The sequence below is a fragment of the Pantherophis guttatus genome, chromosome 8 (assembly GCF_059756535.1).
Source record: "Pantherophis guttatus breed Tessera chromosome 8, ASM5975653v1, whole genome shotgun sequence".
NCBI classification, from domain to species: Eukaryota; Metazoa; Chordata; class Lepidosauria; order Squamata; family Colubridae; genus Pantherophis; species Pantherophis guttatus.
The window spans coordinates 72,847,279-72,991,457 of record NC_142070.1 but is presented as its reverse complement, the minus strand read 5'-3'; the positions used below and the strand labels follow the sequence as shown (position 1 = coordinate 72,991,457).

General features: G+C 42.1%; 1 protein-coding gene across 1 annotated transcript; it reads left to right on the top strand.

Annotated features, from left to right (window-relative positions):
• The first annotated feature begins 56,546 nt into the window (after positions 1–56,546).
• KDR (kinase insert domain receptor) lies at positions 56,547–133,712 on the top strand. The gene is made up of 30 exons (XM_034411313.3): positions 56,547–56,875; positions 74,972–75,062; positions 79,185–79,381; positions 85,224–85,345; positions 86,034–86,202; positions 87,603–87,742; positions 89,396–89,567; positions 90,947–91,058; positions 91,530–91,693; positions 96,067–96,223; positions 98,775–98,898; positions 100,255–100,363; positions 102,556–102,900; positions 104,963–105,109; positions 107,314–107,445; positions 112,423–112,529; positions 114,736–114,871; positions 117,222–117,326; positions 117,703–117,816; positions 118,159–118,247; positions 120,022–120,166; positions 121,656–121,756; positions 123,215–123,337; positions 123,577–123,688; positions 125,927–126,026; positions 126,308–126,413; positions 127,373–127,524; positions 129,357–129,453; positions 129,600–129,688; positions 132,190–133,712. Exons 1-30 carry the CDS (start codon positions 56,803–56,805, stop codon positions 132,398–132,400), a joined length of 4,041 nt encoding a protein of 1,346 aa, XP_034267204.2. The 5' UTR covers positions 56,547–56,802; the 3' UTR covers positions 132,401–133,712.
• Positions 133,713–144,179: the final 10,467 nt, after the last annotated feature.

Here is a 144,179-nt window from a genome sequence, read left to right as displayed (position 1 = left end):
TGTAGCAATCCAATCTTGTGTTCTGTCCCCGTCTCACACACGCACACAAACAGACATCCGGGGGTTAAATAAACTGGCAGACAACCAATTCTTCCAATAAGAAGCTTGGCAGCAACCCAGTGGCTGCTTGCCAAGAACTTAGTCATAAACAAAATACACACAGTTCAAGAATTGTCCAGTTCATAAAATAAATCCAAGGCAGATAATGTTGTTTCCAAAGATGCAATGTGACTTGATAGTAGTTAGTTTTGTCAGTCACAGAGTCTGAATGGCCACCTCACCCCCTTTTATACCCTGTGGGGTGTGGTCCAGTGACTCAGCTTAATCTCTGGCATGCCTTTTCTTCTGTTGCGCACGCTTATCTCTGCGACGCTGCCGAGGATCCAGCCAAGACTCATCTCCCTCATTACTGTCCACCTGTGGCTGCGTGGACGTGCTTGGCCCCGGGCCTATCTCTTGCCCTTCGGCGGACACCGAAGGCATTGCCAGAGAGGAGGGTCCTGGAGAGGGAGGCTTTGCCAACTCCTCTCCTTCACTCTTGGAGTCCCCTCCTGCCGATGACACAGGCACAGGTAACGGAGCCACAACACCTTGATCAATGCATACTAAACCCTACAACCAGCTCAGTCAAGATCTAGGCTAAGTAGAAATAATTTAAATTACAGTATTCGATAATATTTTCAAAGGATACCTGAATGGAGCTTAATGTCTATGGAGATTCTCAATCATCCAGGTCATAGTTGTCCCAAAGATGCTTTTTTCAAGAGGCAATCGGACTTTCTGGTTTTGTTTTTTTTTTCTTTGAAGCCATTTTGCTTCTCTTCCCAAGAGCCTGTAGTACAGTGGACTAAAGCACTGTAATTAACATCTGCTGCTTGCAATTACTGCAAGTTCAAATCTCACCAGGCTCAAGATTGACTCGGCCTTCCATCCTTTCAAAGGTAGGTAAAATGAGGACCCAGATTGTGGGGTCAATAAGCTGACTTTGTATAAATATACACAAAAGTATGAAGGCTATTGGATTATAAACCGCCCTGAGACTCCGGAGAAGGGTGGCATATAAATTAAAGCAAAAAAAAAAAAAAAAAAAAAAAGCTTCTTCAGAGCTGAAGAAGCTTCTTGGACGAGAAGTGAAACGTCTTCAAAGAAAAAACAACAACAAAACAAAACAGAAAGTCCAGTTGCCTCTTGAAAAAAGAAGCATCTTTGGGACTGAATGGAGCTTATTGAACAATTGTAATTTGCGGACTATAGCCTGAGAAACTCAGCTGTTATATAAACTAGGATGTACATACCTTGTATGTTGTGTAGGCCAAAAGAGGATGCAATGGAAAGATATCCATAATATTTGTCAGTCAGTGGGTTGGTAGATGAATGAGACATCGAAAACAAAAGAAAGATTTGCCATTGGCCAAAAATATAGGGAAGTAAGAACACTATAGCCAAAGAATAGTGTGTGCAGGGTGTTATTAAAATTATTTCAATTGAAAAGATTAGAGATATGTGCCTGTATATCTTTGGAATTCAAACCTCTAATCTTAGACCAGATGGGTGCCCCGAATGTGATAGCATTCTAAGTTCAGATTCTGCATGGCGATTGTAGAAAGGAACACTGAATTACAAGGGGATATTGACTATCCAATGGCCCAAACCAATTCTAGCAAAGAAATCAAGATGGCGGGCATGACAGTATAGCCAAAACCCAACCAGTTTTTACGCACAGTCGAGCTTCAATTGCATCATTATACGCACCATTGTCACTTCTGCATCTTGTGACCATCCTTGACTAAAAAGCCTCTAACAGTCTACAAAACAAACGATGGGGTGTGATATTTTAAATAAACAACAGCCACGAATAAATTGAGCCTCTGATTTTACAAGCCAGCTGCTAAGGGGACTTTTACTAATGACTTTAAAAAAGCTTTAAACTATTTAGGACTGGAGGGAAATTGAGCGTGGTTTGATGCTTGTGGTTGTGCAAGGTATTTCTACCTGTCCAGTGAGATTCTTCTCCAGCACAAGTGGGTAGGATTGAATTTTTATAATTCCATCATAACTAGATCAAGTAATTAAGTAACCCAATAGTTCAAGGATGAGGTTTCTGCCCATTCTGCATTTTGACATTTTTTTTTGCCAAGGAACAAACCCAGAAAGCAGGATAAAATCAAATAAATTGAGATAGTGGTTGTGATGGGGCAATTGAAGTTCCACCTGTTTTTTTTTTTATTTTAAGCCTAACCTCACCTTCTGGACCTTCCTGTAAAATTGGATGCATAATTTGCAATAATACACTTTGAATGATTATCAACACCCATATTCTGATTGTCATGCCTTATTGGCCTGGCTCCTTAAGAAGGGTAAATTTTTAACTGCTAAGTTTGTAGGAATTGATAAGTTGTTTGGTGGTCTGTCCTAGTCAAAAGGCCTCGAAACAATGTCATGGGGAAAAAAATTGATGGGATGGGATGAAACAGAGAATGGAATGGAATGGAATGGAATAGAGTAGGGTAGGGTAGGGTAGAGTAGGGAAAAGGATAGGTTAGGTTAGGTTAGGTTAGGTTAGGTTAGGTTAGGTTAGGTTAGGTTAGGTTAGGTTAGGGAATAGAATAGAATAGAATAGAATAGAAGAATGGAATGGAATGGAATGGAATGGAATGGAATAGAATAGAATAGAATAGAATAGAATAGAATAGAATAGAATAGAATAGAATAGAATAGAATAGAATAGAATAGAATAGAATAGAATTCTTTATTCACCAAGTGTGATTGGACACACAAGGAATTTGTCTCCGGTGCATAAACACTCCGTGTACATACAAGCCACAAGTGATAAATCATGATCATCATAATAAAACATAATCGTCACTTACTCTCTGGAAAAAAAATACTGTGGGGTAACACACCCCTAACACCCCTCGGGGGGGGGGTGTCTATGTGTGTGTGTCTGGAATGCCTGGGCTGCTGAAATGAAAAGGAATGAATTATATCTATAGTGTCAAATCACAGTACTTTTGACAGCGAGAGTGTGCATTTTGTATTCAACTTCTGTTAAGATACAGCCTGTTGTGCCTTAAAATGGCTTCTAATGTACATCACAATGGAGTTGCCATGGTAACGGCTTCACAGTACTCCGCAAGGGGGCTCCCTCTGGTAAGGGGGATTGGTTCTTAAACAGACAGACAGACAGACAGACAGACAGACAGACAGACAGACAGACAAACAAACAATAAACCCCCTAGCCCTCAGCTTCAAGCAAAGAGGGTAAGTTGTCAGAGGAGGTACCTGCTAATGCAGATAATTACCTCAAAGGCTGTTCCCTGTAGAATTTTTCCCAGGCTGTTGGCCAGGGCAATTAATCTAATTCTCACCACAGTGAGCGATGACTTTTCCTGTCTAATATAGGATTGGGATAAATAAATACCCAGGCAACGCCAGGTTATCAGCTATTTTATATAAAAAAGTATACAATGGATGGAGGTTTTTTCCCCCTCTCTATGTTGCAATATGATTAAAGAAAAAAAAAATGCATCTAAAACAGTTAGTTATTTGCAGTATGCTTTTTAAAATGTCTTCTGCTTGAAAAAAGCTACAGAGGAATCTATTGATTTATGTTATCATGGCCTGAATAGAAATTCCCCAGAGGAATTGTAACTGGTCCAAACTGTTTTTCTTTTCTTGGGCTTGCAGAAAATAACTATAAGTAGACTAAGATTATGGGGTGAGGAAGAAGCAATAAAAATTGTCAAATATTGTGGTGGAATGAGTGGGTTGAATTAATAAGAATGTCTCCTTTCCTTTATAAAAGGAAATACTTATTTCCTTTCATAAATATATGCTTATGTCACACTATTATGTCAATATTAAGCATGATATATTTGCTTAATGTTTGTTTATGTTTATGTTTTATTAAATTTGTATACCGCCCTACTCACGAAGGACTCAGGGCGGTGAACAGGCACAGAATAAAATACAGAAATACAAAAGTTAGAAACAATTTAAAACCAAATTAAATAATTTAGCCCAAGACAATTAAAAATCCCAATAATTTAAAACAAATTAAAATTTCAGTTTAAAAATTTAAAAGAAAGGGGAGAAAATTGTCATAAATACTTAACTCCTCTCCCAATATTTTCCCTTCCTTTCATTTTATACTGCTATAAAATTCACAGCACTGATATTTTGTACGAATGAACATCTTTGGCTTCTCAGTGCAGAGTTAATATCTGCAACGCAATTTTATTTGGGTATCTTAATTCATTTTTAAAATTTATTTGCAGTATAACAAACACAGGACCATTATGAAAAAAGAATGTAGACATAGACTTGATGTCTTCAACCTTCAACACGTTTGATATAAAAAAAGAGCCACCTGGGATCAGCCTATTCTGTTCCCATGATAACCAATTAGATCTTTATAGAAATCAATAACAGACTGATTGAAATCTGTGACACTAACAGCCAACTAAAAACTGTATTGTGTGCAATTTGCATTGGGCATACAGCAAAGTAAACAAACACTGAGATATTTCTTTCAAGAAAGTTTCAAACCACACACTGCACCATGACAAAAACTGTGTCATCAATAACCCTTGCAGGCTTAGATATCCTCCCGCTTAATTTACCATATCATTGGGAAGTTTCGTGAAATAAATTCAGTGTTTGTGAAGCATTACCACTGCATTATCACTTGACGTGCGATCCATCAAGTGATGTGACTTTAATTTATTATTTCCCCCAGTGATGCAGCTGGAATTTACGAAAATATCTAAATGTTACTTCATTCCAAGGGAGAAGGGAAAGGATAATTCTGGCATTTATATAATAGGACATATATCGTACAGAGATGAATTAATATAGTGCACAAGCAATATAATCAACAATACTGTATATTTATGGCCTTTTCCACATTTTACATCAAGCTAAAACTGTTCTGTTTTACATATAACTTTTATTGTTTTATCAATGTATAAAATGCAAAGAAAAATAAAAATAGGAAATTAAGGGAAGATTAAAGAAAGGGGGAAAGAAAATATGAGGTACAAGAAAAGGAAGAAAAAGAGCATTGACTTCGATCCCTTTTTAGCACAGTACAAGATAACAACATTACAACCTCAACTTTTTACTTTTACACATTAGTATATAACTAGCCATTTCTATAACTTCAAATCTATCTAATCGGCAAAACCAAAGTCAAAGTTTCTTTCTTTTTTTATTGCAAGTACAAAATTCGGAAGTGATATTCAAATAAAAAACATAAATACATTCTCCTCTTTGAATAGAACAATCAATTTAGCTATTACTGCTTTATCTTCCTTGCTGTTGAAATAATACGTTGAAATAATACGTATTTCTAAAACTATTCTGGATTATGGCTTACTGAAAATGAGCCCAATTATTTCTATTTTTTCTTCCCTCCTTTTAAACAAATTTCTTCCGTGTTTTTTTAAAAAGACTATTAAAAGAGTATGTAAAAGTGTTAAAAATTTAAATAATGAAGTTATAATGGCCTAATAATTATTAAGAAGTTATAACAACATCAGGTGATAGGGTGAGAATTAATGCTTTAAATTACAAGAGCAAGGAATTAGACTAAACATTAGAAAGAATGTCCTGATAGTATAAATTGTTTGACAGTAAGAAAAGATTGCCTTGAAAGTTAATGAACTTCCCTTTGTTAAAAGTTTATAAGAAAAGTTTGCATTGGCACTTTTGTGCTTTGGAAGTTTCTAATCACAAGGTGTGATACACACAAAATTGTATTCTGTTCACCTATCCATGCTTAAAAGTTGATTATCCCTGTGCACACCTGGGAAATATATTATGTGCTAATTGTTTCTTGAATTAATTTTTAAATAGTACTGATCTTTTAGTAAGCTGAGAGACTTTTCAATAAGACTCTCTAATAGTAATTGCAAGCTACTCAGAATCACTCAGGTGAGTTAGCAATCACACTTAGATTTACATACCGTGTTTTCCCAAAAATAAGACACTGTCTTATATTTTTTTGAACCCTGAAATAAGCGCTTGGCCTTATTGCCATGTGCTCAAAAGCTCGATTGGGCTTATTATCAGGGGATGTCTTACTTTGGGGAAAACAGGGTATATACTGCTTCACAGTGCTTTTACAGCTCTCTCTAAGCAGTTTACAGAGGCAGCATCTTGCCCCCAATGATCTGAGTCCTCATTTTACCAACCCCAGAAGGATGGAAGGCTGAGTCAACCTTGAGCGGGTCAGGATCGAACTGCAGTCAGCTGGCAGTCAGCAGAAGTAGCCTGCAGTACCGCCTTCTAACCACTGGGCCACCACGGCTCATTAGGTGACTATTCAAATCAAATAATCTGCTAAATGAAAGTAATTCATGGTGTGGTTATACACCTCCTTTCACTGGATGGAATTCTTCTGTGTTTAGGTATTCAAATCATGCACTTTGCGTGTACTAAATGCATGAAGAAAAGGGCTGGCATTTCCTCAGAAAGCTAGTCCTTTCTCTCGCCACACCCAATCAAGATCCCTGAGATAATGGTCATCGAGAAGAAGAGAGAGTAGTGGGTTTTGTTACTAAACATGGCATCTTCCAAATGTGTTGATCTCCTATTGTCCATATAGATTTGCTTGAGAAAGCTACTCTCTACACTGAGTGACTGTTAATTTCGGATTATTTATTATTGAAGTTTGTTTTACGTATTTCCTATTTCCTGAACAATTTGTTGTCATCATTCTTTTAATGATGACACTAAGCAGAGTTAGACCTGGTTGTTGTGGTCCGCCAGCAGCCTGCGGACTGGCAGCGGAGTTGGACAGTGATGAGGCTGAGGAAGAACAGGGGCCAGTCCTGGAGGGCCCGGATGAGGGCTCTGCATCGGAGGCAGAGATGGGGCCACGGCTATCGGGGAGTGATGTGCGGACTCCGGAGCCTCCAGAGGCTGACAGTAGAGAGGCAGAGGAACAGGAGGAGCCTGTTCCTAGTGTACGTATGAGAAGAGCTGCCAGCAGGCAGGAGCAGATAAAACAAAGAGGACGACTTGGAAGTAGGGCCAAGAGATGATTGGCCCCTCCCATAAGGCTTAAAAGACCAGCAACGGCTCTTGGGCTCTTTGTCGGAAAACAACATTGATAGACTTGTTCTTATCTTGCTGCACTTATTTCTTGTCGGCATCTTCTGCTTCTGAACTTTTGCCAAGAGAAGCCTTTGGCAGTTTGCCTAATTATACCAAGGTTGGTGATTAGACTGAAGAATTTGTGTTATGAAGAATTTGTTTTCATTTAGTTTGGACTACGCTGAGAACGAATTAATTCTCAGCTGTTCTAATAAACTCTTTTTGTTTTGGAACTGTTTGCGTCTAATACTACCTACTTGGGCCTGGGTCACAACACTGGTTACGATTTCAAAGAAAGATAACTAGAACTATTAGAAAACTGAAAAACATCCGGGAGAAAAAAGGCAATAGGAAATTACTTCCACTATTACCAAAAACTATGTGTCTTCTTAGTTACTACCAAGAATTGAGCCCAACTTGAGGGAATGCTACCTCTTTGTATGTTCAGATAATCTTTTAGCATGTTGGAAATCATACACCATCTTATTATGCCAATCTATTTTGTCTGAATTTTGGTGGCAGAAACAGATAGCCCTTGTATCACATCAAAGAATAAAGAGAAAAGAAAAGAAAACATTAGGACAGGGACAGTAGGCACGCTGGTGCGCTTCTGCATTCCCCTTATCAAGCATGTATTTTATGACAAATACAAGTGTAAACATAATTATAAACACATGAAAAGGATACGAATAAAAGAAAACAAAAAGAAGAATCTGTCAGTCTAATATTAGACTGTGCAGAGAGGGAGAGATTGACTTTAAAAATAAAAGGCAAAGAGGACACAGAATATTACTTGACATGGAATAGATTTTATGAGTGGTTAGAGATAAGAGGTAGAAATTAGATGAAGAAAGATTATTGCTATGTATGAATTAAATATAAAGATGGTTTATAATTATAAATATGCCACTATAATCAACAGAATTATAAATAAGCTAATATAAAGAGAAATTTAGCCAAAACTATTCTGTTACATTATTATGTGTTAATATTTCTTTTTGTTTTCTCTTTTGTTTCTCTTTTGAAAATGATATACCCTGACAATACACTGTATTCAAAATGTTTATGAAATAATAATAATAAAAAAAGAATCGGTCAAATTTGTATACGATACCCACTTATTTGAATCCATTTTTAAGTCTTAGAAATTTAGAACAACGTCTTACTCTTGTTGCTGTCCAGTGCAAAACTGTCCCGGCTTCCCTGAATTATGACTTTGTTCTTTTATTTGTGCAACTCACATTTGTCTTTTTCTAATCTCAGGCTGGAACGATCCTTCTGCTTCGTTTTCTGAGATGGAAACATAAATATCTCATTAAAGCATTAGGGCTGGAGGGTTTTCTTTGGGGAAGAGGGGAGGAGGAGGTGCTTGGTCTGTTCCAAAAAGAGAGGAGAGGTCAAGGGTCAGTTGTAAGCAACAGTGTTGGGAAAGCATGCTTTCTTTTAGAAAGTGGAGTTTTGACTGCATCCTCCCTTGCTAATTTCACTCATTGGCCTCTGAAGTGGCTTTGGTTTCAGGGTCAAAGAAGGCCCCACTTAAAGACAGCTATTAAAATAAGATAGGAAAGCCAAGGACAGAAAATAGAGGGGCAAATAAAGTCTTATGCCCTATCAGAGCTAAAGACAACTGTAATCCATCCTCAGCACATGAAGAAGCTGTCTGAGGAGAAACAACAGGAAGAAAAAAAACAACAACAAGCCATTTCCATTGGAAAAGTGGAGGGACTTCACTCTTAACCCTATCATCTTCCCCTGTTTATCTAGTTAACCACTTCCATATGAGCAAACAACTGCAGTGGTTGTTCCTCTTTAGGGTATCTCCATTAGGCGTTCTGTTTTCCCTTAAAGTACGCGAAGAAGAGGCCGAGGGATGCTTGAACCAAAGCAAAACCTTGTCTGAACCTTTTCTATGGGAAAAGAAAGAGAAGGAGAAAATGATGATCATTAATTAACCTGGCCTACTTTTGCCTCTCTCCATTTGACCAATCCGAAATCCAACCCCTGTAATGGTTACCAATGTAGATATTATTTACCGACTTTGAAATCCGTGCTTGCCAGGTTTGGATGCGTATCCTGGATGTCAACAAGGAACCAAACCTTTGTAGATCTATCATAGGATAAGTCTTATCCTAACTATTATTATTATTAGTAGTAGGGGACACGGTTGCTCAGTAGCTAAGACACTGAGCTTGTCTATTGAAAGGTTGGCAGTTCAGCGGTTCGAATCCCTAGTGCCACATAACGGGGTGAGCTCCCGTTACTTGTCCCAGCTTCTGCCAACCTAGCAGTTTGAAAGCACGTAAAAAATGCAAATAGAAGAATAAGGACCATCTTTGGTGGGAAGTTAACAGTGTTCCGTGCACCTTCGGTATTTAGTCATGCCGGCCACATGACCACGGAGACATCTTTGGACAGCGCTGGCTCTTCGGCTTTGAAACAGAGATGAGCACCGTCCCCTAGAGTCAGGAACGACTAGCACGTATGTGCGAGGGGAACCTTTACCTTTTTTATCCTAACTATGTAGGATAAGGTGCAAAATATTCAGTATTCTAAGCGTTTTGGATGGAGATGCTCTGTCTCAAAAGTCACTTGGAGAAGGACATGCCTTTATTCCGTCGAAGGCTCAACTGATTTGCATTGGGTGTCATCACTTTGCCTCTGCCATTTTTCTTATCCTATTCTTGCCTGTGTTAAACCTTTGAATATCTAAGCTGATAGAATGTACAGTTTCCTGTTGGAACCATCAATTTAATAGTTAAACTGGGAATTAATACTTTAAACCCAAAGTATTTTGTTTTTTGTTTTTATGTTGTGAGGCAAAAAAAGAGAAACCTACAACAACAAATAGCAAACAATAGTGTTTCTGAGAAAGAAAAACCCAATTGGGAATAGACTATATATATGTGTATGTGTGTATCACTTAGACTTATATGTATGTCTATATATGCCCCCAAAAACCTGGCTCATTTTACCGACTTTGAGCCAGTGAGAATCGATCTGCCAAATTGCAGGCAGTCGGCAGTCAGCAGAAGTAGCCTGCAGTACTGTATTCTAACCACTGTGCCACCACGGCTCTATGTGTTTATGTATGAGACAAAGAGAGAGAGAGGAAGTTGATTGATTAGAACAATGGCCTCCAAAAATGGCAACTTTTAAGACTTGTGGATGTCACCTTCCAGAATTCCTCAGCAAGCCATGCGTAGACAGCTTCCTTAGACACAGAAGACAAGTGAGTGTTTTTGGTCTTTGACTAAGCAGCTTCTCTCAACCCAAGACTGGCAAATTAAAAAAAAAACATATTTCTAACAGCTTGCAGCGACCAATATAAAGTAATAATATCCCAAGTATAATATAAAAAGCACCTCGGTAGCAAGAAGTGGTTGTGTAAGAGAGGAAAAGAGAAAGAGAAAGGACAAGTCCCTTAGCAAGTTTTTCAGAAATGGTTTGCCATCCCAATCTTTCTAGAGAGAGAGAGAGAGAAGCTCAAGTCACCCAACTGATTTTGTGTGACTAGAACTTATGGTCTCCCAATTTCTAGCCTTCTGGAGGCATCTAACTAGTTATTACGCTATGTAACACATTTCAATTTAGTTTTTGTTCCTGGGTACGAAGTGTGTTTTCCTAATTCCTTATGCCTAAAATAAATAGAAAATAGCTATTGTTTCACAAAAACTTTGCTTCTGTGGTCAGGACAATATTTTGAAATGTATCTGTTTTCGAGAACATTCTTGACTCACATTCAATGCTGAGTAGACTTCCAGAATATTCTGGAAATTGTCCTGAGAACCGTCCTGAGTCTTCGGAGAAGGGTGGCATATAAATTAAATTAAATTAAAGAAGTTTCTAAAATTGGTAGAATTGATTAAAAAAAAATCACCTGTTTTGTCTCTTATCAATATGAAACTTTTGTAGGCTGTGGTCACAAAATCAAAGTTTGTGATGAATATAGACATTTTTGCATAGGCTTTAGGCATAAGCAGGTGAAATATAACACTTAGAAGCCAGGAACACAAAATTGTGTTACATAGTGTTATCAATTCTATGCTACAAACACTAAAACTACAATATAGGAAACTTTAGACTTAGATTTAAGCTTATCAGTGTGCAGGTTGTAGTTATCATAAATAGGGAAATTATCGCTCCTGTCCTCAGAACAAAATCCATACAGGATGAAAATAGACATTGTAGACTGTTGGATGGGATATGCTGGTCAGATCTGATTTTTCAAAAACATCCGGTGAGGCTCGATATTCCTCGAATACCGACACATTTCCTGTGTTTCTTTTGAAATATTCAAAGCTGTGTAGGGTTGGGCAGAGAGGATTAAAATTATTATGTACATAAACTTCCGAAAGATCATGATTTCCTAATAAATTTAATCTAAAAAATACTTTCTAATGACCCAATTCTCTCTTTCTGTACCAACTGGAAAAGATTCTCGAAGTTGTGACAAGGTGTGGTTCTTACCGTAGCTGGCTGAATTATCTGAGGGATTGGAAGTCACTTAGATAAATATTCTAAAGAGAGGATAAGGATAATTAAAAGCTTAGCTTTTGGAAGTAGCGCTAAATAATATGATAACCTAGAGAGTACAAGCAAACACATCTTTACATTCATTTGTTCAGGCTGACATTCTGTGCTATGTGTGATTAAAAAATATTCTGCTCTGAATATATTGAAATTGACTAAATTAGTTGAAATTATCATTTCAATTAGTTATTGAATTGGAACTATTGAATTGAATTGGAACTATTGGAGTGTTCCAATATTTGAGGGATATTGAGAAGACGGGGGGCAACCTACTTTCCAAAGCACCAGAAGGCAGGACAAGAAGCAATGGATGGAAACTGAACAAAGAGAGAAGCAACCTGGAACAAAGGAGTAATTTTCTGACAGAACAATCAACCAGTGGAATAACTTGCCTTCAGAAGTTGTGAGTGCGCCATCACTGGAGGCTTCCAACAAGAGACTGGACGATCATTTATCTGAAATGGTATAGGGTTTCCTGCTTGACAGGGGGTTGGACTAGAAGACATCCAAGATCCCTTCCAACTCTGTTATTCTGTATTCTGTAATTGCAATCTTTCGACCCTGCAATTCTCGGATGTCAATCTCTCCTGAGTTCAGTGAGATTCCCTTTCTAGTTAGTACATTCAAACATGCCCACATAAACTATATCAGGGGCTGGATCCTGTTGTGGAAGAACATGGGCCAGTCCTGGAGGCTGGGGAAGGCCCGGATGAGGGCTCTTTGTCGGAGGCCATCGGGGAATGAGGTGCAGACTTCGGAGCCTCCAGAGGCTGACAGTAGAGAGGCAGAGGAACAGGAGGAGCCTGTTCCTAGTGCACGTATGAGAAGAGCTGCCAGAAGACAGGAGCAGATAAAACAAAGAGGACGACTCAGGAGTAGGGCCAAGAGATGATTGGCCCCTCCCATAAGGCTTAAAAGACCAGCAACAGCTCTTGGCCTCTTTGCCGGAAAACAACGTTGAGAGAATTGCTTCTTGTTTCACTGTATTCATTTCTTGTCGGTGTCTTCTGCTTCTGAATTTTTGCCAAGAAAAGCCTTTGGCAGTTTGCCTAATTATCCCAAGGTTGGTGATAAACTGTGGAATGGTGTTTTGTAGAATTTGCTTTAATTTAGTTTGGGCTACGCTGAGAATGAGTTAATTCTCAGCTGTTCTAATAAAGTCCGTTTGTTTTCAAACTGTTTGTATTTAATGCTAACTACTTGGGCCTGGGTCACAACAGATCCAGCCTGCGGGGTACTTAGATCTGGCCTGCGGGACCACCCTGGAAACAGTGAAGGACTGGCCCAGGGTGCTTCTGCCAGCAAAAACAGGTTCCTGAGCTCCGTTTTCAGCTGCCACGACCTCCTGCAACTCTCTGCCAGTGAAAACAGAGCTCGGGAGCCCTTTTTCGCTGGCAAAGAGCTTGGGCCACCAAAGGCGCCCCCGACATGAGTGACATCGAGCTGGCCACACCCACCTTGGCCATGCCCCCCTCCGAGGTCAAGCACAACCCTGATGCGGCCCTCAATGAAATCAAGTTTGACACCCTTGATTTAATGTAGCCTTGAAATGCAGTAGTCTTAATTGCTAAAACTGTCCATTTTGTGACATGAAGCATCTTGGCATAATGAATCACCTCTTTCTGATTAGTTCACGAAGAGACGATTATTTATCTCTTTACCTATTTTATGAAAAGAAGAAATTGCATCTTGCTATACAATAGATATGAAATTTCTTGGGCCGTTGCCCAGCGACTCCATTGAATTGTATTGGATAATGAGAAATCCCCATGGCATTGGAAATGTGTAGTGTTTTAATGAAATGTATCAACGTTGTATGGGAACTACAAAGCTGTGGTTGGCTGGGATGAAATGTTCACCTGAAGAACAAATGTTCAGGAGTACTTCTCTGCTATCAGTGCTTCTTTTCATCCACTGCTGTCAATCAGTTTTAGTTCAGTCACCTTGGTAAAGTACAGAGGCACTGTTTGTTTGACTTCACATATTCCCTGATTGTATTTATTTTTGCAGAAAACTGTCAGTTCCTGTCTTGGATTCTGCTCTCCAAATACTAGATAGTTTATCAGTGTGTTATCATTGACAAATGTCCTTCATCTTTGACTTTCATGGACTATTGTCTGAAGCACATAGTAATTTATTGGCTCTTCTTGCAGTAGTCTTCATAATATCTTTCCTTCCTTCCTTCCTTCCTTCCTTCCTTCCTTCCTTCCTTCCTTCCTTCCTTCCTTCCTTCCTTCCTTCCTTCCTTCCCTCCCTCCCTCCCTCCCTCCCTCCCTCCCTTCCTTCTTTGTAAAAGAAGCCATATTGAACCAATTATTCTTTTTTTAAAAAAAACAACAACACATTCTCTCTTAACAGATCACAATAACTTTTGAAAGACACGGCTTCACAGGTCATAGAGCTGGATAAAATTCTGTCTTATTGAGTAAGATTCTTGCTGATTATCTTAAAGCAGCATCTACCTGTGATCTAATAGATAAGAAAACATGGAAAAAGTTAGCAATGTCAGATCAGAGAATGATTTTATGTTTGAAGCAAGCATCTGAACAAAACAATTATACCAATAATAGTTGCACCTAAACAATTATTCAGTTTAACAGAATTCACAACCACATTTCTTAAGTATTAGATCCGTGCAAAAATATATGTCTATGTAGCCATGTGCGTGTGTTCCTATTTTTCTTTTCTTTAAAAAGAAAGTGACATTGATTTTCAACAACAACAAAAAATATGGATCCATTTTGGGAAACTCAGGGAAGCGATGTCATCAACAGGAAGATATTTCGGAAGGAAGAGTTGGAACAGTTGGCCTGACTAGCATCCAGCTTTCCTCTGGCACCAGCATCTCTCACCAGGGCCAAATAACTTCACTGAAGCAGATGTTCAGTGGTAAGTTGCTAGCTGTTGCTTTGGAGTGTTGCATCTATTTTCTGAATACCTACTTTGAAACATGTTCATAAGTCACATATCCATGATCCAAGAGCCTTGGTGGAGCAGCACTAAAGTGCTGTTAAGTAGCACTTAGCTGCCAGCTGCCTGCAATTACTGCGAGTTCAAATCTCACCAGGTTCAAGGTTGACTCAGCCTTCCATCCTTCCAAGGTAGGTAAAATGAGGACCCGGATTGTGGGGGCAATAAGCTGACTTTGTATAAAATAGAACACCGCTTAGGAGGGGCCGAAAGTCCTACTAAGCAGGTATATACAAAAGTATGAAGGCTATTGCTTAACTTGTAAGCTGCCCTGAGTCTCCGGAGAAGGGCGGCATATAAATCGAACCAATAAATAAACAATAAATAAATTATGAACTATCTGATTTGAACTTAGCTGCAGGAAGAAGTTAGAGATCGACTAAGAACCAGAAGCTCTGGAGCAAATGGAAAAATGCTCACGTAAGAACATCTTAACCTCTTTATTTCTTTTGAGAAGTTCCCTAAATAAGGCATTGAGGGGAGAGGAGCCTGGATAGCTCTGCAGACAAGGCACTGCAATTTAACACCAGCTATCTGCAATTAAAGTAAGTTCGAATCTCGCCAGGCTCAAGGGTTGACTCAGCCTTCCATCCTTTCTAAGGTAGGTAAATTGAGGACCCAGTTTGTGGAGGCAATAAGCTGACTTTGTATAAAATATACAAAAGTATGAAGGCTATTGCTTAATGCACTGTAAGATGCCCTGAGTCTCTGGAGAAGGGCGGCATATAAATCAAATTTTTTTAAAAAAGTCAATCAACTGGGATGGATGACTTTTCTGGAGAGCCACATCACTCCCAGTTCACACTAAGTGAACTATTCAAAAGCGAACTGTTCAACTTGAGATGTTACAGGTACCACATCATGATTTGGAGAACCATGTTATGATAAGATGACAACTGAGAATAATTATTTGGAAAAGAAAGAAGAGAAATCCAATCTTCTTCCAGTTCCATTTTAAGACAATAAAAAGTATGAGTACAGTACTTATTATTATTTGCCCTTCTCCCTGTCTCTCTCACACACAGATACATCTCAATACAAACTAATATTAAACAGGAGAATTAGACTTTCTACCCTGTCCTTGACTCTATTTTCTTCCCTTTAATGTCTTCATTCTTGATGCTAGTTTACTACAGGAAATTATAGCCTAATCAGACAATAAAACCAGCCAGGAGACGGTAATTCTAGCCATAGACTGGAGCAGATAAAGGCCTGGATTTTAAGCCTAAGAGATAAAAAGTGTGTGCATTTTCTTTCTCATTACTCTGTGAAGAGTTTTCCACACTATTTCCTGCTTGAGGTTACACACAGTATAAGCATCCTATACAGAATTAAGTGAGAAGAGAGATGCTGTCAGGACCAACCTAGGAACTTTTTCACAAGTTAATCTCTCAAAGAGCACACAGTCTTTATATAATAGATCTGTCTTTGCAAATTAGAAGTCCGTTTCCTTGTCATTAAGGCCAGGTTTCAGATGCTTAAACCAGATATACCAAGTCCATCCATCACCCTTCATCTGCGTTTAGCCAGGAGCTGATGGAATAAAACAAACACCAATAAATGTTTAAAGCTAGCCTTTTAAAAATTAGTTTAAAAACGGATGCAGTTACAGTAGGAACAACCAAGGCAAGCTATAAATATCAGCTTCCTAATTATCTCCCAAATAGCATTCTTTATTGGCCAAGAGTGATTGGACACACAAGGAATTTGCCTTCGGTGCATTAGCTCTCAGTGTACATAAAAGATATGAGTGATAAATCATGATCATAGTCATCATAGAAATACATTCATCATGAATCATAAGATACAACACTTAGTGATAGTCATAGGATAGTCAATAAGCGATCAACAAAAATCATATTAGGAAACTAAATAAAACAGTATAAATCATAAAGATACTAATAACAAACTTATAATCATAAGTAGAAAAGGAGATAGGAATAGGAAGGATGAGAAGAATATTAGTAATACAGTCTTAGTAAATAGTTTGACAGTGTTGTGGGAATCAGTTCAGGGAGCAGACTTAACAAACCTTGGCAAACCCAACTTAAGTAGGGTTAGATTTATTTTATATTTTGATGAAACACCATTAGGAGTTCTATAGATTAAGGTTAGGGTTAACTGGGGAAAAATATTTTGAAGAATTAAATAAAACAATATTAAAATATATTTGGCAAGGGACAAAAGCAAGTCACACCAACTTCTTAGCTTTGCAACAGAAATTCTGCTACTGGTTATGATCGTTCAGTCAAGGACTGTCACCTATATATATATATGTATATATATATATACATATATATATAAAATTTGATTTATATGCCGCCCTTCTCCGGAGACTCAGGGCGGCTTACAATGCGTTAAGCAATAGCCTTCATCCTTTTGTATATTTATACAAAGTCAGCTTATTGCCCCCACAAACTGGGTCCTCAATTTACCCACCTTAGAAGGGATGGAAGGCTGAGTCAACCTTGAGCCTGGTGAGATTCGAACTTACAGTAATTACAGACAGCTGGATGTTAATTACAATGCATTAGTCTGCTGAGCTATCCAGCAGCGTTAAAGGCTGAAGCACTAAAAAAAACATAGACTGAAAATAGAATGTGTGAACTCTCTGGTAATGCTCCAGGAGCAAGACCAGATGACTGAATAATAAAAATCGCATCTAGAATCTCAAAAGTGCTTTTTTTTTTTTTTCCAGGAGGCAATTGGACTTTTTGGTTTTTCTTTGAAGACGTTTCGCTTCTCATCTAAGAAGCTTCTTCAGCTCTGAAGAAGCTTCTTGGATGAGAAGCAAAACGTCTTCAAAGAAAAACCAGAAAATCCAGTTGCCTCTTTTTTAAAGGGGGACAACCCTTTGGGACAACCATGACTTGGATGACTGAGAATCTCCATAGACATTGCATCTAGAACCATAAGCAGAAGTTGTAAACCCATTTTAGGTGGACAGTTCTAACGTGAATCTTTCTCCGCTGTTGTGAAGAGGTGTTTTTTTTAATGCTTGATGTTCAAAAAGTGTGTGTCATTTTCCTGCTTGATCATTTAACACTTTGTATGGTTTTGAAAGCAGGACAAGAAGCAACGGGTGGAAACTAATCAAGGAGAGAAGCAGCTTAGAACTAAGGAGAAATTTCCTGACAGTGAGAACAATTAGTCAGTGGAACAACTTGCCACCAGAAGTTGTGAATGCTCCAACACTGGAAGTTTTTAAGAAGAGATTGGACAACCATTTCTCTGAAGTGGCGTAGGGTTTCCTGCCTAAGCAGGGGGTTGGACTAGAAGACCTCCAAGGTCCCTTCCAACTCTGTTGTTCTGTTCTGTTCTGTTCTGTATTTTTAACTCAGTGAGATGGTTTTAAATTCAGAATGATTTCATGTATGCTTTTCCAGTCAGGACCCAACCTTGAGTCTACATTACTGAAAGAATGACTGGCCCAGGTCAGTTGGCTTACTTCTTTCCTAAATCAGAATTTACCATATCCCAGTTTCTGGATTAATATATGAACCTCTACACCAGGGGTCAGCAACCTGCGGCTCTGGAGCCGCATGTGGCTCTTTCATCCCTCTGCTGTGGCTCCTTGTCGCCGGTCGGCTCCACAATTGATAGGGCTTTTGGTTAGGGCAGGTAGAGGAAAAAGGACGCCACGCTAGGAGGAGACTCTATGGTGGGGGAACTGGACTTTCTGGTTGGCAGAGGAAAAACGATGCCGCACTAGAGGACACTCTATGGTGAGGGAACTGGACTTCCGGTCGGCTCCAGAATTGAAGGGGGGGCGGGCTTCTGGTTAGGACCTTCGTGGCTCTTTGAGTGTTTAAGGTTGCCGACCTCTGCACTACACCAAACTGACTTTCTGTTCCTAGCAAAATCTCCCAGATAGTGGAAGTCCGGAAAAGCATCTGTTATCTATTATCTATTATCTATTATCTATTATCTATTATCTATTATTATTATTATTATTATTATTATTATTATTATTATTATTATTATTATTATTATTATTATTATTATTATTATTATTATTTATAAAAAGTAGTTTTTGAAGCTCCAGTTTTCTGACCGAGAAGCTCTAAGGGAATTCTCTAGAGAGGAAGGAGTACCTAAGACACGATGAGAGGACTTTCAAAGTTTCCCACCATAAAAGTGAAGCTACTGTCATATTCAATAGTCTAGTGGAAAGTAAACTCCTTATTGACTTGACATATGCCTATCAGGCAGTGGTGGAATTCAAATTTTTTTTTACTACCGGTTCTGTGGGCGTGACTTGGTGAGCGTGGTGTGGCTTGGTGGGCGTGCCTTGGGGGGGTGAGGCAGGGGAAGGATACTGCAAAATCTCCATTCCCACCCCACTCCTGGGGGAAGGATACTGCAAAATCCCCGCTCCCTCCCCACTCCTGGGGGAAGAATATTGCAAAATCTCCATTCCTATCCCACTCCAGGGGAAGAATACTGCAAAATCCCCATTCCCACCCCACTCCTGGGGGAAGGGTACTGCAAAATCTCCATTCCCACCCCACTCCTGGGGGAAGAGTACTGCAAAATCCCCATTTCCTCCACACTCCTGGGGGAAGGGTACTGCAAAATCTCCATTCCCACCCCACTCCTGGGGGAAAGTATGTTGCAAAATCTCCATTCCTACCCCACTCTGGGGCCAGGCAGAGGTGGTATTTGCCAGTTCTTCGAACTACTTAAAATTTCCGCTACCGGTTCTCCAGAACCTGTCAGAACCTGCTGAATTTCACCCCTGCTATCAGGAACATCACAACTATTCCGTGGATTAGAAAACAATGGTAGCCACAATCACACCGATGTTTTACTGTGAGGTTATTTTACTTATCTGGCACGCCAATAAATATCGGGGCTGCAGTGAGCTTTGTCTACAGCATATCAGCTTGTTAAGACACTTCTTGAACTCTTTAACGTTTCTCCTGTTAGCACGGGAGTAGTTACAGATAGTGTGGGAAGCAGAGGAAATGCTTTTTTTCATTTCGTTGAATGAAAGAAAAAAAAAATCCTTAAGGATGTGAGTGCTCTTTCTAATTTTGGAACTGCACGTGGGAGAGGAAGGTAAACAACGTTTTATTTTGGGCTCCCCGTATTGTTTTATTGTTTTACTATTTTGAACTGGTATGTGTCCAAGCAGACTGCAGCAGTAACGGTAACAGAGTTGGAAGGGACTTTGGTGGTCATCTAGTCCAACCCCCAGCTCACGCAGGAGACGTGTACTAGGGATTCAAACGGCTGGACTGCCGACTTTTCTGATCGACAATTTCAGTGTCTTAGCCACGGAGCCACCTAGTCAGACAATGTGTAAATTAATTAATTAAAGACGTAAAGCAGCACTTTGGAAAGCCAAATTCATAGCGTGCCCATATTTGAAAAACAAAACAAAACACCACACCCCGTCATATTTATTCTTCTAATCCACACAGAAAGAACCTTTTGAGGGGACAAAACGCAAAGAAAAAGGAAATCATAGTCAAGGGCAGTGGTGGATTCTTCCCGGTTCAGCCCAGTTCTCCCAAGCTGGTAGCGGTGACGATATGATGTCACCGAACTGATTCTGCCCCCCCTGTCTCCCCGCGCCCCCTACCCCCGCATTATTCTTACCTTTTATTTGGCCCCACCCCCAATCTATTGCTGCCTCCTGAGTCCCAGCTGATGGCTAGAGGGAAAAAAACTGTTTAAACTCTTGCCGCGGGGCTTCAAAGGGCCGCCCTACAGCTGATCAGTGTTAAAGGAAAACAAATGAGTAGACCAGTGCCTGCAAAAATAAATGGGTAGACCAGTGCCTGCAAAAATACATGAGTAGATCAGTGCCTGCAAAAATAAATGGGTAGATTGGTACAGCTCTGCAAGCAGTTAAAAGCCTGGTAGACCAGTACCTCTGCTAAATCCTAAAGAATTGTCACATGACCATCAAGCCACGCCCACAAAATAAGTCATGCCCACAGAACTGGTAGTAAAAAATTTTAGAACCCACCTGTCAAGTTTCGAGGTCGTCTCAAATAAATTGCATTTCAAACAAAGTCTTTGATAAAAACTCCCATTTATTGAGCACGACATTCTAAATCCAACTCCATCGCAGCCAACACTGACTTCCACACCCAAAACCCTCCCTTTCTGTTCCCCACTCCCCTGCACTCACTGGCCATCTTCCAAGTCACTCTCCCGTTATCTACTGCTCCAGCTCAAAGGAATTTCCCCCCACCCATCCCATCTCCTAGGGGATATTATCTCCAGGGAAAATAAGTAGGTGAAAAGTCAAACATCCCTTTCCAGACTCCTCCGCTTCTCCTTCTTATGTCAGCACTAGAGTAAATGCAACTTGAAGTGCTGACACCACCCCTGGTGGGTGAAGTGAAGTGAAGAACGTGGTTATATTGGAAGCTGTGATTATTTTCTATGTGTGTCCACAGGTAACACGCAAAAAATAAAGTGGAGCTTTAGTCATCCTGCTCTCTTGACAGTTTTGAATTCATCGAGTCCTTGGAGCTTAGACAAAAAAGGTGAATGAAGGATGAGGAGTCACCACAACTCTGTTTAAATGATGCTTGATGCAGCTAAATAAGACTGCTTCTTTCTCGTAATCCTAGAATCCAGCATCCAGCATCATGGAATCATAGGGCTGGAAGGGACTGTGGAGATCTTCTAGTCCAACCTGCCAAGGCAGGAATCTTTAAACCTGTTGTGGTCCACAGCAGCCTGCGGAGCTGACAGCTGAGTCAGACAGTGAGGAAGCTGGGGAGGAACATGGGCCAGTCCTGGAGTCTGGGGAAGGGTTGGACGAGGGCTCTGCATCGGAGGCAGAGATGGGGCCAGGGCCATCTGGGAATGATGTGTGGACTCCGGAGCCTCCAGAGTCGGACATCAGAGAGGCAGAGGAATAGGAGGAGCCTGTTCCTAGTGCACGCATATGCAGAGCTGCCAGAAGGCAAGAGCAGCTGAAGCAAAAAGGACAACTCAGGAGTAAGGCCAGAAGATGATTGGCCACTCCCATAAAGCTTAAAAGAGCAGCAACAAGCCTTTGGGCTCCTTGTAGGAAAGCAACATTGATTCCCGTGCTTCTTGTCAGCGTCTCTTGAACTTTGTGGGGGTTTTGCCAAGAAAAGCCTTTGGCAGGTTGCCAAAGACATCAAAGGTTGGTGATAAGGCCGAGGGACTTATCTTATTAAGAATTTTGTTTTGGATTAAGCTGAGAATGAATTAATTCTCAACTGTTTTAATAAAATAAGTTTGTTGAGGACTGAATTGTGCTTGGTAATCACTACTTGGGCCTTGGTTACAACAGGTGTTGTATCATGTAGACTAGAAGTGGTATTCAGCAGGTTCTGACTAGTTCTGGAGAACCAGTAGTGGAATTTTTTTTTAAATAGATTTTTATTAATAATAAAAAAAAAATACAAACAAACATAAATACATTAAGACAACATAAAAAACAAACAAACATCAATTCAGTCCAGAGACTGACTCTTAGAAGTTACTACAACGGTGAATTATTTTGGTATTTCTCTTATTTTTCTCTATTTGTATCTATATCTACATTCACATATTTACATGATTATATATATATATATAGTTGACTCTTTATATGTGAGGGCGATCTGGCTGCGACATCTGTCACCCCATTGATCGCCAAGATTGATTCGGCTGATCTGGTTGGCTAGGCGGGTGTCCCCTTCCTCCCTCACCGCTCCATGTGCGTCCCTCCCGAAGCTGCGCGCTCGGTGGAAGAGGACGACCATCCCAGATAGAAGGAGTGTACCGATCTTCGGTCAAGGGTATACGATAGCTGCACCCCCCTGCTAGAACCTCCAAACAAGCTCAAAGTAGTGGAAATTTTGAGTAGTTCAGAGAACCGGTAAATACCACCTCTGACTGGCCCTGCCCCCATCTATTCTCTGCCTCCCGAGTCCCAGCTGATTGGGAGGAAATGGGGATTTTGCAGTAACCTTCCCCTGGAGTGGGGAGGGAATGGAGATTTTACAGTATCCTTCCCCTGCCATGCCCACCAAGCCACGCCCACTAAGCCATGCCATGCCATACCAAGCCCACCAAGCCACACCCACAGAACTGGTAGTAAAAAAATTTGAATCCCACCACTGATGTAGACAATGCACATAACTTTTTTTTCTGGTGATAGGAACAGGGTCCTCCTTTGTGACTAAGGCAGAATGTTAGCGTAGGGATTGTAGATCAGACTTTATGGTGCACATGTGATGTCCTCCAGTGATGTCCTTCAGTGGAAGTTCAAGAGAAAGTTTTGAGGGTAAGTTATCTCAAGCGAAAAGCTTTTACTCTAACTAATAGTAGGCCTGCCTGGTTGATTACTCCTTCTCTCCTCATACCTTCTAGAAAAAACAATGGAGAATATATTAATGCAAAAGGGATGAATTAAATTTCTTTTTGGTTGGCTAAATTCTTTGAGATGGAACTCATAACTGTTCCCCCACCCCTCGTCTTCAAGCACAAAATCATTTCATGGAAGATATAGTCTTCAGAAGTACATATATAGGAATACAGGCATTTATAGCATTTATATAGTCACCCAGGGATGCGGTGGCTCAGTGGCTAAGACATTGAGCTTGTCGATTGAAAGGTCGGCAGTTCAGTGGTTCGAATCCCTAGTGCTGCATAACGGGGTGAGCTCCTGTTACTTGTCCCAGCTTCTGCCAACCTAGCAGTTCGAAAGCACATAAAAAATGCAAGTAGAAAAATAGGGACCACCTTTGGTGGGAAGGTAACAGCATTCTGTGCGCCTTTGGCATTTAGTCATGCCGGCCACATGACCACGGAGACGTCTTCGGACAGCGCTGGCTCTTCAGCTTTGAAACAGAGATGAGCACCGTCCCCTAGAGTCGGGAACGACTAGCACATATGTGCAAAGGGAACCTTTCCCTTTCCCTTTATAGTCACCCAACTCAACTGATATGACTTTGAGCAGTGTACAACAACATAAACAATAAAAAACACCCAAAAAAAAAGAATGAGGAAAAAAAAATCCAACATGGCACAGTCTTATATACATTTACTCAGAAAGAGGTCTTGCTATTTTCAATAGAATTTAGTCCTAGGAGAATAGGCAAAAATTTAACTTCGAAGCTAACGTCCTAAGCAGACTTACTAGGGAACAAATGCCATTGAACTCAATATGTCTGATTTCCAAAGTACATTTTTGGAGCAGCTGTTGATAAATGTCTAAAGCAGACATTGATATCTCAGTTCAAGCGTATCTATAATGCATGTTTTCTTGCAATATTGGCGGAAGGTCCATTGCTTAGTGGCAGGACCTAAAATTTATACGGACAAGGTCTCAGTTTCAATCTCTGGCAATTCAAGATAAAGGACTTCATGGAACAATGCTGGGAAATGGGTGGGAAGCTCCTCTTCCTGGAAAAGTAGAGGATTGCTGCCCACCCACAAACTCAGTGGAGTAGAGCATGCTATGAACTGTTGACAGTTGGAGACCAGAATCTAGATGGAGGAGTGCTGACTTGCGGACTTCATCTCCCAGAATTCCAGAGCCAGCTGGCTGTGGAATTCTGGGAGTTGAAGTCCACAAGTCATCAAAAGGGGCGTGGCCCCCCACCTCTGATCTTAGATGGATTGGTGGTCAGACTTAGCAGTTCCTGCCATGGCTCCATGTAGCAGATTCTGAATGCATGATGGAAAGAGGAGGTGGTAGATTCAAGAAAGCTGATCCTGTTTCCAAATATATGGCACACTCCTGGTTTTTCAAATGCCTTCTACTACTTTCATGCTTTCAAAAGGCTCTGATGATCCCAGCTGAGTTGCCTGATTGGTAGAGGTTTTTTAAAAAGCCTCTGCCGATAAGGCAACTCAGCTTGGATCGTCAGAAGCATTTAAAAGAAAAAAAGGGTTTTTTTTCTTTTAAAAGCCTTTGACGATCCCAGCTGAGCTGCGCGATCATCAGAGGCTTTTTTTTTTTTACTTTTAAAAGCATTTTTTGGCTGAAGAGGTTGTAAAAAAAATGCTTTTAAAAGTAAAAAAAAAAGCCTCTGATGATTGTGTGGCTCAGCTGGGCATGGGGTGGGGGGGCAGGGATTTTTGCTACCGGTTCTCCGAACCACTCGCCTCCATTGCTACTGGATTGGGTGATCTGGTCCAAACCGGGAGCATTTCACCCCTGCTCCAGAGTCAGACATCAGAGAGGCAGAGGAACAGGAGGAGCCTGTTCCTAGTCCACGCATGCGCAGAGCTGCCAGAAGGCAAGAGCAGCTAAAGCAAAAAGGAGGACTTGGGAGTAAGGCCAGGAGATAAGGCTTAAAAGAAGAGTAAAGGCTCTTGGGTTCTTTGTAGGAAAGCAACATTGCCAAATCTGTTTTCCAGTCGGTGTCTCTTGTTTCTGAACTTCGTGGGGCTTTGCCAAGAAAGGCCTTTGGGAGGATGCCAAAGAAGATAAAGGTTTGTGATAAGCCCAAAGGACTTTTCTGAAGGATTTGTTTTGGAATTAATTTGGATTAAGCTGGGAATGAAGTAATTCTCAGCTGTTATAATAAAATAGTTTTGTTTGAGATTAATTGTGTCCTGTAATGACTAAGTGAGCCTAGGTCACAACAGAAGGATACTGCAAAATCCCCATTCCCTCCCCACTCCTGGGAGAAGGATATTGCAAAATCTCCATCCCCCCCCACTTTGGGGCCAGCCAGAGGTGGTATTTGCCGGTTCTCCAAACTACTTGAAATTTCCGCTACTGGTTCTCTGAACTACTCAAAATTTCTGCTACTGGTTCTCCAAACTACTCAAAATTTCCGCTACCAGTTCTCCAGAACCTGCTGGATTTCACCCCTGGCTAAGAGTCACTTTTGAATGGGCAAATATAGGATCCAAATTGAAAGTGGGCTTACGCATTTACACACCTCAAAAACAAGCACACAAAACTGTAGGACCATTTGGCATTTCAATGAATATCCACAATTCGCAAAAAAAAAAAGAAAAGAAAAGAAAAGAAAAGAAAAGAAAAGAAAAGAAAAAAAAGATAAGGATCACTTTGAACAACGAATGCTAAACTTCTAACTTTCCTTGGTGACCTTTCCATTGGACCTGAATACAGAGAGCTTCTTCAATTCTTCTTCAATACTCTTCCTAGAGTAGACACACACACACACACACACACACACACACACACACACACACACAAAGGAAGAAAGAAAAGAAAGAAAGAAAAAAAGAATTGCCTGCATTTGAAAAACAAGTAATGAAAGGAGCATAGGCTGCGATTTTCTGGGAATAAATTCTATGGCAGTGATGGCTAACCTTTTTGCCATCACGTGCCAGGAAGGGGGAGATGGGGGAGGTTTGCATGCAGGTGTGCCCACACTCATAATTCTATGCACCTCGCCCCATGCATGCAACCCCCCCTCCCCCCCGCTCCTAGCACATGATGGTCCAGTAGGCCCCTTTTTCTTTCTCACCTGGCTGCAGATCCTCTCTGTGCATCTGGGGAGGACGAAAACAGCCTTCCCCACCCCCTCAGCCCGTTTCCCAACTTCTGGTTGGACAGGAAGTGACTTTTTTGCTGTCCCCAGCCTCCAGAGACTCCGACACATGCACACCAGAGCTGAGCTGGCGTGCCAGGCGACATGGTTCTATGTGCCGCCTGTGGCACGCGTGCCACAGGTTCGCCATCACAGTTCTATGGTATTCTAATGAAGAATGCTAACAATGAATAACTGTAAACCTCTAGAAGGGGCAGAATTTACTAAATTCAATTTTAAAGCTTTTTCCTAAGTTTCTGGAAACTTGAAAACCCATCTAGTTGGGGGAAGTGTGTAGAGCATTCCAAGCAAAATTTCCCACAGGGCATCTCATTGAATGTAGAGGCTATTGTAATGCTTGAAAACCCTATAGAAGCTTCAACTGTATCAATATCAATCAGAACTGGAAGGGACTCTGGAGGTCTTCTACTCCAACCAGGGGTGGGCTTCAAAAATTTTAGCAAGGGGTTCTCTGCCTGGTTGCTACGTGGGCGTGGCCATGGTGGGTGTGGCCTAGTCAGCCTCTTGCACCATGGCGCAGGGGGGGCATTTTTGCTCCCTGGGCTCCGGAGGCTTCCCTCGCGCCTCCGGAGCCTATTGAATTTGCATGCTGTCTATCTCAGCAAATGACTCTGGACTCCTGTAGTTTCTACCACACTGGAATGACCTAGCACAGTGTGGGGGCCTGGATCCCCTCCATTAAACTGGGGTCATATTTCAGGATCCAGAAAGGAACACCTGCCCTCTGGAATGAGATGTCCCTCCTTCCCCTAAATTCTGTGTGGCTTCCAACTTGATGGTATTTTGGAAGATCTTGGAAACCTGGCTGTTCTCCCAGGATCGGGTGGATGGCATCACCTCTTTGTCATATTTTATATTTTAATATTTTGTCTGGATTGTCATCTTGTCATTATTTTGCAATTCCCCCCCTCCCCCCTCGGTTTAATTTATTGTATTTAAAAAAAACAAAAAACCCAGAGTTGGTTGGAGTCGGGCGGCATCAACATAGACTAAATAAATAAATATTTAGAAGTTTAAAAGTTTCATGTAACAGTTTCCCAGAGCACTGTTTTCACCCGATTGCCTCTTAGATGCCTCTACTCAGGATGCCGCAAGCTGAAAACGACAATGGTCAAAGTGCACCACACAGTACAGGATAACAACCCGAAAAGCAGCTCCGCAGCTGTAGTATCCTTTTGAAAAAAAGACTTCCATCAGCTCTTATAAACTTGCTGAAGTCACCCGATTTTCACTTCACAGGATAGGGAAACTGCCACATAATCCCATCCTCTTCCTTTGTTGAAAAACTCATTCAAGGCTCCCTATTAAAGCAGAATAAATGTAGAATAAATGTGTTGATTTCTATGGATATTATTACCTGGGTCATACTTTAAAAAGTATACAGAAAAAACAATTACTACCAACCTGCCTCCCATTGAGGACCTGTATATTTCCTGAGTCAAAAAGAGGGCTGTGAAAATATCTACAGACCCCTCACATGCTGGACAAAAATTATTTCAACTCCTACCTTCAAAACGACACTATAGGGCACTGCACACCAGAAAACTAGACGCAAGAACAGTTCTTTCCCAAATGCCATCACTCTGCTAAACAAATAATTCCCTCAACACTCTCAAACTATTCACTAAATCTGCACTACTATTAGTCTTCTTATCGTTCCTATCACCCACTTCCTCCCACTTATGACTGTATGACTGTAACCTTGTTGTTGATATCCTTAAGATTTATATTTTCTAATAGGATTTGATTGCTTATTTGTACCCTATGACTATCATTAAGTGTTGTACCTTATGATTCTTGACGAATGTATCTTTTCTTTTATATACACCGAGAGTATATGCACCAAGACAAATTTCTTGTGTGTCCAATCACACTTGGCCAATAAAGAATTCTCTTCTCTTCTCTTCTCTTCTCTTCTCTTCTCTTCTCTTCTCTTCTCTTCTCTCCTCTCCTCTCCTCTCCTCTCCTCTCCTCTCCTCTCCTCTCCTCTCCTATCCTATCCTATCCTATCCTATCCTATCCTATCCAAATCCATCCTGTCCTGTCCTGTCCTGTCCTGTCCTGTCCTGTCCTGTCCTGTCCTGTCCTCTCCTCTCCTCTCCTCTCCTCTCCTCTCCTATCCTATTCCGTCCTATCCTATCCTATCCTATCCTATCCTATCCTATCCTATCCTATCCTATCCTATCCTATCCTATCCTATCCTATCCTATCCTATTCTTCTTTGCCACCTAACATACAGTACTCGTAGAGAGCTAGTTTAGTGTAACAGTTACAGGCCCCGGGTTAGAAAGTGGGGAACTCTTGAGTTCTAGTCCAGCCTTAGGTACGTAAATGGCTTTGGACCATTCCTTCTCTCTCAGCCCTAGGAAGAAGGTTCTGGAAAGTCACTTCTGAAAGATGTCACTAAGGAAAATGCAGGGACTTCCATGTAGTGGCCAGGAGTCAAGGCTGATTTAAAGGCCCAGTTCCCGCCAAAACATACTCAAATTTTGAGCATATTCAGAGGAATATATTAGCTCTCCATACTTACTATACGTGAGATATTACACCAAGCTACAGTATGACCTCACAAACCCTCAACACGGACGCACCTTGCTGACCTTGTGCCAATCACTCTCTCACAGGATTGCTATCTATAGGATAAAATAGACCCCAATCTCATGTAAGCTGCCTTGAACAATCGTAGGGTAGAAAGGATATACAGTAAAATCTTTTTATCTAACTAAATTAATCAGTTAGGGTTTGCGCTGGTCTTAAGGTTCATTTAAGAGTTTGATTTGATTCGGGCCAGTTCAGAAACCGTCACCTAATCCCGTCAGAGATTGTTTGATTGGACTAAAATGAACCTAAAGCAAGTGTCAGGAATCCAAATCCACATCATGAATGTAACAATTTATCTTCTGCTTTCTCTACTCAAGCCATCCTAAATTAATAATGTCATTCATATCTGTGTCTACAGTGATTCAGAGTGGCTCCAGGAGGATCATGCATAAGAGATGAAAGGCAGGAAATAAAATATAGTAAAAACAGTAACATTTATTGTACTTCTCCATTCCTAATATCCTTGCAAACTATCCTTGTTTCCACTGTCTATACAATGGGGTGATATATATCACACCTTTTGTTGTTTAGACTCCACACCTCTTTCTTTTCAAAGGCTTCACGACTTTTTCACTTCCTTTTTTCTTGACTCAGTCTTCCTTCCTTCATACATATGCTTTGTGACGTAAGACTCTTTCATTCTTTCGATATGACTTAATCATCTTAATATACATCTTTTATATTAATCGTTCACTTCTGACTTCCTTGCATATTTTAAATCTCTGACTGAATAGGTTAATAGCTCAGTTCAGCCCAGCAGATCTACCTGATTCAGGTGCCTCTGTTGCAACCTATGTGTGTAGTATGTTAGCATGTTGCATGTCCCTTCTAATCGGTAGGAGGAGAGTAACAGTATGTTGACTAGCAAGGGAGTTACTAGATTCCCTGAACCCAACAACAAGGAGGGACATGCAGTGAATTGACATAACTTCAAGATTCAATCGACATATTTAACCCTAGTAGATAATGTTTAACTAAATTGAGCTATTAACTTACTCAGTAAGAGTAAGAGACTTAAATACAGGTAGTACTCAACTTATGAGTACACAACTGAGTCCAAAATGTATGTTGCTGAATGAGACATCAGTTCAGTGGGTTTCCCCCCCCCATTTTATAACTTTTCTTGTCACATTTGTTAACCAAACCACTGTAGTTACTCAGTTAGTAACATGGGTGTTAAGCAGGGGTGGGTTCTACTTACCTTTACTACCAGTTCGCAGGGGGGCCGCGCACGCTCTTCTGCACATGTGCAGAAGCATTTTGATGACGTCGGGGTTGGTGGGCGGAGCCTCCCACCAGCTTTACTACCGGTTCTATAGAACCGGTGTGAACCGGGGGCAACCCACAACTGGTTTTAAGTGAATCTGGCTTCCCCATTGATTTTGTTCGTCAGAAGGTCGCAAAAGGGATCATGTGATCCCGGGACACTGCAACCGTCATAAATATGAGCCACTTGTCAAGCATCACAGGACCGTGGGGGGTGCTGCAGTGGTCATAAGTGTGAAAAATGGTCATAAGTCAGTTTTTTCAGTGCCATTGTAACTTTGAACGGTCATTAAAGATTGTAAGATGAGGAGTACCTATAGGAGCATTTACATCTACTTTTGGGAAAAGATTCAAAATCAAATGAATTACAGCAAAGTCTAGATCTGATGTGTCAACCATCAGATTCATTTGTTCTTCATTAACTTGCGAATGACATTTCCAAATTTTCTAACCCAAGTCATAATATTGCATCCCGATTATCTATACAGTAGTGGCCAAAATTGTGGGAACCTTTTGGAAAAAGTGTAAACTACCTAATAACAGCCCTTTTTTTTTGGAGTGAGTAGTACCATAAAATTATATATCAATGGAAATTTAATCATGAATGCAATGCAATAACTTTGATGAAGGATTTGCTATTAGAATAGCAGTTACAGTATAAAGAAGAAAAGTGAAACACGTAGAAAAAAATGAGATATACAAAAATGATCACCATAGAAAAAACAAGATATACAAAAATGATCACCATGTCAGTTAATACTTAGTTGGGTAACTTTTAGCATGAATTACAGCTTTACAACACCTTCCCATGGAGTGAACCAAGTCTTTGAATTCTGCAGCTGTTATAATATGAAACCAAGATTGAATGATTGCTTCTATTAACTGGGTTTTATTGCTGCGTCACTTCTGACTAACAAGTTTCTTTAGTCGGCTCCCTACATTTTCAATTGGGTTAAGGTCTGCGCTATTCCCAGGCCATTCCAGCAGTGGAATAGGATTATCTGGAAACTCCCCCCCAAAAAGTGGTGTTATTAGCCATCAAACCTCAAAAATACACTTTTCCCAAAAGGTTTCCATAATTTTCGCCAATACTGTATGTGGTCACGAGTCTAAATTTTTTCTTTTTTAAGCTTTTCAGTCAGTAAGTGAGTTCCTTCTCATCAGGGGCAAAAAAAGATGGGCTCTCAGGAAGCAAAAATAGAACAGGAGTTTGTCGAATGAGCAGAAAGGTGTACGATCACTTTGTTACAGGTTTATTTTATGCCTGTGATTTATTTTTTCGGCTGTCTTATTATGTCAAGGAGCACCTGAACTGGTGTGGCAAGAAGGAAATCCCAAGGGGTGAATGAAGTCTTGTTGATATTAACAATGGTGCCTGATTTGTAGGTATGACAATGAACAGATTATGCCGACCGCAGATAATGCATCTTACCACACAGAGCAAACATGCCAAAATGCAATACAATAAAAATACATATTTGTCAATTGACAGCTAATTATGCCTCGAATTTCCCTGACATCTCTAGTGGAAGAACCAGAATGATAAACATTTTCCAACTGCTGTTTAGTTTTCTCACTGAGCTCTTCCTGTGCACGGCGTATGTGCAAACCATCATATTCCATCAGGATGCATGTCATCCTGCATTTTATACTGGTCTTTAAATTGGTCCAAAGAGGATCCCAAGATTTCAGTCCTCCTTGCATTTTGGTTCCTGTTTCTGTCTCTGAGAAGGTTCATCCGAATTCATCACGCAGAAGACTCGTCTTCATAGTTTCCCAAATGAACGATCTCCCTCATTTAATGATGCTTCAACTGTAGTGAGGAGCCCCCTTAGAACGTCAGGTGGGATCCCAATTATTAACAAACAAATATGTTGTTGCGGTTATGGTTGAACTCACAATCAGCCAGAGGTTTAAAGTGGATTTGGCATTATTATTATTATCTCTTTAATTCATTCAACATGAAACTCAGTCAACTGAACATTTAAAATGTGTCACAAATACCATTGACTGGTGCTAATTTGTCGATACGGGTTGCTGCCAGCGTCCTAGGTATCAACCAAGTACCTTCTTAAGATGTACGATATTCCGAGTAGCGCAGTTTTTTGCAGTTCCGCTGGTGTTATTGCAGGAAACTGCAATTTCTTGATATGTTTTGTAAAATTCTTGGACATGGTGCCAAGTGCCCCGATGACAATGGTTATCACTGTTACATGTTTCATCCATAACCGTGTAGTTTCGATGGCCAGGTCACGATATTTTGTGATTTTTTCCAGTTCTTTTTCTTCGACTCTGGCGTCTCCTCTACGGCGATATCAATAAATTGTACGCTTCGGCCCTCGACAACAGTGATATCTGGCGTGTTGTGTTCCAAATGATGATCCGTCTGTATTCAAAAGTCCCACAGGATCTTCACTATCTCAGTTTCAACAACTTTCTCCACTTTTATGTTCCCATGACTTTTCGGATACAGGTAAGGGGTATTTTTTACATAATGATTATTATGTAATGATTATTATATTATTGTAATAATAATAATTATCATGTAATAATAATTATAATTATGCAATAATAGTAATTATTATATATTATGTAATAATAATAATAATAATAATAATAATAACAACAACAACAACAACAACAACAACAACAACAACAACAACAACCTGATCAGTGGGTGCAGCAAAATTTCACAAACTGACTACCTACAACGCCATGACCACGTTGCTTATTTCATTCACTGGAAATTGTGCCAGAAGTTTGGATTTGAGTACAGCAAAACCCACTGGGAACCCCAGGTTGAGAAAGTTTTAGAGAATGAGAAACTCAAGATCTTGTGGGACTTCAGGATTCAGACTGACAGGCACTTGGTCCACAACACACCTGACATAACAATAGTTGAAAAGAAAAAAGTATGGTTCATTGACATTGCAATACCTGGTGATGCACGGATTGAAGATAAGCAGCAAGAAAAAATCACAAAGTACTGGGACTTGCAAATTGAAGTTGAGCGACTGTGGAAAAAGAAATCGTGTGTTGTCCCGATTGTAATTGGAGCCCTCGGAGCAATACCCAAAGGGCTACCCCGCTATTTAGAAATTCTAAATTTGCCAGACTTGAACATTTTGACTCTACAAAAAAACACCTTACTTGGAACAGCTGACATCCTCCGACGATACCTTAATAGTTCCTAGGTCCTTGGTTAGGACTCGAGCTGCTAAGCTATTAACCAGCCTCAAAGGCTGTGAATCTCACTAAAGATTAAATAATAATAATAATAATAATAATAATAATAATAATAATAATAATAATAATAATAGTGATTTGTTGCATAGGTATCCAGATGTTTAGACTGCATTTGGCATTTTTATGAATGGAATAGTTAGGTGTTATGGTTTGATGGTATTAAAGGTATCCTTGCTAAAGCTGCTTTTTGATGATTTTTGCCCATGCCGATGATGTTCAAGTGTTGCTCCAGATATTTTAGGATGAAACTCAAAACACCTATTACCAGGGGTGAAATCCAGCAGGTTCTGACAGGTTCTGCAGAACCGGTAGCGGAAATTTTGAGTAGTTCAGAGAACCGGCAAATACCACCTCTGGCTGGCCCCAGAGTGGGGTGGGAATGGGAATTTTGCAGTATCCTTCCCCTGGAGTGGGGTGGAAATGGAGATTTAGCAGTATCCTTCCCCTGCCACGCCCACCAAGCCACACCCCATCCACCAAGCCACACCCACAGAACCGTTAGTAAAAAAATTTGGATTTCACCATTGCCTATTACTATTGGTACTACAGTATCTTTTGCGTTCTTTGTTCTACTTCTATATACAGGTCTATGCATTTTGTGATTTTCTCCAATCCTTTCCCTTCTATTTTGCAGTCTCCAGGCACTGCCATGTCCATGAACCAGACTTTTTTGGGGGTGTCTATTATTATTATTTAGAACAACTGAACTGGGGCAAAAAAAAATAATCCAGACCCTTTTAAAGTCTTTGATTACCACTGGCTTCCAATGAGATTATTACTAAGGATGCTGCTTGAGTACATAGAATACAAACCCAAAGGTGCTTTTTCCAAAAGAAAACTGGACTTTCTTGTTTTTCTTTGAAGATGTTTCGCTTCTCCTCCAAGACGCTTCTTCAGCTCTGACTGGATGGTGGGGAACGGAAGGATTTATACTCCTTGCAGACAGCTGGTCATTTGCATCCTTTTAGAGAGTGATTGAGGCCACCTGGAGGTGTGTCTGTGTCCTCAGGGTCACCTGAGTGGTGCAAATGGGTGTGGAGCCTTCTTGGAACTGCTGAAAGGACTGTGTTGTAGACGGGAGATAGATGATGTTGTATCCCTTCCCCTCTGTTGAGAGAGAGCTGTTCAACGAAAGGACACAAATAAACATCCAAGTGGCCTCAACGAATCTCTAAAAAGAATGCAAATGACCAGCTGTCTGCAAGGAGTATAAATCCTTCCGTTCCCCACCATCCAGTCAGAGCTAAAGAAGCTTCTTGGATGAGAAGCGAAACGTCTTCAAAGAAAAAACAGAAAGTCCAGTTGCCTCTTGAAAAAAACACCTTTGGGACAACCATGACTAAGAATCTCCATAAACATCGAGTACAAACCTATATATACCCTGTTTTCCCCAAAATAAGACATCCCCTGATAATAAGCCCAATCGGGCTTTTGAGCACATGGCAATAAGGCCAAGCTCTTATTTCAGGGTTCAAAAAAAATATATATATAAGACAGGGTCTTATTTTTGGGGAAACACAGTAGCATGCTTGCTGAAAAGTAAGCTCCACCAAATTCAAGGGGTTTTATCTTAGCAGAGTAAATATAGAATTGCAGTTTTGAAAACTTGGACCAAAAATGTATCTACACCTATTTGTAACGGCAAGAAAAGCTTGTATCCATTTACAGCTTTGCTTATTGCCCTACAATAAACGGAGAATTCGGTATCCTCCGTTGATTATTTTATTTATTTATTTATTTATTATTTGGATTTATATGCCGCCCTATCTCCAGAAGGACTCAGGACGGCTCACAACAATAAAACACACAAAGTCCAATCCTTCCTTTAAAAATACCCAATAAAACTATAAAACCATTAAAATCTCCTCTAAAACCCCTTCAGTCCAAGCTGGCCAGGCGAAATAGCCATGTTTTAAGGCCACAGCGGAAAGAGCGAAGGTCAGGGGCCACCCGGAGACCCAGGGGGAGCTGATTCCACGGGGTAGGTGCGCCCACGGAGAAGGCCCACTCCCTAGGTGTCGCCAGCCGACATTGTCTGGCCGACGGCACCCCAAGGAGGCCCTCCCTGTGGGAACGCACCGGGCGATGGGGAACTGTCACTGGCCGCAGATGGTCTGCCAAATACCCCGGGCCTAAGCCATGTAGATGTCGTTGTCTGAATGCTTTGGTTTGTTGGTTGATTTGATGGCGGGGGTGCCGAAAGATGCATGAATGAGTGCATGAATGAGTTTCACACTGGTAACCAAGGAAATAACAGAGGAAGAAGATTAGAATAGGCAAAGCATCCAATTTAGTAAAATAGAAATGTGGCAACAAGTTGCCATTCAGTCACACTGCTTCCATCCAGACTACAGTTTGCTAAAGTTTGACTGCTTTCGATTTCTGGATATATATATATTTAAAAGAATAGCTTTGTTATAGCTTTGCGTTTTCACTTCCTTCGTATTAGCAAACCGTGGGTTGTTTTTAAAAAAGAGAGCGAGCGAGCAATGAAAGACTCGCCAGATATTGTGCTCCTAAAATCCAAGTCTACAGTTTGTGATCTACAGCCTTTGCTAGGCCGTCTGATTAAAACTAATCCGCTATCTGGCCTGCTTATCTTAAACCTCAACTCTCTGCTCTTGCTTCTTCTCTTTGTAAACATAATTAAGGTTCTTGAGATTAAAAAAAATAAAGTGAGGGGAGGGAGGGAGGCACTGGGAACTGGAGAGTTTTTAAAGTGTGAGGGCATCCCTTGAAATGCAGGATGTCTGGCTGAGCTAATCATAATGAGCTCCTACCTATCACACAACACACATTGTGCTCTGAAAGTAATCAATCACTGTCATGGTTCAAACAGGGCCTTTTATTATGATTTTTTTTTTAAAAAAAAGAAAGCTTTATCTGTGCTCAACCAAGGAGCCAGGAGCATTTTTTGGTCTCCTGGAAAGCAAGAGAATAGTTTCCCACCAGATATGCCTACCCCAAGTTGCTGGTACTTGGCTACTGAACACTGCTGTAACTTCGAGGTTTACATGCACTCAGTGATGTGATAGTGGCACTAATAAGTCAACATATCCCATAAACATGTTCTACCAAATATTGAATGAAAGACTACGTCTTTTCCTGTTTGTAGAGTTCAGACAGAAAGGGTGCTTCACCAAGCAAAATATTACAGAAAACGGAATAGGGGTAAAATAAGGAAGTCTAAAAACTAAGTCAGCCAATTAAGGCAGGAGTTGTGCCATCCCATGAATTCTGGAAATGTTGGCATGACCTTAATCCATTTCTCTGAATAGAATTCTTTATTGACCAAGTGTGATGGACATACAAGGAATTTGTCTTGGTGCATACGCTCTCAGAGTACATAAAAGAAAAGATACCTTCAACAAGAGTCATAAGGTACAACACTTAATGATAGTCATAGGGTACAAATAAGCAATCAGGAAACAATCAATATCAATATAGATCATAAGGCTACAAGCAACGAAGTTACAGTCATACAGTCATAAGTGGGAGGAGATGGGTGATGGGAACGATGAGAAGATTAATAGTAGTGCAGACTTAGTGAATAGTTTGACGATGTTGAGGGAAGTATTTGTTTAGCAGAGTGATGGTGTTCGGGAAAAAACTGTTCTTGTGTCTAGTTGTTGTGGTGTGCAGTGCTCTATAGCGTTGTTTTGAGGGTAGGAGTTGAAACAGTTTATGTCCAGGATGTGAGGGGTCCGTAAATATTTTCACAGCCCTCTTTTTGACTCGTGCAGGTCCTCCATGGAAGGCAGGTTGGTAGCCATTGTTTTTTCTGCAGTTCTAATTATCCTCTGAAGTCTGTGTCTGTCTTGTTGGGTTGCAGAACCAAACCAGACAGTTATAGAGGTGCAGATGATAACTCCTACCCTCAAAAAGACTCTATAGAGCACTGCACACCAATAATTCCTCTGTAGAACTGGATCAGCAGCTCCTTGGGCAGTTTGAGCTTCCTGAGTTGGCGCAGAAAGAACATTCTTTGTTGAGCTTTTTTTATGAAGTTTTTGATATTGGGTGTCCATTTTAGGTCGTGGGCAAAAGGAATGGTTATTTTCTTATAATATATCTTTTCATCCCTGTTTTGTGTAAAATAACATCTGCACAAAGTATGGGCTGGATGACCTTCCCAAGACCAGAGGGGACAATTCCACAGAAGGTCATGGAAAATAAGAAGGCTAAGATCCTGTGGGATTTCTAGATCCAGATGGACAGGCAGATACTGACTAAACAAGCAGACAATCTTGGAAGGAGACAAGGACCAGAAGACTGTGTTGGTGATAGATCTAGGGCAGGAGTGGGTTCTAAAAATTTTTATTACCGGTTTGTGGGCGTGGCTTATTTTGTGGGCATGGTTTGATGGTCATGTGACAAATAATTCTTTAGGATTTAGCAGAGGTACTGGTCTACCAGGCTTTTAACTGCTTGCAGAGCTGTACATGTCTACCCATTTGTTTTTGGAGCGTTCCGGTCTACCTATTCATTTTTGGAGCGCACTGGTCTACCACCACACTGCCTTTTACCACTGATCAGCTGTAGGGCGACCCTTTGAAGTGCCATGGCAAGAGTTTAAACAGTTTTTTGCCACTCTGCCATCACCGAGAGCATCAGAAACCACTTTCAGGCAGCTTGGCCTCAATTGCCAATCTACCACCACTGAGGGGTTTACAAGGAGCGGATCAGTTCTAGCCGATCAGTTGGGAGGCTTCTTGGCTTCTCAATTTAAAGCTACGGTGTCTTGTTTTTTTTCCCTCTTCTTTGTCAAGTGAGCCCTGATTAATAATAATAATATTCAATCGGCAGTCAGAGAGCTGCATTTTATTACTTGCCAGGCCCTTTCAAACCTGATACAGTCTATATACTTTTCTTGGCAAACATCCAGAGATGCTTTTCCTGGATGTCCCTCCCCAATTTTCTAATCTAGTCTGATGGCTCTCTATTTAAGTACAAGGCAGGTCTGACCCTGCTTAGCTTTGCAAGACGAATAAGACATTATCAGCCTAGCTCAGGGGTCAGGAACCCGCGGCTCTGGAGCCACATGTGGCTCTTTCATCCCTCTGCTGCAGCTCCCTGCCGCCGGTCAGCTCCACAATTGATAGGGCTTTCGGTTAGGACAGGTGGAGGAAAAAGGATGCCGTGCTAGGAGGAGACTCTATGGTGGGGGAACCGGATTTCCGGTCGGCTCCAGAATTGAATGAGGGGCTTTCGGTTAGGACCTTTGTGGCTCTTTGAGAGTTTAAGGTTGCCGACTCTGGCCTAGCTCTATAAAGAGATACCCACAGCTACATATAAAAGGGAAATATCAAGAATCCTATGGACGCTGTCAAAATGTGCAGAACTAAAGTGGAGACCCCGCGAGATAAAATTTCCAAACACACGAAGGAAGATAATGGGGAATATGTCTAATGGGGAATGAAATGTTGGCTGAATGTTGGTGTCGAGCCTCGCAACACGCTCGACAACGCTGCCGTGCGATGACAGCATCAAGGGACATATACATACATGGTGACGGTGGCACTGGGTGCAGGGGGTCGTGTGCGGGGTGAGGGGTGGCGGTGTCGGGTGCGTCGGGTGTAGGGCCTTTCCCTAAACGCTGCTATGGAAGTACGTTTCAGAACACGCTGATGAGCCGCTGCGTTATGAAGAGGGGGTGGTAATAAACAGGGGCGTGGTATTAAAGGAGGTAATGAACAGGCAGGCTATATAAACGCTTGTTCCCAGAGAAATGTAGCGCCGATTTCGTTCGTCTTTATGAATCACAGCATGTATCTAGAAGCTGACGTGAATAAACCAGCATACTTCAAAGAGCTGAACCGAGTTTGCTGCGTTTTGATTACATCTTGCCCAGAACGGCTGAGAGTTGGTGCAAAGCAAACTGGCTTAACCTGGAAGAGACCACTATTAGCTGGTATATACTCACCATATATTCACCATATCCCGGGAAGGCAGAGACCACATAAGGGGAAATCACATGGTATGGTTAAAAAAAAATGGCACTCATAATGGTCCAATAGTAGCATCTTTTTTAACGTGCAATACACATGAACATGGAGACTAAAACATATGAAGAACGGTTGCAGGAACTGGACATGGCTAGTCTAGTGAAGAGAAGGACCAGGGGAGACATGATAGCCGTCTTCCTATACTTGAGGGGCTGCCACAGAGAGGAGGGGATCAACCTATTTTCCAAGGCACCTGAAGGCCAGACAAGGAATAATGGATGGAAACTGACCAAGGAGAGATTCAACCTAGAAATGAGGAGGAACTTTCTGACAGTGAGAACAATCAACCAGTGGAACAGAAGTTGCCTTCGGAAGTGGTGGAAGCTTCATCACTTGAGACTTTCAAGAAAAGATTGGAATTGTCAGAAATGGTGTAGGGCCTCCTACTTGAGTGGGGGAGTTGGACTAGATGACTTATAAGGTCCCTTCCAACTTTGTTAATTTGTTAACATGTGTGACACTTCAATCAAACCATCATGGCCACCATTCTGACCGTTTAGACCAGAGATGTCAAACTCAAGGCCCGGGTGTCGAGTCCTACCGGAGCTCGCCATTGATGGGGGGGGGACTGGGAAGCCGAGACGCTGAGACGGACAGCGGCACACAAGCCCACGTGGTTCCTGGTCGGCAACGTTTGATGCTGGCGGTGTTTGATGACGTCAGGAATCATCAGAATCGCCGTCGCCGAACCGTTCACAGCTGATTGGAATTGGGGGGGGTCTATTGATTTTTAAGTGCCGGATGTTAGTTTAAGGGCTGATTTTGTGTTAAATAGCGTTGTGCTGCAGTTGCGCACAGCGCTGACTTTGAACCAAACAACCGACTTGTACTTTAGTTTTGACTGTGAATCTGCAAACACCCGGAGTAAACTCTCAGTTCTGCTTTTGGTGATTTATTACGTTCGCGGTTCAGGACGAAAGACAAGCCGAGACCGGGGGTCAGATCTGGCCCGCGGGCTGCTTAGATCTGGCCTGCAGGACCACCCTGGAAACAGCGAAGGACTGGCCCGTGGTACCTCTGCCAGTGAAACAGAGCTTGGGAGGGCTGTGGGAAGCAGCCATTTTTGCTGTCAGAGGGTTACATGAGGCCGTTGCAGCCGAAAACTGAGCTTGGGAGCCCATTTTCACTGGCAGAGCGCTCAGGCTGCCACAGGTGCCCCCGACATGAGTGACATCGAGCTGGCTATGCCCACCCTGGCCACACACACCTGCCCCCCCACAAGGTCAAATGCACCCAGATGCGGCCCTCAGTGAAATTGAGTTTGACACCCCTGGTTTAGACCATACTTGCAGGACATCCCTGGTTCATGCTGAAACATTTTATTTTGAGATTCATGCGGAGTGGCTGTTGCAGTATATGTGAAGGGTTTTGTTGAGAAGAACAATTTCTGAGCCTGTGAAAGGGATAGGATGTAATTCTGTTGATAGTTTGAAGGCATTGGGGGTGGGGGGGGCAATGCTCCATCCTGGAAAAGCCCACAAGTCAGGAAACATGTGGATGGACTGGAGAAGAAGCCAAACAGTTCATTTTCTTGGTGACATCTTTCTTCAGAGAGAAACAAATGGCATTGGAGAATGACATTCCCTGATTGCGGACTCTCCTATTTTTCTCTGATATATCCAGAATGAACTTTAACTGGCTGAGATGGTTTCTAGCAGAATTGAGCTAATCTGCTTCCCTTTCCCTCCCCCCTTCTAAAAACCTCATAATCCACTGAACATGTATTTTTTAAAAAAATATTTTTATTAAACAGTTTAAAAAAACAACAACAGATATTTACATCTTCTTTTCGACATCTTTGCATCGGTGATCCATATTTATACATTTTCTCTTTCTTATCTTAATATATCTTTTATACATATATTTCTAGTATATCATATATATACCCTTGGGGGCGCAGCAGACTAAAAGTGCTGTTAAGTAGCACCAGCTGCCTGCAATTACTGTAAGTTCAAATCTCACCAGGCTCAAAGTTGACTCAGCCTTCCATCCTTTCGAGGTAGGTAAAATGAGGACCCGGATTTTGGGGGCAATAAGCTGACTTTGTATATAAAAAAAGAACACAGCTGGGGGAGGGGGCAAAAGCCCTACTAAGCAGGTATATACAAAAGTATGAAGGCTATTGCTTAACGCATTGTAAGCCGCCCTGAGTCTCTAGAGTTCTTCATTCCCTCCCCACTCCAGGGGAAGGATATTGCAAAATCCCCATTCCCTCCCCACTCCTGGGGGAAGGATATTGCAAAATCTCCATTCCCACCTGGGGCCAGCCAGGAGGTGGCATTTGCCGGTTCTCCAAACTACTCAAAATTTCTGCTACCGGTTTTCCGAACTGCTCAAAATTTCCTCTACTGGTTCTCCAGAACCTGTCAGAACTTGCTGGATTTCACCTCTGATTTACACATAGCACCGAACTGAACTGATGTTTGTCAAATCTAGAGTTAATACTATCCAAAATTCTGGCATGAACACCAATGTCCGATGACGGATATGGCACAACAAAGAAGAAGAAAATTCCGACAGTGTAATCCAGTATAAACTTAATCAAATGGAAGACTCACTTATTTCTAAATGAATGCGTGTTAAGGCACAACCTGATCTATATATTAATTCACACTGGATGTATCTGGACTCTTGAATAAGATGTAGCTATCTGGGAAGGAGAACATGAGGTTTTATGTCCAGCAGATAATTTTTTAAAAAGGTAGGATATGGTTTCTTTTCTTCTATTTTCCTCTACATGCTATATTCTACAGGCAAATAAGAATGAGATCCCATCTTGGAAGGCTGTTAAAGACTTGGAGTATAAATCCTTCCATTCCTCACCATCCAGTCAGAGCTGAAGAAGTTTCTTGGATGAGAAGTGAAACGTCTTCAAGGAAAAACAAGAAAGTCCACTTGCTTCTTGAAAAAGCATCTTTGGGTATGCCTTGGATTAATAGAAGAAAGCCTTGATAATCACTGATACATGCAATTTATGGAATTTATTCCTCTTTGGAAAATGTTTCAGTTAATTGTGATAAACGTCTGTTACAAAAGACATTCTGTGTCAGTTTTAAAACGATGTGGCATATGAATTTGATCTCCAAATCTTCCACCATTCAACAAGGACCTTGGAGTACTCATTTCTAAAGATCTAAGTGCTGGAACCCACTGTAACAACATTGCCAAAAAGGCATTAAGAGTTGTTAACCTAATCTTGTGTAGCTTCTTTTCTGGTAATATTGTATTACTAACTAGAGCATACAAAACATTTGCTAGACCAATTCTTGAATACAGCTCATCTGTCTGGAACACGCACTGCATATTGGACTTAAATACAATTGAGAGAGTCCAGCGATATTTTATGAGAAGAGTCCTCCATTCCTCTACCCTCAATAAAATACCTTATGCCACCAGACTTCAAATTTTGGGCTTAGACAACTTAGAACTATGCCGACTTTGGTCTGACCTAAGCATAGTACATAAAATTATCTGCCACAATGTCCTTCCTGTCAATGACTACTTCAGCTTCAACCACAACAATACAAAAGCAAATAATAGATACAAAATCAAGGTAAACCACTCCAAACTCGATTACAGAAAATATGACTTCAGCAACAGAGTGATCAATGCCTGGAATGCTCTACCTGACTCTGTGGTTTCTTCCCCAAATCCCCAAAACTTTAACCTTAGACTGTCTAATGCTGACCTCACCCCATTCCTAAGAGGTCTGTAAGGGGCGTGCATAAGTGCACCAGCGTGCTTACCGTCCCTATCCTAATATTCCTTTTTACTCTTACTCTTTTCATGTATTCAAATTATGTTTATACTTTTACCTGTTATCTTATATATGCTTGACAAACAAATAAATAAAAATAAATAAATAAGGTTTGTTCGTCATTGCAGAAGGAGGTGAGAATGCTGAGCCTTTAAAATGTACTCAATAAGAGGAGAACTTGCTATAGAAAAACCATCTGCAACATTGCACGGAGAACATATTTAAGGCTTTACACCAGATCGTAGGCAAATCACTGTAGGAGACATATATTAAAGAATGAGTTCTGATCTTGGAACAGTCTATGTACAAAATTCATGCAGCCTTCTTGGTTTCTGGAATCTAAAATTGTTGACCTTGAGTCAGTTACTGTACTAAATGGGCATTGATTCATAACTTATTTCTTAATGTTGTTGGCTACTGAAAACCCGTTTTCCTGTCTATCCAGTAGCTGAATTATTTGGGTATATTGTGCTTTTCTTTAAATCAGGGGTGAGCAACTATGGCCCTTTTATGACTTGTGGACTTCAACTCCCAGAATTCCTGAGCCAGCCATGTTAGTTCAGGAATTCTGGGAATTGAAGTCCACAAGTCATAAAAGGGCCATAGTTGCCCACCTCTGCTTTAAATGAATGATACTCAAGGCTATTATCTATGACAATAAAGGTAACCATTTAATGATAAATGCAATGTAACGCCTGCCAGAAGGAAGTAACCCAATGGAAGCTCTTGGGCATCGATTTTCATAGTCTCTTAAAAGGAATATATTGCAATCATTGGGAACTCAAAGGGATTTTAGAAACACACACACAAATGTGATTTGTAATCAAAATGATGCAATACTGGATACAACATCCTTCAGAATACTCATTACTACTCCAGCTGAGGACTCAAAGTGAGTCCTACCTTGGCTATTTTTTAAAAGTGTGTGTGTGTGTATAATCTTACTAATTTTCTTTTTCCTAAAGATTGTGCTGCATTAACTACCCTGTTTCCCCTAAAATAAGACCTCCCTGGATAATAAGCCCAATCGGGCTTTTGAGCGCATGCCCCAAAATAAGCCCCCCTGAAAATAAGCCCTCCCCAAAAATATTAAAACACATGTGCAGCCGGTCCCCACCATTTCCTCTGGTTAGGGTTAGGGAGACAAAACTGGAAATCAAGTAAGATGGCAAGAGGAACCCTGTCTTGCTCCATGTGCCCCAAAATAATAAGACCTCCCCGAAAATAAGGCCAACTTATTCAGGATTCAGAAAAAAATATAAAACAGGGTCTTATTTTCAGGGAAACACTGTAACAGTATTCACAATCTGCAGATGTTTCCTATTTTTTTTTATTCTGAATATTCTACTACGTGGCATAACTAATCATGGCTTTGCAACTAAGACCACTTTCAATCTATCTGATATGATAAGGCAGAGAAAAACCACTTTCTCACAGAAGAGACTTCACAGACCAACTTTCCAGCCTTCCAGAGTACAAAATTGACTAACCTAACATTTATTTATTTTATTTTATTTATTTATTTATTAGATTTTTATACCGCCCCCCTCTCCCGAAGGACTCGGGGCGGTGAACAGCCAAAATTAAAAACATACAATATAAACATTAAAATACGTTTAAAACAGAATTAAATCCAAAATGGCTCCCCAATTTAAAACGCCTTACCCATGACCCTATAAATAAGACAAATTTAAAATTTAAAATTTCCACATTTAAAATTTCCGCATTTAAAAAGGAAACATGCCCTCCAAGCTGAAGAATAAGAAATCAACTCTGTTTGGAATAAAACCACGAACATTTTAACAGTGTGAGTCTATTGATTTATGAGTAGGCTTTGAGCATCCTACCGTTTCAGGCCTATCTGAACAATGAACAATGATGATGGTGTGATACTTTTCTAAGACGGAATCTCTAGCTTTTTAAGAATATATAGTAATTTTCTTTTTTTTCTCCCTAGTAGGTCCCAAAAAGAAAATAAGACAGCCTGACAATTGGTAACAGGATAACAGGATTTTAATTTCTGCGCTTCTCTTCAAGTGCATCATTAAAACCTGAGGTGGTGCAGTGGTTAGAATGCAGTATTGCAGGTTACTTCTGCTGACTGCCGGCTGCCTCCAATTTGACAGTTCGAATCTCACCAGGCTCAAGGTTGACTCAGCCTTCCATCCTTCCGAGGTCGGTAAAATGAGGACCCAGATTGTTGGGGGCAAGAGGCTGACTCTGTAAACCGCTTAGAGAGGGCTGTAAAGCACTGTGAAGCGGTATATAAGTCTAAGTGCTATTGCTATTTCTCTTTTTTTCCCCTTCTCTTGGCTGCTCTTGAAAAAGCTACACAGGATCTGGTTCAGTGGTGGGATTCAGCCAGTTCGCACCACTTCGGGAGAACCGGTTGTTAACTTTCTGAGCAGTTTGGCAAACTGGTTGTTGGAAGAAATCATTAGGGCAGAGAACCAGTTGTTAATCTGGTTCATATTTGGAGGGAGATTATAAGGAAATCTGAGGGCTGTTGTAAGTAGGGGAAATCCTTTTCTGTCTCCAGCCAGTGCCAACCAAAGGGAGAATAACAGCTTGAATTTAAAAGATAACGATATCCATACACTCAACACTAAATATCAGCAAGCCGTGACGTCATCATGAGGAGAGATTTTAGTGTCTCTGGCATATCTGAGGTGAGCAAATTCTCTTAAGCATAGACCTTCCAGGAAATTCCTCATTTAAGTTGCTGATAATTTTCTCCTTTGGGGAGGGTCCAGGAAAACATAAGAGGATCAGCTATCTTTAACTTGACCTTAATCAATAGAAAAGACCTAATCACACCCTGCTTTCCTATAGAGAATAAGGAAGTTGACCTTGACAGAAATATGGTGGAGCAGTTATCTAGCCAAAAGAGATGAAGCATTTTTTTACAAAAAATCCTGGGAAGCAAGATAACATTCTGAAGCAGCTCAGGTTGGTTCATACTTCAGGTTTATATCATAGAAGATCCCTCCGAGATATCATGAACAGGTAATCCTCAATTTACAACCAGAATTGAGCCCAAATTTTTGTTGCCAAGTCAGACAGCTGTTAAGTGAGCTTTACCCCATTTTACGACCTTTCTTGCCACGGTTGTTAACTGAATCACTGCAGGTGTTAAGTTAGTAACCCGGTTGTTAAGTGAATCTGGCTTCCCCATTGACTTTGCTCGTCGGAAGGCTGCAAAAGGGGATCACATGATCCTGGGACATTGTAACCGTCATAAATACAAGTCAGTTGCCAAGCATCTGAATTTTGATCACGTGACTGCAATGGTCATAAATGTGAAAATGGTCATAAGGTCACATTTTGCAGTGCCACTGTTACGTCTGAATGGTCACTAAACAAATTGTTGTAAGTTGAGGTCTATCTGTATTTTGTTCAGTTTTCACCAACTAAAAAATATGTTCCATCAGGGTGAAGGGACTAGAATAAAAACTGAGACTGGGAAATAGGGCCAGAGAATAGCCTCATTTAAAAAAAGAGAAACTATAACATGGTCTATCAGTGAGAGACAATGAGAGAGTAGTGTTCTGATCTAGGCTTCCTGAGTCATTAAAACACACGAGTAGTCCCAAAAACCTCTTTTACTGCAATAGCTGTGAATTACATTCATTCACAGCTGAGTCCCAATTAGTTGCAAAAAGTCCTTCGGGAGAAGTCCTTTGGGATAATCACCAACCTTTATCTCCCTTGACATGCTGCCAAAGACCTACTTGGCAAAGCCACACAGAGTCCAGAATCGAACAGAGATGCCAACTGGAAACAGAATTAACAACGTTGCTTTCCTGCAAAGGGCCCATGTGCCTTCGCTCCTCTTTTAAGTCTTACAGGAAGGGCCAATCATCTTCAGGCCCTACTCCCGAGTTGTCCCTTTTGTTTTAACTGTTAACCTTCTGGCAGCTTTGCGCATGCGTGCACTAGGAACAAGCTCCTCTTGTTCCTCTGCCTCTCTGATGTCCGACTCTGGAGGCTCCGAAGTCCACACATAACTGCCAGATGGCCCTGGCCCTATCTCTGCCTCCGACACAGAGCCCTCGTCCAAGCCTTCCCCAGACTCCAGGACTGGCCCCTTGGTCCTCCCAGCCTCCTCACTGTCCTACTCCACTGCCAGCTCCGCAGGCTGCTGGTGGACTACAACAAGTAGGATGAATATGTCAAAAACAAATGTCGATATGCTGGCCTTAAAAAAACCAATGGAATGCTTCAGATATAAGTTTAAGTCCAGCATTTCATAAAGATATTAAGTGTGGCTTGGATTGCATGACAGTTAGATAGATACCCAGCTGGCTTAAATATTACATTCAAAGAAGAGCCCTGGTGGCGCAGCAGACTAAAGCACGGTTATTAACATCAGCTGCCTGCAATTACTGCAAGTTCAAATCTCACCAGGCTCAAGGTTGACTCAGCCTCCTTTCGATGGTAGGTAAAATGAGGACCCAGATTGTGGGGGCAATAAGCTGACTTTGTATAAAATATACAAAAGTATGAAGGCTATTGCTTAACGCATTGTAAGCCGCCCTGAGTCTCCAGAGAAGGGCGGCATATAAATCAAATGAAAAAAAAAAAAAGAGAACTCATCAATGGTTCTTCATTGGGTTGGAGAGAGGTAGCATCAGGAGCAGTCCTGAATTTATAGTCTTGATTTGGATGAAGAAGTAGAGAGAATGCCGATTGGATTTGCAGATACTACAAGATTAGGCAGGGCAATTAAAAACAAGAAGATAGTTGACTGTTCGATCAAAGAAAAAAAATATATAAATATTTTTATTTCTACTACTTGGAAACCACTTCTGGACTTTGTGCTTGAGGTGGAAAACAAATGAAGCTTTGATTTTGGGTTTTACCAATTAGATAGATTTGTTGTTATAGAAATGGCTAATTTATGCTATTATGTAAAAGTAAAAAGCTGAGGTTTGGTGCAGGGATGAAAACTACTTACGTTCCTTGTTGGTTCGGAAGCGTGTGCATCACATGCGCACACAGACCTTCTGCGCACGCGCATAACCTTCTGCACATAACCTTCTGCGCACGCACAGAAGGTAAAAACACATTCCTTCCTGGTTAAAACCAGGAAGTAATGACACCCGGGCAGGTGGGTGTCTAACGGATCACCGAACCATCGGCAAGATTGCTACCGGATCGGGCGATCCGGTCCGATCCAGGAGCATTTCACCCCTGGTTTGATGTTATTCTACTGCAACAAAAGGAGTCGGAAGTCAATGCCTTTTTTTTTCTTTTTTCCCTTTTCTTTCCCTTCCTTTTCCCTTTCCTATTCTCCCTACTATTTAACTTTGTATTTTCTTTGTATGCTATATTATAAACTAATAAAAACTGTTTTTTAAAAAAATACCCAAGAAGACAGAAATAAAATTCAGTATGATCTTGCCAGGTCTAGGGAGTCATAGAGTCGGCCTTAATGGAAATAATCAGGATCTCTTACAAAAAACAAAAAGCCAGAAGCATTTTTTTTAAAGCCCTGGAAAGGAGATAGGCAGAGGATGGCCTCTCTCAGAGGAAGGGAAGAAAAACACAATTACACTTATCCCAAAGGTGCTTTTTCAAGAGGCAACTGGACTTTCTGGGCAGAAGCTGAAGAAGCTTCTTGGATGAGAAGCAAAATGTTTTCAAAATAAAAAAACAAGAAAGTCCAGTTGCCTCTTGAAAAAGCACCTTTGGGACAACGACAACCTGGATGACTGAGAATCTCCATAGACATTTCGCTATACACTACAGAGGTGAAGAAGCTTCTTGGATGAGAAGCGAAACATCTTCAAGGAAAAAACAGAAAGTTTAAAATGTACGCAAATATGAAACTGGACTGCTGGAAGTGTAAATATAAGGCTGGAACATTTTATCACATGTGGTGGCAATACCCTAAAGCAAAGAAATATTGGGAACAGATAAGGAGATGGTTACAGGAGATAACAGGAGAACAAATTGAATTTAACCCTGAATTATTTTTATTAGGAATAATTAATCAAAGGATAAAGAAGCAACTCCAACATATCATTTTACATAGAGTAACAGCAGCACGAATTGTTTATGCCCAATGTTGGAAACTTGAAAATATACCAGCCAATGAGAGGATTATTCATAAGATATTAGAATGTGCCGAGAATAACATGTTTTATTTCTAACATGAATAAGCTCATGCTAGAAATAAAAGGCAAGGAAGAAACAGAATTTTATGAGGTTTGGGATAAGTGTATAAGTGCTTAGAACAAAAATGTATAGAAATAGATGTAGATAACTGTAAGAGACACATGACACAGTACTGTTAAAAAGGCTTATTATGTAAATTGGAAAAATGGAAAATATTTTTTTTTTTTAAAAAAGAAAAAACAAAAAGTCCAGTTGCCTCTTGAAAAAGCACTTTGGGACAATCATGACCTGGATGACTGAGAATCTCTATAGATAATCAATATTTTGCAATATTCTGCTGGCTGGATGGGGAATTCTGGGAATTGAAGTCCACACTTCTTCGAAGCCCCCATAGTTGAGAAACACTTGACCCCTTCCCACTCTTGTGATTCTAGGATCTGAACTGCTATTCAAATGTTTCGTTCTTCCCGATTCTCATTTTAGACCAGGTAACTGAGCTCAATGCTCTTTAGATACTTCCAGGCTTCCAAGTTGATGTCCTGATTAATCAACAAACCTCGTTAGGGAAAAAAAATAATAATGCCATGTTCCCACCCCTTACACTCCCATTTTTTGGGTGAGTGGGGGGAAGTCAGCTTATTCCACAGTTGCAAGTGAACTGCTGTTGGCATTGTCCACTGGCTGCAGAAGTAATAAATCTGACTATATGACAGGGCCTTTTGGGTCAGGAATGTTTTCTTATTTTCAACAATCAAGGAAACAAAAGGCAGTGTGTTAACAGGCCTGCTTCTTTTGCTGGCTCCTGTCGGGGCCAGACTCCTTCCATCAGGCTGTCTGTGACGAGGCGGGGGGGGGGGGCGCGGAGGGGTCCCCCAGCAGACCAGGAAAGAGAAATCGTGACAGAATTGGGAGCAGGAGGAGGGGACGACGTGTGGTGAGAGTGACTGGGAAGGGGTCAGCCTCTTTTACGTTTCCTGTAGATTCCTGAGAGCATTTCCTATTCGTTTCCCTCCTCTCTACCCTTCATTGCTGCGAACGAGATTTTGATCACCAAGCAGATTTACACAGACGAAAGTAAATTGGATTTGAGATTTCCTTCTCAAATCCATGGTTCGTCCAGCTCGCCATCCTGGACCACGTCCACAAGGTATGGCGGAAAAAAAAAAAAGTCAAGATGGTGAAGCCACAATGGTGTAATGGAAGTTCTGCGCAATTCACATAAAACTCAGACAGGGATCTGATCGCACCATTGTGCATACTGTCTTGTTTTTACAGTAGCTGTGGCAGCCTTCGTTGAGAATCATTATTACGTTGCTTTCAATTAAAAAGAGTCTTAGCAGCCTGTGAAGATTGTGCGTTTTTTTCTTCTTCTCAACCAAGGATGATATTGATTTTATTAGAATAATGAATCAATTAAAGACCCCTCCGAATAGAAGATCATGTTATCTAGACACCCATCAAATCGGTGGTGAAATTCAAATTTTTTTACTACCAGTTCTGTGGGCGTGGCATGGTGGGCATGGCTTGGTGGGCGTGGCAGGGGAAGGATACTGCAAAATCCCCATTCCCACCCCACTCTGGGGCCAGACAGAGGTGGTATTTGCCGGTTCTCTGGACTAATCAAAAGGTTAGGTTGTAAAAAAAAAATGCTTTTAAAAGTCTCTAACGATCCCAGCTGAGCCGCACAATCATCAGAGGCTTTTTTTTTTACTTTTAAAAACATTTTTTCGGCCGAAGAAAAAACGCTTTTAAAAGAAAAAAAAAAGCCTCTGTTGATTGCGCGGCTCAGCTGGGCATGTGGGGGGGGGGGCCTCAGGGATTTTTGCTACCGTTTCTCCAAACCACCCGCTGCCATTGCTACTAGATTGGGCGATCCGGTCCGAACCGGGAGCATTTCACCCCTGCCCCCAATCCAGAAGTGAAATCCAAAATTTTTCCCTACCTGTTCTGTGGGCGTGGCATGGTGGGTGTGACAGGGGAAGGATACTGCAAAATTTCCATTCCCACCCCACTCCAGGGGAAGGATACTGCAAAATCTCCGTTCCCACCCCACTCCAGGGGAAGGATATTGCAAAATCTCCATTCCCACCCCACTCCAGGGGAAGGATATTGCAAAATCTCCATTCCCACTCCACTCCAGGGGAAGGATATTGCAAAATCTCCATTCCCACCCCACTCCAGGGGAAGGATACTCTGTTCCCACCCCACTCTGGGGCCACCCAGAGGTGGTATTTGCCGGTTCTCCGAACTACTCAAAATTTCCGCTACCGGTTTATTTATTTATTTATTTATTTATTTATTTATTATTTAAATTTGTATACCGCCCTTCTCCCGAAGGACTCAGGGCGGTGCACAGCCAAAATTAAAATACATACAATACAAAATTTAAAATAATTTAAAAGCAGAATTAAATCAAATCGGCTTCCCAAAATATTAAAACCCATTAGCCTTAAAATAACCCTTTTAAAATTTTAAGCCAGCCCAGCTTGCTGGAATAGGAAGGTCTTCAAAACTCGACGGAAGGTCCGGAGGTCCGGGATTAGTCGTATTCCTGGGGGTAGCTCGTTCCAGAGGGCAGGTGCCCCCACAGAGAAGGCTCTCCCCCTGGGGGTCGTCAGTCGGCATTGCTTGACCGACGGCACCCTAAGGAGGCCCTCTCTGTGGGACCGAATTGGCCGGTAGGAGGTTATCGGTGGCAGAAGGTGGTCTCGCAAATAGCTAGGCCCTAAGCCATGATGGTTCTCCAGAACCTGTTAGAACCTGCTGGATTTCACCCCTGCCCCAACCCAATACAAGTCACAGTGAAAGACAGTAAAAGAAAAGAAAAATCCCTCACCCAGTGAATCCTACTAACAAGCACACAATCCTACCGCACTGTGGGAATTTATTGCACATTGCGCTGGCCCCGCAAGTCAATCGTACTACAGTATGTTGTTGTAAAGTTATTTTCCATTCAGAAGCCTGACAGCCCAGGGATAAAAACTGTTCTGCCTATTTGTGCGGCTGCCTATGCCTACGTCATACTGCCTATGATGTCCAGGAGAATAAAGACGGGTTAACCAGGGTGTGAGTCATCCCTGAAGATTTTCCTCACTCTTCTAAGGCAGCGAGCCCTAGCGAACATGCAAGCCTGCAAGATTTGAATGCAAAATTTGCTAAAGTCATTACATAGAGAAACCTCATTAGAATATTGGAACTGCTAATTTCATACCATTCATCAACTTGGAGTACCTACCGAATTCCACATTATTCCTGATTAGAAAAATAATTGATTTTATATTTCTTTTGTAAGATGGGCTCATGAAGCCTGAGCTCGGTTGGTGGGTTAAAATTCTTTCAAATTAGTTTGGAAAAAGTTGGACGTTTAGCATAGATGGCATCCAGTCTAAGACTGATTGGACAGAAATACACACACATAGATACATGTGTGTATTGCTTTTACTTAGCCGAGACTCTTAGAAATTATCCAAAGCACCGGAAGGCCAGACAAGGAATAATGGATGGAAACTGAACAAGGAGAGATTCAACCTGGAAAGAAGAAGAATTTTTCTGACAGTGAGAGCAATCAATCAATGGAACTGAAATTTATTTATTTATTATTTATTTTTTTAATTTTTATTTATTTTTATATGCCACCCTTCTCTGGAGACTCAGGGCGGCTTACAATGCATTAAGCAATAGCCTTCATACTTTTGTATATTTATACAAAGTCAGCTTATTGCCCCCACAAACCGGGTCCTCATTTTACCCACCTTAGAAAGGATGGAAGGCTGAGTCGACCTTGAGCCTGGTGAGAATTGAACTCGCAGTAATTGCAGGCAGCTGGATGTTAAATGCTGCCTTAGTAGGAGGCATTAGCTGAGCTTGCGTGCCCACCAATATGGCTCCACATGCCACTTGTGGCACGCGTGTCATAGGTTTGCCATCACGGGTATAGGGGTCTGCTGGGTGGGGGGTTGGAATAGATGACCCACAAGGTCCCTTCAAACTCTGTTAATCTGTATCTGTATCTGTACTAACTGGTCCAGCTACTTTAAATGTTACACCAGCCTTAAGCTGGAGTGCCAGAAAGTTGACAAATTATAACATTAAACTTTCTGAAGGAATTTGGTCAGGAATGAGGAAAGCTTTGCCAAGCGTTGGCATCAGAAACATATTACGAAGTTTATTATTGCCTACTTTTTAATATCTAATCATTTTGTGGCTGCTCGTCTCTGTGAACTCTGTTTTTGATATTCATTTTGATTTTGATTTTGATTTTCCAGCAAGCTGGGCTGGCCTAACACTTTTTAAAATGTTTTTAATTGTCTGTTATTATTTTTAATCATGGGGCCAAATTTATATATATCTTTTTAATTGTATTTTAATGTTTGTAGTTTATGTTTTTACTTGGCTGTTCACCGCCCTGAGTCCTCAGGGAGAAGGGTGGTATACAAATTTAAAAATAAATAAATAAATAAATAAATAAATAAAATAAATAAATAAATAAATATTAAGTATTCTGTTTTTCCTCTCTTCCTCTTCAATTTAGTTCTGGATATGCTGTAGTGTGATGTTTATTTTTTATGATGGATTTTGTGGGGTTGCTGTTGTTATGTACATGGACAGGGTGCAAAGGACAGGTGAATAAACAGAGGGTGGGAATCCTGACAAAATACCCAGTTATTAAGAAAACTCAGTGGAAATCTTGCATTGTTCCCCCTCCCAAATCTACACAATGGGCACAAAATTGCAAATTATTAAGACTGATGTTAAACCTTAAAAACCATTTTAGGACAAAATAAGAAGTGCAGGGCTCCAGAACATCTTTCTTCTTTTCTAAAAAAAAACTTATTTAAAAAATATGTTGGAAGGACCAGACCAATTGTGCCGCTAAGTACTAAAGCTATAGTTCTCAAGATCAGGAAGTTTAAGATGCGTGGACTTCTAAGCATCTTAAACTTCCTGAGTTTGAAAAAACAGTGCTAAGGAGATATACCCTTAGCTAACTTTTTGTCTTTCCTAAAAGACAAACCCCAATTGAGCCCAGAATTTATGTTGCTAAGTGAGAAATTTATTACCGTATTTTTCAGAGTATAAGACGCACCTTTCCCCCCCAAAAAAGAGGATGAAAATCTGGGTGCCTCTTATACTCCGAATGTAGCCCTGCCCAGCTTCTCAAACGGAGGTTTCAGAGGCTGAAAAAAGCATCAGAAAAAAAGTTTCAGAAAAGAAGCCTCCAAACAGAGCTTCAAAGGCTTTTTTTCTGAAGCTCTGTTTCGGAGGCTTTCAGAGGCAGAAAAAAAAGTTTTTTTCTGAAACAGTGTTTCAGAAGTTTCAGAGGCAGAAAAAAAAGCAAGGCACAGAGCTCACAACCAAGGAACCTGTTGCTAAAATTCACCTCTGGGAACAGCTGATTGGGGGTATTCCGGGAGGCCGATCCACTACCAATCAGCTTTTTTCTTATTTTCCTCCCCAAAAAATAAGGTACGTCTTATACTCTGAAAAATACGGTAATTTTACCCCCATTTTACAACTTTTCTCGCTGCACTTGTTAAAGTGAATCATGGCAGTTGTTCACCTGGTAACACGGTTCTTAAGAGAACCTGGATTCCCCGTTGACTTTGCTCGTCAGCAGGTGGTCAAAAGGTGACCCTATAATGCCAGGACATTGCAACCGTCATAAACTATGAACCAGTTATTGAGTATTTGCATTTAAATCACCTAACCATGGTCCGGCAATGGTCGTTAAGTGTGAAAAAACGGTTCTAAGTCACTTTTTTTCCAGTCCCATTGTAACTTTGAATGGTCACTAAATGGCCTGAGGTTTTTAAGAAGAAGAGTAGAGTAGAGTAGAGTAGAGTAGAGTAGAGTAGAGTAGAGTAGAGTAGAATAGAATAATAGAATAGAATAGAATAGAATAGAAGAATAGAATAGAATAGAATAGAATAGAATAGAATAGAATAGAATAGAATAGAATAGAATGGCCTGAGGTTTTTAAGAAGAAGAGTAGAGTAGAGTAGAGTAGAGTAGAGTAGAGTAGAGTAGAATAGAATAGAATAGAATAGAATGGCCTGAGGTTTTTAAGAAGAAGAGTAGAGTAGAGTAGAGTAGAGTAGAGTAGAGTAGAATAGAATAGAATAGAATAGAATAGAATAGAATAATAGAATAGAATAGAATAGAATAGAATAGAATAATAGAATAGAATAGAATAGAATAGAATAGAATAGAATAGAATAATAGAATAGAATAGAATAGAATAGAATAATAGAATAGAATAGAATAGAATAGAATAGAATAGAATAGAATAGAATGGCCTGAGGTTTTTAAGAAGAAGAGTAGAGTAGAGTAGAGTAGAGTAGAGTAGAGTAGAGTAGAGTAGAATAGAATAGAATAGAATAGAATAATAGAATAGAATAGAATAGAATAGAATAATAGAATAGAATAGAATAGAATAGAATAGAATAGAATAGAATAGAATAGAATAGAATAGAATAGAATAGAATAGAATAGTTGGAAGGGACCTTGGAGGTCTTCTAGTCCAACCCCCTGCTTAGGCAGGAAACCCTACACCACTTGAGACAAATGGTTGTCCAATCTCTTCTTAAAATCTTCCAGTGTTGGAGCATTCACAACTTCTGGAGGCAAGTTGTTCCACTGGTTAATTGTTCTAACTGAAGAGACTAGACAGTCACTTCTCTGAAACGATATAGGTTCTCCTGGTTGAGCAGGGGGCTGGACTAGAAGACCTCCAAGGTCCCTTCCAGATCCTATTCTATTCTTAACAAAAAAAAAAAAAAAAAAGAGGACTAGCTGTCATTGAGTTCCCAGGCTTCAGACAAAACTCGATTGCCCCAATCTGTCTTCCTTTTATCAACCTACATTTCCCCCCACCCCTCCTTAAGCTTCATCCCTGGAAGCTTTCAAGAAGAGACTGGACTGCCATCTGTCAGAAATGGTGTAGGGTCTCCTGCTTGTGGGGGCGGGGGGGGGGTAGGGAAGGGTTGGGCTAGATGACCTCCAAGGCCCCTTCCAACTCTGTCAATCTCTGTCAAGAGCCCTGGTGGCGCAGCAGACTAAAGCACTGTTATTAACATCAGCCGCCTGCAATTACTGCGAGTTCAAATCTCCCCAGGCTCAAGGTTGACTCAGCCTTCCATCCTTTCGAGGTAGGTAAATTGAGGACCCAGTTTGTGGGGGCAATAAAAGCTGACTTTGTATAAATATACAAAAGGATGAAGGCTATTGCTTAACGCATTGTAAGCCGCCCTGAGTCTCCCGGAGAAGGGCGGCATATAAATCAAATTAAAAAAATAAATAAATCTGTTAATCTCTGGGTCTGGGGAGGATCAGAACCGCTCTCCGACCTCAAGTAAATGCCTGGAGCATCTGTTAGTAAAGGATGCCCGATTTGAGATGCCCGGACTCCAGGTAGTCCCTCGCCCCACCCACCCCGGGACGGCCTGGAGAAGTGGGGGCCGGGGGCGGGGCTTCTCCTCCAAGCTCCTCCCCCTTCCGAAACAAGAAGTGCTCGGCCGACGCTCCGCTTGATCAGACGCCTCTCGGCCGGCCGCTGGAAGGAGGAGCGCGTCGCCCGGCCTTAGCGCTCCTGGGGGATCCCGATCCTCCTGGATCCCGCCCGCGAAGGGGGGTTCGGCTGAAATCCGCGGCCGCTTCGGCTGGAAGGCTCGTCCCGTCTCTTGGGAGCCGAAACGCGATGGAGTTGGCGGCGGGAGCGGGGCTGTTTCTCGCGCTGTGCTTCGCTGCCGAGCCCTGCCTGGGGGATTCGGGTAAGGGGCGCCCGTGGGGACGGCGATCGGGGTTTCGGGGAAGGTAGCGGTGTCAAGCTAGGAAAACCACCGGGAAGGGGAGGTCCGTTCTGTCCCAAGCTAGGAAAACCACCGGGAAGGGATCGGATCGATCTGGCTGGGTTGGGTTGATTCTCTCCAGAGCTGGACCCAGGGATCGGATCGATCTGGTTGGGTTGGGTTGATTCTCTCCAGAACTGGACCCAGGGATCGGATCGATCTGGCTGGGTTGGGTTGATTCTCTCCAGAGCTGGACCCAGGGATCGGATCGATCTGGCTGGGTTGGGTTGATTCTCTCCAGAGCTGGACCCAGGGATCGGATCGATCTGGCTGGGTTGGGTTGGAATAGGCTCTCCATAGCTGGACCCGGGGATCGGATCGATCCGGCAGGGTTGAGTGGGAATAGATTGTCCATAGCTGGACCCAGGGATCGGATCGATCTGGCTGGGTTGGGTTGATTCTCTCCAGAGCTGGACCCAGGGATCGGATCGATCTGGCTGGGTTGGGTTGATTCTCTCCAGAGCTGGACCCAGGGATCGGATCGATCTGTTGGAGTGGATTGGAATAGGCTCTCCATAGCTGGCACCCAGGGATCGGATCGATCCGGCAGGGTTGAGTGGGAATAGATTGTCCGTAGGTGGACCCAGGGATCGGATCGATCGGGTTGGGTTGGGTTGGAATAGGCTCTCCAGAGCTGGACCCAGGGATCGGATCGATCTGGCAGGGTTGAGTGGGAATAGATTGTCCTTAGATGGACCCAGGGATCGGATCGATCTTGCTGGGTTGGGTTGGAATAGATTGTCCGTAGATGGACCCAGGGATCGGATCGATCCGGCAGGGTTGAGTGGGAATAGATTGTCCGTAGATGGACCCAGGGATCGGATCGATTGAGTGGATTGGATTGGAATAGGCTCTCCAGAGCTGGACCCAGGGATCGGATCGATCCGGCAGGGTTGAGTGGGAATAGATTGTCCGTAGATGGACCCAGGGATCGGATCGATCTTGCTGGGTTGGGTTGGAATAGGCTCTCCAGAGCTGGATCCAGGGATCGGGTCGATCGGGTGGATTGGATTGGAATAGGCTCTCCATAGCTGGACCCAGGGATCGGATCGATCCGGCAGGGTTGAGTGGGAATAGATTGTCCATAGGTGGACCCAGGGATCGGATCGATCTTGCTGGGTTGGGTTGGAATAGGCTCTCCAGAGCTGGATCCAGGGATCGGATCGATCGGGTTGGGTTGGGTTGGAATAGGCTCTCCAGAGCTGGACCCAGGGATCGGATCGATCCGGCAGGGTTGAGTGGGAATAGATTGTCCATAGGTGGACCCAGGGATCGGATCGATCTTGCTGGGTTGGGTTGGAATAGGCTCTCCAGAGCTGGATCCAGGGATCGGATCGATCGGGTTGGGTTGGGTTGGAATAGGCTCTCCAGAGCTGGACCCAGGGATCGGATCGATCCGGCAGGGTTGAGTGGGAATAGATTGTCCATAGGTGGACCCAGGGATCGGATCGGTCTGGCTGGGTTGGGTTGATTCTCTCCAGAGCTGGACCCAAGGATCGGATCGATCTGGTGGAGTGGATTGGAATAGGCTCTCCATAGCTGGCACCCAGGGATCGGATCGATCCGGCAGGGTTGAGTGAGATTAGATTGTCCATAGATGGACCCAGGGATCGGATCGATCTTGCTGGGTTGGGTTGGAATAGGCTCTCCAGAGCTGGACCCAGGGATCGGATCGATCTGGTTGGGTTGGGTTGGAATAGACTCTCCAGAGCTGGATCCAGGGATCGGGTCGATCGGGTGGATTGGATTGGAATAGGCTCTCCAGAGCTGGACCCAGGGATCGGATCGATCCGGCAGGGTTGAGTGGGAATAGATTGTCCATAGATGGACCCAGGGATCGGATCGATTGGGTGGGTCGGGTTGGAATAGGCTCTCCACGAGCGGGATTCCGGAACTGCATAGCCTGACGTCCACCAAGAGATCCTTCTTTCTCTCTTTTTAAACTTTTCTTTTATTAATGGCGATGCTGTTTTCATTGTCACTGCCGTCTATTGTTTCCTACAGGAAACTTAGCTGCCAAGAGTTCTCCCCTTGTGACATGGCCGGTTATATGAATTTGCTAGCTAGATAAATAAATGACAGATAACTCCTCAGCTTACCATAGTCCACTTAGTGACCATTCCAAGTTATAACGGCACTGGGGAAGAAAATGACTTTCGATTGCTTTTCACGCTTATGACCACAGCAGCAGCATTCCCCTGGTCACGTGATTAAAGTTCAGATGCTTGGCCGTTGACTCATATTTATGACGCCGGTCTTCCCCTTTTGCAACCTTCTGACAAGCGAAGTCAACGGGGAAGCCAGATTCGCTTAACAACCACCTTGCTAACTTCACGTCTGAAGCGATTCAGATAACAACTGTGGCGAGACAGCTAGTAAAACGGGGCAAAGCTCACTTATACCACATGTCTCACTTAGCAACAGTAATTTGGGGCTCCATTGCGGTCATCAGTCGAGGACGACCTGTACTCTAAAGCAGCGGTCACCAACTGGTGGTCCGTGGACCACTGGTGGTCCGGGAGAAAATTTTGGTGGTCCGCAGAAAAATTATTTGCATTTTTTATATTGCACTAAATCGGGGGTCCTCAAGCTATAGCCCCTGGGACAGATACATGCAATGAACATTTGTGTTGCTGCAGAGAGTCTCCCCTTCGGGGTCTTTTTGTGCGGGTCAGAGGGGGGCAGAAATTCTGACGGGGTCTGCTTCAGCCTCCTGGTGAGGGGTTTTGATGAAGGCTGGAGGGAAGCGCTGCTGGTAGCAAAGAGAAGAGGGCCTCATTCCAGTGGGACTGCATCATGGCCTGAAACTGGCTGACTATCTCAGCCTGCTGAGCCTCCAGGCGCCAGTGCCTGGTCTTGCACTCCCACAGGTCTTCCCTCTGCTTGGAAAGCCTATGCTCCTAGTCCTCAGTGAGGTGCTTCTGCTGAGCCTCCTTCTCTGCTGAACTGATCTGTTTTGCCAACTCTTTCTCACGGTGGCTGCTTAGCTCCAACAACTGCTTCCTGTTGGGGCTCTAAGGAGCCCGGGTGGGCAGGCGAGGAGTGGCTGGGAGGGGAGGGGCGAGTAGAGGCTGTCGAGGCACCCCTTGATGTGAGTGACATTGAGTTGGCCACACCCACCCAGTCACATGGCCACCTAGCCACGCCCACCCAGCCGGTTATTAGGCAGATCATATTAGTGGTCCGCGAGATTTAAAATTGTGAATTTAGTGGGTGTGGCCCACACACTAGAATCACCGAAGGGTTGGTGACCCCTGCTGTAAAGGGATGGGAGACTCAGCAACCAGCTGGCCACCACTGTTGCACATCTGGAGGGCGCCAGGTTGGGGAAACCAGGGCAAAATTAAAAAAACCCTGCCACGGTGTTCTATATCTTCCACTGGGACAGGATTATGGGTGGGGAGGTGAAACGATGTGAATTATGGATCCCGTTGTCCTGAGGGCTTAAGATGTCGGGCTTGATGCTGGGGGAGCCGAGTTCAGATTCGCCCGATATCTTGGAAACTCACTGACTTTGGAGGAGTTTCTTATTCTCTCGGCCTCACACGGTTGTTGTAGTGCAGGAGTCAGCAACCTGCGGCTCCGGAGCCGCATGCGGCTCTTTGGGCCCTCTGCTGTGGCTCCCTGTCAGGTGATCCCACCACTGGCTGGCTCCGCCTCTCGCCCTTCCCTCCCAGTTACTCCTCGCCTGGCCTGAGAAGGTAAGGATGACGGCAGGGGATGGAGAAGCGACCAAGGCAGAGACATAGAGATACAGAGAGAGGGGGAGAGAGAGAGATACACAGAGAGAGGGAGAGAGAGGGGGGAGGGAGGGGAGAGAGAGATATGTCAAAAGGTTTTTGTGGTTCCAGGTGTTTTTTAACAACTGGTTCTCTGCCCTAATGACCGGCTGGGTAGGCGTGGCTGGGAGGGTGTCATGTGACTGGTGGAAGTGAGTGACATCGAGTTGGCCACGCCCACCTAGGTTTTGTGGCTCCCGGTATTTTCTTTTCTGTGGGAAACGGGTCCAAATGGCTCTTTGAGTGCTTAAGGTTGCAGACCTCTGTTGTAGTGGGTATAGAGCTGCTTTGAAGAAGAGGTGAGGTATAAATCTAGTACATAAAATAAATCGAATAAATAATTGTTGTGTTATTAGAAACAGAAAAGGGGAAAAAAAAAAAAACCCTCAAAAGCATAAAGTAGCCTGAGATGCATGCCCTGCTTGACAGATAATTAACATTTAAGTCCCTTTTCTTAACAGTAGGGATAAAAGCGTTATTAGCTCTAGCATTTTCTCTCAATGCGTCTGAATTGTCTCCAACCTGGTGCTGTCAGAGGGACTCAGCGCTGCGATGCCCATTGGTAGATTAACCACAGTTTGCACCGTTTCCTTTTAAAGAAATATTCAACGTATAACGGTCAAATAAAATGAGCATTTATAACTGCATCGTTTGCCAGCTTGTATCATCGCTCAAGAAGAGAAGAGGTGTGCTTCTGGGTTGGTCAGTCTAGAGGTCCACCCTGAATCTGTTGAGGGCCACTTTTTGATATCTCCTTGGGTTGCAAAAATAATAATAATAAAAAAAATGTTTACTGAGTCTCCGGAGAGGGGCAGCATATAAATTAATTAATTAATTAAATAAATAAATAATTAAATAAATAAATAAATAAATAAATAAATAAACACTTCTCTGCTGCGAAAAAAAATAGAGCCCGAAATTTCTGTTGTTAAGTGAGACATTTCTTAAGTGAAGTTTGCCACCGTTTTACGAACTTCCTGGCCACCGTTGTTAAATGAATCCCTGCCGTTGTTCAGTCAGTCACACATTGTTCTCAAAGACCCCGAGACTCAGCAACGGTCGTAAGTATGAACCAGTTGCCGTGCTGGTGGTCATAGTTCGCTTTTTTTTTTCATTGCGGTTGTGACTTTGAACGGTCACTAAATGAACTGTTGTAAGTCGAGGACTACCTCGGCACTGGCACTGTCCTGCTCTAGACGGAGAAGCAAGTCACAAGAGATTGGATTTTGGCCTCACGTTGGTGTGTAACACACACAATCATAGAATAATGCAGAAAATCAGGCTTTGTAGATAACAGAAATACTACGAGGGTATGTGTGTGTGTGTGAGTGTGTGTTTGTGTGTGTGTGGGGGGAAGCATTGGGCAAGAGACCTGCCAAGCTGACGAAGCTTTCTCTAGGTATGGCATTTCAAACGTTTTTAATTCGTGGTTCTTGCTAGGAGATCTTTTGAGGCTGACCTCGTTTCTTTTTACTTGAGGAAACGAGGAAAAGTTTCCTCACCTGCAGGAAACCAGAGTAGCTGGTGCTGAAAAGTCCCACGTTTCCAGAGCTAGGTCCTTCAGAGCCAGATGCACCTTTTCCAGATTACAGATGAACAGCGTTGGAAGGGACCTTGCAGGTCATCTAGTCCAACCCCCGGCCCAAAGGCAGGAGACCCTACACCAGTGTTTCTCAACCTTGGTAGCTTGAAGATGGGTGGACTTCAACTCCCAGAACCCCCAGCCAGCAGCGCTGGCTGGGGGATTCTGGGAGTTGAAGTCCACCCATCTTCAAGCTTCCAAGGTTGAGAAACCCTGTCCTACACCATTTCTGACAAATGGCAGTCCAATCTCTTCTTGAAAGCCTCCGGCGATGAAGCTTCCACAACTTCCAAAGGCAACTTCTGTTCCATTGGTTGATTGTCCTCACTGTCAGAAAGTTTCTGCTTATTTCTAGGTTGAATCTCTCCTTGTTCCGTTTCCATCCATTATTCCTTGTCTGGCTTTTGGGTTCTTTAGAAAATAGCTTGACCCCCCCTCCTCTCTGGGGCAGCCCCTCAAATATTGGAAGACTGCTATCATGTCTCCCCTGGTCCTTCTCTTCACTAGACTAGCCATGCCCAGTTCCATGTTGGAGGTAATAGATGGAAGGAGTAAGGAAAGGAGATGTTGACTTCGGAGTTAACGAAAGAAAAGTGTAGAAATTCTGGATGGTGATCCCTTGGGGGGAAAAAAAATAATCTTTCTCTTGCACAGCCAATTGGAGGCACTTTTGAAGTGATAAAAGATAAAGGAAAGAATTAAAAGGTTGAAGATGCTTATTTGTAGATTATATGAGGAGCTGTAGCAATGGAAGTGAGGTTGCACGAAATACTTTGCAAACCCACTGCTGGTTATTTTGGAGACAAGTGGAAGCAACGCTAACAGTCGTTTAGGCCAAATATTGTTGTCCCAAATCTCATATAATGACCATCGTGCTGTGAAATATGAGAGTTGTAATCCAGGGCATTCAGAGTACACCAGATAAAAGGAGGCGTAACTTTTGTTTCGTTTTATTTGTGGTCTCAGACCAATAAAACCAAATCCAACATTTAAAATGTGGAAGAATCAACCAACCAATGAACTTTAAACAATGAGTAAAGAGGTAGCATATTTGCGTGTGAAGATTCCTATTAGAATTACTAGATAGACGCAAATGTTAGAAGTTGAAATAGAATAGAATAGAATAGAATAGAATAGAATAGAATAGAATAGAATAGAATAGAATAGAATAGAATATTGGAATGAAGAATAGAATAGAATAGAATAGAATAGAATAGAATAGAATAGAATAGAATAGAATAGAGTAGAATAGAATAGAATAGAATATTGGAATGAAGAATAGAATAGAATAGAATAGAATAGAATAGAATATTGGAATGAAGAATAGAATAGAATAGAATAGAATAGAATAGAATAGAATAGAATAGAATAGAATAGAATATTGGTATGAAGAATAGAATAGAATAGAATAGAATAGAATAGAATAGAATAGAATAGAATAGAATAGAATAGAATAGAATAGAATATTGGTATGAAGAATAGAATAGAATAGAATAGAATAGAATAGAATAGAATAGAATAGAATAGAATAGAATAGAATTCTTTATTGGCCAAGTGTGATTGGACACACAAGGAATTTGTCTTTGGTACATATGCTCTCACTGTACATAAAAAGAAAAGATACATTCGTCAAGAATCATAAGGTCCAACACTTAATGATAGCCATAGTGTACAAATAAGAAATCAGGAAACAATATCAATATAAAGCATAAGGATACCAGCAACAAGGTTACAGTCATACAGTCATAAGTGGGAGGAGATGGGTGATGGGAAGAGCATTATCATGTATACCTGAATAGTATTACTATTCTTATTAGTATGGTGTATAAAGTAAATGACCTAGACAATACACTGTTCACTAAGAACTTACGTATGTCAAAGAAAAAACTATAAATAAAATTATATATATAATTTTTTTGCCACAGGCAAAAAAGGAGGAAAAGTCTTAGTTGTATCTAGCTGGCAGCACTATTTTTCTATTGGGAGAGCAGTGTGGGTAAGAAGAATGGAAAAAAAAAATAGCATAGGAAAGGAAGGATGAATGATCCTTTAGTCCTTTTTTAGGCTAAGTTAAGTGATTAATTAATTAATTAATTAATCTTAGTTAAGTGATTGCTTATTTGTACTCTATGACTATCATTATGTGTTGTACCTTATGATTCTTGATGAATGTATCTTTTCTTTTATGTACACTGAAAGCGTATGCACCAAAGACAAATTCCTTGTGTGTCCAATCACACTTGGCCAATAAAGAATTTCTATTCTATTCTATTCTATTCTATTCTATTCTATTCTATTCTATTCTATTCTATTCTATTCTATTCTATTCTATTCTATTCTATTCTATTCTATTCTATTCTTTTTTTAGGCTACTTGATTCTTTCTATCACAGACAGGTTACTAATTGGTCTTATACAGGAGTGAAATCCAGCAGGTTCTGACAGGTTCTGAGGAACTGGTAGTGGAAATTTTGAAAGGTTCGGAGAACCGCCAGCGGAAATTTTGAGTAGTTCGGACAACCGGCAAATGCCACCTCTAGTTGGCCCCAGAGTGGGGAGGAAATGGGGATTTTGCAGTATCCTTTCCCTGGAGTGGGGTGGGAGTGGAGATTTTGCAGTATCCTTCTCCTGCCATGCCCACCAAGCCACGCCCACCAAGCCACACCACGCCCATCAAGCTATGCCCACAGAACCAGTAGTAAAAAAATTTGGATTTCACCACTGGTCTTATATAAATAAGTTACGATAAGCTCAATCAGTCAATCAGTCAATCAATCAATATTTAATTAGTCATATATTCATATGTATGTATGTGTGTTATTGTCAATTCAAGGTAAAGAAGGAGTGGAATTGTATGAAAATAGCAAGACTTTGATGCTGCCAAGAATGCGAAGGACTAAAGATTGTTTCAGGTGCTCTCTGTGCATTGTGTAGCAAGTAATTATGTTGTGTAGGAGAGATACGTTTTGTTAGCTTCGTAGGTAGAGACTCAAAATGTCTTTGGAGATTCTCAGCCATCCATCCATGACATGGTTGTCCCAATGGTGTTTTTTCAAGAGGCAACTGGACTTTCATTGTTTTTCTTTGAAGACTTCTCATACTTCTCATCCAAGAAGCTGCTTCACTTCTTGGATGAAAAGCGGTACGTCTTCAAGGAAAAACAAAGAACGTCCATTTGCCTTTTGAAAAAGCACCTTTGGGGTAGAGACTCAATGAATGCTTGTATAGGGTTTCCTGCCTAAGCAGTGTTCTGCCCCAGCTACGGACCCCAAAGAACGCAGCACACACAAAACCTATACAAAGCTTATTTTACTCAGATAACTCAGTCTTTTTCAACCAAAGGCTGTTAATAAACTGTCTTAACAGCCTACAAGAATTCTAAGATAAGGTAATCACAGTCTTACTAGAGTTGGCAGAAAGCCCAGAAGCAATTATGCAGAGAATCCAGACGCGAAGGAGAGTGAACTAAAGTTGTTCCCTACAGCTTGCTGCAATCGGCGTTCCTCCTTAAATAGGCTAAGGGAGTGGCCAATTAGCCCCAAGCCTTACTCTCGAGGAGACCTCCTCCTGAGGAGCCACTCCTGCCTTTTGGCAGCTCTGCGCGCCCGTGCATTGAGAAGAGGCTTCTCCTCTTTGTCCTCTTCACTTAAAGGAGGTTCTGAAGGCCCTGGCTGAATCCCTGCCTCTGGCACCACCAGACTCCTCACTGTCCGACTCAAGCGCCAGCTGCACAGGCTGCTGGCGCAGCACCACACCAGCCTCCTCATTGTCGGAATCAGCTACAATCTGCACAGGCTGTTGACGGGCCACAACAAGCAGGGGGTTGGACTAGAAGACCTCCAAGGTCCCTTCCAACTCTGTTATTTTGTTTTCTGTTTCCCAATTTTCTTGAAATGAATAATGGCGAATGTAGACTTCTTTGTTTATTACTAGACTAACCCCCACAAATCCACTTGTAACGACAAAGACAATTCTGAGACCTATTAAAATTCTACTGCCAGATAAACATATACAGTAGAGATGGCATCTCCACATAAGCTCCATTCAAATCAATTGGATCAAATCTTTACCACGGTCATAAACCAGCATTGTGAAATCAATAAGACATGCTTATGCTCATGTATAGGAATGGCTGATAATTACTTATGATGTGGGATTTGGATTGATGCATAAACATGTTGAGTTCATTGGGGCTTGTTAGAGAACAGGCATGCCTTGGACTGTAGACTTACATAAGTAAAAGCCAAGAATATTCAGCACAGAATAGATTATTTTAAATTACTGTACGTGTTTCAAATAGCCCAGAAACTCTCAAAGAAGAAATATTTCTCTTGGGGCGTTTCATAATAAATGGTGGGATATTTGGTTCCAAAGAACGTTTGTGACAGGAATCCATTTAGCACGCAAAGAAATGATGATTATGGTAATTCCAGAATTAAGCCCTTGCCTGAAAAACAAATTGAAACCTTTTGTAACTCTTTTCAAGAAGGTTGGAAAGAAATTACATAATGGTGCTTAGGAATCTCTTTGAGTCAGCAAGATAACGCTTCAAAAAACAACAACAACAACTGATTGGAATGTGGCCAACTTTGAAAATGGGTCATATGTGACCAATGGCCATGAGGGAAAAATATCCAGAACATTTTCCCTCAGAGTGGTGGGATTCAAATTTTTTTACTACTGGTTTTGTGGGAGTGGCTTGGTGGGTGTGGCATGGCTTGGTGGGTGTGGCTTGGTGGGCATGGCAGGGGAAGGATACTGTAAAATCTCCATTCCCTCCCCACTCCAGGGGAAGGATACTGCAAAATTCCCATTTCCTCCCGATCAGCTGGGACTCAGGAGGCAGAGAATAGATGGGGGCAGGGCCAGTCAGAGGTGGTATTTACCGGTTCTCCGAACTACTCAAAATTTCCGCTACCGGTTCTCCAGAACTGGTCAGAACTTGCTGAATACCATCTCTGGAGCCTCCCTATAGAAAAGGAAGTTGGATAGTGGCTCAGGGTGCTGCAAAATATTCTTAAGGCCATTCCCTCCTTCTGCCAGTTCTCTTGACCTAGAGTGGAGCTCATGTTGAAGGCTGAGAAGAATGTCCTGAGCAATATTGTGCAAGTCCACTCTCTTTTGATACTGGAGATGCCCAAACTGTATATAAAGAATATTTTGAAGTGCTTCAGTGCATTAACAGAGGGATTCAATCAAGATCACGTGAGGTACTAATACCACTCTATAAAGCCTTAGTAAGACCACACCTAGAGTATTGCATTGAGTTTTGGTCACCACACTTTAAAAAAGATGTTGAGATTCTAGAAAGAGTGCAGAGAAGAGTAACCAAGATGGTTAGGGGACCGAAGGCTAAAACATACGATGAACGGTTGCAGGAACTGGGCATGGCTAGTCTAGTGAAGAGAAGGACCAGGGGAGACATGATAGCAGTGTTTCAATATTTGAGGGGCTGTAACAGAGAGGAGGGGGTCAAGCTATTTTCCAAAGCACCTGAAGGCCAGACAAGGAATAATGGATGGAAACTGACCAAGGAGAGATTCAACCTGGAAATAAGGAGAAATTTCCTGACAGTGAGAGCAATCAACCAATGGACCAGAAGTTGCCTTCGGAAGTTGTGGGAGCTTCATCAGTGGAAGCTTTGAAGAAGAGACTGGACTGCCATCTGTCAGAAATGGTGTAGGGTCTCCTGCTTGGGCGGGGGGTTGGACTTGATGACCTATAAGGTCCCTTTCCAACTCTGTTCCTCTGTTCTGAATTGCTTCTGGTTGTTTTGATCCTAGGAACAGGAACTTGTGTGTGTCTTCTTATAAGACAATTCCATTGAATTCATTGAACTTCCTCTAAAGTATAGATATTAAAGATGTAGAATTCTTTCCACTTCATTTAGGCCTGTTGAGGAAACTGCAAATGATTTTTTTTTAGTGTTAAAGAGAATATGGAAAGCTATTTCACGATATTCATGTACTGTTGAGGTCAATGGGCCCATCTTGCTGTGTACTGATTAAAGTACATATAGTTCTCGACTTATGACCGCAATTGAGCCCAAACCTTCTATTGCTGTTAAGTGAATTTTGCCCCATTTTGTGACCTTTCTTATCACAGTTGTTAGGTGAATCACTGCATTGTTAAGCTAATAACATGGTTGTTAAGTCAATCTTCCTTCCCCATTGACCTTGATTTTTAGAAGGTCGCAAAAGGTAATCACATAAACTTGAGACACTACAACTCTCATAAATATGAGTCAGTTGCCAAGTGTCTGAATTTTGATCAAGGGACCACGGTGATACTCCCAACAGTCGTAAGTGTGAAAAATGGTGATTTTTTCAGTGCTGTTGTAACTTCGCACAGTCACTAAATGAACTGTTGTAAGTCGAAGATACTCTTTCAAACAACTTTTTGGGCGGGAATCTTTTCCAGATCTTTTGGAGCTATTGGGACTAAAGGTCCCATATTTGGGTTTACACTCTTCGGTTCCCAGGAGACAACAGTGAGGTCAGAGGTGGTATTCAGCCGGTTCGGATTGGTTCAGGCGAACCGGTAGCGGAAATCACGGATAGGCCTGCCCACCCGCCCTGGCTCTATGCTGTCCTATTTAGGTACGTTTTTGAGGCCGGGCGTATCTGTGGAAAATGTGCGCGCAAGCAAAGCGCATCCACGAAAGACTGGGCGCATACACTGAGGTGGCACGCCCGCTCACATTTTCGATGCTGGGAGAACCGGTAGGTTCGGTAGGTAGGTAAATTATGTGAATCCCACGTCAGAGTGAGGTGTCATGAAAGAAGTGAGGATGTATCAAAAAGAAAGAAGCACTTCTTTCATTGAATGTTCTAAGTACCATATTTTTCGGAGTATAAGACGCACCTACCTTTTTTGGTGAGGAAAAGAAAAAGAAATCTGCCTTTGCCTCTAAGCAATTTTGCCTCGTTGGAGCAAACAGCAAACAGCCTGCTTTGCTTTCATTTTCGTTTTCAGCATAGCTTGATTAGCACAAGAAAAAAAAAATCTGCTCCAGCAATTTACTTCTTTGCGGCAAGCAGCAGAGCCCTGCGCAAAACAGCTGAGAGCAAATCAGCTGAGAGTCGGGAGGCGGATCCAATCAACTTGTGCTAATTAGGCTGTGCTGAAGCTGAAAGGAGCTGTTTTTTCTTGCTGTTTGCTAGCAAGGAGGTAACTGCTGCGAGGCAGAGGCCAAAGGGTGGGGGCCAGTGGGTGGGTGGGGCTACATTCGGTGTATAAGACGCACCTAAATTTTCACCCACTTTTAGGGGGGGGAAAAGGTGTGTCTTATACTCTGAAAAATACGGTATGTGAAACTACACATATTTCATGAAAACGTTGCCTCAAGACGAATTGTCTCATTGAGGAACATAGGTTGAAACTCCCAGTCAGAATTAAAGTTTCCTTTGGAAGTCCTGGTGATTTTATGGACTTTCCCACATGGTTTTCTTTAGAACAATACTAAACTGGTTGGCCACTGCTTTTTTCTGAATTTTTTTTTAATTGTCTAGTCAAGCCTTGGAAAGTTTCAGTGGTCTCCTATTTCGTCCCAACTGGGTTTGACTCTACAGTAGTGGCCAAAATTGTGGAAACCCTTTTGGGAAAAGTGTATTTTCTAAAACTAGCTAATAACACCACTTTTGTTTTTATGGAGTAGTACCATAAAATTATATATCAATGGAAAGATAATTTAATCAAGAATGTACCGTGTTTCTCTGAAAATAAGACCCTGTCTTTTTTTTTTTTTTTAACCCTGAAATAAGTGCTTGGCCTTATTGCCATGCTCTCAAAAGCTCGATTGGGCTTATTATCAGGGGATGTCTTATTTTGGGGGAAACAGGGTAATGCAATAACTTTTATGAGGGATTTGCTATTAGAATAGCAGTTACAGCATAAAGAAGAAAAGTGAAACACGTAGAAAAAATGAGATATTCAAAAATTATCATCACGTCAGTTAATACCTAGTTGGGTAACATTTAGCATGAATTATGGCCTTACAACGTCTTCCCATGGAGTGAACCAAGTCTTTGAGTTCTGCAGCTGTTATAATGTGAAACCAAGATTGAATGATAGCTTCTATTAACTGGGTTTTATTGCTGGGTCGCTTCTGACTAACAAGTTTCTTTAGTCGGCTCCCTAGATTTTCAACTGGGTTAAGGTCTGCGCTATTCCCAGGCCATTCCAGCAATGGAATATGATTATCTTGAAACTCACAAAAAAAGTGGTGTTATTAGCCATCAAACCTCAAAAATATACTTTTCCCAAAAGGTTTCCACAATTTTGGTCACTACTTTATGTAGGTTTTCGATTCAATTTTTTTGCTTAGAGGCTACGAGCCAGATGGACTCCACTCAAAACTGACCATTTTCAGTTCTAGAGAATACTCATTATGTTCCATCTTTGCTCAACCTAGCAGTCTGCAAACTCTTCACATATCCGGGCAAGGCTGTTTTTTTTTTTTTGCTTTAATTTATATGCCGCCCTTCTCCGGAGACTCAGGGCTGCTTACAATGCGTTAAGCAATAGCCTTCATACTTTTGTATATTTATACAAAGTCAGCTTATTGCCCCCACAATCTGGGTCCTCATTTTTTAAGTTTTTGCACAACTTAAAATATCTTTATACCAACAAGACTTCATTGTGAGCTTTGTATAATTCTAGGCCCTTGGGTGACAAAAAGGGAAATACAGTAGGAGCAACAGAACTAGGTCAAAACTTCCCTTATTGTCATCTGCAACAGCAACGGTAGCCAAGAAAGTTTCATGAAACTGCTGACTGACACGTAACAACTCAGGCAGCAGCATCTGTCTCTGTTGAGAGAGTAACTTGATAACAAAATCTAAAAATATCAGCTGATACAGTTTTCTTAATTATGAAATGACTTCAAAATAAAAAAAACAATCGCTCCGAACGTATTTATTTCGGAACACAATCATCACAGTGTTGTAATGGGATATGAGATATATGTGTCTCTTTAAGTCTGAAAAGCAAGGCTCAGTGGTCACAAATGGCAGGTAGATACAGTTACAGATTAACACAGTTGGAAGGGACCTTGTAGGTCATCTAGACTAATCCCCCACCCGAGCAGACCCTACACGATTTCTGACAGATGGCAGTCCAGTCTCTTCTTGAAAGCTTCCAGTGATGAAGCTCCCACAACTTCTGAAGGCAACTTCTGTTCCCTTGGTTGATTGCTCTCACTGTCAAAAAAAATTCTCCTTATTTTCAGGTTGAATCTCTCCTTGTTCAGTTTCCATCCATTATTCCTTGTCTGGCCTTCAGGTGCCTTGGAAAATAGCTTGACCCCCTCCTCTCTGTGGTAGCCACTCAAATATTGGAAGGATGCTATCATGTCTGGTACCTTCTCTTCTCTTCACTAGACTAGCCATGCCCAGTTCCACGTTGGAGGTAATAGATGGAAGGAATAACGAAAGGAGATGTTTACTTCGGAGTTAACAAAAGAGAAGTGTAGAAATTCTGGATTGTGATCCCTTGGGGGGGGGGCGGGGAAATTAATCTCTCCCTTGCACAGCGACTGGAGGCACTTTTGAAGCGATAAAAGATAAAGGAAACAATTAAAAGGTTGACAATGCTTATTTGTAGATTATATGAGGAGCTGTAGCAATGGAAGTGAGGTTGCGCGAAATACTTTGCAAACCCACTGCTGGTTATTTTGGAGACAAGTGGAAGCAAAGCTAACAGTCGTTTAGGCCAAATATTGTTGTCCCAAATCTCATATAATGACCATCGTGCTGTGAAATATGGGAGTTGTAATCCAGGGCATTCAGAGTACACCAGATAAAGGGAGGCTATCATTTCTCCCCTGATCCTTCTCTTCACTAGACTAGCCATGCCCAGTTCCTGCAGCCATTCTTCATATATTTGAGCGTCCAGTCCCCTAATCATCTTGGTTGCTCTTCTCTGCACTCTTTCTAGAGTCTCAACATCTTTTTTATAGTGTGATGACCAAAACTGGATACAGTATTCTAGGTGTGGTCTTACTAAGGCTTTATGGATTGGTATTAGTACCTCTGTTAATGCAATGTAGGATTGCATTGGCTTTTTTGGCTGCCACAGCACACTGCTAGCTCATATTTAATCGGTTGACCACTAAGACTCCAAGATCTCTTTCACTGCTGTGTGATGGATAGGTGATGGATGGAGGATTAGGATGCCAGCCTCGCCTCTTTTGCATGTACATTGGCATCACACAGACGGGGACAATGGGGTGGATCTTGCATTGTGATGCTCTCTCTTCCTTTTTTACTAACCCCCATGCACCTACTGGGAAATGCTCCTGTAGAGCATATTCCCTTTTCTTAAGTTAAATAGAAAAGACAAAGACAAGACAAAAAAAACCCCCACATCAAACATTGTATAAAAGAAGAAAAAAACAACAACTAAAAATCAAAAGCACATCTATGCATCTAAAGTTGCACAGCAAACGTTTCAAATGAAAAGAAGAATTAAGTGTTTTGGTCCATACCGACTCAACTGTTTAATGCTTTCTTGTAAAATTCTTCCATTACAGAGTGGCTGCTTTTATTTCAATAGTACAACCTTCGACGGACACGTTATTTGGAAGCCTTCCAAGCAAATTTAATTAATTTGATCAGGGAGCAAATTATAGTTTTCTGTTTAAACTACGGGGACGTTTAAGTCACGCCTGAGAAAAATGAGATCATTATTAAAACTGAGTTCACCGTATTTCAATGCGCATATCCTTTAGCTGGACCTTGAAGTTAGAAGTGCAATGAAACAGGAACTCCACCCCAGTTGTATGAATTGCAGAGTTGAGTTGCTAGCTCCTGAACATCTGCCCATTCTTCCTGTTATGATAGCACTCATGAATTTCAGTCTGATGTTTCATGCTTCACAATTTAACTCTTTCAATGGACAAATCGCCATTTTCCCTTGGATGCTATTGTTTAGCATCCTCCTAAATTTATTTGCCGACTTAAATTAGACAGCAGGTTAGGTAGACAAATTAGTCTATTAAGTCTAATCCACAACAGCTTCCCATGCCTTCAGATACAATTTGGTCATAATCCATTGCTGCAGTAAAAAAAGCAAGATTTCTTTTTCTAGCTTTGTAGAAAACTTATGCATTTTTGAATGCAGTTTTGTAATTCTGAAAGACAGCCTTCATTAAAAGCATGTAGTCCAAGAGATATAAGTTTGGGAGGGTGTGTATGTTATTTATGTATGTGCCTGTCTGTCTCTCCCTGTGTGTATGTGTGTACATATATAATGTGTGTCAGTGGTGGGTTTCAACATTTTTTACTACTGGTTCTGTGGGTGTGGCTTGGTGGGCGTGGCATGGCTTGGTGGATGTGGCATGGCATGGCTTGGTGGGCATGGCAGGGGAAGGATACTGTAAAATCTCCATTCCACCCCACTCCAGGGGAAGGCTACTGCAAAATCCCCATTTCCTCCCGATCATCTTGGATTCGGGAAGCAGAGAATAGATGGGGCGGGGCCAGTCAGAATGTTTACTACCATTTTTTTAAAAATTTGATTTATATGCCGCCCTTCCCCGGAGACTCAGGGTGACTTACAGTGCGTTAAGCAATAGCCTTCATACTTTTGTATATTGTATACAAAATCAGTTTATTGCCCCCATAATCTGGGTCCTCATTTAACCTACCTTAGAAAGGATGGAAGGCTGAGTCAACCTTGAGCCTGGTGAGATTTGAACTTGCAGTAATTGCAGGCAGCAGATGTAAGTGGATGTTAATAACAGTGCTTTAGTCTGCTGAGCCACCAGAGCTCCGAACTACTCAAAATTTCCGCTACCGGTTCTCCAGAACTGGTCAGAACCTGCTGAAACCCACCTCTGATGTTTTGCATATAAATAATTTTTAAATACATTAAATGTAACAAAATAAAGAGAAAAAGAGAGAGAAAAGAAAAAGAGAAAAATGAAATGTAGAAATGAAGGATAAAAAAAAGAAACAAAAAAGGAGTTTCTAATTTCCTTTGCAAAGTTATCTCTTACTTTATGATTATAAAAATGCTTCCTTTTTTCTATCATCCTTTCCTCTTTTTTTTGAATCATGGGAATCACAAATCATAAGAGCATTGTTTTCTGTTTCATGCAAAAGTTTCTAAGAGATTTCTAATCAGCCGTACCTGTACATATAGGTCTTTTCTCTAAGCAAAGAAGTTAATTTAGCCATCCCTTCAAGTTCCATCATCTTCATTTGCCGTTTTCCCTATGGTGGGTTGTATTAAATCTTTCCACTTTTGAGCATATAATAATCTCATTGCTGTTTTCTAAAACAAAATCCCATGACTTTTTCTAGATGCCTCTCAATTAATCCTGAGGGAAAAAAGGCTCTGGTTTCAATTGTGCTTTAGTTTATAAACTAGGAATTGCTATATTTTAATCCATACCTTAGTTGAGGGCATGTTTGTTAAGTTTAAGATGCACAGCCTTAAACTCCCAGAATTACTGAGCCTGCATGACTGGCTAGGGAATTCTGGGAGTTGAAGCCCATGCATTTTAAACTTGCCAAGGTTGAAAAACACTGGTCTAAATTGCCGGTTAAAACACTAAAAGTACAACTCAAAATAAATTATATCCTACTATTATGTATTTTTCCATTGTTTGAGTCCATGGAATTTTGTGTATTATATATATATTTGTATTTTACAGGTTCATTTAGTTCTTCGGATCCACCGTCTCTTAGCATCCAAAAACATATGATTACGATCGCTGCAAATGATACGTTACAGATTACTTGCAGGTAAGGAAAGAGGGTGATTATTCTTGTTATTTAGAATAGAATAGAATAGAATAGAATAGAATAGAATAGAATAGAATAGAACAGAACAGAACAGAACAGAACAGAACAGAACAGAACAGAATAGAATAGAATAGAATAGAATAGAATATAGAATTTTTTATTGGCCAAGTGTGATTGGATACACAGGAATTTGTCTTGGTGCATACACTCTCAGTGTACATAAAAGAAAAGATAAGTTCATCAAGAATCATAAGGTACAACACTTAATGATAGCCATAGGGTACAAATAAGCAATCAAATCATACTAGGGAACAATATCAATATAAATTGTAAGGATACAAGCAACCAAGTTACAGTCATGCAATCATAAGTGGGAGGAGATGGGTGGTGGGAACGATGAGAAGATTAATAGTAGTGCAGACTTAGTGAATAGTTTGACAGTGTTGAGGGAATTATTTGTTTAGCAGAGTGATGGCGTTCGGAAAAAAAACTGTTATTGTGTCTAGTTGTTCTGGTGTGCAGTGCTCTATAGTGTCGTTTTGAGGGTAGGAGTTGAAACAATTTATGTCCAGAATGTGAGGGATCTGTAAATATTTTCACAGCCCTCTTTTTGACTCGTGCAATATACAGGTCTTCAATTTAATGTATTGTCTTAATTTCTTCCCAAGATGCATGTCTATCTTGAGGATATGAACCCCCCAACACAAAACAGTTACATAACATAGAGAATACAAATAAAGAATTTTATTGTGCCCCAAACATTTTTTTCTGTAGAAAATTACAATTCGGATAAAGAAATTAGGCTAAGGTTTTGGTCACTGTTATTTGCTCGGGTTCTGGACGGTTCATCCAATTCTCCCTCTCTCTGGCATCCGATGGTTATGGCGTGATCAGAGTGACAACTTGTTGCCAATTTAGAAAATATGGTCCAGTGGTGAAATCCAAATTATTTTACTACCGGTTCTGTGGGCATGGCTTGGTGGGCGTGGTGTGGCTTGGTGGGCATGGCAGAGGAAGGATATTGCAAAATCTCCATTCCCACTCCACTCCAGGGAAAGGATACTGCAAAATCTCCATTCCCACCTCACTCCAGGGGAAGGATACTGCAAAATCCCCATTCCCTCCCCACTCTGGGGCCAGCCAGAGGTGGTATTTGCCGGTTCTCCGAACCACTCAAAATTTCCACTACCAGTTCTCCAGAACCTGTCAAAACTTGCTGGATTTCACCCCTGATATGGTCCCTTATTTGCCAACCTCATCTCTAACTGGTAACAATTTGCTATCCAATTAGGGACTGATCAATAGCTTGTGTTTAACCTAAGTGCTGCTAGATATCTCTGTTTACCATCTCTCGTTCGAGGGCTAGCCTTCTTCCTGCTGTGTATATAAAGGGAGGAGTCATACTTTTTTATTTTTGGGATATTGTTTAGCACATCCTTTTTTATGCGGGCTTCCTGTGTAAATAGTGCAAACATCGGCAGCAGCATCCAAGGATAGTAATGGTGCCTTCTACTTTTTCATTAAAAAAACAACAATGAGCTCATGTGTGTGGAAGTCTGAAGAACCTCATTGGTAGACCTCCCTCCCTTACTGAAGAAAATCATCAACTGGCAGATGATCTGAATGTGTCCTACTGTAGGTTTGAGAGAAGCAGAGGAGCATCTGTCGCTACCTTCCCTATCTTAGGTACACCAACAGTAGTGGGAGGGAGCTGTGGGGAGACTAGGGGGAACCCAAAAGTGATCTTCATGCCATCCTAAGACATCCCAAGCCCAAGGACCTGGGAATTTATCCATCTATCCAACTGTTCCAGGGACAGTTAACAAAACATCTTCAAATATGACTGGACAATGGAGCAAACAACAGAACAGTGGGATGGAAAAGGGAAAGTTAAGTAGGGAATCTTCCCATGCAAACTTTTAGATTTGGCTTTGCTCCTGTAACCGCTATCAATTTGCAAAGCATCCCTGGCCTGCTCTCGAGTTGCCATAGGCCAGGGGGGGATGGGAAACCAGCGAAATGGCACAGCAGCCAAAGACAGATGCCCACTCCATGCTTATCTCCCTCAAGGCTGTATCCCAGGGATACCTACAGCCGCCGAAGGGGAGTGACCTTTACAACCTGCGAAATTGAGCCGTTGGCGAATGTGATTGATGACACATCCTGGGCAGGGGGGGGGGGAACAGGGTCATAATTGGAGTGTAAATTATGTAGGGTCAGAGCTGGCTTCATTTGGGAACGTGCCGACATGAAGCTCCTAATAAATATCTGGGTTCATGATTTAATTAGGGCGTCTGTTGGAACCCTGAAAACCGCTTGACTTTTAGTAAAAGTAACCTTTTTGCTATGGAACAGAGTTGAGAGTGTTTCTTTCCTAAGATACCAACCTTGACCAGGTTTGACAATACCTGTATTTGACAATATAGATAAAAAAATGTCCCAAAGGTGCTTTTCCAGGAGGCAACTGAATTTTCATGTTTTTCTTTGAAGACGTTTCGTTTCTTATCCAAGAAGCTTCTTCAAGCTCTGGTTGAATGGAGGGGGAATGGAAGGATTTATATTCCTTGCAGACAGCTGGTCATTTGCATCCTTTTGGAGAGTTGTTGAGACCACTTGGAGGTTTATCTGTGTCCTCAGGAGTCACCTGAGTAGTGCAAATGGATGTGGACACAGATAAACTTCCAACTGGCCTCAACTGACTCTCTAAAAAGGATGCAAATGACCAGCTGTCTGAAAGGAGTATAAATCCTTGCATTCCCCACCATCCAGTCAGGGATGAAGAAGCTTCTTGGATGAGAAGCGAAAAGTCTTCAAAGGAGAACAAGAAAGTCCAGTTGCCTCCTGAAAAATCACCTTTGGGACAACCATGACCTGGATGACTGAGAATCTCCATAGGTAAATCTAGAGAAAATTACAACTAGTACCTGGACAATTAACACAGGCACCCCCTTGGGATGAGTGTTCTCTCCATTGCTCTTGACATGAATGAAACACCACTGTATTTAAAGCAACTGCCTTCTGATGGCTTTAACAGTGTTGATGCAGATTATTAATGCAACCAAACAAGACAGACACAGACTTCAGGGGATAATTAGAACTGCAGAAAAAACAATGGCTACCAACCTGCCTTCCATTGAGGACCTGTATACTGCATGAGTCAAAAAGAGGGCTGTGAAAATATCTACAGACCCCTCACATCCTGGACATAAACTGTTTCAACTCCTACCCTCAAAACGATGCTATGGAGCACTGCACACCAGAACAACTAGACACAAGGACAGTTTTTTCCCGAATGCCATCACTCTGCTAAACAAATACACTCAACACTGTCAAACTATTCACTAAGTCTGCACTACTATTAATCTTCTCATCTTCTCATCGTTCCCATCACCCATCTCCTCCCACTTATGACTGTATGACTGTGACCTTGTTGCTGGTATCCTTACGATTTATATTGATATTGTTTCCTGATTGCTTATTTGTACCCTATGGCTATCACTAAGTGGTGTACCTTATGATTCTTGACGAACGTATTTTTTCTTTTATGTACACTGAGAGCATATGCACTCAGAAAAATTCCTTGTGTGTCCAATCACACTTGGCCAATAAAAAATCCATTCCATTCCATTCTATTCTATGACTATCATTAAGTGTTGTACCTTATGATTCTTGATGAACGTATCTTTTATTTTATGTACCCTGAGAGCATATGCACCCAGACAAATTCCTTGTGTGTCCAATCATACTTGGCCAATAAAAAATCCATTCCATTCCATTCTATTCTATGACTATCATTAAGTGTTGTACCTTATGATTCTTGATGAACGTATCTTTTCTTTTATGTACACTGAGAGCATATGCACCCAGACAAATTCCTTGTGTGTCCAATCACACTTGGCCAATAAAGAATTCTATTCTATTCTATTCTATTCTATTCTATTCTATTCTATTCTATTCTATTCTATTCTAATCTATTCTATTCTATTCTATTCTATTCTATTTTATTCTATTCTATTCTATTCTATTCTATTCTATTCTATTCTATTCTATTCTATTAATGGAGGATTCCGTAGGACTCAAATATTCTTAAGTAGCTTATGGATTTCACCTTTTGCTCCCCAGTGGTGAGAGGGCTTTGGATTGGCTTTTGCCTAACAACCAAACCAGCATCGAAAACCGAATCGTGCTGACTGAGTGTGCCAGCGACACCTATTGTAAGATGCTCACCCTGACGGAAGCAATAGGCAATGACACAGGGTCCTACAAGTGTTTTTACCAAGACAACCTCGCCTCATCAAGCATTTATGTTTATGTACAAGGTAGGTGCATATTGGGAGAGTGCCATTTTTTCTGTTTAATGGGAAAAGGGCTTACTGTTGTACAATGTGAAGCACATTGGATTAGAACGAAAAATTCCCCTGATCCATTCTCTTGATGCCACCATGCCAGCTAACTCGTAATCAATTTTGAACCTTTATTGTCAATGCACAACATGTGTACAATGAGATTGTCTGAGCCTCCCTTATGTTGTGACCCAGGCCCAAGTAGGTATTATCAAACGCAATCAGTTCGAAAACAGACTTTATTAGAACAGCTGAGAATTAACTCATTCTCAGCGTAGTCCAAACTAAATCAAAACAAATTCTTCATAACACAATTCTTCAGCCTTATCACCAACCTTGGTCTAATTAGGCAACCTGCCAAAGGCTTCTCTTGGCAAAAGTTCAGAAGCAGAAGACGCCGACAAGAAATAAATGTAGCAAGACAAGAAGCAAATCTATCAACGTTGTTTTCTGACAAAGAGCTCAAGTCTTTTAAGTCTTATGGAAGCTGCCAATCATCTCTTTGCCCTACTCCTTTTAGCTTTAGCTGCTCTTCCTTTTAGCTTTAGCTGCTCCTGCGTTCTGGCAGCTCTTCTCATACGTGCACTAGGAACAGGCTCCTCCTGTTCCTCTGCCTCTCTGCTGTCAGCCTCTGGAGACTCTGGAGTCCGCACATCACTCCCCGATGGCCCTGGCCCCATCTCTGCCTCAAATGCAGAGCCCTCATCCGGGCCTTCCCCAGCCTCCAGGACTGGCCCCTGTTCTTCCTCAGCCTCCTCACTGTCCGACTCCGCTGCCAGCTCTGCAGGCTGCTGGAGGAAAACACTAAGGTGCACCCCCCCACACACACAATACATCACAATAACAGTGAAAGGAAGAAAATCCCTAACCCAGTAAACTCATACTAACATACACACAAACCTCTATGCATATATGTGCATAACATTACATTACAATATATTGCACCAATATGAGCATGTTGTATGTTGTGTCAGCCCTGCAAGTCTATCATACTACATACTTATGATGTTATGTAGCATTCAGGAGTCTGACAGCCCACAGATAACATTCTTCATCCTGTTCGTACGACTGGCTATGTTTTTACTAACAATTCTGTGGGCGTGGCTTGGTGGGCGTGGCAGGGGAAGGATACTGTAAAATCTCCATTCCCACCCCACTCCAGGGGAAGGATACTGCAAAATCCCCATTTCCTCCCGATCAGCTGGGATTCGGGAGGCAGAGAAGAGATGGGGGCGGGGCCAGTCAGAATTTTTACTACCGGTTCTCTGAACTACTCAAAATTTCCGCTACCGGTTCTCCAGAACTGGTCAGAACCTGCTGAAACCCACCTCTGGAATCGTCCCTGAGGATTTTCCTCACTCTTCTAAGGCAGCGAGTCCTAGCAATTTCATCTAGTGATAACAGGGAACAGCCCATGATACTTTGTGCCATGCTCATCACCCTCTGCAGTGTCTTTCTATCTGCGGTTGTCAAGCCAGCATACCATACCGTAATGCAATAAGTGAGGAGGCTTTCTATTGTGGACCGGTAAAAGGTCAGGTTGGCCAAAACTGGATGCAGTATTCCAAATGTGGCTTTACCAAGGCCTTATAAAGCATTACTAATACCGTGTGTGATGTTGATTCTATCCCTCTTATTAATGCAGTCTAGGATTGCATTGACTTTTTGGTGCTGCTGCCACACACTTCTGGCTCATATTTAAGTTCTTAGTTTCAGCAATCCACAAATTGGCGTGAGCACAACAGTGCCTTCTCGCGTGTGTTCTCCAGCAACCCGTACCAAGAGGCAAAGTATTCTTCAAGTTCTGAAAATACCTAACTTTTCTAACAAAATTCCACTGATGGGTTCTCAATTGATCCAATTGGCTTTAGGAACGACACAAATTGGTGGGTATCACAACCACATTTACTTCTTTGGCATTGCGCACATTTACTTCTGGATATCATGAAGGAGTCAGTTCTTTTATTTCTGTTGTGGCTCCGTTACCGGAGTCTGTGTCATCGTCAGGAGAGGACTCCAAGTGTGAAGAGGAGGAGTTGGCAAGGCCTCCCTCTCCAAGACCCTCCTCTCTGGCAATGCCTTCGGTGTCCGCCGAAGGGCAAGAGATAGGGCCAGGGCCAAGCACGTCCACGCAGCCACAGATGAGGGTAATGAGTCTTGGCTGGACCCACGCCAGCGTCGCAGAGATAAGCGCGCGCAACAGAAGAAAGGGTGTGCCCGAGATTAGGCTGAGTCACTGGACCACACCCCACAGGATATAAAAGGGAGCGTGGTGGCCAGTCAAACCTTGTGACGAACAAAGCTGAAAGCTTCCATGCCATTCTGCATTGCCGGACTTTTGCTTTAAGACTTTGCTGGAGTATTCCGTAATTATTGAGCTGCTTTCCTTTGATGTATCAGAAGTGGGGAGAAGTTATCTCTCCTCTTTGTAAATAATAAACTCTTGGCAGGCAGCTACTTGGTTGTTGCCAAGTTCCGTTATCATAAGGAAAAGGATTTTGTTGGCTGGTTTGGTCTTTAACTCCTGAACGTCTGTTGGTGTGTGTGCGTGTGGTTGGGGACAGAACAATTTCCTTATTTGTTTTATAACAAGCTGGCAGGAATAGCCAACACCCCAGTAGATAGGCTCAAAATCCAGATGGATCTCGGCAGACTTGAACACTGGGCCCTATCTAACAAAATGAAATTCAATGGTGAGAAAAGTAAAGTCTTAACACTTAGGCAAGAAAAGACAAATGTACAGGTACAGATTAGGTGAAACTTGGCTCAATAGCAGTTACTGTGAAAAGGATCTTGGAGTCCTAGTGGACAATCACTTAAATATGAGCCAGAAGTGTGTGGCAGCAGCTAAAAAAGTCAATGCAATCCTGTTAATAGAGGGATAGAATCAACATCACACACACTATTAGTACCGCTTTATAAGGCCTTGGTAAGACCACACTTGGAATACTGCATCCAGAATTGGTCAACATGATATAAAAAAATATGTTGAGACTCTGGAAAGAGTGCAGAGAAGAGCAATAAAGATGATCAGGGGACTAGAGGCTCAAACATATGAAGAACGATTGCAGGAATTGAGTATGTCCAGTTGTCAGCACTTCAAGCTGCATTTACTCTAGTGCTGACATAAGAAGGAGAAGCGGAGGCGTCTGGAAAGGGACGTTTGACTTTTCACCTACTTATTTTCCCTGGAGATAATATCCCCTAGGAGATGGGATGGGAGGGGGGAAATTCCTTTGAGCTGGAGCAGTAGATTAGGGGTAGAGTGACTTGGAAGATGGCCAATGAGTGCAGGGAAGTGGGGAACAGAAAGGGAGGGTTTTGGGTCTGGAAGTCAGTGTTGGCTGCGATGGAATCGGAGTTAGAATGTCGTGCTTAATAAATGGGAGTTTTTTCTTCAAAGACTTTGTTTGAAATGCAATTTATTTGAGACGACCTCGAAACCTGACACCAGTCTAATGAAAAGAAGGATCAAAGGTGACATGAAAGGAGTGTTCCAATATTGGAAAGGCTACCACAGAGGCGGGAGGGTTCAATCTATTTTTCAAAGCACCAGAAGGCAAGACAAGAAACAATGGATGGAAACTAACCAAGGGGAGAAGCAACCTAGAACTAAGGAGATATTTTCAATAGTGAGAACAATTAACCAGTGGAATGTTTTGTCTTCAGAAGTTGTGAGTGTCCATCACTGGAGGCTTTTAAGGACAGCCATTTGTCTGGAATGGTATAGATTAGAATCTCTTGCTTGAGCAGAGGGTTGGACTAGAAGACCTCTGAAGTCCCTTCCAACTTTGATGATGTTCTATGTTCTATTTGTCTTGAGTCTTCATCCAGATTGATTGGATTCCACTAATATGAGAGAAAGCAAAAATAATCCGATGCATTTTTTTTAGTGTTTTTCTTTATCCTTTTCCAAATTTAAAAAGGCCCAAATGTTGCAATTATTCCCAAACAGGAATTTTGACAGCTTTTTTTTTTCCTGCACATTCTTCTGCTTTGGAATATATCTTTTTGGGAAATGAAACAATCAGCATGCACATTGTGTTCCAAATGAAGTGGAATCATGGATTATTCCTGGCAGCTCTACTTTCAGTTTTTCTTTCCTAATTATTATGAAGATAATCGGGCTGTAAGAAAATGAATTAAAGGCCCATGGATTTTTTTTATACATCTGTTACCTTTTAAGAAAAAAGAAACTTGGCTCCAGTTGCTTTTATTTTTTGCAATACTCAGGACCAGCAGGAATGCAGAATAATCATAGTTCTGCAGAATATAATGGTGCAAAAACGTGGCATGGCATTAGATCTGTAGTCAATGACCAGGCCATTTGGAATTCTTGCTGGTTTGGTGTTATATTGCTAAAACGGGTGCTGAATGCTTCAACCTGCTGTTGGACTAGAGAAGTTCTGGGTAGTATAATAGAAATAGCAACAGCATTTTGTCAGTGTAGATATATTCATGAACTGGAATAGGCATAACAACAGGTCAGCCAATGAGGGCTGTTTGGTGACTGAAACAGTTTGGAGCCTGGGCGTAGCTTAGCTCAACTGTTCTGTATATAGGGGAAGTCTTCTCTCTGCTGTCCCTGGCCTGTGTTTGTACCTACTTACAATCCCTTCCCTCTGCCACGTTGGAAAAACCAGCATGGGTATTGTATATTTGCCTTATGTGTTATTATATATATAAAGAAGTTTTGAATCCTGCTGAATTGTCTGATTGTGTGTGCTGCAACAAACTCTTGACACATTTAGTCTTTTGTACCGCACCTCAGTGCTTCACAGTACTCTCTGAGTGGTTGTAAACATCAGCATATTGCCCTCAACAATCTGGGTCCTCCTTTTACCGACCTTGGAAAGATGGAAGGCTGAGCCACCTTTGAGCCCCATCAGGATCAAACTCCAGGCTGTGGGCAGAGTCAGCTGCGATATTTCATTCTAACCACTGCGCCACCAGGGCTACAAAACAGGGCTACAAAACAGGGCTACAAAACACTAAAACTACAGCCAGCGTTCTTCTGAAGCCCTTTCTTTCTTCTTTTGGGTGATCTATGGATTTTGGGGAGCTGCCCCAATTCACAGTCCGCCCTTGGTGACATCGCTATAAATTCAGTTGGATGGACTCCAACTCCTAGGATAAACTGCTGTGAATGAGTTGCTTTACTTTTACTTTACTTTACTTTTATTATATTTATATACCGCCCTTCTCCCAAAGGACTCAGGGCGGTGAACAGCCATGGTAAAAACAGTATACAAGACAAAAAATTTAAAAACTTATTAAAATAATTCAATCACTGGCCAAATTTAAAACACCCAGCTAAAATCGTTATTTAAAACCCCTATCAAAACCCAATTAAAATCCTTTATCCCGTCAGACTGGCTTGCTGGAATAATAGCGTCTTCAGAGTACGACGGAAGGCGCGGAGGTCGGGGATCCTTCGTATGTCCGGGGGCAATTCATTCCATAGGGCCGGGGCCCCCACAGAGAAGGCTCTCCCCCTGGGGGTCGCCAGCCTACATAGTTTGGCTGACGGCACCCTGAGGAGGCCCTCTCTGTGGGAGCATACTGGTCGGTGGGAGGCAATCGGTGGCAGAAGGCGGTCCTGTAGATAACCAGGTCCTAAGCCATGGAGCGCTTTAAAGGTGGTAACCAACACCTTGAAATGCACCCGGAAGATCACTGGGAGCCCAAGAGGGGTGTTACATGGGAACGACGAGTCGCCCCCCATTATTACTCACGCGGCTGCATTCTGGACCAGTTGGAGCTTTAAATAAGAGATCGTTGAAGTTCAATGATATTTAGCATTTTCTATATTCTTCAGATTACAGATCTCCATTTGTGATGTCAGCCAGCGAGCCAGGAGCTGTGTATATAACCGGAAACAAAACTGTAGTGATTCCATGTCTCGGATCCTCATCGAACCTGAACATATCACTCCATTCAGTAAGGCAAACGATCACAATTCATTTTGCCAGTGATTCGGGCTCTTTTTTTATTTTCATGTTTCATATTTTACATTTGAGAGGCAGATGTCTTGATAAAGGCACTGTGTTTAAAAAAAAAATGTAAATAGACAGAGGTTGTGAAAGATACTTCCATAATTTATTAGATTCGATGTGCATAACCTGCAGCCCAGTATTAGATCTCCGTACCCCAAAATCTTGATGTGACTTCCAAAACCCTTCCCCCCAAAAACGATGAAGCATTTGCAAATTTAAATTTGGCGGAATGGAAATGTGATTAAATGTAGGGGGAATAAATCATTGCACTGCATTTGCATTTAATTATTTTTCATTTTTACTACATTTCGGTTGAAATTCAGTTTAGGCTTTACTGAAGTCTTATTCCCTTACATCAGGGGTGGGTTCCACTTACCTTTACTAGCGTTTCGCAGTGGGAGTGCACGCTTCTGCGCAGGCGCAGATCACCCATGATGACATCGTGGTGGGTGGGCGGAGTCTTCTGCCAGTTTTACTACCGGTTCTATAGAACCGGACTGAACCGGGAGCAACTCACCACTGCCGTACATGCTGTTCAAATGCGGCCTTTAATTCTGTACCTACCGTAGCTCCTAGGCTATTTTAGAAAACATCAGAATAAAAGTTATTGGTTTTTTTTGTTGTTCACATAGAAATATCCAGAGAAAACGTTTGTTCCTGATGGGAAGTCAGTTACATGGGATAATCAGAAAGGTTTCACAATTCCCACTAACATGATCAGTGACGTAGGAATGGTCTTTTGCAAAACTAAGATAGATGGTGAAAGCTATCAATCGGTGATGTACGTCGTGGTCGTTTTAGGTAAGTGATGGGCTTTGTTTATTTATTTGGGTGTTTATAAAGCAACTATTTGGAAAAAGAGAATTTAGAACACCACAATAGCTTGATAATCAAAAGGGGAAGATAAAGTTTCACTCAGATGGAACTTAATGAACTGGTAGCTGTCATCAATTTTTTTTTCTTGAAACACTTTTTATTGCTTTTTTCCCCCAGTACAGATCTCGACTTACGACCACAATTGAGTCCAAAGTTTCCGTTGCTAAGCAAGGCAGTTGTTAAGTGAGGTTTGCCCCATCTTTTCTTGCCACAGTTGTTAAGTGAATCACTGAAGTTGTTAAGGTAGCAACTTGGTTGTTAAGTGAATCTGGCTTCTGCATTGACTTTGCTTGTCAGAAGGTCACAAAAAGGGATTACGTGACCCCGGGATGGTGTAACCGTCATAAATATGAATCAGTTGCCAAGCGTCCAAATTTTGATCATGTGACTATGGGGGAATGCTGCAATGGTCGTAAGTGTGAAAAACAGTCATAAGTCACTTTTTTCAGTACCATTGTAACTTTGAACGGTACTGGAACGGTACCGTTTAGTGAACGGTCACTAAATGGATTGTTGTAAGTCAAGGACTACCTGCATGTTCTCTTTCGGAATGGGACAATTTGCCACAGCCAACTCACCACAGGATCACTCGCTGCGGGACAATTCTACAATTCAATTATTTAAAATAATTTTAATTTTTTTAAAAAGATTGTCATTCACATTTTATTTTGTCCCTCCTTTGGCATCCTTTCTTTAATGATTCTATTCCACTATTTCTTCGGTATTAGTAGAACTCTTGCCCCTCGGCGAGTTGGCCATGGTGAATTGTCTGTGGCGAATTATCTGTGGCAAGTTAGGCGTGGCGAGTTGTCACAGATCCGTTCTCTTTCGGTCTTTTAATGTTCCGGTACAATTTACAATTACTGGGGGGGTTTCAGATATCGATATTTATTTGCTGTTTTGAGCTTTATCGATTCTAGTTAAAACGTTTAGCTTATCCATTAAACATTCATTATCAAGAAGAAGCACTATTTCTATAGTCCAGGGCTGTCAAACTCGCGGCCCGTGGGCCGGATGCGTCACACACTGGCCACATCCAGTTTAGCCAAGTGAAAAAAAATTGCGATATGTCAGGTGACGCCGCCATGATGACGCCATTTTGACACCCCTGCTATAGTCCATTGACCGGACAGATAGTGGAAGCCTCAGTGTCTTTCTCTTGAGTAGCAGAATTAAATAGGATACGTACTGTTTGTATTGGCGCAAAAAAAAAATCTGTTTTTTTAAAAAAACGTTTCTGATAACCCATTTCCCAGCATCATTTGTTTGTTTCACAATTGTATATTCAGTGGAATTTCTCTTCCGATTTGTCCCCCTCCGTTTAGGATATAAAATCCATGAGCTTAGTATGAGCCCCCTGCACCAAGTAGAGCTGGCAGCGGGAGAGAAGCTATCCTTAAATTGCACAGCAAGGACCGAGCTGAATGTGAGAATTGAGTTTCAGTGGGATTTCCCTTCGAAACAGGTAACAGAAGCAGGGAGCTTCCAAATCCAAGAGGAATTTGCTAAGGGGCCCTGTTGTGTGTTATTCTCTCTCTCTCTCTTTTTTAATGCATTGATCAAAATGATCCATTTGAGTCATCAGCAGGGGTGGCCTGCTGGGGGTTCGCAAGGGTTTGGGAGAACCTCTAGCTAAGATTCTGTGCAGTTCGGAGAACCCCCCCAAATCTCACTCCTGGCTGGCCCCGCCCTTCCCCTCCCAGGAGTCCCCACGTGGCCAGTTTTGGATGCAGGTAATTGCAAGGTGGGCGCAGAGGCTCGGGGAAGGCAAAATATGAGCCTACCGGAAGTTCAGGAAGAGGGCCTCCGGAGCCTGGGGAGGCCATTTTCACCCTCCTGGAGGCTCAAGGAAAGCCTCCAGAGCCTGGGGAGGGCAAAAACGCCCCCCGGCCATGGTGCAGGAGGCTGACTAGGCCATGCCCACCCAGCAACTGGTCAGAGAACTTGTTAAAATTTTTGAAGCCCACCCCTTGTCTAGTCCTCAATCGGTTGATGTCTGATTATTAGTAGCAATAGAGTTGGCTGAGCTGGACTACTGAGAGTCAGTTAGGAACTTCCCAAGTTCAGGTCCTCTCTGGACCAAGATTTGATTCTCTTCCATCTCCCCTCTCTGCTTCCTAGAGACAACCGGTTTACAAGAAACCTACGTGAAGCCAGGGTCGTGAGAAAGAAGAGAGAGGAAACACAAAATGGAAGGGGTTTTGAGAGTGCAGAGATGGAAGGGCTAAGCAGGGAAAATAAATCTGGGGTGTGGTTTTTGGGGAGCATGTTCTTTTCATGTAGTTATTTTTATTACTTTTTTTTAATAAAGAAGATAAAAACCAACGCAAAACCATCTTAAGTAAGAAAAAGAAAAGAAAACCAAAGAAAAAGCTAAAAGTTCAAGAAAGGAAAAAAGTAAAAGAAAGGTAGAAAAATAAAAGCAAAAAAGATACAATGATGTAACTTCCAATCTTGATGGAAGTTACAAGCCCAATTATAATTTTACCTCTTATTCTACGGTTACAAGATAACTGCCTTCTTTCTACAATCTACCCAGACAAATCATCAAAACTACAAATCATGCATTCGTTTTTTGTTCTGATTTACCCAAAAATGTCCAGTACTACAGGCTACTTCTGCTGACTGCCGGCTGCCTGCAGTTTGGCAGTTCAAATCCCACCAGGCTCAAGGTTGACTCAGCCTTCCATCCTTCCGAGGTTGGTAAAATGAGGACCCAGATTTTTGGGGTAATAGGCTGACTCTGTAAACTGCTTAGAGAGGGCTGTAAAAGCACTGTGAAGCAGCGTATAAGTCTAAGTGCTATTGCTATCTATACTCCAGTGGCTACATCTGCTGAATCTGTCCCAGGAGTCAGAAACCTAATGCTGATAAATGAATACTCCCCGTTTTCTTCCTTCTAGTCAAATTACCAATTTTAAGCCATTGGGAGGGGACATTTGCAGGGTTGTGGGTCAAAAACTGCAAGATTTTGGACACTGCACTGTGAATGAGTCTTGCTCTTTTGTGCATGCATGTACAAAGGGTTCGATCTTCGATTGTAATGGTTTCTCCTGAACTCGTCCGGTCTACAGCTGAAAGGATCATGCTGAATAAATGACTTTGAATTCTATTGCAGAAAATGAACGCTGCATTCAAGGAAGGGATGACAGCCTTGGGCAGTGAAATGAAGAAGTTTGTGAGCACCCTCACCATCGAACACGTGACTTTAAGCGACGGGGGTCTGTATATCTGCACGGCCACCAGTAGCCAGATGACAAGGAAACACAAAATTAATGTCATTGTTCACGGTAAGGCTTGATTCAGGATGGACTTGGTTTTCACGCTTCTAAAATGTGAGCTCCTGGGAGAAACCATGAAATGAATTGTCCACAAAATTAAGGCAAACCACTTGAGTCAAACTTTCGTCTATCTTCAAAATGAATCCTGTCAGCCAGTGATTCTCAATCCGTGGTCCGTGAACCCTTGGAAATCGCGATGTCATCACAGGGAGTCCACAATATCTTGAAACAATGTTATGATTTAAATCTTGAATTAGGTTTTGGGAGAGGGCATGTCACTCACCCACCACTGGGATGACCTTGATTGACAGAGTTTGTGATTTGTTGGATGGGTTCAGACATATGCTAGCTAAACTGCTGGGTCTTAGTTTAGCAAGAAACATGGCTTATTCCTTATTGCTACTGTGGCTTGTTCCACAAACTAGGACTTGGCAGGATATCTGAGTCCTTCCATATTGGTCAATTCAGTATTTTGTTGTTATTATTATTTTTATTGTACAATTTTCTTGGGTTGTATATAACATTTCGATATTCACAATAGCAGTGTAAAGTCTGGGTACAACCCCTGAAGTGAGGACAAGATTATTGAAAGGTGTAGTGAAGGCTCAAAAGAGTGTACAAGCAGCAGAAGTAGAAGAAATACTTAGATCAAACACGAACGAGACAAGAAGAGGAGTATGGGAGATAGAAGTCAATAAGAGTGGAGATACGAAAGCGGGCAAGAGATGAGGGATAAACGTAGAATACTGTTTAATACAGGAGTTGTTCTATTAAGAACTAGTATAAAGATAGAAACTAGAAATGGGGAAAATATTACTTGTTTAATTTGGAAATTATTTTATTAGTGATTAGAAAATAGAAGCAGAAGTTAGAAATGTGGATATGTAAACAAGGATGAAGTCATTTGTATAATTGAATAATGAATATTGAATAATCAAGACGCATAAACCTTATGATTATTTGTTATAAATGTGATCTCTATATGACATCTATAATGTTTGATATTATCAATTGATTATAGAGAAAACTGAACAGAGGGTTTAACTAAATAACACAAAATTTTTAAATAAGGATAAGGAAGACGATGGTGAATAGGATTTGAGAACAATGGTCGTAATTATTGTGTATATAAGATTTACTATCTGTACTTAAAAGAGATTGTACCCAGAATTCAGTGGAGTTTTTTTTTTGTTTTACTATAGGATGAGTGAAAATAAATATCATAAGTTGGTTGTTTTGAGTGGTTAAAGTCTGATTTTGGTTTCTAAAGTCAACAAGCAATTTGAAATCTGCATTTCTTACTAGGGCTAACAGTATCCATTATATTATCAAGATTATCAACTGTACTTTCCATTGTTTTAAATGATTATCTTTTAAATTTTTGATAGAAAAGCCTTTTCTCTTTTTGGGCAAAATGCCACTTCTGGTGGAGACCATTCTCAGAGAACCAGCTAAAGTGCCTGTAATATTCAAAGCATATCCACTCCCAGAAGCAAAATGGTAAGAACCGGAGCAAATCTTATTCTTCTTCAGCTTCTCTCCTTTTCTGTACACATTTTACAATGTCCAATCACATAGAAACACTGAAGTTCTAAAAGAAAATGTTGGGCTTCTGATTTCTTTGTGAGCAGCTGAAGAAAGCATAACGCCAAATAAAGTTTTATGCTTTTGTTATTATGGTGATGTTACTTACTATAAAACTATATGGTTAGCGTTTAACTGCTTCCATTTTCTTTTACGTTTTTCTTTTTCAAACAAATGAAAATCCCTATTTATCACTGAACTTCACCGAGGATTGCAGACTGATAACCTTTTCTCCAACTTTAACCTAATCATAGGAATATTTTGCAGGCAAAATCAGATTCTCTCACTGCAATGTACTGAGAATGTAGAAAATAGAAGGTGGTCAGATTGTTTTCTCTGTTTTCTCTGTCCTCATCTTTTAAGCCACATTATACCTGTGTTTTGCAGGTATAAAAACGGAGAAGCCATTGTTGCAAATCGTACGGTGAAACTTGGTTACTCTTTAATCATTACTGAAATGAGCGAAAAAGATGCTGGGAATTACACTGTTGTGCTGACCAATCCCATTAACCAGCAGCGTGAAAAGCACACGTTCCATCTGGTGGTAAACGGTAAGATCTTGTTCCATGGGGAAAAAAAAGCTACATTTTCTGCAGTTGCTAGTAAACTGGGGGGAAAACTGGCATCATGTTCTCTATGAATTTTAGAGAGTTTGTTCCTAAAGCATCATGCGGCAAGAATACCATGTTTCCCCAACACCAAATAAGACCAGGTCTTATATTAATTTTTGCTCCAAAAGACGCATTATGGCTTATTTTCCGGTTAGGTCTTATTTTGGGAGAAATACAGTACTAAACGCCTCCATCTGGTTGACGATCTTAACGGGGGCTTATTTTTGGGGTAGGGCTTATATTACGAGCATCCTGAAAAATCATGCTAGGGCTTATTTTCTGGTTGGGTCTTATTTTCGGGGAAACGGGGTAGGTCCATTCGTAGAAGCTTACTTATCAAACGGGTAAAGCAGACTTTAGAGATATACAGGTGAAGTGGCCAAATGTAGGTAATGAAAGGAAATGAAATTCAGTGGGGAAAAACGGGTCGCGGGGGGCCACGCCGCAACCCCTCCACACACCGTTTTGGGCCTAGTAGGCCTCCCTGCACTTACCTGGGAGCCAAAATGGGGCGCATGGGGACTTCTGGAAGGGGCAGATAGGGGTGGGGCCAGCTAGCAATTTAACAACCAGTTTGGCCGAAGTGGTGCGAACCGGTTGAATCTCATCACTGATCCACCCACCATTTCTGGAACGTGCAAGTTAACAATCTCACTCGCCTTCCTCTCCTAATCTATTGCAACTCCACTCCCAGCTCACATTTTCCATTTTGATCCACCTCAAGGTCATTTGGATGTTGGTCTATTTGCTTTTCATTCCACTCTAGACACTCTAGTCCAGGGGTTCTCCAACCTTGGCAACTTTAAGCCTGGCTGGGGAATTCTGGGAGTTGAAGTCCGCCAGGCTGTTATGTTCTGAGCTGGGGAAGGACTTTCTCCCCCCCCCAGTTGATCTATTTTTTTGATTCCAGTTGATCTAACTATGACCTGGTAGTCAACTAGTGAGATCTGCCTTTCCTGCATGGGAAGGGCAAGAAGAAGGAGGACGATCAGTTTAGGTTGTAGTGACCTTAATCTGAATTAAATACTAATCTGGTTCCACAGCTAAGACACTGCAATCTAGGCCTGAGTTTAAATCGACTTCATGAACAGCAGCCTGGAACAATAGAGAGGACTAGCAGCTTAGATTGAAGTGCTGAAGAGCTCTTAGTCTGGTAGACGAGAGTCCCCAAAAAACTGTGTCCACAGACACAGGTTGGAAACCCCCCTAAAAGTCTCCAGCTTTCTTAAATAATTTTCTAATTTTTTACGAGTTTGTAAAATATAGTTCTGAACACAAGAAGATTAACGCCTGATAATATTCTGAGACTTTGAGAAGTCAAGAGAATTTGATGGTTTCACCCAAGGCTTCATTTGGGATGATCAAGGTTGGTCACTCCCATTTTTTTTGGTTCCTCCTTCTCTGATGGTATCTCCCAAAGTAGCCATCATAATCTTTAAGGTCCTTAGATGTCATAACAAAGAAAGGTGATTTTTGACTGATCATATAAAGGTTGCCTTCCATTGACTTAAAGTGGGATGTTTTCTCTTTTTTCAGCCCTCTTTGATAGAACCTGGATTTTTTTACTGGATTTTTTAATCATAGGCAAGCAGCAAAAACAATCTAGGTTGATGTATGGAGGGCCCTGATGCATTTGTTTTGTTTGACTTCAGTAACCTCCTCTGTTTATTTATTTTTCAAGAAGGAGGGGAAAGAGGCAGGCTTTTGAAAATCCAGTTTTGTTACAGAAAGAATGTTGTTTTTCATTTGCTGTATATTTTGGTTTGGGCTTTGTGTCCTGGTCTTTTCCTGTCTTCATGCTTCTTCTTACTCCTGCACCACATTATTTACTTCCCATTACCTCGCCCATCCTGTCATCTTGAGCTTCACCCTTTGCACGCCTCCTTCCTTTGCATTCTCAAGAAACTTCCTTGCCTTTGCTTTAAAAAAAAATAGCAGGGTCGGGTTGTCCTGGAAGAACAATATCCCACAGCTAGCAATCACCATATTCAAATACTGCAATGGAGTGATGTTGGCCACTAAGTAAGAAAGAGTTGATGCTGGCTGAAGCAGTCTTCATTGTCCAAAATACAGATTAACAGAGTTGGAAGGTCATCTTGTAGGTCATCTAGTCCAACCCCCTGCCCAAGTAGGAGACCCTACACCATTTTTGTCAAATGGCAGTCCAATCTTTTCTTGAAAGCCTCCAGTGATGAAGCTCCCGCAACTTCGGAGGCAACTTCTGTTCCATGGGTTGATTGTTCTCACTGTCAGGAAATTTCTCTTCATTTCTAAGTTAAATATCTCCTTGTTCAGTTCCCATCCATAAATCCTTGTATGGCCTTCAGGTGTTTTGGAAAATAGCTTGACCCCTTCCTCTCTGTGGCAGCCCCTCAAATATTGGAACACTGCTATCATGTCTCCCCTGGTCCTTCTCTTCACTAGGCTAGCCATGGTTTAAGGTCTCCTGGTTCTGCAGGGGGTTAGACTAGATCAGCGGTCACCAACTGGTGGTCCGTGGACCACTGGTGATCCGTAAGAAAATTTTGGTGGTCCGCAGAAAAATTATTTGCATTTTTTATATTGCACTAAATCAGGGGTCCTCAAGCTATAGCCCCTGGGACAGATACATGCAATGAACGTTTGTGTTGCTGCAGAGAGTCTCCCCCTTCGGGGTCTTTTTATGTGGGTCGGGGGGCGGGAGAAATTCTGATGGGGTCTGCTTCAGCCTCCTGGTGAGGGGCTTTGGGCAAAGGCTGGAGAGAAGTGCTGCTGGTGGCGAAGAGCCGGAGGGCCTTGTTCCAGTGGGACTGCATCATGGCCTAAAATTGGCTGATCATCTCAGCCCGCTGAGCCTCCAGGCGCCAGTACCTGGCCTTGCACTCCCGCAGGTCTTCCCTCTGCTTGGAAAGCCTATGCTCGTAGTCCTCAGTGAGGTGCTTCTGCCGAGCCTCCTTCTCGGCCAGATCCAATTTGAATTGAGCTGTTTTGCCAACTCTTTATCATGGTGGCTGCTTAGCTCCAACAACTGCTTCCTGTTGAGGGCCTAAGGAGCCCGGGCAGGGAGGCGAGGAGTGGCTGGGAGGGGAGGGCGACAGAGGCCGGTGAGGTGCCCCTCGACATGAGTGACATTGAGTTGGCCATGCCTACCCAGTCACATGACCACCTAGCCACACCCACCCAGCCGGTCATTAGGCAGATCATATTAATGGTCCACGGGATTTAAAATTATGAATTTAGTGGTCCCTGAGGTCCAAAGGGTTGGTGACCCCTGGACTAGATGACTTTCAAGGTCCCTTGTAACCCTTTCTGTTATTCTGTTAAGTGCTTCAGGATGGTAACAAGGAGCAAAGTGCAGTTTTTCACTTTCTATGCCGCCCACTCTCTGAGGACTCTGGGCGGCTTACACCAAAGACAGTATACTAAATAGCATATTGCCCCCTAACAATCTGGGTCCTCATTTTACCCACCTCGGAAGGATGGAAGGCTGAGTCAACCTTGAGCTGGTGAGATTTGATCCGCTGATCTCCTGAACTAGACCCGCCTGGACTACTGTGATGCTCTCTACATGGGGCTCCCCTTGAAGAGCACCTGGAGGCTCCAACTGGTCCAGAATGCGGCCGCGTGGGTGATTATAGGAGCGTCATGGCGCTCCCATGTAACACCTCGGCTGTGCGAGCTGCACTGGCTTCCGGTGGTCCTCCGGATCCGATTCAAGATGTTGGTGACCACCTTTAGAACGCTCCATGGCTTAGGACCTGGATATCTACAAGACCGCCTTCTGCCTCCGAGAGTCTCCCACCGACCAGTACGCTCCCACAGAAAGGGGCTCCTTGGGGTGCCATCGGTCAAACAATGTCAACTGGCGGCCCCCAGGGGGAGAGCTTTCTCTGTGGGAGCACCTGCCCTCTGGAACAAGCTCCCCCCGGAGATACAGACGATCCCGGATTTACGTACCTTCCGCCCTCAATACTTTTTTATTTCAACAAGCCGGGCTGGCCTAACTTCTCCAATTGTTTAATTTGAATTTGAATTTTAAATGGGGTATTTTAATTGTTGGGCCAAATTGTTTAATATATTTTAAATTGCTTTTAAATTTCTGTATTCTATGTTTTTTACCTTTGGCTGTTCACCGCCCTGAGTCCTTCGGGAGAAGGGCGGTATATAAATTTAAATATAAAAATAAATAAATAAATAAATAAATAAATAAATAAATAAATAAATAAATAAACTAGCAGTCAGCTGAAGTAGCTGCAGTACTGCACCCTAACCACTGTGCCACCTCCGCTCTTCCTGCTGATTGCTGCTCATTTACTTATCTTTTCCTCTGGCAGTTCCACCTCAAATCGGGGAGAATGCTCTCCTTTCGTCTGTGGATTCCTACAAGTATGGCTCCACCCAAACTCTCACGTGCACAGTGTATGCGGTCCCAAGGGTGAGCCACATTCAGTGGTACTGGCAACTGGAGGAAGAATGCACTTTCAATCCACAGTAAGCAGAACGCCATTTCCCGGTTATTGCTTTTCCCGCATTTGATTTTTGTACAAATACATTGTGTGCGTGACTTGTGACTCTTGACAAATCTCTTCTGATCCTTCGGAAAATCTTTCCCCTGGAGGTAAGGCAGGCCTCAGTAACAGTAACAGAGTTGGAAGGGACCTTGGAGGTTATCTAGTCCAATCCCCTGCTCATACAGGAGACTATATGATCTCCACGCAGGAGACTTAGATGACCTACTAGGGATTCAAGCCGCCGAACTGCCGACCTTTCTGATCGACAAGCTCAGTGTCTTAGCCACTGAGCCACCTTTCCTAGCCTTTTGAAAAAGGGTTAAAATGTGGCTCCGTGGCTATGCTTGGGAAGCCCAAAAGAGCACGGACTTGTGGGGTTGGTTCAGTGGTGAAATCCAAATTTGTTTACTACCGGTTCTGTGGGCGTGGCTTTTTTGGGCGTGGCGAGGCTTGGTGGGCGTGGCTTGGTGGGCATGGCAGGGGAAGGATACTGCAAAATCTCCATTCCCACCCCACTCCAGGGGAAGGATACTGCAAAATCCCCATTCCCACCCCACTCCAGGGGAAGGATACTGCAAAATCCCCATTCCCTCCCCACTCCAGAGGAAGGATACTGCAAAATCTCCATTCCCTCCCCACTCCAGAGGAAGGATACTGCAAAATCTCCATTCCCACAGCACTCTGGGTCCAGCCAGAGGTGCCATTTGCCGGTTCTCTGAACTACTCAAAATTTCCGCTACCTGTTCGCCAGAACCTGTCAGAACCTGCTGGATTTCACCCCTAGGTTGCTTAGTGCCATGAGAATCCTTCCTTTGCCTTTTCCCCACCAATTTTTAACAGGGTTATTCTTGCCTCCTTAAAAAAAAACAAAACACTATTATAATTTTTTAAATGTTTAACTCACAATTTTGACTCTTAACATTTTCATTTTTTTTTATTTCGATGTACCACCCAGAACCCCTCTTTTGAGGGAGACGGGTGGTTTGAAAATGTGAAATATAAATAAATAATACTGTTTGTCTACATCCGGTTATGCCTCAAGTCAAAACTACTCAGGTTCCCTCCAGGTTTATTGTGTGCCAGATTTTGGCTAGAGGGGGCTGCTGGCTCTCTGCTTTGGAAGATTTTATTGTTGTGGATACATATAACAGATCTGTAATGTTTTACCCCAGTTTTCTCTGCTGGGGCAAACCAGGCCTTCATTTGGCTGGGTATCTTATCTCTATGAAAGTGAATGTCAGCGGAAACCCCTTGATTGATGGTAGGAGTGGTAGAAGTCACTTCTGACCAAGGGCCACTTCGCTTCCCTTATCTGAATTTTGCAGAAGAACAGACTTCCTTTTAGAATAAAAAAAAGAAAAAGAAAAGGGAATCTGTTTTCCTGTTGTTGTTTTGAAAACAACTTCCTGTCTGTCGTCTTCCTTTGGTGCCTAACTATTTCCTATGCAAGGTTGGGTAGTCCAGAGAAATAATTGATTTCCATGTTAACCTTTGCCTTTCTTTTAACAAAATTCGCTCCGATTCGTTGATTTTGTGAATGGGGGTTTTATTTGCAAAACGCTTTAATATCTAACTGGGTTGAGCTGGCCAAAATAAGGAAAATTTACCTTGAGGCAGTGGTGAAATCCAAATTTTTTTACTACCGATTCTATGGGCGTGGCTTGGTGAGCGTGGTGTGGCTTGGTGGGCGTGGCAGGGGAAGTATACTGCAAAATCTCCATTCCCACCCCACTCCAGGGGAAGGATACTGCAAAATCCCCATTCCCTCCCCACTCCTGGGAGAAAGATATTGCAAAATCTCCCATTCTGGAGCCAGCCAGAGGTGGTATTTGCTGGTTCTCTGAACTGCTCAAAATTTCCGCTATCGGTTCTCCAGAACCTGTCAGAACCTGCTGGATTTCACCCCTGTCCTATATCAAAATATATTCAGTTTCTTCTTTATCCTTAATAGTGAGTGTTAGTCTATCCATTTCTGCGCATTCTAATATTTTCTTAATTACATTCCCCCTCAGACGGAATCTCATCATTTTTCCATTGTTGTGTCAATACAATTCTAGTTGCGGTTAATATATGCAAGACCAGCGAAGATGCTAAAAACTTTTTAAAACAATAAAAACAAAAAACACTCTAGATAAATATATATATAGGGTCAAGATACTTGGCCAGTTAACAATCCTAGCATATTGTAGAGATAATGCTCCACAATGCTGCACAATAAACGTTGCAGGAAAAATTGTATTTTTCCACCTGCTTCTTCTTTTTTTTTCCCAAGAGGCAGGTGGACTTTCTGGTTCTTCTTTGAAGAGGTTTCGCTTCTCATCCAAGAAGCTTCTTTGCTTCTCATCCAAGGTGTAAAATGTCTTCAAAAGAAAACCAGAAAGTTGGGATATCCTTGGGATAACCATGACTTGGATGACTGAGAATCTCCATAGACCTTTGCCACCTGCTATTAACAATTGTGATACTTTTTTGTGATCATTTCCTTAGCAAAGCATACAAGTGTAAAATGAAATGTCTTTGATTTTTCTCAGCCAAGCTGGAATGGGGAATAATCCCTATGCGTGTAAGAAATGGAAAACCATAGCAGACCGAAGAGGAGGAAATCAGATTGAGATCTTAAAAGATCAATTTGTTGCTATTGCTGGGAAAATGAAGGTGAGACATTGATTTCTTATTTGCTGTTTGCAAAGCTGGTGGAAAGTTGGGCGGTAGAATTTAAGTTGCTCCATTGCAAATCTCGCTGGGCTTAAACAAAATGCCATATAAATAAAGAACTCTGTGCATAAAACAGAAAATGACATAATCCCGTGACCGAAAACTGAGAAATGATTATTTAATTTAATTTAATTTAATTTCCAATTTATATACCGCCCTTCTCCCTGAGGACTCAGGGCGGTGTACAGCCAAGATAAGAACGTAGAATACAAATATTAAAAACAGTTAAAAATATATATAAATTTGGCCTGAAAGTTAAGAAATCACAAACTGATTAAAAGAATTTAAAAATTTCTTCTTAAGCCAGCCCGGCTTGCTGGAAAAGATGGGTTTTAAGGGCACGACGGAAGGCATTGAGGTCATGGATTCTCCTTATCTCAGGGGGCAACTGATTCCAGAGGGTAGGAGCCCCCACAGAGAAGGCCCTCATTAACTTAGTGGTAAAATAGATTTGATAGCATAATGCATCAAGCTAAACAAAACTTGGCAGGTATTTTTTTTTTTTTGTTACCAATATTAATCATCCCTAACATTTATTATCATAAATATATGCGTTGAAATGTTAATTTTAAAGGGTTTTCAAAACACTTACAAAAGGTAAAATCTAAAAGATTTGAAACTGAGCAGTTGGGTTTAGTTAGAAATGGCGTTTTAACTGGAGATTTTTAATATGATATGAGAAGCAATATAGAAATGATGATAATGATAACAGATAACATAACACAATAACATTAGTGTTTACTTGGTGTTAAGCCCCATAAGATAATGGCTTTTCTCCAGTAAGTATGCAGTTTCGTTTATAGCTTAAGGCTGCAATTTTAAGCAATATTATTTTAAGCAATATTATTATTATATAATACAACAAAATTGTATTATTATTAATAATAATTGTATTATGCTTCTTAGGTCAATGAATCAATTCGTAGCAGAAAATTCATTCTGAACTCAGGAAGTCTAAGTTTTACATGAGTCAGGGATCAGTGTGATATCAAAAGATATTTCTGGAGAATGTGCTGGTTTTTCAGGCTTCACTTCATCTCTGGATTTTTATGGACAACAATAAGCTCTCTATTAAGAGAGTTGAGGAATGATCAACAGTTTTACTTCTATTCATCGCAGAGGGTAGTCAACTGACCATCTAAATTTCAGATGCCAATACATCCAACAAAGGTGGATTGTGTTGCAATAGAAGGAATAGCCTGGTTAAACTAACACGATGACATGTTCCATTGACTCATTTTGCAAAAAGTCAGCTCAAGACTTTAGCCTTAAACCACTTGACTTGATCTCTTGCAGACGGTTAGCAGCCTCACCGTTCAAGCAGCAAATGTGTCCACCTTGTACAGATGCGTAGCGAATAATAAAGCTGGAGAAGGTGAACGAATCATCTCCTTTCATGTCACTAGTAAGTCTTGCTTTCCGAACCCATCTACCACATTTTTCTAAGTATGCCTCCCTCTTGGTTATTTGTGAAATCCCATATTTTTCGGAGTATAAGACGCACCTTAGTTTTTGGGGAGGAAAATAAAAAAAAAAAGCTGATTGGTGGGTGGATCAGCCTCCTGGAATACTCCCAATCAGCTGTTCCCAGAGGTGAATTTTATCAACAGGTTCCTTGGTTGTGAGCTCTGTGCCTTGCTTTTTTTTCAGCCTCTGAAACTTTTGAAACTCTGTTTCAGAAAAAAACTTTTTTTTCCTGCCTCTGAAAGCCTCCGAAACAGAGCTTCAGAAAAAAAGCCTTTTTTTTTCTGAAGCTCTGTTTCGAAGCTTTTTTTCTGAAGCTTCTTTCAGAGACTTTTTTTCTGAAGGACTATCTGTACTCTGTTCAATCTCCTTTCTTTGGTATTGGTATGTAGATTAACCTCTTCCCATCTGTTGGCTATTGTGTCATTCTCCAGATTTGTTAACATACAGTAGTTTGGTTAGAACCTTTACTGATTCTTCTTTTGTTGCTTGCCATATTATTTTAGATAAAAGCCTTTCAGAGAATTTTTTTTCTGAAGCTTCGTTTCTGAGGCTTTTTTCTGAAGCTTTTTTCAGCTTCTGAAATCTCCTTTTGCAAGGCTGGGCAGGGCTGCATTAGGAGTATAAGATGCACCCAGATTTTCACCCTCTTTTTTGGGGGAAAAAGATGCGTCTTATACTCCAAAAAATACAGTACTTTCCAAATGATCATGGCAAGAAGCCTGAGTTTGCTGGGATCAAGGAACACCCCAGTCTGTTTTGGTGGGTTCAAAACGGGTAAAATATTTCAGATTTTGGGGTGGGTGTTTTAGAATTTGAAATGGCTGGCTGGTGTCAAATGTCCGGCTTATGGCTTCCCTCTGGTGGGATTCAAAATTTTTTACTACCAGATCTGTGGGCGTGGCTTGGTGGGCGTGTCATGGCTTGGTGGGCGTGGCAGGGGAGGGATACTATAAACTCTCCATTCCCTCCCCATTCCAGGGGAAGGTTACTGCAAAATCCCCATTTCCTCCCAATCAGCTGGGACACGGGAGGCAGAGAATAGATGGGGGCAGGACCAGTCAGAGATGGTATTTGCTGGTTCTCCAAACTACTCAAAATTTCTGCTACCGGTTCTCCAGAACTGGTCAGAACCTGTTGAATAGCATCTCTGGCATCCCTCCTTAAAACTTTCCTCAGGGAAGAAGTTTCAGTTCTACCCACTCTGGGTTGAAAGAATGTTCTTTGCAATCGGTGGCCCATCCTTGAAGTAGCGAGTAGAAACAGAGTCTGCTCATCTCCAATATTTCCAGGAGCAGCTAAGATGACAGTCACAATTGCTTGATCAAAACCCTTTTTCATACACGTAAAAAGGGGCTGAGGCTTTGACGGAGTGATTTGCATGAGTTATGGTGGCACAGTGGCTAGAGTGGCGTATTGCAGGCTAATTCTGCTACCTGCCGGCTGCCTGCAGTTTGGCAGTTTGATTCTCACCGGCTCAAGGTTGACTCAGCCTTCCATCCTTCTGAGGTGGGTAAAATGAGGACCCAGATTGTTGGGGGCAATACGCCGACTCTGTAAACCACTTAAGGTAAAGGTTCCTCTTGCAAATATGTGCTAGTCGTTCCCGACTCTAGGGGGCGGTGCTCATCTCCGTTTCAAAGCCAAAGAGCCAGTGCTGTTTGAAGATGTCTCCATGGACATGTAGCCAGCATGACTAAACACCAAAGGCACACAGAACACTGTTACCTTCCCACCAAAGGTGGTCCCTATTTTTCTACTTGCATTTTTTACGTGCTTTCGATCTGCTAGGTTGGTAGAAGCTGGGACAAGTAATGGGAGCCCCCCCATTACGCGGTACTAGGGATTTGAACCGCTGAACTGCTGACCTTTCGATCGACAAGCTCAGCGTCTTAGCCACTGAGCCACCATGTCCCTTGTAAACCACTTAGAGAGGGCTAAAGCACTATGAAGCGGTATATAAGTCTTAGTGCTTTTGCTGTTGTAGATGTTTTCCTGTGTTGAATCCCTCTGAAGAGATCTGGGAATCTTTCAAAGGCTCATCCAGCATTATTCTCTCCTAGAGTATGGCAGGCAATGGTTCTCTGATCATTTCCTTTTGATCCTTTCTGATCCTTTTCCTTTTATTCCCAGGAGGCCTTGAGATCAGCCTTCAGCCTCAAGGCCAGCCTACTAAGAAGCACAACGTAACCTTGCAATGCACCGCTGGCAAGCACACCTATGAAAGCCTCACCTGGTTTAAATTCAGCCCTCGGGTTTCAGGGACTCGCCTGGATAGACTGCCTATGCCTGTGTGCAAGAATTTGGAGGCCCTCCAGAAACTGAACGGCACCACCGTAAAGGCGAATAGGGAGACCGTTACCCTGAGTCTCTTTCTCCACAATATCACCCTCCAAGATAGCGGGGAGTACGTGTGCATCGCTCTGGACAGAAAGAGCAAAACTCGGCACTGCCTTGTCAAACATCTCACGGTTTACGGTAAACCCAATGCTGCATGGGGAAATGTTGCATTCAATTTTTACTCAGTCTATTTCTCACCTTGATTGAATCTGTCCAACGATAGGTAAACAAACAAACAAAAAAAAAACCCGTGTTCACCCATGCGAATATTATTATTATTATTATTATTATTATTTATTTATTTATTTATTTATTTATTTATTTATTTATTTATTTATTTATTTATTTATTTATTTATTTATTTATTTATTTAATTTGTATACCACCCTTCTCCAACAGGACTCAGGGCGGTGAACAGCCACGGTAAAAACACAACATATAAAATTTAAAAACAATTTAAAAAACATTAAATAATTTTGGCCACCAATAATTAAAATCAGCTAATTAAAACCAATTATAAATTTGAAACCGTAAGGATGGGGTCAAGCCAGTCCGGCTAGATGAAATAGATGTGTTTTCAGGGCCCGACGAAAAGTCCGGAGGTCTGGTATCGTGCGTATCTCTGGAGGTAGGTTGTTCCAGAGGGCAGGTGCCGCCACAGAGAAGGCCCTCCCCCTGGGGATCGCCAGCCGACATTGTCTGGCCGACGGCACCCTGAGGAGGCCCACTCTGTGTGAGCGAACTGGCCGAATATACGCTTCTAGCTTTAACTGTAGGGTCTCTCTTAAATGCTCGGGGGCAAGGACAGTAAATTTTATTGGTAGATAAAGACTCTGTATGGTGGACACGGAGAGCCGTCAAATTTTGTCCAATGGCAAGCTTGGAAATCGCTGCATAATTTTCATGCGTTTCCCAGCTTCCAAATGACAGAAAGTTGTGTTGTCCGTTTCGGCCATCGTTGTCTAAGGAGGTCACCTTAGAGCAGAGGTCTTCAAACTTGGCAGCTTTAAGACTTGTGGACTTCAACTCCCAGAATTCTCCAGCCAGCTGGAGAATTCTGGGAGTTGAAGTCCTCAAGTCTTAAAGCTGCCAAGTTTGAAGACTTCTGCCTTAGAGTAATTTAACGCTTAAGGAGCGATCACCGTGCAAAGCAAGAAAATACAGAGGAAAAGGCAGCATACCAAAATAAATATAGTTAAAATTGTTCTCAAAGTGTGTCTTTTCTTGCAGTGTAAAACATTGGTTGAGTTGTGTAAAAATATTGGTTTACTCTGTAAAACGTTGGCTGGGTTGTGTAAATCCTTGGTTTACTGTGTAAAACATTGGTTGAGTTCTGCAACTTTGTGGGGCCAAAGAGTGCATTGGAACCTGAGTGATGTGCAAGAAACTACACTCCCAAAGTAGTGGATGGAGCTAGAGCAAAAAGTGCATTTGATTTCATTTAAAGCAGGGGTGTTAAGGCCCGTGGGCCGGATCTGGCCCACTGGGTGCTTAGATATGGCCCATGGGACCGGCCCGGAAACAGCAAAGGGCCAGCCTGCGGTGCCTCTGCCAGCTAAAATGGAGCTCAGGAGGGCCACGTGCGGCCCTTCCAGGCTCCGTTTTCACTGGCAGAGGGCTGCAGGAGGCCATCACGGCTTAAAACGGAGCCTGGGCGGGCCACGCACAGCCTCCCTGAGCTCCGTTTTTGCTGGCAGAGGGCTGCAGGAGGCCATCACAGCCAAAAACAGAGCCTTTGATGAGTGATGTCTAGCTGGCCATGTACCCTGCCTGCCCCAGACTCCCCGAGGTCAAACACAACCCTGATGCGACCCTCAGTGAAATTGAGTTTTACACCCTTGATTTTAAAATGAACGGAAATCAAGTTGAGTTATTGTGACTGCGTTCCAGATTAGTTCCCTGTTCTTTTTTTCCCCTTAACCATTAAATTTGATCAGATTTATCTGGGGGCCATATTCACGTCTCCCAGGGATTTAGGTTGTGCTTCTGAAATAAATTAACTGACACAAACAAACTCCGTGTATTTATGCTGGAACACTTGTGTTCCTTCCGTAATTTTAGGAAAAGAACTTCTAGCAAGGCTACTAACATTGTGTTCCTCCCATTAATTATAATGAAGCATCGGTTGCTTTCAGGTTTGCCTTTCTAGAGCGGCCATCTTTCAGGGTCTGCTCTTAACATCTGTCTTTCTTTCAAACAGAACCAGTGGCACCCGCAATTACAGGACACCCTCAGAATCAGACAACGAACATCGGCGAAACAATAGAAGTTGTTTGCACAGCAAGTGGAATTCCTTCCCCACATATCACTTGGTTTAAAAACAATAATTCTCTTATTGAAGACTCAGGTGAGAAAGTTCTCCTCTATCCCAATTGCTTACGTTAAATTGCCTGCTGATGTTTCAATGCTCAGTGTATTGCTTCTTCAACAAATATTTTGTCTATCGTGTTTCCCCCGAAATAAGACCCTGTCTTATTTTTTTGCCACCCAAAAAAAATGGGAAGAAATGGGCCAGGAAGGCAGGTGTCGGGGTATGCGGGGCCTGGCTGTAACTGTCTGAAGTTAAGTAGTAGGGCAGCTCCACCCCTCCATCCCCACCCTAATCTTAATTTTTACCTGTGCACCCTGGAGTGCATGGAGTCTTCATTAGGGCTTATTTTGGAGGTAGGGCGTATATTGGGCACAGGTGAGAAAATCAAGCTAGGGCTTACTTTCGGAGTAGGTCGTATTTGGGGGGAAACATGGTATTATGTCTCTTAAATGCTCCTACCACTCCTTATTGATCATTCAGTGAACAAAACTGTGATTCCAAAGCTCTGTCCTTTTGTCTGACATCTGCTACCTCTCCTGCTGATGCTTGTCAGGTACATCTTTTATTTATTTTATTATTTTATTATTCATATTTCTATGCCGCCCACTCTCCAATGGCTCTGGGCGGCTTACACCAAAGACAGTATACTAAATAGCATATTGCCCCCTAACAATCTGGGTTCTCATTTTACCCGCCTCGGAAGGAGGGAAGGCCGAGTCAACCTTGAGCTGGTGAGATTTGATCCGCTGATCTGCTGAACTAGCAGTCAGCTGAAGTAGCTGCAGTACTGCACCCTAACCACTGCGCCACCTCGGCTCCCTTTTAATAAGAGCTACCTTAGTTTCTTGCCCAATCTCAGTAAACCATCGACTTTATTCACCAAAAGGCATTATACAATTCGTTTATCGTGTTGAAGGGTTGCAGCATGAAAACCTTCGTCAATTAAATAAATAAATAAATAAATAAATAAATAAATAAATAAATAAATAAATAAATAAATAAATAAATAAAATTGATTTATTTTTGTAGATCAAAACAAAATAACCAACCCCCCCCAAAAAAGGGCCAAAAACCCACCTTTGATTAAACAAAAAATGATAAAAGATATACCGTATTTTTCGAAGTATAAAACGCACCCTTTTCCCCCCAAAAAAGAGGGTGAAAATCTGGGTGCGTCTTATACTCCGAATGTAGCCCCACCCAGCTTCTCAAACGGAGGTTTCAGAGGCTGAAAAAAGCATCAGAAAAGAAGCTTCAGAAAAGAAGCTTCAGAAAAGAAGCCCCCAAACAAAGCTTCAGAGCCTTTTTTTCTGAAGCTGTTTCGGAGGCTTTCAGAGGCAAGAAAATAAAGTTTTTTCTGAAATGGAGTTTCAGAAGTTTCAGAGGCAGAAAAAAAAAAGCAAGGCACAGAGCTCACAACCAAGGAACCTGTTGCTAAAATTCACCTCTGGGAACAGCTGATTGGGGGTATTCTGGGAGGCCATCCACCCACCAATAAGTTTTTTTCTTATTTTCCTCCCCAAAAAATAAGTTTTTTGTTTGTTTTTTTTTTGCTTTAATTTATATGCCGCCCTTCTCCGGAGACTCAGGGCGGCTTACAATGCGTTAAGCAATAGCCTTCATCCTTTTGTATATTTATACAAAGTCAGCTTATTGCCCCCACAATCTGGGTCCTCATTTCACCTACCTTTGAAAGGATGGAAGGCTGAGTCAACCTTGAGCCTGGTGGGATTTGAACTTGCAGTAATTGCAGGCAGCAGATGTTAATAACAGTGCATTAGTCCACTGTGCTACCAAGGCTCTACAAAATTGCGTCTTATACTCTGGTGCGTCTTATACTCTGAAAAAATACGATAGTTCCATCAGGAAAAAAATAAATGCCTGAAGTCCAACCAACTATTGATTAATTATATTTACAGTTGTCAGATTGGTACAGAGGTACAATCTGGTTCACTTGGTACATTTTGATTGGAAGCCTCTCCTGAGGCTAGAACTGTGTTGGCTTGGTTTCACTCGTATTGTATCTCCATTATCATGACTATGTATGTCTTAGGGTTGTACCTCATCACAAAAACTCGTTCCAGATTTTAATCCAGACAAGCTCGGGTTCAGATAAATGCTATATCCAGCTCTGTAGTTCAGTTGTTCAAAAAGAAAATGTAATGTGGAGTTTTAGAATGCTCCCATTTGGAGTTCTCGCAAAAGAAGTTATTTGTACTTCTTGTTGTCTCTGCTACAAGGTATTGTCCTGAAAGATGGGAATCAACGGCTCACCATACGAAGAGTGAGAAAGGAAGATGAAGGTCTTTACGTGTGCCACGCCTGCAATGTCCTGGGTTGTACGAAGGCAGCTGCCTTTTTTGAGGTGGAAGGTTGGTAGCACTATGCATTTCCAAGCTGATGTTGGAAAGTCTTATTTTCTGTGCCAATCCTCCTTAGAATTGTATTATCTCTGCTGGTTAACTCCTTAGAATTGTGTTAACGCTGTTAATGCAAGTCCAGATGCTACTAGATTAATTGATACTGAGGTAAAAACAGAGCTGAGGAGAAGCCTGCCAAATCTGGGGCCATACAGGAAGTCCAGAAGCTGGATGGCAGCCCATAGGAGAAGTGCCAAAATCTAAATGGAAGAGAAAACCTTGGAACTTAGGAGGGGTGTGGATTCTACTGTCAGGCATGAAAGACCAAATTCACACACGAAGGTTCAATAAAACTGATTTATTACTAAAAGTTTATGCATAGGAATCTTCTCAACTAATGGTTGGCATCTGCTTAGAGTTAGAAGAAAGGGAAGTTAGACTTAATTTTGTCGTGGCAGTGTAGGGATTTTTACCCTTTACAGGTTCTGCCAGATAGATAGATAGATAGATAGATAGATAGATAGATAGATAGATAGATAGATAGATAGATAGACAGACAGACAGACAGACAGACAGACAGACAGACAGACAGACAGACAGACACCCTGTTTTCCCCAAAATAAGACATCCCCTGATAATAAGCCCAATCGGGCTTTTGAGCACATGGCAATAAGGCCAAGCACTTATTTCAGGGTTCAAAAAAATATAAGACAGGATCTTATTTTCGGGGAAACACGTTAGATAGATAGATAGATAGATAGATAGATAGATAGATAGATAGATAGATAGATAGATAGATAGATAGATAGACAGACAGACAGACAGACAGACAGACAGACAGACAGATAGATACCCTGTTTTCCCCAAAATAAGACATCCCCTGATAATAAGCCCAATCGGGCTTTTGAGCACATGGCAATAAGGCCAAGCACTTATTTCAGGGTTCAAAAAAATATAAGACAGGATCTTATTTTCGGGGAAACACGTTAGATAGATAGATAGATAGATAGATAGATAGATAGATAGATAGATAGATAGATAGATAGATAGATAGATAGATAGATAGATTTAGAAGATTCTCCCTCCCTCCCTCTCTCTCTCTCTCTATATATATATATAGAACCGAGTAGATGTGATTCTACTGAGCTGGAGCTACAAAAAAACCTTGGCTACGTAGGGAAAACCTGGCTAGAAGAAAAACATATATATATATATATATATATATATATATATATATATATATATATATAGAGAGAGAGAGAGAGAGAGAGAGAGAGAGAGAGAGAGAGAGAGAGAGAGAGAGACAGATAGACAGAAAGACAGACACACACACACACACACACACACACACACACACAGACAGACAGACAGACAGACAGACAGATACACACCCACCCAACCGGAGACAGACAGATAGACAGACAAACAGACACACACACACAGAGAGAGACAGACAGACAGACTCGGAAATTATCTAAATGTAGTATATATACTTCATTTAGATAATTTCTGAATAGCTCTTTTAATTTGAGCCAAGTATCAATCAGAATAACAGAATACGAGAGTTGGAAGAGTCCCTGGAAGTCTTCTAATCCAACCCCCTGCTCAGGCAGGAGACCCTATGCCAGGGGTCAGCAACCTGTGGCTCTGGAGCTACGTGTGGCTCTTTCTCCCCTCTGCTGCGGCTCCCTGTCACTCAAAAAAATTGGCGTCACAACTGCCAATGCGCGACACCTGCCGGCACGTGATTTATTGAGCTTCTCAACCCCTGGTAGGTCAACCATGGATAAATCCAAGAAAAGAAAAGTTTCAGAAGAAAAGAGAATGTTTAATTCAACTACATATGCTAGTTTTGTGGCTGCTCAAGAAATAGTCAGGGTTTTGTGGCTCCCGGTGTTTTCTTTTCTGTGGGAAATGGGTCCAAATGGCTCTTTGAGTGTTTAAGGTTGCAGATTCCTGTCCTATACCATTTCAGACAAATGGTTGTCCAATCTCTGCTTAAAAACAGCATTCTTGGAGCCCATGGCCATGCAAACATTATGTCTTCAACTTTTTAAAGCAGCTGCATTTTTCTTGAGAATTGCAAAAGATCCTGCAACTAACATGTGATCCTCGGAAAAGATACAGCTGCTTGAAAGAGTTTCAGATGAGTAAATTATTCTTGCCCCTGCATGCTGCAAAACACTATTCTGGTACTGAATGCACAGCTCTGTGATCTCATGTTAATATGTTTAAATATCAAAACACTATTTCCCTATACCGTTTTTTCAAAAGTACTGCTTCAGTGTCACAAGCTTCTTTTTTAAAAAAAACAAAACAAAACCAACACGTCAGAGTTACATCCTGTTATTCTTACAATCTCCAGCCTGAGATGGATGTGTTGTGCTAAGCAACTTCTATTGTTGGATGAAAAATGTCTGTAAATAATCCTTTGTGCAAATATATAACACCAGTTATTTAACAAATAAGATTCGTTTCCTCAGAATCTAGCATGTTTTCTTTCCTTTTTTTAGTGGAAACAACTGAAGCTTTATTCTCTGCCTCTCTGATCTCTCTCTTCCTCCCCTGCCCCCCTCTCTTCCCCTCTCTGTTTCTCTGTCTGTCTGCCTGTCTTGTTTTCTCTCCCTCTCTCCCTCTCTCTCTGTTTCTCTGTCTGTCTTTCTGTCTGCCTGTCTTGTTCTCTCTCTCCCCCTCTCTCCCTCTCTCTCTCTGTTTCTCTGTCTGTCTGTCTTGCTCTCAGTCTCTATGTCTCTCTTTCCCTCTCTGTTTCTCTGTCTGTCTGTCTTTTACTCTGTTTCTCTCCCTCTCTCTGTTTCTCTGTCTTTCTGTCTGCCTGTCTTGTTCTCTCTCTCCCCCTCTCTCCCTCTCTCTCTGTTTCTCTGTCTGTCTGTCTTGCTCTCAGTCTCTATGTCTCTCTTTCCCTCTCTGTTTCTCTGTCTGTCTGTCTTGTATTCTGTTTCTCTCCCTCTCTCTGTTTCTCTGTCTTTCTGTCTGCCTGTCTTGTTCTCTCTCTCCCCCTCTCTCCCTCTCTCTGTTTCTCTGTCTGTCTGTCTTGCTCTCAGTCTCTATGTCTCTCTTTCCCTCTCTGTTTCTCTGTCTGTCTGTCTTGTACTCTGTTTCTCTCCCTCTCTCTGTTTCTCTGTCTTTCTGTCTTTCTGTCTGCCTGTCTTGTTCTCTCTATTGATGAGTTTTTGGTTCTTAGGCATTCTAAAAACATACTAGAAGAGAATTTGCATGTGCTGTCCATGTGTCTATCCTAATCTCTAACTTCATTTGGGATGAACGACAGGGTTTCCTTCATTTATCCCTATCTGCCTTCTCAAGTGGTTTTGGAAACATAAATCCCAGAAGACCTATTGACTAAGATGAGACACTTGAAATCCCACAAATTTGGAGAACATTTGGAGGAAGGCTGATTGTGTCCCCTCTGTTGGTTAGACCCAATAATCCCCTTCTACTGTAGCTGACTTTCTCCATTCACTTTCATAAAATTAGTCTTTCTCATGCAGTTGACTTATCATCATCTAAGCCTGATTATACTTTCTATTTACTCTTTCATTTCATGATGAAATGATCCATTTCTAGCTCCCTGGCATTTTCCATCAGCTTGGATCTCTCCTTGATATGTATTCATTACTAAACTGTCACATTTTTTTTTCTGGAGTTGCGCCTATCTTAAGCGAGCTGAAAGATTCAGGCCAACTGAAAAACCTACAATTGTTTTAAATGGGACAATTTTTTTTTTTTTTAATTTGATTTATATGCCGCCCTTCTCCGGAGACTCAGGGCGGCTTACAATGCGTTAAGCAATAGCCTTCATCCTTTTGTATATTTATACAAAGTCAGCTTATTGCCCCCACAAACTGGGTCCTCATTTAACCTACCTTAGAAAGATTGGAAGGCTGAGTCAACCTTGAGCCTGGTAAGATTCGAACCTGCAGAAATTGCAGGCAGCTGTGTTAATAACAGGGTGCATTAAACCACTGTACTACCAAGGCTCTTCAACATTGGTTTTCATTTGTTTGGCCTTATCAGTAGGTCACTATTGATGCCATAGCTACATCAATCAGAGATAGGCTTCACATACTGTAGGAACCAATTCGCCCTGCACCGGAAGTGTGTGTGCGGCATCACATGGCAATTCGCTCATGCGCGCCGTCCACATATGCGTGCGACATCAAACAACACAGCAATTCACATGCCCTGTCCGTGCATGCGTGTGGTGTCAAAAACACAGTGATATAGGATGGGGTTGTGCCCATATAGCGGGTGGACGGGCCCATCAGCAGGTGGACACTACCGGAATACCACCTCTGACGTGAATCTAAATCTCTGGCTTATATTAGAATAGTGAAGAAGAATTGATCATATGTTTACCGGGACAGTATGGTAAACAATATTTGTGCTCAGTATTTGTGTGGTACAGGGACACGGTGGCTCAGTGGCTAAGACTCTGAGCTTGTCGATTAAAAGGTCGGCAGTTCAGCGGTTTGAACCCCTAGTGCCGCGTAACGGGGTGAGCTCCCTTTACTTGTCACAGCTTCTGCCAACCTAGCAGTTCGAAAGCAGATAAAAAATACAAGTAGAAAAATAGGAGCCACCTTTGTTGGGAAGGAAACAGCGTACTGTGCGCCTTTGGCGTTGAGTCATGCCGGCCACATGACCACGGAGACGTCTTCGGACAACGCTGGCTCTTCGGCTTTGAAACGGAGATGAGCACTGCCCCCTAGAGTCAGGAACCTTTACCTTTACCTTATTTGTGTGGTACAGGAAGTGATGATGGTTATGTGATGGTTGCATTTTGTTCTGAGGAAAAATATATTTTCTTGACAGGTTTGTTTTTTTTTTTTGCTGCCGTAGACTTGTTAGGTGTCGGGCATCTAAAGTTTTTCTTTCTTGGACAAGAGTGCCCTTTAAGTATTTCAGCGGATGGCCGATCCCAAAAGGCTTTGCAACCTATCAATGAATCATTTCATTGTTTCTTCCCAGGGACTGATGAGAAAACAAACCTTGAGCTCATTATTCTTGTCGGAACAGCGATCATTGCCATGTTCTTCTGGGTGCTCCTCGTAATCATCCTGCGGACTGTGAAACGGGTAATGAAACAAACTCTCCCTCGCTGCCCTGTTGTCATTACTCTTGCATAACAAATGAAACCTGATGGCCTTACTTTTGTCTGCTTCTCAGCTTTGTCTTGAAATCAACAGAGGCTTCCCCCCCCCACTCCCCTTCTTGGGGCATCACATTCCTGCAGAAGATGGAAGGCATCCAAATATTTTGCTTTTAATTGGTGGGGAGAGGGGGGAAAAAAAGAGCCTGAGTGGCATAGGAGGCTAATGCCTCCTACTAAGGCAGCATTTAACATCCAGCTGCCTGCAATTACTGCGAGTTCAATTCTCACCAAGCTGAAGGTCGACTCAGCCTTCCATCCTTTCTAAGGTGGGTAAAATGAGGACCCGGTTTGTGGGGGCAATAAGCTGACTTTGTATAAAATATACAAAAGTATGAAGGCTATTGCTTAACGCATTGTAAGCCGCCCTGAGTCTCCGGAGAAGGGCGGCACATAAAAATAAATAAATAAATAAATAAATAAATAAATAAATAAATAAATAAATAAATAAATAAATAAATAAATAAATAAATAAATAAATAAATAGATAGATAGATAGATAGATAGATAGATAGATAGATAGATGATAGATAGATAGATAAATAAATAAATAAATAAATAAATAAATAAATAAATAAATAAATTAAAAAAAGGCCTCCCCCCCCCAGATATTAATAAAGCAAATTACTAAGGATGGTTGATGGGTATGTGCCTTATATATGGAGCAGTTATGGGAAACAATATTCTTGCATTTCTGGAAACAAAGAAAAGAAAACTTAACAAGTCTTAACCATTCTAGCAAAGGTGAGAGAGGGCAGATGATTCAATACAGGTAGTCCTCGACTTATAACAGCTCACTTAGTGACCGTTTGAAGTTACAACGGCACTGAAAAACGGGACTTATGTCTATTTTTCATACTTACAACCATTGCAGCATCTCCATGGGCATGTTTTATTTATTTATTTATTTATTGGTTCAATTTATATGCCGCCCTTCTCCGGAGATTCAGGGCAGCTTACAATGCGTTAAGCAATAGCCTTCATACTTTTGTGTACACCTGCTTAGTAGGGCTTTTTGGCTCCCCCTAAGCGGTGTTCTTTTTTATACAAAGTCAGCTTATTGCCCCCACAAACCGGGTCCTCATTTTACCTACCTCGAAAGGATGGAAGGCTGAGTCAACCTTGAGCTTGGTGAGATTCGAACTTGCAGTAATTGCAGGCAGCTGGTGTTACTTAACAGCACTTTAGTCTGCCGCGCCACCAAGGCTCTTTAAATGTGATTTACATTTGGATGCTTGACAACCGATTCACATCTATGACGGTTGAAGAATCCCAGGGTCATGTGATCCCCTTTTGCAACTCTTCCGCCAAGCAAAGTGTTCTGTCCCCGTCTCACACACGCACACAAACAGATAGCCAGGGGTTAAATAAAACTGGCAGACAACAAATTCTTTCGATAAGAGGATTGGCAGCAACCCAGTGGCTGCTTGCCAAGAACTTTACCCATAAAGGGAGGGGTTGTTCCTCCGACAGATAAAGCCAACCAAGATACACACAGTTCAAGAATTGTCAAGTTCAGTCCGTATTAAATCGAAGGCAGATATTGTTGTTGCAAAGATACAATGTGACTCGCTAGTAGTTAGTTTTGTCCGTCACAGAGTCTGAATGGCCACCTCACCCCCTTATATCTCCTGTGGGATGTGGTCCAGTGACTCAGCTTAATCTCTGGCACACCTCCTTTTCTGCTGTGTGCGCTTGTCTCTCCGACGCTGGCATGGATCCAGCCAAGACTTATCTCCGTTACTGTCTGACTGTGAGAAGATACCTGGCTCCTGGCCAATCTCTTCTCCCTCGGGAGACACCTGAGGCATTGCCAGAGAGGAGGGTCCTGGAGAGGGAAGCCTGGCCAACTCCTCTCCTTCATGTTTGGAGCCTTCTCCCTCCGATAAGTCGGCCTCGGGGGTTGGAGTCACAACACAAAGTCAAAGGGAAGTCATTGTTAAGATTCACTTAACAACCATTTTACCAATGGAAGAACCGCAGTGATTCATGCAACAAACTGCGGCGAGAAAAGTCGTAAAATGGGGCAAGACTCACTTAGCAACCTAAATTCTGGGCTCGATTGTGGTCGTAAGTTGAGGACAACCTGTAATAAGCATAAGCTACAATTGTTGATGTTGTATTCCTTTCAGGCCAATGGAGGAGAACTGAAAACTGGCTACCTGTCTATCATCATGGATCCTGATGAAGTCCCTATGGATGAGCAGTGTGAACGTCTCGCTTACGATGCCAATAGATGGGAATTCCCTCGGGATAGGCTGAAGCTAGGTGTGCTCTCTCCCAACAGACCAATATGTCCTGATAGCCATTAAATTAGAATATTTTTTGGGGGGGGGTTGGATATAGGTATATAGGGGGAATCACAGTACACTTAGGAAGAAGGGCCTGATGGCTCAGCAGACTGATAGCATTGTGATTAACAGCAGCTGCCTGCAATCACTGTAAGTTCGAATCTCACCAGGCTCAAGGTTGACTCAGCCTTCCATCCTTTCTAAAGTAGGTAAATTGAGGACCCAGTTTGTGGGGGCAATAAGCTGACTTTGTATAAATATACAAAAGGATGAAGGCTATTGCTTAACGCATTGTAAGCTGCCCTGAGTCTCCAGAGAAGGGCGGCATATAAATCAATTTTTTTTTTAAAAAAGTTATTCTATTTGTGCTTGGAATCTCCACTGGGAAAATTCTTTTTTTTTTAAAAAAAAGTTTTTTATTTTTTATAAAAATGTCAAATCAATGCATGTAGCACCTGGGCACCATACATTCCAATACAAACAAAACTGATCAGATTAAACATTATTATTACATTCAATCAATTTATGAGATTCCCATAACAATATACATCTATATGAGGTTACAGTCTAACATTATTCCATTATTCCACCTGTTTCTCATCATTACTTTCATTTTATCAAATACATTTGTAATACATTAATATTCCCTTTATTTCTATCTCTTACTCTAGCTTTTAATCACATCACCCTATATTAAAAAGCTTTTTCTTTCTTTCCTGTCTAACTTCTGATCATGTCACCTGCCTACAACAAGCGAGAAAGAGAAAAAGAATGGAGAGGGAGAGATAGGGAAATACAATTCAAAACGAACCGAGAACACGAATCATCCCTCCATCATCTCTTGCCTGCTTTATACTTTAATTTCTATACTTTAAAAAAAAGAGAGGGTAGAAGGAAAAGTAAGTCGAAACAACAATAAAGAAACAAAAAGAAATCATCTACCCATCGTCTCTTGCCCGCTTTGATACTTCAACTGCTATGCTTAAATGCAGAGAATATGTCGGCAATCCTAAGACTACAGAGTAAATGTGTAGACATTGTAGATTGTTTATAGGGCTGTGTTTCAGGGTATTCTTTGTCAACGGGTTCGTGTTTGAGTTTCCCAGCGGGGTTCATGGGTTTTAATTAGCACTGGAAGCCAGTCAGGTCTCATCTTTTAGTTGCGGGGAGGTCATCAGGCAGTCAAAGAGGCGTGTGGCAGAATACAGCAAAAGACCGGGCACATCATCCGTAATTTCCACCATTTCTGAGTGGTGAAGTCACTGGTAGTATGTGTATAGCGGTGAAATCTCAGCTAGGCCACACGCCAGAGAATGGGCCAAAGCTGTGGCTGTTGGAATCTGTATCTTAATAGTGTCATCGTTAGCCATAAAAATGCTACTTAATAATAAAAGAAACTCTCAAGAAAACCAGAATTGCATGCCTTTGACACAGAGTGGCCCAAAAGTAGTCAGATTTATGTAGTTGGCAGCCTCCTCCTCCTTCTCCTCCTCCTCCTTCTCCTCCTCCTTCTTCTCTTTCGTCTCTTCCTCCTCCACTTTCTCCTCCTCCTCCTTCTCTTTCTCCTCCTCCTTCTCCTTCTCCTCCTCCTCTTTCTCCTCCTCCTTCTTCTCCTCCTCCTCTTTCTCCTCCTTCTCCTCCGCTTTCTCCTCCTCCTTCTTCTCCTTCTCCTCTTTCTCCACCTCCTCCTCTTTCTCTTCCTCCTTCTTCTCCTCCTTCACCTCCTCTTTCTCCTCCATCTTTTTTTCCTTCTCCTCTTTCTCCTCCTCCTCCTCTTTCTCCTCCTCTTTCTCCTTCTCCTCTTTCTCCTCCTCTTCTTTCTCCTCCTCCTCCTTCTCCTTCTCCTCTTTCTCCTCCTCCTCCTTCTTCTCCTTCTTCTCTTTCTCCTCCTCTTTCTCCTTCTCCTCTTTCTCCTCCTCCTCCTCTTCCTCTTTCTCCTCCTCCTCCTTCTCCTCCTCCTCCTCCTCTTCTTCTGAGAAAACATAGTTGCCTTTTGAAAAAAAAAAACACCTTTCAGACAATTATGGTCTGGATGACTGAGAATGTCCGTAGATTGGGCTAAGGGAATTGATCAGGATATTTGTAGCTCCCATTTTGCTTCAGCTACGAATGCACTTAATGGTCAAGTCACCCCAGTGTCAGTTCCCTGAGGCCTCTTGGCTAACTTCACAGGAATGTTAAAATGTTAGAATCAAAATCAACTAGGATAGCATTCTCAGATTGTCTCCTTCCTACTTCCACATTTTTTTTTTAATGGAATGGGTAAATTTCTTTCCTGCCATTTGGGGATAAATATCCCTTTTTTTTCTTTTTCCTATGTAATTCAGGAAAGCCACTTGGTCGAGGAGCGTTTGGTCAAGTGATTGAAGCTGACGCATTTGGAATTGACAAAACGACTACTTGTAGCACTGTAGCAGTCAAAATGCTTAAAGGTAAGGATTAAGAATCTACACTGACTAGGTGGCTCAGTGGCTAAGACATTGAGCTTGTCGATCAGCAAGGTCGGCAGTTCGGCGGTTTGAATCCCTAGCACAGGTCTCCTGCGTGAGCAGGGGGTTGGACTAGATGACCTCCAAGGTCCCTTCCAACTCAGTTAACTGCTCACTCCAGGAGTTCGATTCTGAATGGCTCAAGGATGACTCAGCCTTCCATCCTTCCAAGGTGGGTAAAATGAGGACCCAAATTGTTGGGGGCAATATGCTGACTCTGCAAATTGCTTAGAAGGGGCTGTAAAGCACTATGATGCGGTATAGAAGCCGAAGTGCTATTGCTATTACTGCTATTATCTGTGTGCCTTTTGTTTTGCAGAGGGTGCAACGCACAGTGAGCATCGGGCCTTGATGTCTGAACTCAAAATTCTTATTCATATTGGCCATCATCTCAATGTAGTCAACCTACTTGGAGCTTGCACAAAGCCAGGAGGTCAGTGTTGCTACATCTCTCATCTATTTTAGATAGAGTGTTAACTGATTTCGCTCTGAATGGATGAATGAATGGATTGACATGACAACTCATCTTGTAGACCTCTCTTGGAGTTCAGCAATGAGGAGGAAAAAAAGATACAAAACTAAGCAGAAATATTTTAACAGAAAACCTATAGAGAATTAGTCAATGGGGCAGGTTGATGACTGCTTAAATACTCTTGAGTCTTCCTATCTGAAGGCTTGTAAGATTCTGTCTGATGACCTACTTCTCTTTTAACGTTAAACGTACTTTGGTGTGTGTTTACGATCTGCCCTTTTTTTCTCACTGTACTTTCTTCAGGTCCACTCATGGTGATTGTGGAATACTGCAAGTTTGGAAATTTGTCTGTCTACTTAAGAAGCAAGCGAAATGATTTTGTCCCGTACAAGGTGAGGTTTCAGAACTTGGAGAGCCATTCACCGTATTCATGATGAGCTTTGTTGAACGTTGCGTGATATAGAGGTTGAGCAAGTGGGACAAGAATAAAAGATTCAGGTTCTAGTCAGCCATCAGCCACCGATCTTCCATGGATGATTTTGTGGCCACCATTCTCTTCTTCTACTTTTGTTAAGTCCTTTTCATACTTTGCAATTATTAAGAGTACAGACATAGTGAGCAATTGGACCAAGGGTGGGCTTCTGGAGGTTCGCAGGGGTTCGGGAGAACCTCTAGCTAAGATTCTGTGCAGTTCGGAGAACCCCCAAATCCCACTCCTGGCTTGCCCTGCCCACCCCATCCCACCCCTCCCAGGAGTCCCCACGTGGCCCATTTTGGATGCAGGTAAGTGCAGGGTGCGCATGGAGTCTCGGGGAGGGTGAAAAACGGGCCTATCGGAAGTTCGGGAAAGCCAGAAATGGACCTGTTTCTGGCCTCCAAATGGCCACTGGTGCCCGGGGAGGGCAAAAACAGCCCCCTATCGTGCAGGACCCTGACTAGGCCACGCCCACCATGACCACACCCACCCTGCAACCGGGCAGAGAACCCCTTGTTAAATTTTTGAAGCCCACCCCTGAATTGGACTCCTTTTCTCAGTACACAATTAACATTTCAACATGAAGCCGTTGATTAATCAGGATACAGTCTGGGGCCTTTGCCAATGTTATTCAGTTACAATAGCATTTGCTTCCTTGAGGCTCTCTGTCTCATTTTACTCAATGGTCTCAAGTCAGCTACGTTGGTTATCACTAAGAGTTTAATCCATGTAAAGCGCAGACATAAATGCCTGAGCAGAGCCACCCACAAGCGTTTTGCTACCTGAGGTAAAAAAACAAAACAAAATGGCAGCCTTCCATGTAAACAAGATATCTAGCTAAGCATCTAATTTTACTTCAGCATTGATAATGGAAGAGTGTCATCTGGGCTTAAAACCAGGGGTGGGCTGCTGGGGGTTCACAGGGGTTCGGGAGAACCTCTAGCTAAGATTCTGTGCACTCCTGGCTGGCCCCTCCCATCCAGCCCCTCCCAGGAGTCCCCACATGGCCTGTTTTAGATGCAGGTAAGTGCAGGGCGTGCACGGAGGCTTGGGGAGGATGAAAAATGGGCCTACCAGAAGTTCGGGAAGGCCAGAAATGGGCCTCTTTCTGGTCTCCAGAGGGCCTCCGGAGCCTGGGGAGGCTGTTTTCGCCCTCCCGGAGGCTTGAGAAAAGTCTCACGAGCCTGGGGAGGGCAAAAACTGTCCCCCCTGCCATGGTGCAGGAGGCCAACTAGGCCACGCCCATCATGGCCACGCCCACCCAGCAACCGGGCAAAGAACCTCTTCCTAAAATTTTTGAAGCCCACCCCTGCTTAAAACAGCTGAAGGCAAGGGCACCCAAGTTTGGTCAAGCCAAGAGTTATATCAACAGCATTTCTGGGGATGAACCGCTAAAAAAAGGAAGAGCACATTAGAATGTGGGGTAACAATGATATTCATTAAAGGAAGGATGATGATGACATAGATTAACCAGCGATGTGGAATCTTTGCACGCGTGAAGCAAATACTGTATATAAAGTAAAACAGCAAAATAGGTGCTATCTTTTTCGCCATATTTTCTTGCATCTCCTGTTATATAGCTTCCATTATTTTTCAGCAACTGTGGGGTTGCACCCTCCTTTTTCTTGCCATCACCGAGAATGTTAAAAATTTGATGGCCTTCATTGTTTCCTTACTTCTTTTAACCATAGAGCAATAATATCAGATCTGGGCGAGGACACAGTGACTTCTCTGCAGACCTAAAGAAACGCTTGGATAGCATTGCAAGCAGCCAGAGCTCAGCGAGTTCAGGTTTTGGCGAGGAGCGATCCCTCAGTGAAGTGGAAGAAGGAGAAAGTGAGATTTGCCATAATTTTTTTAAGCAAATGTTACGACCGAGGTTGAAATGAATAATAAAATACAGTAGTGGCCAAAATTCTGGAAACCTTTGGGGAAAAGTGTATTTTTCCCAAGAGGTTCCCACAATTTTGGCCACTACTGTATATGAAATAAAACCCTCTATACACCCAAATAATCTGAAGAAATCAAGAATTAATTTCTGTGAGAAAGAAACCTTCAAGGGCTAATTAGTAAGATTGTTAATATTAATTGGTATTTCTTTAGCTTCACCATCCATGGTCAGATGTTCCCAGGGTATTCATTCACTGCTCATATCTCATTAATCCACAAATGAGGTTTTTCTTAAAATCCTGTTATACAACAAATAAAGGTATTTGTCAACTAGACAAAGGTATTTCCCATGAAAGATATTCCACTCTGTTAATTCAACTGATGAAGGGTAGATACTTCCCTCAGCAGTTTCCATGGAAAATATTTCATCATCACCATGCGTATTATAATTTTAACTATATTTCTCAGGATGTGCTGTAGAGTATATTGTTGTTAGTTGCAAAGTCGTTTCTGACCCATCGCAACCCCATGGACGACGTTCTTTCAGGCCTTCCTGTCCTCTACCATCCCCTGGAGTCCATTTAAGCTCACACCGAGTGCTTCAGTGACTCCATCCAGCCGTCCCTTTCTTCTTTTGCCCTCAATCGTTCCCAGCATTAGGCTCTTCTCCAATGAGCCCTTCCTTCTCATTAGGTGGCCAAAGTATTTGAGTTTCATTGTCAGGATCCGGCCTTCTAAAGAGCAGTCAGGGTTGATGTCCTCTAGGATTGACCTGTTGGATGGCCTTGCAGTCCAAGGAACTTGCAGGAGTCTTCTCCAGCACCAGAGTTCAAAGGCCTCAATTGTTTGGCACTCAGCCTTCCTTATGGTCTAACTTTCACAGCCATACATGCTACTGTCCATGGGGTTTTCATGGCAAAGATACTGGAGTTAGTTGCCATTTTCTTCTCCAGTGGTCACATTTTGTCAAAACTCTCTGCTATTTATTATTATTATTTATTAAATTTATATCCCGCCCTTCTCCCCGAAGGGACTCAGGGCGGTGAACAGCCGAGAATTAAAATAACATGCAATATAAAAGTTAAAATAATTAAAAATAAATTAAATTAAACGGCCACCCCAATTTAAAACCCCTAGCAATACAATTAAAAACCCCTAAAACCTATTCAGGCCAGGCCGGCTTGCTGAAATAAAAACGTCTTCAGGGCCTTACGGAAACTGCGGAGATCCGGAATCAGCCGTATTCCGGGAGGTAGTTCGTTCCAGAGGGCGGGTGCTCCCACAGAGAAGGCCCTCCTGCTATGACCTGTCCATCTTGGCATAGCTCATAGCTTCATTGGGCTACGCAAGCCCCTTCACCATGACAAGGCAACGAACCAGGGAGGGAGCTGTAGAGTATGCGTTGTGTATAAATTCATTTTTCATTTCTTTGCAGCAACATCAGAAGATCCTTGCAAAGCTTCTCTGAGCCTAGAGGACCTCATCTGCTACAGCTTCCAGGTGGCTCGGGGGATGGAATTCCTGGCGTCCCGGAAAGTAAGGAATTTCTTGTAGGGAAATGACACTTGTGGAATGACAACATCCTTCAGGAAATAATTGTAATAAGTTTGAGGCTTGGGGGAAGGAAACTGTAATGTTTGCGTCTGGGGTTCATTCCAGACTTCAGAGCATTGTTGAGCTTCAGCTATTGATACTCCTAAGTGCTTTGGTAAAGGTATCAGCACTTGTGAATTCACCAACAACATTGAAATACGAGCTGGAAGCTGCCTGTCCCAGCGGTCCCCGACCTTTTGGACCTCAGGGACCAGTAAATTCATAATTTTAAATCCTGCGGACCACTAATATGATCTGCCTAATGACCCGCTGTGTGGGCGTGGCTAGGTGGTCATGTGACTGAGTGGCCGTGGTCAACTCAATGTCACTCACGTCGAGGGGCACCTCGCCAGTCTCTACTCACCCCTCCCCTCCCAGCCACTCCTCGCTTCCCTGCCCGGGCTCCTTAGGGCCCCAACAGGAAGCAGTTGTTGGAGCTAAGCAGCCACCATGAGAAAGAGTTGGCAAAACAGATACCTTAGTTCAAATTGGATCTGACCGAGAAGGAGGCTCAGCAGAAGCACTTCACGGAGGACTATGAGCATAGGCTTTCCAAGCAGAGGGAAGACCTGCGGAAGTGCAAGACCAGGTTCCGGTGCCTGGAGGCTCAGCAGGCTGAGATGGTCAGCCAGTTCCAGGCCATGATGCAGTCCCACTGGAACAAGGCCTTCCGGCTCTTTGCCACCAGCGGCACTTCCCTCCAGCCTTTGCCCAAAGCCCCACACCAGGAGGCTGAAGCAGACCCCAAGTCAGAATTTCTGCCCCCCTCTGACCGGCACAAAAAGACCCCGAAGGGGGAGACTCTCTGCAGCAACACAAACGTTCATTGCATGTATCTGTCCCAGTGGGCGTAGTTTGAGGACCCCTGATTTAGTGCAATATAAAAAAATGCAAATAATTTTTCTACGGACCACTAAAATTTTCTCGCGGACCACCAGTGGTCCACGGACCACCAGTTGGTGACTGCTGGTCTGTCCATTTCCTTTGATTAGTTTTTAAAAATTTATTTCATGAATCTACATGAACATGTGCATATCTTGGAGTAAACCCCACAGAGGTCATGGGATGTAGAGAGAGGTGGGTTTCACTTACTATCAGTTTGCTGTGTGCATACTCACTTCGCATGCACCTGCACCTGGCCTTCCGTGCATGCGCCCAGTTTGTTTCTGTAGAGCGGAAAAAAAGTCAAGATGATGGCCATGATCGAACAATAGATAGAACAATAGAAGCCACATCTTTCATGACACATGTTAAGGAGATAGCTTAAAGACTAGGGACAATCTTTTACTATTAAATATAATGTCATGCAAATGAGACTTGCAGAGATTACAGCTTTTAAGATAAAGTTAGTCCTATTTTATGGAAGAATTCAGAGAAGTGACATTGTTTATCTTGCTTCAGTGTATACACCGAGATTTGGCTGCTCGCAATATCCTTTTATCGGAGAACAACGTGGTCAAAATCTGTGATTTTGGACTGGCTCGAGATATCTACAAAGATCCAGATTATGTCAGGAAAGGAGATGTAAGTTCAGTGGTCTGAAATTTTGAGGCGTTTATTTGAAATGTTAAACCAGGACATCCTAAATCCCTAATCCCACCTCCACTTCAATGATTTGCAAACATGTTGTAATCAATTTACTACAAGTTTTCAAGTTTTACTATGTTATAACTTTAACTTTTATGGAAGTTACTATGACAACAATGTTCTTGTTACCGATTGGTGACATTTTAGATATGTAATATTGTTTCTTAACTATTTAGGCTAGACTACCCCTTAAATGGATGGCTCCAGAAACCATTTTTGATCGCGTATACACAATTCAAAGTGATGTATGGTCTTTTGGTGTGTTGCTGTGGGAAATATTTTCATTAGGTAAGTCAAATGTCTTTGCCGGCTAATGCTTCTCAAAGTTTAACGTTAAGACTACTGAAATGTAACCGTGTTTGTTTATTTTTAATGCAGTGTCATTGTAGATACTTATTTCTCCATCAATGTAGAACAAAAAAATGAATATTCAGTAGGCATTTAAGTATTTGGAATATGTTTATTTGTTGCTCCTTAATAAAATCCAAGACCTTCAATAAGGCCCAATTATGTCTGTTAGTTTGATTGTGGTGTGGTGACCTAGAGGTTGAGCTCTCACTTCACAATCAGGAAACTGAGAGTCCGATCCTAGGTAGAGGCAGATATTTCTCTCTCTGGGCACAATGAGAATATATCTGCTGAACAAAGCTCCACATTGGCAACAGGAAGGGCATCCAGCCAGTAAACACTCAGCTCCATTCAGTTGCCCAGACTCCACCCCGCAAAGGATTATGGGTTCGTTAAAAGAAGATGATGATGTCTGTGAGTTTGATTCATGTTCATATTATTATGCTGATCAAATGTTCCACGGATTGTAATGGGTCCGGAACTCCTTGCCATCTAATTTTGGAGGATTCCTCTTAAAACATTACACCCCATTTTTCGGGGTGCTCTGACACCCGGGAAGCTGTTTCAAAAGATAAGGGAGTGAAGGTGTCTATTTTGTTAGATCAAGAAGTCTTTCCCTCGTAGTACAGTGGTTTAAAGCACCCTGTTATTAACACAGCTGCCTGCAATTACTGCAGGTTCGAATCTTATCAGGCTCAAGGTTGACTCAGCCTTCCATCCTTTCTAAAGTAGGTTAAATGAGGACCCAGTTTGTGAGGGCAATAAGCTGACTTTGTATAAATATACAAAAGGATGAAGGCTATTGCTTAACGCATTGTAAGCCGCCCTGAGTCTCTGGAGAAGGGCGGCATGTAAATCAAATAAAAAAATAAAAAAAATATATTGGACCATGATGATAAATTATTGCACTTTTTATATGCTATTACAGGACTCCTGTATTTTGGTTGGAAAATGTATAGCAAAACAATATCCAGATATTTTTTTTAAAAAATTAATGTTGTCACATTGGATTTATTATGGATTCTTTCTATGCTGGAGATACCTATATGGTACCTATATGGTTTTCAGCCAGAAATCTGAACTCTACCAGATAACTATTAAAGTTGTCTACAAAAAACATGCATTTCCAAATTGAAAAATTCATAAAAGTTTGTTTGAATCCTAGAATGGCCTTGATCTCCAAGTCCTTCCAAATGTTTGTGGCGGAATCAGTCTGTTGTTCTAGGGGTGAAATCTACTTACCTGCGCAAAAGGTAGAAAACACATTACTTCCTGGTTAAAACCAGGAAGTAATGACATCCGGGCAGGTGGGTGGAGCTTTGCTCCGCCATCGCTACTGGATCGCTGAACCACCGGCCAAGATCACTACCGGATCGGACGATCCGGTCCAATCCGGGAGCATTTCATCCCTGTGTTGTTCCCATTATTAAGCTACATTATTAAGCCCTTGATTTATTGCGGCAATTTGGACTGTAATTTTGGTTGTGAGTTTTGACACACATAAGTCAAGAAGCCCATGTGAACGGACCTGATTCTTCAATATTTTTATGGTGGTTGCTAAGCAAATCACACATAAGTCCAAGTCTTGCAAGTCATATGTAAGGACCCATTCTCCTGAATGGGCGTATTTTTCTGGCAAGTGGCAGCAAACATTCAATTTTTGGAAGGACTTGGAGATCAAGTCCACTCTGGGATTCAAACAAGCTCTTATGTTGCAAATTTTGCAATTCTTTAATGCATATTTTTCCCAGATACTGGCAAAAAAAAAATACCAGAAATCGTAGTTATGTGACTGTGGGGTGTTGCAATCAGTCATAAATATGAGCCAGTTGCCAAGGGAAATGCGATCATGTGACTGCACAACATTTTACAAAGACCACAAATGATTTGGGGGCTGTAAAGCATCTTTTGCAAGGCCATCATAACTCAAAACAGTTTTTAAATGAGCGGTGTTAAGTCAGCTGTTTTAGAAGTCTTGACATTTTTCTGATCTTCTCCAAAAGACCCAAAGGTTTATCTGCAGAGCCTGATCTACTGTATCTTCCGACCACCTTTGGTTGAAGTGATGTCCCTGTTAAATTTGTAGCTACTTTTCATATTGGTGAAGTGTCGGTAAGCGGAACAATGAGCCCAGAATTTTAAGGCATTTTTTAAAAAAAAGGAAATCTACTATTTTAGGGGCCTCGCCATACCCAGGTGTAAAAATTGATGAAGATTTCTGTAGAAGATTGAAAGAAGGAACGCGGATGAGGCCACCAGATTATACAACGCCTGAAATGTAAGAACTTTCGCTGCTGCAAACATGTTTTGTAGCAGAGGTTGATCATACATCCATTTTGTTTCCTTCCATGTCATTTAGGAATGCCCAAACAAAAATAAAACACATTCATTAGACGGCCATCATGGCTTTCGTGTTAATGGGGTAGAAGAGCCAACGCCAAACCAAGCAAATCTATTTTTCCCGTTCTTCCTTTATTCCTTGTAACAAAAACCATCCATAAGTAGCTGAATGGGTTTTATTTGGGGACACATTTATTTATAGTAGATTTAATTCTCCAGGTATCAGACAATGTTGGACTGCTGGCATGGTGAACCCAAACAAAGACCGACCTTCTCAGATTTGGTGGAGAGCTTAGGGAATTTACTGCAAGCTAATGTTCACAAGGTATGGAAATGTTCTACACAGGAGTTTCACATAATTTTACAACCGGTTCGCCACACACGGAAAATGTGAGTGCACGCGCACCTTCCACGCATGTGCACGGCCTTCTGTGCATGTGCTTTGCTCACACGCGTGGCTTGCACGCATGTAAGCAGCTTAGAAAATGTGGCTAAACTGGTTCAGGCAAATACCACCACTGGTTCTACAGCAGGGATGGGGAACAATGTGTTCCTGCGTGGATCGTGGCTGATCCCGACAACGAGGAGGCTGGTGTGGTGTCACGCCAGCAGCCGGCGCAGCCGGCGCTCGCGTCGGACAGCGAGGAGGCTGAAGAGGATGTGATGCCAGAGGCAGAGACTCAGCCAGGACCTTCAGAACCTCCAGAGGCTCCTTCAAGTGGAGAGAGCGAAGTGGAGGAGCCTCTCCTCAATACTTGAGCACGCAGGGCTGCCAAAAGGCAGGAGTGGCTACTCAGGAGGAGGAGGTCTCCTCGAGAGTAAGGCTTGAGGATAATTGGCCACTCCCTTAGCCTATTTAAGTCACACGCCGTTAGTAAGTTTCTTGCTGGAAACAACTTGTAATTATCATCAGAGCATTTTTGGAAAAGTGTTATCATATCTTGTTTTCTGGGCTGGTTGCCAACCTTTGCCGGACTTTGGTTTATTCTTGCTACTTAATAAATTTGATAAGGACCGTTGATGTGTGTCAATATCCTCGGGAATCCGAAGCTGGGGCAGGACACAATGGCTTTTTATGACTTATGGACTTCAACTTCCAGAATTCCTAAGTCAGCCATGCTGGGCTCAGGAATTCTGGGAGTTGAAGTCCACAAGTCATAAAGGGACCATCGTTCCCCACCTCTGTTCTGTAGGCTGCCACCAACTCCCTGAATTTTTTTTCCTCATCTGCTCCACTCATTAACAATAAAAAATAAACCTATTTTTGTCCGTCTCTCACACCAGGATGGTAAAGACTATGTTGTCCTTCCTCAAGTTATGTTGCTCCATACTGAAGAAGATTCTGGACTCTCCTTGCCAACGTCACCTGTTTCCTGCAAGGAAGAAGAGGAAGTATGCGATTCTCAGTTCCCTTATGACAGCACGTCGCAAACAAGGTTTGTAATAGTGGGAGCATTCCATTGGGAGCGTTCGACAATCCCTTCCCAAGGTTGACAATTGATGTGGTGATCCTAGCAAAGATGAGAAAGGCATTTGTGTTGCTCATTATTTCAGTGCAATCTATCGCGCTGAATGGTAACACTTTGTGTCCTACTCAAGAGACGAGGTGACTAATGAATGAGTAAACAATAGATGAATGAATTTTGTACAATTTCTTTTAACTTCCCAGAAATGCCTTCAGAGTCCGTGTAACAGAGACACTGTTGCTAAAAGAGCCATGTAGTTTCCACAAACTGAGGATGTGGGAAGTTGATGAACTTGCAACAAGGGTTACACCATCCTCACATTATCGCGAGGACCCATTGCATTACAGATAGTCTCGACGTACGACAGTGAAATTTACAAAGGCACTGAAAAATGTGACTTATGACCGTTTTTCACATTCATGACCATTGCAGCATCCCCCATGATCAAAATGAAGATGCTTGGCAACTGGTTCATATTTATGACACTTGCAGTGTCCTGGGGTCATGTGATCAGCCTTTGCGACCTTCTGACAAGCAAAATCAATGGGGAATCCAGATTCACTTAACAACATTGTTGCTAACCTAACAAACGCAGTGATCCACTTAACAACTATGGCAAGAAAAGCCATAAAATGGGGCAAAACTCACTTAACAAATGTTTTGCTTAGCAACATAAATTTGGGATTCAGCTGTGGTCATAACTTGAGGACTATCTGTATTATCATTACCCAGACAGGGGTTCAAAACCTCTGATACTCTCACAGCCCCTGTTTGATGAATGCAATATTCATCTCATCCATTCTACACTCATCCATAATGCCCTAGGACAGTGATGGCGAACCTTTTCGGCCCAGCGAGCACACGCATCTGGGCCGCAACCAGGAAGTGGAGCTGCCCAAGGTGCATGCATGCACCTGAAAATGAACTTCCGGTTTCACCTACTGAACTTCCGGTTTTAGCCAGCTACTCTTCCGGGTTTCTAGCGTGCATGCTCGCGCGATGATCAACTGGCCAGTGAGCATGCTCACACAGGAAAACGGAAGACCAGCCCTTCCAGTTTCTGGCACTGCCGCATGCAAAAAGGCCACCACCGACGCTACCGGTTGGGTCGAACCGGTCCGAACCGGTAGCATTTCACCCTGATCCATAGGAAGTACCTCTTTCTACTGGATAAAATTGTAATCATTCAAATCATACAAGATTCTGGCAATTTTCTGAGTGATGCCTGGGGTCAAAATTGCTGACGATCACAGCTTGGTGAGATGCTAGTTCAGTGGTGGGTTTCAAAATTTTTTACTACTGGTTCTGTGGGTGTGGCTTGGTGGGCGTGACATGGGAAGGATACTGTAAAATCTCCATTTCCTCCCAATCAGCTGGGACTCAGGAGGCAGAGAATAGATGGGGGCGGGGCCAGTCAGAATTTTTACTACCGGTTCTCCGAACTACTCAAAATTTCCGCTACCGGTTCTCCAGAACTGGTCAGAACCTGCTGAAACCCAGCTCTGTGCTAGTTGTACAATAGCAATAGCACTTAGACTTATATACCGCTTCATGGTGCTTTTACAGCCCACTCTAAGCGGTTTACAGAGTCAGCCTATGGCCCCCAACACTCTGGGTCCTCATTTTACCCACCTCGGAAGGATGGAAGGCTGAGTCAACCTTTAGCCGGTGAGATTTGAACTTCCAAATTGCAGGCAGCTGGCAGTCAGCAGAAGTAGCTTGCAAGCAGAAGGCAAGTGAAGTTTTGACCATCCAGTTTTATTAAGGTTTGGTACGCTAATGTGATCTATTTCTTTTTTTAGTCAGCATCGCACAGGAAGTAAAAGAAGCAGTCGCCCTGTGAGTGTTAAGACCTTTGAATCTGTGCCCGTAGAACCAACCATAAAAGTGGTTCAAGATGTAAGTCCATTTTATAGCTTCTATTTTTTGGGGGGGGGGGGAGAGGCTTTCGTCCATCCGTCCGTCCGTCCATCTGTCTGTCTGTCTGTCTGTGTTTTCATTGATTGTCCCAACAGCCTTTTTTTCCCCCTGTTTTTTTTTTTCAGGAAAATCAGACAGACAGTGGGATGATTCTCGCATCCGAAGAACTAAAGGCATTAGAAGAGAAAGCTAAAGAACTGGCATTGCCGTTCAGGTAAATCTGGCAAAACAATCATTACACCTATTTTATTAAAATAAATCAATCAATCAAGGTAGTTCCCAATAAAAAAATCAAAGAAGCCCCAGTGGGGGAATAGCACAGTAGGGGTGGTTGATCGAGAAACAATGGATCCCACCTCTCTCAACTCCACCCCTACCCTCCCCATGTGTCTTTAGGTTTCAATGTTTGGTTTTAATTATTTATGTTTTAATTGTGTATGTATAGACATATTTTTGCTGTAAGTCACCCAGAGTTAACCTATGGCAAAATGGGAGGAAAATAAATTACATACATACATACATACATACTACAGGAAAATAAATTACATACATACATACATAAAATACATACATACATACATACACAAATAAATGAATAAATGCATACATACATACACACATAAATGCATGCATACATACATGCATGCATATCGTATTTCCCCAAAAATAAGATATTAATTTTTGCTCCAAAAGATAAAGGTTCCCCTCACACATATGTGCTAGTCGTTCCCAACTCTAGGGGGCGATGCTCATCTCTGTTTCAAAGCCAAAGAGCCAGCGCTGTCCGAAGACGTCTCCATGGTCATGTGGCCAGCATGACTCAACGTCAAAGGCACACGGAACGCTGTTACCTTCCCACTAAAGGTGGTCCCTATTTTTCTACTTGCATTTTTTACGTGCTTTCGAACTGCTAGGTTGGCAGAAGCTGGGACAAGTAATGGGAGCTCACCCTGTTACGCGGCACTAGGGATTTGAACTGCTGAACTGCCGACCTTTTGATCGACAAACTCAGCGTCTTAGCCACTGAGCCACCACTCCAAAAGATACATTAGGGCTTATTTTCTGGTTGGGTCTTATTTTGGGGGAAATACGGTACTAAATGCATCTGTCTGGCTGACGATCTTAACTAGGGCTTAATTTTTGGGTAGGGCTTATGAGCATCTGGAAAAATCATGCTAGGGCTTATTTTTCAGTTAAGTCTTTTTTTTCCTCGGGGAAATATGGTACATACGTACATAAATATAAAAATAAATACATAAATAAATAAAATTCTCTACTTGAGAGGAAATATCTAGAGTTATCCACCTCTCTTTTGGACAGATTTATTCTTCTTACCCAGTAATGTTCTATCAATGATGCCACACTCTAGGGTTTTGCTGTGAGATGGTGGGAGGTGGAAGAAAAGTGCATGTCAGCGCACAATACCACAAACTAAGGCTTAAAATGTCCACCCACATTTTGACTTCCTGGGGTTCCAATGTCGCTTTGGGAATCACATGTCCAGTTATATCCTGTGCTTATTTATTCTGGCATCCTTTCCTTCTCTCCCTCCGTAGCAGTTTGATAGAGTATTTGCTGCTAGATGGCAGTTAGAAAGAGATGTCACAGATAGATGGAGATGTTTCTCCATCTGTCCCTGTGTTTCATCCACATGGAATAGGATAGAATATAGAATAGAATACTTTGTTGGCCAAGTGTGATTGGACACACAAGAAGTTTGTCTCCGGTATAGAAGCTCTCAGTGTACATGCAAAGCAACAGAGTAATCATAATCATGAAAATACCAATAAGATGATATAGTAAAGAAGATGGGAGTGATAATAATAATAATAATAATACTTCAGCCATACAGCCTGGGTAAATATACTTAGACACAAGACAGTGCTGTGAGAATTAGGTGTTCAGCAGTGTGACAGCTCAAGAGATAAAACTCTCTGTGTGTCTAGTTTCTTTGGCATGCAATGCCCTGTAGCGCCATCCTGAGGGGAGGAGTTGAAACAGTTTATGTCCAGGATGTGAGAGGTCTGTAAATACTGTGTTTCCCCGAAAATAAGACCCTGTCTTATATTTTTTTGAACCCCGAAATAAGCGCTTGGCCTTATTTTCGGGAAGGTCTTATTATTTTGGGGCGTGTGGAGCAAGACGGGACTCCTCTTGCCGTCTTACCTGATTTCCAGCTCTGTCTCCTTAACCCTAACCAGAGGAAATGGCGGGGACCAGCTGCGCATGCATTTAAATATTTTTGGGGAGGGCTTATTTTCGAGGGGGGGCTTTTTTTAGTGCATGCACTCAAAAGCCCAATTGGGCTTATTTTCAGGGGATGTCTTATTTTCGGGAAAACGGTATTCTCTCAGCCCTCTTTCTTGCAGTAAACAAGTCCTCAACGGAAGGCAAACTGGTTGCAATTGTTTTTTTCTGCCTATCCGTTGGAGTCTGTACCTGTTCCGTTTGGTTGCTGTACCAAACCAGACAGAATGTCCTCCATATTTGTCGGCCAAGGCAAAAATCCCATATTCATTCCCCTGTGAGTTAGTCCAGAAAAGCAGCATACTTTTGTGTGCTAATTCGTCTCCTTCTGTGGACTAGAATATCTTTTATATGCTAGTTGTCCATTCTGGATCTCTTCCTCCTGTCTGCCAAGGTCATTCTCACATACCATTACCCATACTCTGAACTCTGGTGCAAAATTAGCCATTTTTATTTTTTGTTTTTCAGTGGGCTGATTTCCAGTAAAAGCCACGAATCTGTAATGTCTGAAGCTTCAAATCCCACCAGCGGCTACCAGTCAGGCTATCATTCAGATGACATGGACATTACCATTTATCCTAGTGAAGAAACAGAACTCTTAATGCTCAGGGACGACGCTTCTCAGACCTGCTTCGTTGCCTATGGCCCTGCTATCTCTCTGAGTTCACAGTCTGTATAAGGACTTCTCAGAAAATGGCAACAACTGGAACTTATACCAAACATTGCCTTGTCCTGAAACCCATTGTATTCATACCCAGAATACAGGAGGGGAGAAAAATATGAATTTTCCCATTATTATTATTTTTTTTTTATGATTAAAAAGAAGAAGAAATTGCAATAAGGAATCCTCTGGAAGCAATGCAAGACTTTGAGAGAGCTTGAAGATATATCAGGCATTGCTGAAAGTCATAGATGATCGTTTCATCATCAGTTTGAACACAAGAACATCGTGAAATCTGATAAGGAGGCCCTCTTTCTATGCAGTTACATGAAGATGGAAATAGGCTCAGTCAGAACCAGTATTTCTACCAGTTTGCCCCAGTTCAGGCGAACCGGTAGCGGTGGCGGGAGGGTCCACTGGTCAGAATCCTTTGAATTTGGGGTTGGTCAGCAATGAGGTTTCAGAAGTGTGGGTGGTGGAACCTAAGACAGCATCTGCCTTTCCTAACTCCTCTTTCATGTTTATCTCTTCCATTGAAGGACCTTTCCTGTGTAAATCTTGCTGTTAAAAGTAAGCCACTAAAAGCTCCTAAAGAGCAGGGCAACTGCCTTTGTGAAAAGCTCTGTTTTTACTCCCTAGTAAAGCCCAAGAAGGCTTCCTACTGAAATGAGCCTCCTTGAGAGGCTTGAGAAATGCTTAAAAATTAGCAAATAATCCCAGAGTTTAACCATTATTCACCAAAGAATGTTGGTGAACATTCCTTTATTTGATCAGTGTTGTATGGTTCTTAAGATGCAGACACATATTATTATTATTATTTTTGAAACAGCCACCTTGATAAAATAACCTCTTGTAACGCAGCCAAGCAAATTGTCCATAAAACCAGTTTTATCACTGAGATAACAGAGTTGGAGCAGGGCTGGGCTGCTGGGGGTTCGCAAGGGTTCGGGAGAACCTCTAGCTAAGATTCTGTGCAGTTCGGAGAACCCCCACATCCCACTCCTGGCTGGCCCCACCCACCCTACCCCTCCCATGAGTCCCCACGTGGCCCATTTTGGATGCACGTAAGTGCAGGGCGTGTGCAGAGCCTTGGGGAGGGCGAAAAACGGGCCTACTGGAAGTTCAGGAAGGCTGGAAACAGGCCTGTTTCTGGCCTCCAGAGGGGCCTTCGGAGCCTGGGGAGGCCGTTTTCACCCTCTGGAGCCGGGGGGGGCAAAAACACCCCCCCACCATGTTGCAGGAGGCCGACTAGGCCACACCCACCATGGCCACGCCCACCCAGCAACCGGGCAGAGAACCCCTTGCTAAAATTTTTGAAGCCCACCCCTGCCTTGGAGGTCTTCTAGTCCGACCGCCTGCTCGAGCAGGAGTCCCTCTACCATTTCTAGCTGCTCAGAATGTCCTGATGGACCTTTCAAGTGGAAAGATTCCAAAATTTGGTCACCTAATAACATGTGACATTTACATTGAAAGACTTTTCTTTACAGAAAGTATCATGAAGCTATTTTGACTAGGGTTGTCTTTGGTTACTTTTATATTTTTCATTCAGGGTTTTGTATTTTGTTTAATATTTCAGGCAGAACAAATCCATGAATTAACAAAAATTTAAACGGCACAAATGCGGTATTTATAGTCTGGATATGTAGAAAGAATTGTAATATATTATGAGAATAAATAAATAAATAAATATATTGTATAATGAAAGCTGAGTGGAACTTATTCTTGAGTTCGCTGGATTTTAAAAATGGATCCTAATTTTAAAAATGGGGCTGATTCAAATAACCAGATCTCAACTGAACATTTTTGAATATGAATGATTTTATATGGTAAAACCTCCACAGAGATTGTCAGTCATCCAGGTCATGGTTATCCCAAAGGTGCTTTTTCAAGAGGCAAGTGGACTTTCTGGGTTTTTTCCTTTCTTTTCTGAGAAGCGAAATGTCTTAAAAAAATAAAAAAAACCCTATTAAGTCCACTTGGCTCTTGAAAAAGCACCTTTGGGAAATTTTATACGGTAGTTGATGTGTAAGTTCATCACTTCACAACAATCGCAAAGCAATTTCTTGCAGTCTTTCATGTCTTACATTCGCACTCTCCAGCATCTATATGTTTATTTGTTTATTATTTTATTATTCATATTTCTATGCCGCCCACTCTCCGAGGACTCTGGGCGGCTTACACCAAAGACAGTATACTAAATAGCATATTGCCCCCCAACAATCTGGGTCCTCATTTTACCCACCTCGGAAGGATGGAAGGCTGAGTCAACCTTGAGCCGGTGAGATTTGATCCGCTGATCTGCTGAACTAGCAGTCAGCTGAAGTAGCTGCAGTACTGCACCCTAACCACTGCGCCACCTCGGCTCCTCCTGTTCATCTGTTCAAGATATCTCCCCTGCCAGGTAAGAATTCCAACATTTACTGTATATCCAATGCACCAAGTAAATTCTGTGTCATTTCAAATGGTTGATATGATGATGAGTTTTAAGTTTTTATGAGCAAAAGAACAATCCCACAGCTGTTTTTATTTGGGGGGGGGGGAGAAATCCCCTGACCTTGTTTGTTCCTAGTTTGTTTTATTTTTTTAACATCCAGGAACGTCTCAGGAATCTATTGCTCTTATTAGTCCTATTTTTAGAAGAAAAAAAAAAAACACCTGGTCTTTCAAAACATCTGCCTTCAAAATATATTTATATTTAGTCTCAGAGTTCTTGGCAAAATCCCAGCAAAAGGGGGGGGTTTCCACATCTGTTTGAGCAGATGTCAAGACGACACAATATTTTAATGATGACACTGTACATGAAGATGCTTTTTTTTTGCACCTGCACATATATACACTCAGTGCTTAATGTATGTCTTTACCTTTGGGGAGTTGGGATGCCGAATTTGTTCTGGGAAGTGCGTATTGTCTTTCACAGCCCTGATAAAGTCTGCTTGGAAACAAGGTCTATTAAGTGGGTTTAAGTGGTAACTCCTGTACAGGTAGTCCTCGATTTACAACAGTTCACTCAGTGACCGTTTGAAGTTACATCGGCACGGGAAAAAGTGACTTGTGACCATTTTTCACACTTACGACCAATGCAAGTCATGTGATTTACATTCGGATGTTTGACAACTGCCTCACATTTTTGACGGTTGCGCTGTTCCTGGGCTCATGTGATCCTCTTTTGCGACCTTCTGCTGAGCAAAGTCAGTGTGGAAACCAGATTCACTTAACAACCGGAATTACTCATTTAACAACTGCAGTGGTTCGCTTAACAAACGTGGCAAGAAAATTCGTAAAATGGGGCCAAACTTACTTATTATGACAGAATTATGTTGCTGAGTGACAACAAATTCCTCCCTCAGCAACATAATTTTGGGGCTCAATTGTAGTCATATATTGAGGGCTACCTGTATAACGTAATGCAGGCAACACAGTGGTGGGTTCCTCCCGGTTTGACCCGGTTCCGCCGAGCTGGTAGTGGTGACGATATGACGTCACCGAACCGGTTCTGCCACCCCGCATTATTCTTACGTTTTATTTGGCCCCACCCTCAATCTATTGCTGCCTCCCGAGTCCCAGCTGATCGGCTAGAAGGAAAAAAACTGTTTAAACTCTTGCCGCGGGACTTCAAAGGGCCGCCCTACAGCTGATCAGTGTTAAAAGGCAGTGTGGTGGTAGACCGGTGCCTCCAAAAACAAATGAGTAGACCGGTGCCTGCAAAAATAAATGGGTAGACCAGTGCCTCCCAAAACAAATGGGTAGACCGGTACAGCTCTGCAAGCAGTTAAAAGCCTGGTAGACCAGTACCTCTGCTAAATCCTAAAGAATTGTCACATGACCATCAAGCCACGCCCACAAAATAAGCCACGCCCACAGAACTGGTAGTAAAAAAATTTAGAACCCACCCCTGAGGCAACAGCTATTTTGGTCATTAGATCTTTACTTACCGAACACGTGGTCAACGCATATGTTGTTTGCAAAGGAATAAAGCAGTGGAAAAAAAACTTAAAAGTGACTACTTTTCCTAGATCAGGGGTGTCAAACTCAAGGCCTGGGGGCCGGATCCGGCCTTTGGAGTGCCTAGATCTGGCCCACGGGGCCGCCCTAGAATCAGCAAACAATTGGCCCGTGTTGCCTCTGCCAGCGAAAACGGGCTCCAGACAGTGGTGGGATTCAAATAATTTAACAACCGGTTCTCTGTCCTAATAATTTCTTCCAACAATCAGTTTACCAAACTGCTCAGAAAGTTAACAACCGGTTCTCCCGAAGTGGTGCGAACTGGCTGAATCCCACCAGTGGCTCCAGAGCTCCGTTTTCGGCTGCGACAGCATCCTGCCGCCCTCTGGCAGTGAAAATGGAGGTTTTTTTGGGTGGGGGGGCGCACAATGGAACTCGGGAGCCCGTTTTCACTGGCAGAGTGCTTGGTCGTCCACAATTCACTACTTTAAATATTAGGTATTGTAGACGACTCTCTATTAGATTCACACATTAGATTCCAACTCCCCAACATTTCACAATTGAACGAATAAGGGAATGCACTGGACTTGGCCAAGAAAATGAGTGGAAACATTGCTACATTCTTATCAGGGGTGGATTTTATGGTTCTTGGAGACCAAACAGAATCCTCCCCCCAAAGCCACCAAAATAATATCTGGAGCTTCCCGAAGCTTGTGACTTTTTTTGGTCCTCTTTTGGACTACAGAAAGGCTGCATGGTTTTCTCTCTCTTTATACAATCTTTATACAATCCTAAACATTAAGATACTGCACAGAGCAAGGAATGAGGAAGAAGTTCAAAAAAGTGAACTTCTTCACTTTTTGTATGTTGACTTACATGTTCAAGCATATTATTTAAGTCCCCAAGAATGCTGAACTTCAGGCTAAGTGTTTCTACTAAATGTGATTTAAATCCCATCCTCTCCAGCTTTTCAGATTGATGAGGTCCTGGAAAACATCATTTAGGCCTCCTGAGGGAGGAGAGTAGGAGCCCTTTAATTTACGCTGCTGATAAGTATCTAAGAGAAGTTGTTTAATGGGATTTGGGAAACTTGTCCTTTGTTACTCCTAAGTGGGGCTGTGTAAAGCACAATCCACAGATGTAGTTAGCTATTAACCTTCTTAGGTGCACGAGGCTCAAAATCATAACCTGCAGACTATGCACAGTAACTCTTGAGTATAAACCGGCAGCTTTTTTTTTCGGCTGCCACCCTGTAAACAACACCCGGAAACTTCCACAAATGCCAGGATCAAAAGATCCTTAATTAACTATTTAAACTGAAAGACAATTTAGCATGCTAGCTCCTATGAGTCACTATTCTAAAGGCACAGGCCTATTTTGTTTTTGGAACTATTGATGGATTGGCATCAATAGCATATCTGGGAAAGTTTCTTGAGGGGATATGTATGAATGCCTTCATTGGTAGCTAGGTAGGTAGCTAGGTGGGAAGGGAAGGGAAGGGAAGGGAAGGAAGGAAGGGAAAGGAGAGGGGAAGGAAGGAAGGAAGGAAGGAAGGAAGGGAGGGAGGGAGGGAGGGAGGGAGGGAGGGGAAGGAGAGGGGAAGGAAGGAAGGGAAAGGAGAGGAGAAGGAAGGAAAGAAGGAAAAGGAGAGGGGAAGGAAGGAAAAGAAGAAGGGAAGGAAGGAAAAGGAGAGGGGAAGGAAGGAAGGAAAAGGAGAGGGGACGGAAGGAAGGAAGGAAGGAAAAGAAGAGGGGAAGGAAGGAAGGAAAAGGAGAGGGGACGGAAGGAAGGAAGGAAAAGGAGAGGGGAAGGAAGGAAGGAAGGAAAAGGAGAGGGGAAGGAAGGAAGGGGGAAAGGAGAGAGGAAGGAAGTAAGGAAGGAAAAGGAGAGGAGAAGGAAGGAAGGAAGGAAAAGGAGAGGGGAAGGAAGGAAGGAAAAGCAGAGGGGAAGGAAGGAAGGGGGAAGAGGAGAGGGGAAGGAAGGAAAAGAAGAGGGGAAGGAAGAAAGGAAAGGGAGAGGGGACGGAAGGAAGGAAGGAAAAGGAGAGGGGAAGGAAGGAAGGGGGGAAAGGAGAGAGGAAGGAAGGAAAAGGAGAGGGGAAGAAAGGAAGGAAAAGGAGAGGGGAAGGAAGGAAGGAAGGAAAAGGATAGGGGAAGGAAGGAGGGAAAAGGAGAGGGGAAGGAAGGAGGGAGGGAAGGAAGGAACAAAGGAAGGAAGGAAGGAAGGAAGGAAGGAAAAAAGAGGAAAAGAAGGAGGGAAGAAAGGTTGTTTCTTGATTGAGTATCAAGAAACAATCAAAGAGCCAACGACAAACCGCCCAACCAAAGAATCTCTAACACCACTCCCACCGACACCAACAGGCAAGCCACTAGAATATAAACTGAGATCAAACCCCACTCCTTACTAGCACTGATGATGTTATCTAGTTTGGATAATGAAACTTCTGCAAGAAAACAAGCAACCTCAGAGAGCACCAAGGAGCCCTCATGTCAACCCTGAGCTACAAATATTCTTCAATAGAATAGAAAATAGAATAGAATAGAATAGAATAGAATAGAATAGAATAGAATAGAATAGAATAGAATAGAATAGAATAGAATAGAATAGAATAGAATAGCAGAGTTGGAAGGGACCTTGGAGGTCTTCTAATCCGTCCCCCTATTTAGGCAGGAGACCCTTCACCACTTCAGACAAATGGTTGTCCAATCTCTTCTTAAAAACTTCCAGTGTTGGAACATTCACAACTTCTGGAGCCAAGTTCTTCCACCGACTGATTCTTCTAACTGTCAGGAAATTTCTCCTTAGTTCTAAGTTGCATCTTCTACTTGATTAGTTTCCACCCATTGCTTCTTGTTCTACCCTCTGGTGCTTTTGAGAATAGTTCAACTTTACTGATACTCATTCACCTCATACTCTTTATAAGAGTACAGAAGTGGTTTTGCCAGTGCCTTCTACAGGGATAGTAATTCTTCAGCTTCCCAGTGTAGACTCTAAAGGTAGAGGTTCCCCTCGCACATATGTGCTAGTCAATCCCGACTCTAGGGGGCGGTGCTCATCTCTGTTTCAAAGCCGAAGAGCCAGCGCTGCCCAAAGACGTCTCCGTGGTCATATGGCCGGCATGACTAAACGCCAAAGATGCATGGAACGCTGTTACCTTCCCACCAAAGGTGGTGCCTATTTTTCTACTTGCATTTTTTTACGTGCTTTCGAACTGCTAGGTTGGCAGAAGCTGGGACAAGTAACGGGAGCTCACCCTGTTACGCAGCACTAGGGATTCGAACCGCTGAAATGCTGACCTTTCGATCGACAAGCTCAGCGTCTTAGCCACTGAGCCACCACATCCCTTTTATTGTGTAGACTATACAAGGGCTAATATTCTGTAGGGGGACTTTCCTCTACATTTTAACCAGAACTGATCTCGCTTAGCTTCCACAGAAAGCAAGGGTCAGCCAGGGACTGTTATTTGCTAAGACTAACCTACTGGGAGGATGAGCCATTTAAACTGGAAGGAGAGAAATATTCATTTCTTCACTGTTGGCTCTATTGGAAAAGGGGGAAAAGGTTCTCTCGATAATTCAGGATCAGTCAGGATCATTCTTACAAAAATCTACCTTAATGCTTGTTCTTTTTTTTTTTTTTTTAAAAATACATTTTCTACTATATGATCATTCAAACTGGGAGTGGGGGGGCACAAACAGAATGGAGAAAGACATCCCTTAATTTGTAGAAAGATTATTTAATGAACTTTCGTTTCATGGCATAAAATGCAAGGTTATGTGTGAGCCTTCGGGAGGCAATTCTACAATAATTCTACAGCTCTTGGAATGCATTTAAATGTTTAGTTTTAAATTACAGTCCCCAAGACTTCTTTACATTTTCTGATAAAAAACTATTAAAGTGCCAGGAGCTGTTAAATGTCACAGCTTGGTTAAGTACTAAACCAGCATGCTGTAGGCAGATAAAGCAAATGCAATTATCAAAACAAAGACCAGCCATATTATTAAATCAATGGCCTTTTCAACCATGTTCTCCCAATAATTTGACTGTTTTCTTGATGAAGATAATTAGGTTTTATTAGCAATTTGCAATTCGCATTAAGTTTATGACTGCTGCAGATAGCACTACAGTATAATAATGTTGATTTTTCCATAATAAATATAACCTGCTTTTAATATATAAGATCAGCTTTCTCCATCTAGTGCAGTCAAGTGTGTTAGATTATGGCTCCCTTCATTTACCCCGACTGTCTGGGAATGATGAGAATTGTAGTCCTCCATGTCTGAAAGCTCCCAGAATGGGAAAGGGGCTCTGGATTAATGGAATATCACTGATGCTCTGGAAGGCAAAAATTGGAGGTGGAATTAAATGGTGAACGTTACCCTCTGAATGTTGAAGAAGCCTTCAAAAATGGGAACATGTCTACATGTCTTTTTCTTTTCTTGTGATGCTTTTTTCCCCCGTTCAATATTATACTGATTGACATGAGCTGCAATATAGGAAAAGTTCTCTGGTTGTTTTACCTATTCCAGTGCAATAGATGCTACACTGAGCTGACAGAGGAAAGAAATGTATTTGGAACATTATGACTTACAACTTTAGAAATATATATATATAATACTTATTGCAAAAGATACCATATAAATTAAATAAACTGTGGATAAGGAACTAGGAGAGAATGAGTCTCTTTCTTTCTTTCTTTCTTTCTTTCTTTCTTTCTTTCTTTCTTTCTTTCTTTCTTTCTTTCTCTCTCTCTCTCTCTCTTTCTTTCTCTCTTTCTCTCTCTCTCATACACACACACAATCTTTCTCTCATCTCTCTCTCTCATTTCTCATCATCTTTCATCTCATCATCTAGCCATCTAGCCATCATCTAGCCATCATACACCTATCCACCCACCCACCCACCCACCCACCCATCCATATCTATCTATCTATCTATCTATCTATCTATCTATCTATCTATCTATCTATCTATCTATCTATCTCCCTCTCTCTCTCTTTCCCTATCATCTATTTACCTATCATCTATCTACCTATCTATCTATCATCTATCCCATATCCCATAACCCATAATTCACCCCAATTTCATATCCCTCCCTCCCTCTTTCTTTCTCTCTCTCTCTCTCACACACATTTATCTGTCTGTCTATCTGTCTATCTATCTATCTATCTATCTATCTATCTATCTATCTATCTATCTATCTATCTATCTATCTATCTATCTACCTACCTACCTACCTACTTACCTACCTACCTACCCACCCACCTACCTACCTATCTACCTACCCAGTGGTGGGATTCAAATAATTTAACAACTGGTTCTCTGCTCTAATGACTAGCTAGGTGGGTGTGGCCATGGGATGTGACAGGCAGCACTTGGCCTGCTGTACAATTTATTTATTTATTTATTTATTTATTTATTTATTTATTTATTTATTTATTTATTTATTTATTTATTTATTTATTAGTTCAATTTATATGCTGCCTTTCTCTGGAGACTCAGGGCAGCTATTTTGGGCCTAGGAGGCCTCCCTGAAGCCTCCTGGGAGCGAAAATGGGCCATGGGGTGCTTGCCTCACCCCCACACCCTGTTTTGGGCCTAGTAGGCCTACCTGCACTTACCTGGGAGCTAAAATGGAGCATGTGGGGATTCCTGGAAGTGGGGAGGAGCCAGCCAGCAATTTAACTACCGGTTCGCCCAAATTGGCCTGAACCGGCTGAATCCCACCACTGCACCTACCTATCATTTATCCCATATCCCATAATTCTCCCAAATTTCATAGGTTGAAGAAACTATTTTCCAAATTTTTGAACACAAGAGGAAAAATACAGGAGAAAAAAGAAGAGTGGTTGGTTCTTCTTTGTTTTAGGTTGCAGTATAACCAATGAAGTCAAGGTGTTATGAACGGTGGGGCCTCCAGTATAATTGTCGGGCTTTCTAAACCCTAATCAAATGCTGGTAAATATTTGTTATTCAGGATTTAATCCTGGATGAAAGTACTGAGTTGATTAGATTATGGATTTATCAGAGAGAAGAGAGAGAAGTCATGGCCTCTTAGTTCTATCACTCAATAATGTGAGTGCAGCAGTCTACAGCTGGAAGGTGCAAAGAAGTTGTGGATGTTGATTATAAAACTATATCCTATTGTATAAGGTTGTAAGGTCAATTAGTTATAATTATAAAGTCGCCGTGTTTATTTTGTCTTGTAGAATAGAATAGAATAAACAGAGTTGGAAGGAACCTTGGAGGTTTTCTTGTCCAACCCCCTGCCCAGGCAGGAAACCCTACACCACTTCAGACAAATGGTTATCCAACATCTTCTTAAAAATTTCCAGTGTTGGAGCATTCACAACTTCTGGAGGCAAGTTGTTCCACTGATTAATTGTTCCAACTCTCAGGAAATTTCTCCTTAGTTCTAAGTTGCTTCTCTCCTTGATTAGTTTCCACCCATTGCTTCTTGTTCTACCCTCAGCTTCTTTGTGGCAACCCCTGAAATATTGGAACACTGCTACCACGTCTCCCCTAGTCCTTCTCTTCATTAAACTAGACATACCCAGTTCCTGCAACCGTTCTTCATATGTTTTACCCTCCAGTCCCCTAATCATCTTTGTTGCTCTTCTCTGCACTCTTTCTAGAGTCTCCACATCTTTTTTACATCGTGGCGACCAAAACTGAATGCAATATTCCAAGGGTGGCCTTACCATTGTAAATTTAGTGTAAATGATTTCTTTTTGTAAACACTGTTCTTCAAGGATGAACGGACAGAAACTGATCAAGGAGAGATTCAACCTTAGAAATAAGGAGAAATTTCCTGACAGTGCGAACATTCAACCCATGGAACAGAAGTTGCCTTCAGGAATTGTGGGAGCTTCATCACTGGAAGCTTTCAAGAAGAGACTGGACTGCCATCTGTCAAAAATGGTGAAGGCTCTGCTTGGATGGGGGGTTGGACTAGATGACCTACACGGTCCCTTCCAACTCTGTTATTCTGAAAAATACCAAGAGTATAACTTTACTGAAACTTCCATATGGGTTCAGAAGTAGAAAAGCCAGTTCTAACAATTTCGCACACAAACAGCATAGGAAAAGACACTCTTTCCCCCCTTGAACCTCCCATTGTCCATTCTCCACCAATCATTTGCACTCGCTTTGTTTTGGGAACAGTCTGTCTGTCTCGGACGTTCCCAGGGGGTGACCTTGGACCTGTCTCAGGCTTCCAGCCGGCACACTTGCATTCCAAATTTCCCTTCCAGCTCTCCCTTACATTCCAATACCTTCCATCCCTCCCATTACTGTTGTCTGGTTGCGAGCGGGACTGCGTAGCAAGTCAACTATAGCCACAGGTTTCCTTGATTTACAACCACAACTAGGCCAAGAATTTCCATTGCTAAGGAAGATGATTACTAAGTGAATTGTGCCCAATTTCATGCCATGGTTATTAAGCCAATCACTGCAGTGAAGTGAATTGCATCTCAATTAAGCCAATCTGCCTTCCCCCCCGATGGACTTCGCTTGTCGAAAGCCAGTTGGGAAGATCCCAAATGGGGATTATATGACCTCAAAATGCTTCAATCATTGTAAATACAGGTAGCCCTCAACCTAGGACCACAGCTGAGTGCAGAATTGATGTTGCTAAGTGAGAAATTTGTTAAGTGAGTCTTGCCCCCATTTTACAACTTTTCTTGCTGCATTTGTTAAGTGAATCGCTGCGGTTGTTCAATTAGTAACACGGTTGTTAAGTGAATCTGGCTTCCCCATTGACTTTGCTTATCGGAAGGTCGTAAAAGGGGATCACATGACCCCGGGACACTGCAAATGTCATAAATACGAGTCAGTTCCCATGGGGATGCTGCAA

Coding starts and splice junctions, on each gene's coding strand:
- KDR (XM_034411313.3), top strand. CDS start 56,803: ATGGAGTTGGCGGCGGGAGCGGGGCTGTTTCTCGCGCTGTGCTTCGCT. Junction 75,063..79,184: donor ACGTTACAGATTACTTGCAG/GTAAGGAAAGAG, acceptor TTTGCTCCCCAG/TGGTGAGAGGGCTTTGGATT. Junction 100,364..102,555: donor CATCTCCTTTCATGTCACTA/GTAAGTCTTGCT, acceptor TTTTATTCCCAG/GAGGCCTTGAGATCAGCCTT.